Source organism: Fringilla coelebs (genome assembly GCF_963513975.1).
Source record: "Fringilla coelebs genome assembly, chromosome: 3".
Lineage (NCBI taxonomy): Eukaryota > Metazoa > Chordata > Aves > Passeriformes > Fringillidae > Fringilla > Fringilla coelebs.
Genome location: NC_140030.1, coordinates 78,017,717 through 78,159,167, shown reverse-complemented (window position 1 = coordinate 78,159,167; position 141,451 = coordinate 78,017,717). Strand labels below are relative to the sequence as shown.

The 141,451-nt window shown below is 45.8% G+C and overlaps 5 protein-coding genes across 7 annotated transcripts; 2 read left to right on the top strand and 3 right to left on the bottom strand.

The window, feature by feature from the left end:
* Positions 1-1,852: 1,852 nt before the first annotated feature.
* Positions 1,853-18,656, bottom strand: FAM98A (family with sequence similarity 98 member A). The gene is made up of 9 exons (XM_084202548.1): positions 18,583-18,656; positions 18,312-18,390; positions 15,333-15,481; positions 13,737-13,871; positions 10,685-10,869; positions 9,162-9,242; positions 7,740-7,856; positions 5,198-5,365; positions 1,853-3,721 (listed from the first exon to the last, which is right to left on the bottom strand). The coding sequence occupies exons 2-9, from the start codon at positions 18,362-18,364 to the stop codon at positions 2,972-2,974; spliced, it is 1,638 nt and encodes a 545-aa protein (XP_084058674.1). The 5' UTR covers positions 18,365-18,390; positions 18,583-18,656; the 3' UTR covers positions 1,853-2,971.
* Positions 18,657-30,061: 11,405 nt separating this feature from the next.
* Positions 30,062-57,933, bottom strand: ZNF318 (zinc finger protein 318). The gene is made up of 10 exons (XM_084202434.1): positions 56,149-57,933; positions 51,038-51,183; positions 45,618-46,251; positions 42,988-44,412; positions 40,467-40,566; positions 39,448-39,734; positions 36,080-36,283; positions 35,508-35,607; positions 34,388-34,506; positions 30,062-33,991 (listed from the first exon to the last, which is right to left on the bottom strand). Exons 1-10 carry the CDS (start codon positions 56,512-56,514, stop codon positions 31,250-31,252), a joined length of 6,123 nt encoding a protein of 2,040 aa, XP_084058560.1. The 5' UTR covers positions 56,515-57,933; the 3' UTR covers positions 30,062-31,249.
* A 5,690-nt stretch (positions 57,934-63,623) lies between these two features.
* Positions 63,624-80,072, top strand: ABCC10 (ATP binding cassette subfamily C member 10). The gene is made up of 22 exons (XM_084203009.1): positions 63,624-63,786; positions 64,345-64,541; positions 65,447-66,815; positions 68,029-68,256; positions 68,449-68,605; positions 69,311-69,444; positions 69,907-69,986; positions 70,135-70,306; positions 71,275-71,373; positions 71,591-71,780; positions 72,154-72,231; positions 72,621-72,812; positions 73,109-73,244; positions 73,619-73,814; positions 74,531-74,874; positions 75,041-75,210; positions 75,514-75,674; positions 76,096-76,349; positions 76,656-76,801; positions 77,254-77,351; positions 77,550-77,662; positions 79,568-80,072. Exons 2-22 carry the CDS (start codon positions 64,381-64,383, stop codon positions 79,701-79,703), a joined length of 4,614 nt encoding a protein of 1,537 aa, XP_084059135.1. The 5' UTR covers positions 63,624-63,786; positions 64,345-64,380; the 3' UTR covers positions 79,704-80,072.
* Positions 80,073-82,194: 2,122 nt separating this feature from the next.
* On the bottom strand, positions 82,195-93,766 carry DLK2 (delta like non-canonical Notch ligand 2; the record flags this gene model as incomplete). The annotated part of the gene is made up of 6 exons (XM_084201753.1): positions 82,195-82,972; positions 83,558-83,702; positions 84,295-84,425; positions 86,868-86,931; positions 88,496-88,597; positions 93,694-93,766. The coding sequence occupies 6 exons, from the start codon at positions 93,764-93,766 to the stop codon at positions 82,195-82,197; spliced, it is 1,293 nt and encodes a 430-aa protein (XP_084057879.1).
* A 7,418-nt stretch (positions 93,767-101,184) lies between these two features.
* Positions 101,185-141,201, top strand: TJAP1 (tight junction associated protein 1). 3 transcript variants are annotated; one of them, XM_084202542.1, is made up of 11 exons: positions 101,185-101,317; positions 102,311-102,385; positions 123,985-124,079; positions 126,125-126,178; positions 128,260-128,418; positions 131,424-131,452; positions 132,125-132,286; positions 132,902-132,968; positions 134,702-134,809; positions 135,493-135,576; positions 137,258-141,201. In XM_084202542.1, the coding sequence occupies exons 5-11, from the start codon at positions 128,293-128,295 to the stop codon at positions 138,572-138,574; spliced, it is 1,893 nt and encodes a 630-aa protein (XP_084058668.1). In that variant the 5' UTR covers positions 101,185-101,317; positions 102,311-102,385; positions 123,985-124,079; positions 126,125-126,178; positions 128,260-128,292; the 3' UTR covers positions 138,575-141,201. The 3 variants fall into 3 exon arrangements, with proteins under 3 accessions (XP_084058668.1, XP_084058669.1, XP_084058670.1); XM_084202543.1 differs by lacking the exon at positions 101,185-101,317 and adding an exon at positions 101,763-101,832; XM_084202544.1 differs by lacking the exons at positions 101,185-101,317; positions 102,311-102,385; positions 123,985-124,079; positions 126,125-126,178 and adding an exon at positions 127,305-127,388.
* Positions 141,202-141,451: the final 250 nt, after the last annotated feature.

The following is a 141,451-nucleotide window of genomic DNA, read 5'->3' as shown; positions in this document are numbered from 1 at the left end:
GCACAATGAAATCAAACATGTATATCCAGTCCACCACAGTCTAATAACATCCACAACCCATCTCACTTCTCCCAGCTTCTATTTAAGAGATTCCTCCCAGTGCAGCAGCGCAGAAATCATGTTTGGAAAACAGTAAATATCAGTGCATCATACAGAGAATAACAAAGCAGTGGCTGTTTGCTTTCATTAATCAAAGCTGCTCCCTCCACATACACAAAGCTTGTTTTCTCTGGGGAACAAAGAAGTCACAGCACACTAGGAGGAAACAATAGAGTAAGGAAAAACAACAACAGCTGGCAGAAGCAAAGTGTTTTCTTTCCTGTTGGAAGAGTAAAGCCTCTTGGTTTTGACTTCTGATTTTTTTTTAACTCTCCCTCTCAAACAGGAATAAATTGGGACTTGGCTTACCCTAAGTCCTGGAAAAGGAAGGAGGAGAAACAACATATTTTGACAAAAAAATGCTATCTGGGAAGAGGAAGGGGAAGCTCCTACCTCACCCCAGCATCAATGCACCATGTCACAGTGTGCAAAGGTGAGACTCTCCACTGCAGCAACAGCTAGTCTTGCAGAGGAACTGGCAGTTTTGACACAGAAAGCAATCTCTGAAGGCGCTGATGTAACTCCAGCAGGGGCTCTCTGAAGAGCCTCCTGAGTTCCATCTTGCTAGGAACAAGTTTACAGCACTCTTAATGCACTGACAGAAAACACCATCCTCTTTGCAGTGAGGAATGTGAAGAAAAGCAGAAGTTGTCAGCTTGAAGAGATTACATTCCCAGCAAAAGGCTCTTTTAATTTGTCAACCCCACTGCATTTGCTAGTCCAGGACTGACCCCACTCTAGGAACCCTAATTCTTTAAAAAAAACCCCACTAATTATTTTTGCAGGAATGCAGCTAGTCGCCAGCTAATGCTCGTGACAAAGTATCACAGGGGAGACACCTTCTCTGGAGATTGCTGCTGTAAGAAATCATCAATAAACCTTTGTGAAGCAGCAACATTCAGTTTTAGATGCTGATAATTTGAACGGTGTTAGGCACAGAAAGATCTGTATCAGCGATTCTCAAAGACCTGGAGTCAATACAGAAAACTTTTCCCTCATCAGGCTTGTTAGATTTGTTTGAAACACTAGAGGAGAAAAGCCATTAAGTCAGATTCCCAAGTGCCTTTCTCAGGGATCTTTCCAAACCCGTGAATCACTAGCAGCATCTAGTGGCTACAATAAATCAAACACATTTTCAGGTTGACTGCGGCATGAAATACAGGCAAACCAGTTCTAAATGATGTTTTTTAGCTTATTTACATGACTAACTTGAATTACAGCAACACCAGTGTTAGAGAGATTTTCTCACATACTCATGCTATTACTGTAAGCCAAGGAACTCCTCCTGCCTGCATCAATCTGGATTCATCTCCAAGGACAAAACAGGTAGACTCTGCCATCATCACAGCCTCTGATCTGAGCATGGCAGCAAGAACCTACATTTCCACAAAGCTGGAGAGCATCAGGAAGTTCCCAGAAGCAGCATACCAAGTTCACATGGCATGCAGGAGCATAACCTGGGAGACACGTGCTCACAGAACCTAAGAATAACTTTACACAGCAAGAGAGCACTATGAGCTGCTACACCAGGTCAGAGGGAGGAACAGAACAAAAGTCAGAGCAACTGAAGATCAGTTCCTCCCACCTGCTGCTGTTCTGACAGCCCCTCAAAGGGCAGAATGCATGGTACAGCTGGGACAACTACAAAATATAAAATAGGTTACAACAAAAAAAAGAGATGAAGACAGAAACCTCCATGAATTCCCAACTACTGTAGCAACTGCTTTTTACTGTCAAGGAAAAGAAACTAAAGCAAACAGAACATACAGATACTTTTATTGCTCACCTTTTATACAACAGCACACCTTCAGCCATTTTCTTTCACAGCTTTTTGACAATGTTTATGTACACAAAAAACCCAGCAAGAAGCATTATGTGGCTTTCAGTAAAGAAAAAACCCAAACATTAGAACACCAAACTCAGCCAGGTTTTGTTTTCTGCAGCAATAATAAAAGGGCTTCCTCCAGGCAGGAACTAATCTTCCCAGGCCGTAGTGCATTTCTTTAAAAAGACAACCCCCAAAACAAATTGCCCTGGATTTGCTGAGCCAGTGGTATTTAACTTGTAAATAAAATAAACTTCAGTTTGTCATTTCTTCTAGCTGATTTCAAGTAAAAATTAGGTTTGGAGGAGGAGCAACTTGTTTTGGATGGATGCAGGTCAGTTTGAATTGCTACACCTAACTACAGGCCTACACACACTATCGGTTCACAATTTAGCTTAGTTTGAAATGATCTTCGCAGATTTTGGCGGTGGTCAGTCTTCATTGTTGAGCAGGTGGGAAAACGTGGTTTAGCAGGAGATAAGGCTACTGAACATGGCATCCACAGTAGAGCTCAGATAACACAAAACCCCGTTGGTCAGAGGAGTCCCTGTGCACGCACGCGCGTGCTGTAACAGCATCGTGACCGAAACAAGAGGTCAGCAAGAAGAAAAGCAACACTCCAGACTGGTTTAGAACATGTAACTCAACAACGACTTGGGGGGGAAAAATGCAAAAGTTCTATGTACTATAATAGACAAATTTGGCAGGTCTGGGTACTTCTCCAAATCAAAATAGAAGGCAAACACAGCAGGCATATTTAGAACAAAAGTGTTTTGAGCAGAGGGAACCAGTCCAACATCCAAAAAGCATGGCTATTAGTTCATGTTTAGGGTAGAGGGGGTAGTGACAATGTCTTTCATTCAGACAGGTAGAGGTGGGTGGGGAGGTCTACACAAAATTGTGTTTTGCTCTATACAAAACATCCCACCTAAAGAGATTCTACCTGCTGTGTACAAACGTGTACTAATTCAAGCAGCATTTAAGTCAGGCCTCTGAAACCAGGTTTCTATTATGTGAGCTCTGCTGAAGTGTAAATTTTTAGCAGCCTCAGCTGGTGAAGTGTCTTCCTTGTCCAAAGCCAGACTGATTATATTGATAACCTCCATGCTGGAAGTGCTGCTCAAACTGCCCTCCTTGATTAAAGTTCTGTCCACCTCTGCCCCCCCAGCCGCCTCCTTGACCTCCTCGGCCACCACGACCACCACGGCCACCCCTCCCTCCTCCACGGCCACCCCCTCGGTCACTGTGGGACCCACCATCTTGGTATCTGTTGTCTTGCTGGTAACCACCACCACCACCCCCCTGGTAGCCACTTCCAGAATAAGAAGACGACTGGTAGCCACCATAGCCTCCTCCTTGGTAGCCACCACCACCATGGTAGCCACCTGTTTGAAAACCTGCATCTCTGTAGTTACTCTCCCTGTAGCCGCCATCCTGGTAGCCACCACTTCCGCCATCTGTCCAGCCTCCTTGAAGCTTGTTTCCTCTTCCTCCTCCTCTGCCACCATGATCATAACCACCACGTCCTCCTCGTCCCCCTCGATCATGGCTTCCTTGTTCATGACCTCCTCGCCCTCCGTATGATGAGTCATAGCCTCCTCTTCCTCCTCGGTCATGACCCCCGTGGTCATAACCTCCCCGCCCTCCATAGGAAGAGTCGTAGCCACCTCTACCTCCTCTGCCACCGCCTTGCTGCGAGCCACCCTCTGGTCTTTTCTGCCACGGTGGCATCTCAGGAGGTGGAGGTTCAATTTCATTGGGCCTTCCTCCTCTGTCAGGCACTCTGCCCATGAGCACCTGCAAAGGGAAAGGGAAAACTGCCATAGGAGTTGTGACACCTCGCACAAGAGTCACATTTACTGAGACACACCACAGACAGCACCCACTCCAAGGTTTTTACATCCAGGCAAATTTTGTGTGTTTGAATGTGACAGACCTCTGTGTCCAGTTAATAAAATTTAAACAGGGATTATCTAGTACTTGAAGCACTGCTAACAAGACAAGTCAGGAGACATGTGCTTTGTGTTCAAACAGCAGGCCACCACCATGGGCAGCACCAACACAGTCTTTCACTGAACTCTTTATTAGTGCAGAGTGCTTAACTCAAATAAGCACAAGTACAATGTAACACACTCTCTCTAGTATTCTGAGTTCCTGTAGAAGCCAGTGACTTGGTAAATAAAGTGCAACACATTCTATTTTTCAGTGAGGATATGCAGAAACTTAACAACAGACAGTGTGAGACAGCACTGATCAGAGTGGAACAAGACTCTAGAGGTGTCTAAGGATGGTGTGACCTTAAAAATTTAACAAGGCAAAATGGGATAGGACATTTGTACTGCTTGAAGTTTTGAAGCAATTTAACAAAGGAACTTCAGTGGAAGTAGGCTACTTTGCTATTTCATGCTACTGTCTTGGAAAACATTTAGTATTGATAATGGAGATAACATATTATACATCAGCAGCAGGGCAGTACTAAAACATACATACAGTCTGGTGATAGAAATTAAGTAGTAAGACAGATTGACCCTATCACACCAACAACACTAAAAAAGTGCAGAAATTACTTGGCTGTGGCCAAATCAACACACTACTATTCCCTCTTAAATTAATTCAAACTTGACCAGAGGTACAGTTGGTACTCAAAAGGCAGAAGAGCACGCACCTATCCCCACAATTTTAAAGCACCAAGTATGCCACTGTACATAGATAGCTACTGCGCTGCAAGTTCAGCACTAATATTTTTTTGAGCCTACTACTCTTGAAAAAATCATAACTTTTGAAACAAGGCAAATTGTTTTGTCTAAGTCATGTTTCTCCTATGTCATTATTAGAACTATACACTTGATTGTAATCTGTTTGAGTACCCGGGCAATCTAATTTGTGGGACCCTTGCCTTGTGATCTTAGTACATTCTATTTACACAGACCAGAAACAGAGTTACTATGTAGATGTTATTTTAGACTTGGTGGCAGAATCAGGTAGCAATAGAGTAATGGCTTTTGTAATTCTGGCAAGACAGAGCAGGCCTACTCCCACTGTAAGCAAGCCAAGGTATTTCAGCAATTTTTACTGCCCCAAAGAAGGGACACTGAACCTCAAAAGCTGAAACTGCACTATCCACTGATGCATTATCTGCAATACATAAACACCAAGTTTCTTATCCTTTATTTCCAAATTCCACTTACCATCCTGGAAAAAAATAGGATTTATTACTACATTCAAGTTACTTAAATATTCCTAAAAGAACAAGACATTTGTCACCAAAGGTACCTTATTAATGGCACATGCAGTCTTCTCTCGGATGGATCCACTGCTCGTTCTCATAATCTTGGACAGATCCTGCCGAGCTGCCAAGAGATTTGCAATTGATATAGTGCACTTAGTAGATAAGAGGGCACGTTTTGGCTGGTAGACTTTAGCCAGTTTTTCTGTTTGACTCTGTTGGAGCAAAGAAAAATAAAACTCAGTCAGTTAAAGCAATGGGACATCTCATGAAAAAAAATCCAATCAGCACTGAATAACAAGCCACTACTGCAAACAGAACAAAAAGTTAATATAAAACCAGTGAGAACCACTTTATAACTGAGGATTACTTCAACCTAACCAGCATTTGTCACATTAAGTTGTTAAGTAAATAGGAAACAATTCTGACTGAAATGCCAAGACACCAATGAGCTGACAATTTCAACAACATACACATCAGACTGTATTTCTTCCAGGCAGTCAAACACAGAAGTGTGCCATATAGTTACATGAATTACTGCTAAAATCCAGAAGACACTGAAAGCGAAACACATCTGTGTTCAGCCTCCAGACCACCTTCTGTGCCTTCACCCTGACCTGCACTCATTCCAGCTGGGCCAGCATCACCCCATCTCCAGCACTTACAAGCAGAAAAATGTCCTGTTAACTCATTTCACTCATCATTTCAGTCAGCTTCTTCACAAAGACAAGGCACCAAGAGGCCTGGCAGAGCTAGAAATGAGATCCTACACTCAACTTTGCCTTGTATGCAATGTCTCTTCCTCCTTTCTTGAACACCTCAAAAGTTTTCCAGCTGAGACACACAAGAAATCTGTGCTACCACACAAGTTACTACACAAGTTACATCTCTCTTCAATAATCAATAGAGTGTAGTGTGTGATGCAGTTAGGATAAACAGATTGCCATCTGAATGCAGATGATGACGGTGAGGACAGGCAAATCAGGTTTTCCAACATATCTTAACAGTGCAAAAACTTAGAAGCCCATTTTAAAATCCTAAAAAAAAATCTGTTTTCCATCCAAAGGCAGAAAACTGGAATACGGCACTGGCTAAAGGTAGGAGAAGCAAAAGTATTCACCAGTGTGTTTTTCTAGTACTTATGTGTTCTTCCCTGCTACGTTTGACAGAGCTCTGACCACAATATTTTGGTTCTATGATACTGTTTTAGGCAAAAATTAAAATTTTAACTTTAAAAAATCCCTAATAATAGACTGCAAGGGTTTTTTTCCCTGGTGTTTCCACCATCTGGAGAAGTGGCTATTTAGTCATATGATTACATTCTGATACTTTTCAAATAAAAAAGAAAATTATTATCTTGCTAAAAGTTACTGTTAAAACAAACCCTTTTGTGTGTCTGGAATACTACAGCAACATTCTCCAAATTTCTATTGTCATGCTTCTAAAAAATTTTGCATTTTAATAGATATAAATGCATATCCACAATTTGTGGGTTTTGTGAAAACATTTTGTGTAGCGAGTCAAGTTCGAAAGTATCTGAGAATCCTAGGAAAAAACACAAAACCACATGGATAAAGATGCCAAAGCTGTAACAAAGTTAGAAACCCCTGTTTTTAAAACATAATTCACACTTTTGCTCATTTTTATTCACTATTAAAATATTTAAACAGTCAGCTAGTTCTTCAGTCATCTACTAAAAAGCCTGAAGAATACAAGGTTTAATAGAGAGTACACCAGTAGAAGTCCTACTCAGATGATGAAACAAAATGGGACAGGTCCCGGTTTATTATTAAAGTATAGCTGATTTTTGAAAAAACACTTATCAAGAAAAAACCCTCAATAACTCCATGTGTCACAGTTAAGCACTAATAACTCTGTCTCAAACACTGTCAGCAGTATACTTAACACTATATTAGCAAATCTGGTTTAGTCCTGGAAAATAAATTATATGTACTATTTTTTTAAATCCTGTAATTTCTAAGACACAGAAAATAGGGAAATCACGTAATTATTTCTAAAAGCAGAATATGTATCATGTACTCAAGGGAGAACAGATCTCATGTCACAGCCACCAGCACAGTTCAAAGACAAAAGAGGCACATATAGCATTACCCTGTCTATAAGGTAAGAACAAGTAGTGCCTTAGCAGCTTTTCTCATGTGCATCTGTGGAGTTGTGATTGCAGACACACTTAGAGTTAAGGAAATCTGATTGCTGTGGACACCACAAAGTAAGATAAGGGACGGTCAACAGGAAGGTGCTTTTCCACCATTACACAACACTTAATGGTTCACATGGTATTCTGAACACAGTTGGATCAGTAATCTGTACTTTTTCCAGTGGCTTTGGTGTGTAGCTACACAAAGTCTGACTTCTCATTTTACAGACTGATTTAAAATCCAACAGTTTTAAGTAAAATATTTTTACTCATGTTCCATTGTCATAAACTTATTTAGAAACTCAAAACAAAGCCAGACAACTCCTGTGATTATTTCTGACTCATGAAGGACAAAACAATGATGCAGTTTTCCAGAGATACTTATTATAAAGGGTTACCATCAACCAGGACTTCACAGCAAGCTGTCATACCTTAGCTCTGTCTGACCAGCCGAAGGATTGCACAGTAACATCCAAACGTTTGACTAACAGTTTTCTTCGGACTTCGTATTCATTGGCTATGGCTTGATTAATTGCTTCAATTTTTTCCTGAAACAAAAATTTGCAAACAATCTAGATTAAAGTGTTTCTACTTCATAAACTATGTAGATGGAAGAGAGTATAACATAGAGATAACATGCATGGCTTAAGATTGCAATTATCTACCTTGTCAAATGGACTCACAGCCAAGCTGTGCCTGCTGATGTTATTTTCCTGAAGCTTCCAAGGCTCATGTTCAGCCTTCTACCATTTTTAACAGCACAAAAACTGCACACACTGCTGAGGCATTTCTCAACATCCACCAGGACAGAGAAACAAAGGTGAGAAGATACTACAGGCAATAAGCTGAAGCAAGGGTATACGTAACTCCTAAGAAACACGATGTTCGTGCCTTCTTAAAAAGTAGAAAGCTTAAGGATAAAGATAGAACAAAGATAAAGGACTAAAAGTAAGTACAGTACTGCAAGAGGATCTTGATTTAAGCACACTCTGCATACAGACAAAACAACAAAGTGCTCTACAGGAAAAAGTCAGCATGACAAACAGCTGGTAGCAGACAGTGGTTTAGTTAGAGCAGCAGGTGAGATATGCACCATTCGAGTATATTTATATTCATGTATATTTAAAGAGGCCCGGCTGGAGGGAGGGCAGCAGGGCCCACCTTCAGTCTCAACAATACAAGCACTGAAGGAAGCAGACTGCTGGGGGAAGATGTGCTTCAGCCTTAAGTTAGAGAGACAAGAGAGACCTGAAGTCTTGCAGCAGCAGCCATAGCTTTGAGCTTGGTGCAGCAGCAGTGGTTAAACCAGGCACCATACTCCTGGTACAGCAGGTGACAAATCCCAGCTGGAAAAGATCACAGCTCTGCAGCCTGGGTGTACAATGTCTCTCCCAGCTCCTACCTGCATACTCACTGCCTCTTGGAGAGGCTATGAAGGAAACAGACTACTCCAAGTGACAAAAAGAGGGGGACATTATGAACAGACCCACAGCTTAGCTAAAAAAGAAGCCCCAGAAGCAGACATGACACCATCTCAGCAGGACTAGTCACACACAGTGCTGGTAAAGAGCAGGAGAGGAAGGTTTAAGCTACTGCAAAAGCATGCTGATCAGCACCACCACTGTAGGTCTCTCATTTTGGAAAGGTGTAGCCTACACCTGGACCTAGAGATTCATGAGTCTAAGATCTTAGGAGTTGCTGTACATTTTTTGCACCAATATATACATTATACTGCAAGAAATTATCTTCTTGTCTTCAGAAAGAGAAAAATCATTTTGCAACACACAGAATCAGGATCAATACTTTGTACACTTGGAAAAGGGAAATGGGCTCTAATACCTGCAACTACTCACCCAGTGAGCTGGTCCCAGTTGTTTCTTTAATAAAGGTTTTCCAACATGATTAGGTGGAACCTTTGCTAGAGTTTCCTTCAGCTGTTAGGAGACATATAAAAACATAAGTTTTGGCTAAAAAAATTAGTTTTTCAAGACTTTAATTAAAGGAGAGGACTGTTGGACAGTGAAAGGCATGACACAGCAACCTCCAATATCAAATTATTTTGTCTGGAACAGAGAGCCTAGCACACTTCTTCTGGAAAGCAACTGGTTTTAGATTTCTGGTAGTCTCGGCTATAACTATTTAAAAATTAAGAGAAGGGACTATAGAATAGATCAGTAGTAAAAACAAAGACACCATGAGGTACTGCTACTCTTGAAGCCATAGGGATTATTCTACACATCATCTCTTTAATCCAGAGAAGAACCCACGTTTGTATCAAAAAGCTTATTTTAAGATGATATAAAATGTCACATGATCCAAAGAAGGACCTCTCTTTACAAGCAAAAGGAGAAAAATCTTTAGTATGAAATTTTAACTCTATCTTGCATTTTAGGAATTTGGACACAAATTATCTATCCCATCTCAAAATTTCTTAGGACTTCAAGGGGGACGAAATGGAGTGGCAGCGACAAAAACTTCCAAAGTAGTTTGGAAAAAGACCACCAACCTGTTCATTCCAGCACGTGATCTAACACATTCAGTGACCTGGTATTCCAATGATACCGAGCCAAATTTATTTAAGACTTTCAACCTAAGTGCTTTCACATAGCACTGTTTTGGGAAGCTTTGTAATCACAGAATATTCTGCATTGGAAGGGACCCATATCTGTTCTTTAAATCTTCTGCTGTTCCCCATCTGCTGTTCTGATCTCCCCTATCCTGCAAATTAAGTCACTACATGTGATTTAAAAGCTTTCTGTCCCCAACCCTTGGTCTGTGCACTGGACAGTCCATTCAATTTAATTTCTCTGATTTGTGAAAGTTACTCAGAAAATTTATTTATTTTCTAATTTATTCTAAAATTTATTTATTTTCTAATTTATTCTAAATTTTTTTTTTAAATCACAACAGCCTGGAGAACACACACATGCAAGGAATAAAAATAAATGGAATCACAAGAAATTATGAAGTCTTACGGAGAAGGTGTTAAGTTTTACTTTCGTTACACCACCTAGGTTCCTGTACAAATTTGTTTAGGTGTATTTCTTGAAAAACATTTCTCTTTAACATTCTTCCTGAGGCCTACGATGAGCATTTTCTATGTCTTCTGCAACAAGTGGTAGCATCAAAACCTAGAGCAGTCACCCTGAAAAGCGATGATAGCAACAGTCCCTGACCTCATGCCTTGGCATGGAAAAAGCCTTCAAAATATTTTTCAGAATTCTGACCCTCTGTATATGCAGTAAAACACATCAACTCTCCTTCACAATTCAAACATGAGTTCCACAAGAGGCAAATCTCACCCAGGTAGCAGAACTATTTTCCATCAAAATGATAACATCATAAATATTCACATTTTTCTTCCTTTAGATCTTACTTTTTTTTCAATTCCGCTGAAGAACTGGAACATCGTTATGTTGGCGGGAGGCTTGGACATGCCTAAAGCAATACAGATGCCTTTTAGCTCCTGAAAGACTTCACTGCCACCCCCTTCCTGGGCTTTTTTAGGAGGGGCATTCACACACAGCATTCTGGCAGCTTCCAGTTCTGAGATGAGGTATGCTGGGGTAAGAAAAATTAGATTTGACCATCAGATATAAAAGAGTTATTTTAGAGCCAGTGAAAACTCAAGTGCTTACAACCAACAAATGTGCAAATTGACTGTTTTAGATAGAGGGAGGGATAGAAATTTTGTATCTACAAAATTTCTTGTATTTTCAAGATATCATGTATCCTAAATTTTCTTGTATCTTCAAGAACACTCATATTTACAATTACTGAGTGCAGCACTAGAAACACAACAAACAGAAGACAGGTTTAGTACAACCAATTAAAGTCTGGAAAAAATCCCTATGATTCCAGCAAGTATAAATCCCAGAGTTCAACAGAGCACAGCTCTTTTCCTTCAGGTTTTGCCCAGCAAAGACAGAAAATTAGGAACATAGAAACAAGGAGGATGAGGGAATGAGATGTGCATTTTAGGGTAGACAAGCAAGCACTTCTTGAGGCTCTATGAAACAAGCAAGGTAACAAGTAGAGAGAAGTGAAATGTCAGATCAATCTCCTCTACTTCCCCACACAAAACATTGAGTAGAATAATCCCACTGAGAAGTACTATTGAGAATTCATGTTTACAGCAACTTCAGAAAGGAAAGCTGATGAAATAGAAGCTAGAATGGCTGAAGTTTTCTTCAATATCAGAATTGTACAAGCCTACCATTACATTGCAATTCCATCAAACAAAGAGAAAAATCAAAATCACAATTTCTGAACACAGTATATGCCCAGAATTTCAACATGAGGTGTTATTTACAGTGATATAAATTTACAATTATATAAACTGCCTTTGTTTGCAGGTGTCACAACATTAAGGTTTAAATTTTTTAAAAAAGCACAAGTTTCACAAAACTTTTCTCATTAATCATAGTGAGTGATCATAGCAATAATATACATAAACACTTCTAAAAATAAGAAAACTGATACTGCGGACACACTTGTGACCATGGAAGTAAACCCATGGATATACAAAAAAAGCTTATTATTTATAAAACTGGGACAGATAAAAAGATTAAGAAAAGAACACAGCATTTTAATGATCTCTAGAATGTCATCTGCTAAAGATACGGAATACCTTACAAATAAAAAAATTCTTAGAATATGTAAAACTGTGAAGCACCCTTTTTAAGTTCTTTCAGCAACACTTATACAGGTTTTTCTTACATTGAACTTCCAATTATTTACACTCTTTTCAGGCCTACTGAAAAAGAAACTAGCAAGAGAATTTTGTTTCAAAAAGTTAGAGATCACATTTAAGCTATCCTCAACCTCCTCTAACAATGACAGAAATTTTTAAGTCTATCACTAAGAAGAATGTTCTTTAGATAGCTGTTCTTTTTTTGCATAACTTTTCTGAACCAGCCTGAAACTCTTGTAGTTTTTGTTTTGCAGATGCTAGTGCCTAACATTGTATTCTAGTGATGCTGCACATTAGGACATCAATCCTAATTACTTGGTTTTATTTGGTTCTTTCATCTCCCAGCAATACTGCTACATCTTCCAAGTGACAAACTGTGCTGCATTTCATTAAAATGTAAAATACCCTGGCATTTCACTAGAGGGTTATCCTGTTTCTCCTGAAATAAAACAGTTTTATGGCTCACATACAATAGGATACCTAATAAGTTCGCTTAACACAGCTAAAGAAAGCTATGCTTTTATGGTGGTACACAAAAAAAGGAATTTGGCACTACTGCAATTTCACATTTGACAGTATACACAGCATTCCTGCCAGACGGGATACCAGAGTTCAGCTCCTGAACACAGCCTTATATTACCAAAATGTACATCCCAAAGGACCTCTGGGATAAACTGTGTGTCACAGACAAGCCAAATTTATTGAATGGCTTGGCTTCCAGAAAACAAGCTGAAGAGAAGATTGTTTGAGCTACAAACTATTTCAAATGAAACAACTACCTCATTTCATCTGACATTTTTAAACATACTATAAGAAATACTCAGATTAATTCTAATCATCTTTCTCCTACTGGTGAAATACAGGAACCTACTCTGTAAAAAATTTCTTGTATCTCAGAAAAAGGCAGAACTAAATTTGCTTTGAAAAGTTAAAGAATCAGCAGCAACTGAGGAAGCAAATAAAACATTACCTCATCTTGATTTTAAAATTAGGTTAAAATTAGTACTACAGTTTCTAACTCAAGCTTATTTTTTTTATTGTAATGTGACTTAATATCACACACCTTTTACAAATTCAAGTACTATTTCTTCTCCTCTAACATTTCATAAGGAGAAAAAAAACAATTTAGCTATGGAGATTTCACGGGTGGAAAAGGAAAGACATCATCATTGCTAATGTTAATTTCCTTTCAATCAGCAGAAAGCAACAATGAAGCTATTTACTAAGGATGTTGATCAAAAGAACTGGGAGCTGGGATAAGACATTCTCTCCTTCATAACAATTCCGACTGCTGTCAGTGTAGGAAAATGCAAGTTTTGTTGCACCTTGCAAGTCATCACACTGGGAGCCTCTAAAATTATGATCCATCTGATGTTAGTGGTCATTTTTACAATGATGCTAAGTAGAGTTCAGTGACTAAATTCTGACAGATGTCTTCAAATAATTCCCTCTTTGTTGTGCCTTTTAAGAAGTAATAGGAAAGGCTTTTTGCTTGTGAATGTCGAAAAGGTCAACACTCAAAGTATTTTGCATCATATACTGGGTACGTATTGACTGGTAAACCCACAAGTATAATACTCTGATGCTGTAAATTACAGTAAAAATGAGGCATATTTTTAGGTAACTACAGTGTAATACATTGTGGTAAAGTAACCAGTATCTCATTAAGTGTAAGAAACAATACTATAAATCTTGCAGAAAATCAGGTTTACTTGCAAGCACCCTTTTAACTTACTAAGCAGCAAGAGACAGTTCTTTTGATTATGAAGGCGTTTTGTCACATCTCCTGATGTTAATGACGCATATGGACAGTTCATTTCAGACAGCAGCCCACTCATTTCAAGCTGAAATTCTTCTGCTTCATTTGGACCTTAGAAAGAAAGAATAATAATTCATTCACTGATAATACATAGCGGGTATGAAGGAATTAGAATGAATTAGCTATTTTTAAAAACACTTATTTTGCTCGAGTTGCTATTTAACATTAAGACTCATTTTTAATAGCAGCCAAGTGCATTTCTTGGGTTCCTCCAAGCCACAGCACAACCTACTTAGATCCATTATATGCTCCATTAATATAAAATTATGTTTCACTGACAGCTTTTTCAAGCTACAACAGACAGACACTGGCAAATTCTACAATGAAAGGGGACATTAAAAACTATCATGAATAATAAATGTGGCTTATGAATTCTCACTTTTTTTTATTATTTCTCCCTGTAAACTCACATTTCTCAACTGATTTTATTTCATATCAATATCCTTTAAAAATAAGGAAGTCACATAAACCAAGCTTTTGACTGATATTTCTGTCAAAATTACTGAAACTAATCAGAATTTGTTAAGTAAAAAAAAAAACAGTGATGAGAAATAACATTTTTTCATCTTTTTGAAAGAGACTTTAACCACAAATGTCTGTTATTCCTAAACTCAAGACATACAAAACGAAAGTAGGACTTCATGGTACTCCAGCTAATATGTTTCTGTCACTGTGTTTCAAGAATTTGAGATAGGTGTTGGAAGATTTCTGGATTGTATTTTTACATAAAACAAAAAATAGGAACCCTGTACTACTAGAAGGGGTGAAATACTGTAGAAAGAATATGAAATACACTCAAAGAAGAAAGAATGAATGTCAAAAACAGAGAGAAAGGAAAGTAACAGATGTTGAGGTAAAAGGTAGCAACCTTTGGCCACTGAGTAAATACAAAGCTAAGCTCATAAAAGCATTATGAGTTAATATATTAGATATTCAGGAATGTGGGTTATCACACCAATTTAATAATTTAATCTGTAGATTGTCATGACTAGCTGACCATAATTAACTTTTTTTTCCTGAAAGCTACAGTGGAAATGAAAAACAATCAATCATTTTCAGGCTCCTTCTCACAAATTCATAGCAAGGACAGAGTTAATGGAACTAAGAGTAAAAAGAAGATATGATAACTGTAGTCATGAGAATGTTACCTTGAACAGTAGTATACTGACATCAAAATTACTAATAGAAGCTCTGAAATAAAAGTATTCTCATGATTTAGTAAAAACCCCATGAGCATTAATGTTTCTATAAATCCATCTAAGAACTTTAAAAAACAGTATGGTTGAAAAATTAACAGAAAAAGTTAATTTCAGAAGAAAGACTCTTTGATTGCCACTATTATTTCAACCTCTACTGGCTGTTCATTAGGCAAATTTGAGGTGGAAAAATATCCAAAATCTGGCATTGTGCAGACAACACTCCCTGGTACAACAGATAAGGCCAGCCCTAATCTCTGTGGCATGCAAGAACACACAGTAAGTGCATGTTTGTGCTGGAGTTATGACTACTTACTGTTGGTTGCCTGCACGTTCTCCTCTAGTTTACAGAAGAGCCGTAACTCAGACACCAACCAGGCGCAGAGTTTGGTGAATTCAGGGGAGCTGGCTCCATGGGAGACTGCCTGAGCCAGTGCTCCGTCGTCTAACAAAGGACCTTTGTAACTGAGAGGTAAAACAAAAGCACAGTTTCTTAGTGTTTGCTGTGACCAACGACCTTGGACAGATTTATTTTATGCTGTATACATACTGAGAGCTACAACCACAATGCATCTGCAGTGCTGATCTCATGGAACAGTGATTCCTGGACTGAACTGCAGCAAGAACCACACTGAAAACATCAGAGTAAACTCAGAACTGGTGTGCACCTTAACTTACCATCACAGAGACTGTGTCACAAAATATCATCATCAAAGGTTTCCTCCTGGAGAATGTTACAATTTACAATGGCAACTGCAGTCCCAAGGAATCCTTCCTGAGCTCTCCATGTTGGATAATTACTGCTGAACAAGTGCATCTTTTCTGTCACTTCCTATCATGTATGAAAGGGCTGCCTTACAAAATAAAGCCTTTGCTAGAAATATTACAAAAGTGATCTGCATAACAATATCATCTCTTGAAAAACCAACCTCCCTAAATATACACAAGCAAAATTAACAGAATTGGTTCCTTGCATAAGTAAAATAAGCCAAAAATCAGACCTAGTGTAAGAAAGCATGAATTTATAGATGAGATCTTTCAAACACAGCTTTCAGGACATCTGTGTACTGATAATCTCTCAGAGGGAGAATGAAGAGTAGGGAGAAGGCTGCCTTATCAACCAGGTAGAAGCACAAGCATTTGCCTCAGTATTTTAGGAAAAACATGTATAATATTATTTTGATATACTGTCCCCAAAAGAGACAGACATCCAAGAGTGTTCATAAGCAAATGAAATCTCTCTTAGGAAATTCCAGGTAAAGTCACCCACTACCTCACAACAATCCAACGAGTTCAGGCACCTCTTGGCAAACCTCAGCAATAAAAAACCATCTCAAATTGAAATGTAATTCTCCTCACTCTGCTCCTGTGCTTAATACCACATACAAAGGATTTGGCCTTCACTGTAGTGGCCTGTTACTTAACCAAGTAAAACGAAGAAGCCACACTCAAAAATAACTTTTACTTCACAGAGCAGCTTGATTGGTGACACAGTTCATCTACTGGCAGCTGGTGGGAAGCTGTAATCTCATGTATTACAGCCCTACTGCATGACCACTGTTGGCTGGGTGCTTCAAAAGGCTAATCAGAGCAAGTTCCAGTCCCATCCCACAGACGTCTCAGGCCTACAGCTGTAGGTCTGGGAACACCTGGGACTCAGAATAGAAGCATCCAGTTATAGGTCAAAGTAGAAAGGAAGCAATGGCAAGCCCTTTGCTTTGGCAGGACTGGGATTTAAGTCCCTGCTCAGATCTTCTAGAGGCACCTTTTCTAAAATTTTTAACAGAGGTAACATCTTGAGCATATTCTTTCTTATAATTATGACTTCAGCTACACATCAACCTGGCCAATAATCCAACTTGCAGACTCCTAACTGCAAGCAGCTTTTTCCTTCTGTTTCTGCCAATGGCACGTGTTCCAGAGCTATGCTCTCTTTTGGTAACATTGTGCTATCCCATCTGTTTGCTTTTTTTACAGTTCAACAAATTGATGCACAAGACAAGAGGCCACCATCTGAACACCTCGAGCACAATTACAAAAAGAAACAGCTCTCTAACATGTAATGCTATGAGGAAAAAAAAAATCATGTGATATATTAGGAATATCTCCAGTATCTGGTGAGAAAAAGTAAGGTGAACATGAAGACCACAGAGCTACTGCCAAAGCAGAAAGCCTCAAATACTCCAGTCTTTCCAGACACCAAGGATCAGAAGTCCTTTAGACACATGCAATAGTTTTCCCAGTTGTTACCAATACTGCTGAGGTCTCTTGCCTTTCACCCTCCAAATTTTCTCTTTTTCACTGTTGTCAATTTTGCTTCAAATAGCTTACTTGTTAAGCTACTTTCACTGTTTGCTTTACTTATTTATGACAAAAATCAACAACACTCTGTCTATAACTGCACAAATCTCAACTCCTTCAAGCCACTAGTGTCCTTTTTAACGTATGACAGAAAAAGAAGGCAATCACAGTATTTTCACTGTGGCAGAGCTGCCTTTTCACAATTCAGTCAGAGAAATACCTGCTAAGGCAGAAGTCTATTTGTCAAGCTTTGCAACTATCAGCACTAACTTAGCCTGGAAATACAATCTTTGTTGGAGCATAATGACTGCAGCCACAAAGTGATTTATGGGAATGGGGCCAACATGAGTAAATACAGCTGTTTGCACGCATCCAGCAGTAGAAGTGAAATTGTAGCTGCCTGTCCTCTGGCAGGGGACATGGGAGCTTACAGCAGGACGTGTTCTCCATGCTGTCCCTTTCATACTTATGCAACCTTTCCTGACTCTGACAAAGTAACAGGTTTACACAGCAAGTCTCCTGTGCTATATTACCCTTTTAAAAATGTAAAGAACACTTGCTCATTTGCAATTCATTTTACTCTATGCCCGCCACCCCCCCCCAAAAATATGAGGCCTGGAAATTTTCTTATTGTCTGACGTATCTCTTTATCCTGTCCCACCCTCAGCTAGGGCGGCTGTGCAGAAGAGAGCAGCAACAGACCAGATGGCATCCAACAGTCAAGGGGATCAGCTCGCACGGAGAAGGGACACACTCGCCAAGGCCGTGCAGCCAGAAGCCAGCCCGTGTGCCTTGGGGCATCACCAGCAGCCCCGCTCTGGGGGCGGCTCTGACGAAAAGGGGCCATTCCAGGCGCTGCCCTGAGCCGCGGCCCTCCGGAGCGGAGCGGCCCCGCCTGTGCGGAGCGGCCAGCGGCGCTGTGTCCGTGCCGGGGCCGCCCGCTGCTCCCGTCCCACACCGGGAGCGCCCCGCACCCCCAGCCCCGGACACGTACCCCAGGTCCTCCAGCGACTCCAGCACATCGTTCTCCAGGAGCTCGAACTCCATCCTGCGGCGGGGCACGACGGGTGGACCTGCGCGACACGGGACTCAGCGCTACCGGTACTCGCACTCCCACCGCCCGCCATTCCCCCCTCCTCCAGCCCATCCCGGCCTCGTGGCGGAGACTCAGCTCTCACCCCCTGCCGTGCCGTGAGGCAGCGCTCCCGGCGCCGCAGCCCCTCTCCCCGCGCCCATGCCCACCCTGCTCGCCGGGCCCCACGCACCGCGCTCGCAGCTGCGCCGCCGACTGCCGGGTTGGCATCTCAGGGCGGGGAGCGCGGCGCCGCAGGCCCCCGGCCTCCCTCTTCGCCCGGCTTTTCTAGGGCCGCCCGCCCAGTGCCTGACCGGCGCCGCCTCCGTCCGCGGCGGTTTCCGCCTATCCGCCGAGCGAAGCTCCTTTGCTAAAGTGGGACACGGGTGCGAGGCCGGAGAACGAGCCGGTTTTGTGGGAAAGGAGCTCGGGACGAACGAAGGATCTCACTTTTGTGTTCAGGCGCCGTCGCGGGCAGACCCGGAAGAAGGACTCCTCCCTCCCGCCGCTCAGCCCGCGCAGGAATGTGCTGCGGCGAGCGGTGTCGCGGCAACGGGCGGGGCAGAGGGAGAGGACGGGGCGGCGGAAGGGTCAAACCGCGCCAGGGAGCGAGAGTGCGTCCCCACCCTGCAGGACCCCGCGCCACGGCCAGGACCACAAATCCCGGCATGCCTTGCGCGCGACACAGCTTTTCGCGGGGGGCGCCGGGTGCCGAATAAAATCAATAAAATAATGAAATTAATAAATCGAAGCCGTTTCAGTTCAATTACTAAATGAAATCCGCGGGTCTCGTTTCTCCCTCTGCTCCGTGGTCTGGCGGCGCGGGCTGCAGCGGTGTTTAGGGGCGCTGGAGGCAGCGCTGGGCGGGCTGAGCCTGCGCTGGCCGGGAAACTCCTGGAAGCGACGCTCTGGAGGCTTTCTTAAAAATTATTTTAAATTCGGGGGGCAGGGGAGGGGTGTTCACTCCTTCCAGCTGCTCAGTTGCCAGCATGCTCCGAGGTGTGAAAAATGCGTATTGTATGATTGGCTTTTCGCAAATATTAAAATGAATATTATATGTGTTGTGTTAGAAAGGTATGCTGTATTAATTTCCTTAAGTGTGTTAAATAGAGTTTTAGGTTATAGCATAAGGTTAAAATAGAAACTATGCTATGTAGGATACTTGTTTTTCTAAAGAAAGAACTCGCACCGAGGTAGCAGCCACAGGACACCCAGATCTTTCAGAGAAAGAGAATTTATTGCCCCATTATCAGAAGAAACAAATTTCTTCCCGCCTCGCTCAGTTCTGAAGATGCCGTCAGGATTAAGAGGAAGAAGTTGACACTGACCAAACAGAATCCTGTGTTTGAACGGCATTTATGCATCATGTATGAGATGTATGAATACTCAACAGGCTATTGCCTTTAAGGGTTAATCCTCTGTTAATGCGTGTCTTGTTTTGGGGTTATGCTACTGAGCAAAAGGTACCCGGACATCCATAACTCTTTGTTTCTATTGTCTCATATTGTCATAATCCAAATTGTCCAAAATTCCTATTACTCTAATTATATTGCTATTTTTGTAACCATTTTGTTACTATTAAACTTTTAAAATTTTGAAAACAAGTGATTGGCGGTTTTGACAGAGGGAAAGCCGTGCACGTGGTACAGATCCATGGCCAGGAAAGCGAGCTCAGTTATGGAGCTGCAGGGGATGATCCTGCCGGGAACACAGCAGTCCCACAGAAAGCACATCTGGAAAGGAGGCACGGATAAAAGGATATGTTGGGATGGTTACACCATGCTAGGGAAAGCCAAAACCACTGGTGCCAAAAATTATGCCAGTCTGTCACCAGCAGCGAGCCGGTGCTGCGGGAGGGGAGTCCTGTTCTTCATGAAACTGCCCTTGGCAGGCACCAAGAAGGAAAGCTGCTCTCAAAATATGAAGGATCTTGTAGGATAAAGGGTAGGGATCTTAGTCACCAGTTCTACTACTAAAGACATGTCAATCTACACATTTGGAGGAAAATTGCCTCCTAAAGACGAGCTTAATGTCAAAGGAATAATGCAGACATCTGCTTTGTGTATTTGCCTCTAGTTGTATAGTGGTTAGCCACAGTGTAGCCACAGCCTGCTTCAATCTTTTAAAAATAGAAGAAATAAAGGGTTCTGGCAAGCTGCTTAATCACTGCTGGGTTGGGAGAATTCCCTGATTTTCTTTTAGTCCATTCATTTTCGATTCAAAGCATCTCAGGTGTTGAGCTTGGCAGCCTCGCCTGGGTGGGCAGTCTAAACTGGAGATATGGACAATTAGGATTTTCCTCACAAATTCAACGCTGCTGCTGAAAGCTTGTGACCTTTTGCTTGTTTGGCTGACTTGGGAGGTTCTGTTTTGTTTTGTTTTGTTGTTTTGCTTTTGAGGTTTTTTTATTTTTATGTAATGGTTGGGTTCACCTTGTGCTTGCACAGGTGGAAGTGCACAAAGCTGGGCAGTAAGTCCACAGTCTGACCCTGCTCAGCTGCTTGTGGTCATGATAATGTTTAGCCCTTATTTCTGAACCTTCTTTTTTCTTTTCTAAATATAGGGTTTAAAAGCATTCACAGGAGCAAGCAGTACATGAAATAATTCATTTTGTCACATTGACACTGTTCCTGTGTCCACTCCCAAATCTGCACATGTTGAGAAGGATTTTGTGCTAATTTCATGAGGACATTTGCTGTCATCTTATATTTACTGCTCAGATAAGCATTGGCACAGAAGGTTCATATTCATCTTGGCACCCAGCTGATGACATCTGCCTTCTGAAACAAATAAATGTATTTCTCTCTTGGTTCAGTTGGGCCAACACTGCAGGGTAGGGGCAGTTTGGAAGGCATTTTCTCCAGTCTGTATCACTCAGTTCCATAACTGCTTTATCGTCCCTTCTGTGCTGTGAGGACCAGCAGTTTCTTAAAAAGCATAAGGATTTTGTGGCTGGGGAGAAGAACAGTTGGAGATGTGATGCTAACCTGCAGCAGGCAGCTACAATTTTCTCCTGGGGACAGGAATGAGAGCTTTGCTTTGTCATTGTCTCTTAAACAGTCATGATTTTTTCTTTTCCTACCAACACAGGGTTTTTCACCACGCAAATTTTGGAGGCAAGGGAGGTGTGAATGGCCACTGTGCAGCATCCTGCCCCCCCTAGAAAAAATTAATTTTGACACTGGACAGTTTTTGAGCACTTGTGCTTCTTGAACAAACTAATATTGTCTTGAGCAGTTTGCTGTTGCACAATGAGATCCAGAGCTCTGCAGACAGGTTACTTCTGAAAGCAGCAGCCACTTGGGCTTTTGGCTCAGGGGAGGGCTGTAACTGGGGGAGATTTCCTTAGGCTATACGAGGCTCTGCAGACTTGTCAAGCTGCAGAACTGAGCTCAACTCTCTTTGGGTTGTTCACTCCCTGGGGTAGGTTTGTTACATCTACTTCCCTCCCTGCCCTCACTCACAGAGAGCTGAAGCACTGGGAGTCCAGTGTCCCTCAGGCAGCTGGACTGCAAGCTCCCGGCTGGAGCCAGGTAGGATTGGTTTCTCCCATGGGAAGAAGCAAACCAGCCCAGACTGCTGCTGTCCTCTATGTAGGAACCCTGCAAACCCCTCCTGGTCCCTTTAGCCCTGGAGGGATGGGGATATGCATGGTGGATATTGGTCAGGTGCTCCCAGGCTGTTACATACAGGTTAAGTTGGCAGCCCATGCATGGCCTGAGGCTCTGCAGCCCAGATATATTTATTCTGAGAGGTGTGAGGTGCTTGGTGCCAGTTGTCATTAAACAAAGACAATTGGTTCCCTGTGTACTTGCCTTTTGTGATTGATTGGTTTTCGTGTTTGAGATGCTGTGAGCTCTGACTGAAGATAATATTCTGTGCATATTCTCTCACAGCTAATAAAGTAAGGCTGTAGCCCCTCCTTCAGCTTTGCACCAAGAGAACCTGTCACCAGTGTGGAGGAGGCTTGTGGAACTTGCCCAGGTCACTGAAGACACACCCTGATGGCTTAAACCTCACTTCCATAGGAAAGCTAGCCAAAACCAACAACTCCAAGGCAGGCTTTATTTCATTACAGACTAATTATTTTCACACGGTTTATACCACCCCACCTCAGGTCTTGCCCCACCTCAGGTTGGTTCTGTGGCTGTCAAAAATCCCATGACAGAGACATGAAATATGAAATCTGTACTTGCAGAACAGCATGAAACACACAAGTGTTACCAGGTGCAGAGTGGTAAAGTGCTGCTAAGCACTTTTGTATCAAAATCGATCTTTTTACTAATTTCTCTGAGGATGCTGCAGTTTCTTCAGTGTCTGGATGCAACAGAATCCAGCCCCTGTGCTGCAGCTAAAAGCCCACTGCCTGCCAGCTGGATTTGCCAGGTACTGAGGAATGGCAGTTCTGGCTCAGAGCATGCTCTGGTAAGCCCAATGGCCTGCTGGTGGTACTGCAGGAAACCAGATACCATGAAAGACCAAGAGCAGGACAATGACAAATGACACTTCCCCTACTACTTACCCACCTTCTGACTCCTGACAGCTCTCTGGGCTTTCTTCAGTCCTTACTGCTGTGCCATGAGGTTCTGCCTGAGAGGATCAGGGAGCAGAGGGTGCCAGAGCCAGCTGGCAAGGGGACTGCCCAAGGCTGGTTATTGAGCAGATCCACAGTCTGTGGGTGCCTCTGTGTGGGTGCCAGCAAACTGAGTGGGGCAGTGAGCCTTGAGGCCTTGCCATGATCAGGTATCTGCAGCTGGAGGGAACAAGGATCCAGGGCTGGCTACTGGATAAATGAGCATCTATCCTGCTACTAAGGAGGCCCATGCTGTATGTCTTCTCTGTATGCTCCACTGCAGACCTTCAATGCAGAGAGGGGAAGAGGATTATGGCATTGGTCCTGTTTCCATTTCCAAGTGCTGGTTTCTGGTTTTCTGTGTGTGGCTGGCCATGTGCACACACACAGGTGTGTTTGTGTGCTTACTGCGAGTACACACACAGCCTTCGTGCTGCCTGGACCTGGTGAGACAAAGATGCAGGCAGCTTCACTTCTGTTGGGCTACCAAGCTTATCAACTCCAACCAACACTTCTACTGCAGGCAGGAGGTCATTTCTGCTAAAGAACACAGTTCAATTGCAGCCTTTGTGTGGCAAATAATTTTTTCACTAGCTGTACAGACCATGTTCCTGAATATTTTCTGGAGCAGCCGGATCTCTGCTGCTGTGATGCTTTAATTATGATTAAAGTAGAGGCCATTCCTTCTAGGCAGGCTGTTTGAATCCACCCCTAGATTACACCTCTGTTGGCCAAAGGATGTCAGGGCTACAGTAATTAGTTTACCAGTCAGCCTCTGCAGCAGCAATTAAGTAAGGAGAAAGTGAATCTATAACACAACAAGCTAAGAGCTGACAATTCAATACTTAGGATTCTACTGATGGGTATGAGTGACTGTGTGAAGTTTGTGTGGCAAAAATAAGAATTTCTAAAATGTTCTTCCTTGAGCAGCAGCAACAAGCTAGTTTGTGGGGTTTTAGTCATATATAAAGCAGGATGAGTCTATCTACACACTGTAAAGCGATCTCTCACACACAATTTTTGAGAATAATCAACAATTATAATAAATCTTTGGGGAAAAAAATAAGCACGGGCTGTCTTTATTCTTTTACATGCCTGGCAGCTGCTGTCAGGATATTTTTGTTGGTGAAACACAACACCACTTCCCTTGAGATGAAATACTTGTGACAAGAGTTAACAAGTCACTTCTGTGAACACATGACAAAGAAGTTTGCATGAATAATTTAACAGAGTAGCTGAGTTCAAAAATAGCTGCAAGATTCCAAATTAAGTATAGAGACAGGAGCTTTAAAAAGCCTTTTCCCCTACTCTAAGCAGCTTTTCCAAGGGATACAGAAAGGCCTGCAAAGGCTGTATGAATCATGAAGCTTCAGAATCCAGCACACTCTCTTGCCACTATTAATACCTTGTAGTAGCCTGCACTTTTTAAATCCTCTTTAGAGAATTATTTTTAAAGAAACAACACTCAGGAATCAGTACAATTTCATAAAAGTTTAATTTTTTTTTTTAAATAACACTATTTAATCAAGAGAAAGGAATCCACACATACAGAGTCTTCTTGGATGCTGGCAAAAGAACTTAAATTAGAGACATACCCATGACCAGCAGGTCTAACCAGTAAGAATACAGAGAAAGTTTCACTGATTAGTCACATTAAGAATAAGAAAAAGAATGTGCCCTCCAAAGAGAGGAGGAAAAGATACCATTTCAGTCATGCAAATCTGCACTCACCTTCTCGGAACAGGTTTCCAGAAGTCTGGCAATTCAAGATAACATTTTCTTAGCTCCTCTGGAAAGTAATCAAGAGACAAAGAGGCAAAGGCTAAGACTAGTTACAGCAAAATATGTTCATGCTAAAATCCCATTTGCTGGAACATCTGATGGGTTTGACCCTTACAATCCCAAATCCTAGGCCCTTTTAATTTTTTCCCTCCCCTCTGCAGCAAAACCCTTCAATAGCTAAACAGCTAGTCTGGAGGGAATTTGTCAGGCTGTTAGACTGAATGTTAATAGACAATGACTCAAACAATCAGGCACTCCTGCTTCTGCTGTGATGTGCATCATCACAGCCCAGGTGCAGAGGGGGCTACAGCTGGGGTTTGAGCCAGATAAGGGACAAGGGTGATAAGAGGACCCTTTGGAAGTGGGGTAGCTGGGGAGGCATTGGGACATTCACACACAGGCCTGAAGGTGTTCATCCCTCAAGACAGGGCATAAAATATGCTGTCATAAGAGGCAGCTGCCATAAACTACAGAGACCCCTGAAGTGCCCTCAAACTAATTTCTGAGGCTTTCACCTATCCTTTCTCTCTTTTTTCTTTTCTTTATACATTTTTTACATGTTATTTTTATGAATCTGTATTGTTATACTTCTACAGATAATCAAACCTACATACCACCTATCCTTTGCAACCAAATTGTTCTGGAATAAACCTGGCAGATATATATATATATGTTTAGAAATACTGGTAATTTAGTGTCATTTCACTCTAATCCACCCCAAGGGATGTATTATTAACAAGAACCTCAGTTACCCCACCTTCACGGATGGGTCATAACACAAGCATAATACAAAATGAAAACAGCTGTCAATGAACACACAGTGAAAGCAGACAGTTCACCAGGAGAAGGGATTTGTAAGAAGTAGGATAACTAAAAGCCATGTATTTGATGCTTTAGTCTAGGAGGCTAAACATATAAAGCATAAGGTTTCATCTTACAAACTTGAAATAAACCTTCCACCTGTAAGCCTTTCTTGTATTCTGAAGCAAAAATTCAACTCTTGGAGAAGTAATTACACTTACTACCTTGGATGATCTCTCTTCTGTAGACATTGTAGCATCTTGAGGCAGGTTGTCCATGTCTGTATCTTGTATCAAATGCCAGAGAGATGAAATGTGAATGATGAAGGACTATAGCAATGCAAATATAGAGTATTTTTTTCACCCAGCCAAACTGAATCCATTGCATGACTTCATCCCACTGAATACATACAACAGAAGTGTGAACTACTTTTTGTAACCCTAGCTTGGACACGACAGGGACACACTGGTTTTGAACCATTCCCTCACCTTGGTAAAGTAATATAACGTGTGAAACGAACTAGCAGAGAACATGAAATTTAAACAGTATCTGGAAAGCAGCACATTAAATGGGTTTAATTCCATTACGCCTTCAGTTCTTAAGAGAAAATGCAGTGACAGATATTCCTTGCTAATGGACTTTTTATTTTTTTCCCCCACTAATCAAGCATGTCTAAATACCCATCTTGCAGGTGCCTAGCTACAAGATTCCTGTCATCTAATTATTGGCACTTACATTTAATTCCTGTTTTTTTCATCTCTGACAGGATATGAATACAGCTTAATGTGAGATCTGAATGAGGACCATCCCTAGAGTTTCTTTACCAGATAGCTCTTACAGGGCTTTTCAGCCACCACGGCTCCTAAAGCGTTATTTTATTTCTACATTCATCTCAAGTTTGTAAGCAAATTAAACAGGATGGTAACACAAATGTCTTGTAGTATTTCAGTGCTCCTTAGCTTCTGGCTGAAACTCCCCCACAAAAGCAGCTTCTTGAAGAAAAATTGTATTTGATTAAGAATTGAAAACACTACCTTGTGTGCTGTACTGTCTGCAAAATGAAGATTCTTCAATCAGGCTGCTGGAAAAGGGAATACTGCTTGCCTTGAAGCAGCTCTGATGCAGGTTTTATTTCCTGCAGGTGTTCTCTACCACCTGCCCAACCAATTCTAATGGCTCTGCTCTCTGCACCCACCATTGATGGACAGCTTCATGGGAATTGTAACAGCAGCTTGACTCATTTTACCAGAGCCTAGAACTGCTAACGTACAGTAATCAGCCTTCTCATCACAGGCAAGATGACAGCCCAAGAAGAGGTGGAGGTGGGATCAGAAAACAAAACTCAGAAACTAACCCTAACTGTGGAGCCTTGGATTTCTGCTCTAAGGCAGAATATAACAGTCTGCAGCTGCGTTATTCTGCTCAAGTTGGTTACAAACATGAATACATCCATATTGTCTGAAAACAGCTGACAGAAAGGGTAGTCTAGCAACCAGAACTTGCATCTCCCTCTTCTTCTTCACACCAGACAGAAGCAGAGGAGTCAAGTAAAATAAATTTTATGGCTGCTTTGTACTCCCACACTGCTGGCACATAGGCTGTTTGCACATAACCCAGCAGGCACAAAAGGACTGAGGTCTGTCTCAGAGAATGATTTTGCTCCCTTTAAACTCTTGTAATGTTCTGAGAGAATAATAAACCAGCACAGTATTTCATCAGGCGCCACATGAAAACCTCTCTCAGGTGACTTTTGCCCTCTGCACTAAAGAAATATAGTTTTGTCTTGCTTTGGGATGCCATGGTTTGGTGGATGGTTGTGGGTTTTTTCAAAAATATCTTCTGCTATCATCACTTACTTTCACAGGTATTTCTAAAAACTGTTTGGTGTTTACCAGGACAAAAAAATAATTGACCTTTGCCCACATTTCCTACTGTTTCCATGAGAAAATTTAAGTTATTTGTGAAGCTTCTCTTAGATAAGAATTAGGCATTTATTTCCACCCTTGGCAAAAACTAAGGAATAAAACCACAAAGATTGGAAAAGACTTCTAAGATCTTTGAATCCAACCGTTAACTCAGCACCATTGTGTCCACCGCTGACCCATGTGCCACATCCACGTCTTTTGAATACTTCCAGGGATGATAATTCCAGAAACAGCATGATGATTCTGCCAAACAGCAGAGACCTTATCTTTTAATCTACTAATATAAAAGTATAATCTCTTATACTTTTTACCACTAGAGCACAAATACATTTGGAAAAAATTTAGTAGCAAAATGATGGTTGCAACATTTCTTCCCCGCTCACACGCTATTTAAAATTCTAAACCAAACAAAAAATCCCCCCAAAAGCCTATCTACTGCTTAGTTAAAACTTAGTCAAAGACAAGATTCCAGCAAGCTAGAAGCAAGGTTTACCTACCCAGGAAAAATTACTGGGTTTTGCCTAAAACATTTGAAGGTTTCTTCTCCCTTCCAAATGTACATTCTAAGAGACTGGAAGATGAATTAAAAACCCACCTGGCCTTAAAACAGATTGATAGGATGACTGCAGCTTTTCTATCTCTCTTCTCCCACTGCTTCTTTATCAAGCTTGGTTTTGCAACAAACTTCATCCAGGAGAAAGGATGTACCTGCCTCCATCATGACAAACTAAAGGTTACAACATCAAATCACTTGAGGGTTAATCCATTGTTCTTTAAATTTACTAGGTATTTGTCTTGGTTTGAAGTCGTGTAAAGACAGAAACATTCAAACTCTATTTGTTTCCTTCCTATCAGAAGCTTTCTGAAAACCAGGAAAAAGGTAACTTCTTGTGCTTTGTGCAGTTTTTAGAGAAGTATATCAGGAAGGAGAGGTAATGTATTGCACCATTCAAACAGACAAGTAAATCCCCATTAACTCACCCCTCCTCCTGAGGATCTGGAAGAGTCCAAGGCCAGCCTAGAAATAAGGCTTCCCAGTCAGGGCACTATGCTACAGCTCTGCCAGCACAGGGAACGAGCACAGTGGATAAATCATTTACTGCAAGCCTCTGGAAACCACAGGGGGAAAAAACAGGAAAAAAAAGAAAGAAAAAAAGAAAAAATACATAAATAAAAATACATGCCATTTCACAAAATTACAGAGTTGTCTTGTCTGCCAACGTGCCTAGATGTCATCACCTACACCACCCATTATGTTCTTGGTCATTCCAGAAGTTCAAGGATTACCATTTACTTCTTCCCCTAAAGAGACCAAGTTAATCTTCCTTCCAGGAGTAAGGAGCCCTCCCTCCTCTCAGGGACAGACTAAAGAGCATGAAGAGAAGTAGTATTTAATTTGGACCACAGGAAAATTCAGCTTCTGGGAAGCTTTAGAGATATATGGGGTAACAATTTCCAGTTTCTCCTTTGCAAAGTTCTTGCTTGCCCTTGGTGCTAGCTCCTCTCCATTCATGGCCAGTCATGTTCAGCACTGACCATGTTCAGCACTGACCACAACCACTACTTGTAGAAGCAACTGTAGAGCACAGAACAAGGATAACAGAATTATATTGTCCTTTCCCCAAAAATAAAGTTAATTTTTAAAATTAAGTTCCACACAGAAAACACAGCATTAAATAAGGTTGTCTGAAGAAGACTGTCCAGATTACTGTTTGTCACTGTATGCACTGAAACCTTCATGAAAACCAATCTGTAGAAGGAAACTAACCAGAAAGCACGTGTGTATTTCAAAACAGCACTATCTAAAGTGCAGAACTCTTAGAAAAATTCAGCCTTCCCTTTAATATTTCCCTTCCCTGCACTTATATCTCTCAATACAAGGCAGGTAAGAAAATCAATTCCCCTCTCCCTCTGTGGATTTACAAGAGACCAAGCACTTTACTGAAAAAATTGGAAAGAAAACATGGGGAAAAAATTATCTGTCAAATGTAAACAAACAAACTCAAGTATATGACAAAAAAATACAGGAGAAAACCAAGAAGCAACTACAAAGGACTTTTTTATAAATCAGGATTTAAGCAATCTCTACTCAATGCCCAACTCCATTTTAAACTATCAAAGCATGTCAAACCTTGCTTGCTTTGGTTTTGACAGTCAGCTATCTGATGAAAGTAGGGCAAAATTACTAACAAACATTTCCTATATTCAATGCAGTAACTGCTTGACATCATAAAAACAGCTCAAAGAGATTTTCTCAAAACTCTCTTCCCTTCTTAATTACCTTTTTACTGTTGACTTGACCATTTATACTAGATTTCCAAATTCAGCTTAGACAGTTCTTACATTTCTTGTATGAAAATACCATAAGACTCTGAGAAACATTTCATACCTTCCTCACACACAGTCATGGAAAACGAAGACAAATGGCGATTTTGCCTTCTCCAGAGGTCCATGTGCAGGTAGTGATTATAGAAATTCAAGCTCTGCTGGGGTCCCTCCCTGATGCCCCACCTCTGGTTTTACACAAGGTTCAGGACTTCAAACAGACTTCCACTGATGATCTTGATAGTAGCTCTTTTGTTGACTTCAGCTGGGAATAAACTGGTTTTTACTGAGCAGGCTAACTGTTGAGTATCTTCATCCTCTACAGTTTCTCAATTTTATCAACTACTACAGGAGTCAGAAACTAATTGAAAAAAAAACCACTTTTACTGAGTTAAGGAAAAAAAGAAAACCAAGAAGAAAGCCTTGTTGACCTCCATATGTTTATTTTTTTAAACAATTTACAAATAAAAACGTTATATTTATCCAAGGAAACACATTTAATACTTTAGTCTTTAACAAGCTATACAAATGAGAACCATCACACTCAATAGTTCAAGGACCATTCAGGGTAGGCATGCATGTGTCTGTATCACATGAAGCGAGTCCAGTTCCTGACACCAGGGTTCTGATCTTCTACTTCTTCAGAGCTGGTCAGCTGCTAAATGATTTAACACAAATAGTTACTGGATCACAATAAAATGAAAGAAAGCCCATTTCAAATCACCTAAGTGACCTCAATATGTCTGGTCCAGGTGTCAGGCCACAGAGCCTTACCGATTAGTTTTCTTCTCCAAAAGCCAGTCGGGACAGATTTTCTCCCCTTGCTTAGTGATGTGGCATCCATACATGTGCTTATACAATACAGTGAAACACCTTAAGTACAGATGTAATACAACAGTAATTACAAAGCACAGAGACAGATAAACAGACAAATAAAATCAAGTCTGAACACATTCTTGCATTTCAAACAACAAAAGTAAACAAACCCATGCATTATAGTTCAAAGAAATTTTCGGGTTTAGTTCTTCTGGAAGTCTCCATTTCCTCAGTTCTAAATTGCTGTTCTTGAGCTTGTCTCAGCAGCTGGGCTACTCAGGGTGCTACTGACACAAACTGGGTGAGCTAGAAATCTTTGACCAGGAATGGTCAAAGAATAAAAGCCCCCAAAATAAAGAAGACGCACACATTATAAACAAGATTCCATTTTAATAGCAGAGTGTAGAAAAGAAATTGGCAACAAAATTCACATGAAAAAACATTTTACACAATTAATTATGTACAGAATAAAGTATGTGACTGCCTTCTGATGATTTACGTTTCACGTTAGTCAAGTCCTACCACAGAATGCAAAATACACCCAAAACTCTCAGCTGGAACAAAAAGAAAAACAAACAAAAACCATATACATAATCCCAGCTCTGGCTCCTCAAATATTGGGACTGGCTGGGTTTACTTCAACCCACTGGGCTTTCTGCTGTGCTCTCAGCAATTCCTGATTTCATTGTAGCCTCCAAACTACAGTCAGGAGCTTCTGTTTGCTCAGTCTTCTTGCTCTGGATGGTGCACATTCCCTTGCCTCCTGAGCCACCCACCTTCCCATGTGTTTCTTTAAGCCCAGGCATTAAAGTTTCCACGCACCCAGAAGCCTGACTTTCTGTGCTGCCTCTGTCACAACTCAGAGACAGCATTTCAATAGTGCCACCTTTGCTCTCCTTCACTTGCACAAGTATCTCAGACGTGGGAGAAATGCCCTGCGTTTCTAGAACTGGCATGACCACTTCTGTAGTGTCACTATTTGAGGTCTGTGATCCAGGCTGCAGCGTAGGTTTCTGAGAAATCCGTGTGCAAATTTTATCTTCACAACTATCAGAAGTCAATGTAGTAAAATCAGTAATCTCTGTTTCCTTCACTGTTCTTTCAATGCCCAGTTTTTTAAGTTTACTGGACTCTAGCCTAATGGACGCAATAGTTTCTATTTTTGTGACTTCTGTATTTTCCTTTAAAAGTCCTTCTGAAAGGATGCTGAAACATTCATGTTTTACCTTATTGTCTCCCAGATTGAAATCAGTGCTTTTCAACTCAAGCTCTGCTTTCTGGGAGGGAATCTTCATGTGTTTCACATCCTCTGATGGTCTCTTGAAAAGAAAATTATCTAATCTTGCATCAGATCCAGTGTGTCCTAATGACTTTTTTTCATTTTCAGCTACTAATTCAAGATTGGATCTGAGTTCACCAATGTTTGAGCAGGTACTGACTAACCGTTCAACTCCCTGCTTCTGGGTTTGGTTATCTAACACTGTATGGCCTGAAGGTTTAGGCTGAACTTTTTCTTGAGCTTCTAATAGGGTACTTTTAGTTTCTGTCTGTCCCTCTGTCAATTCCGAAGCACCAACCTCATTAGAACCAGATTTTATTTCTGGATTTGGAGTATTTGATAGATCCCAACTACTTTCAGAACAGGAATGAGTTGTGACAATCTGCTCTTTTCCATTACTAGTTCTGGAATTGTCCCAGATCAAGTCTGGACTATCAGTTTCTGAGTGAGTTCTACAGTTATCATTTAACTTTACCAAATGGGAATTTGCCAGACTTTTAATTTCGTTCTGTGTCTCTGGTAACAAAGTCTTTGCATGTAGACTATGCTTAGGCTTTACTGCTTTTATTTCCCAGTCTTTTGTCTCTGTCTCCAAGGTACCAGGAACATTTGTGTTTGTAACTGGAGTTTTATTTCCATCTTCCTGCCCAACCTTCTCTTGGACCTCAGTTTTCTGTAGATCAGAGAATTCCAGACTGCCTGCCTGCTCTCCACCACTTGTATCAACAAGTTCAATTTCTGCAGCCATCTGGATACCAGAAACTGGGTTTTTTCCTGGTAATTCTGTGACTAACATTTCTGATAGGCGAGGCTGAAGTGATTTCTTGTTCATTTCAGCCTGATTTTCAACAGGAACCAAACTCCCTGTCACTTCATTATTACACTGTGAGGAATCCACAGTCTCAGAATCCTCTTTCAACGAGGATGAGCTACTATTTGTTCTGTGATTTGCACATAAATCTGCAGGTTTTGTTATGTTAGGGTTTTCTCCATTTGGAAGTGCAGAACTCGCAAGCTTGCTGTCAGCTGAACCCTTTCCACCACTACTGTAGAAAATATCATAGAGATCTTTAGCATTGGCTGTGGCCAAGCAAGAATTTCGTTTCTCTATCTTTTTTGCTTGTTCACTGAAAGCAGTTGAAGGTGGTGGTGGTCTCACAGGCATTGCCAACATTGTCTGTTCACTTTCAGACACACCTGGAGCTACTTCATCTGCGGGGATGAGAGCTGCTGGCTGGACTGCTGGGGGAGGACGGGGTGGAGGTAGTCTATCTGCAGTCTGAGAAGACTCGTTTTTCTCTGCTGCTTTCAAATCCTCCTCTGAACCTTTTAAAATTACTTCTTCTCCTCCAAAAGCTTTTGATATGATATCTGGAGGCAGTAGAAGATCTGCATTTGTTTCTTTTACCACTGGCAGTGGTTTGGTGGTAGTTCCAGAAGATTTTATGGATAAAAAGGTGTTCAAAGGTGGTGGTTTACTAACCGTTGCAGTATTAGACTTCCTGAAAATCATGGTGGGGACTGGTAGATTGGGGAGAATTTTTGTTGGTGTCGGTGTGGAAACAACTGGTGTCCATGGACTAGTGTGTGGAATAACAGTTTTCCCAGATAGCTTGATTTCAATGGGCTTGATATGGGATTTCACAGACTGACACTTGTTCTCCTCTTTGTTTCCTTCTGTATTCTCTTCCTTTGCAACAGCTCCTGAGGTTTTATCCTCTCTCTCTGTCTTTTTCCAGCTGAATTTCCCAAAGGAGGTCTGGCTTGGTGATTCCTTTTTCAATTCCTCTTTCTTTTCTTCTTTCTTCTCCTCTGTCTTCTCCTCCTTCTTCAGCTTTACTGTAATGCCCATTTTTCGCCCAGAAGAATCTGTTTTGCCTTGAGTTTCATTATTCCCTTCTCCTGACTCTGGGATGCTCTTTACTTCCTCCTTCTTTATTATTTTTGGGGTTTTCTCATCCTTGTCTTCCTTCTGTTTCTCAACCAGTTTCCGTTTTAGCTCGTTTTGCCGCCTGCGCTCTGTCTCCAGAACTACAGCCAATCCAGCTTGACGGTCTAGATTCCGCCTCTCTTCATAGAGGGGGTTTTCATCTATGTATTTCTGTGGAAATAAACAGCAACATTTTAGCCACCATTTTTCATTTCCATGAAAAATAAATAAATAAATGCAGCTCTCTGACAATTTTGACTTGCTCAGTAAGTGCCATCTCAACACTAAGAGAACAGGGAACTTTTTCCTACCAAGAAACTGAGGTATTACAAACTGCTTGCAGCAGTGCTGTCACTTTACAGTAGACACTGTTTCAGCTTCATGCAGATAAAATATCTCCATGTACTGGTGTAGAGAGAAGTTCTGCTTATTTAGTTCAGTAGAATGTAGTGAAGATAACCAAATACATATACTCCAAAGAATTAAATGTCATTCTTCAGGAAAGGAAGACAGAACAAGCAGAAGCTAAGGTAGGGAATGTCTCTTTCCTAGTACATCAGTACCAACCTTATACTTCTCATTGTGGGGATGACTTTTCACATGCTGCTCTGCTGAGATCTGATCTCCAAAAAATTCATGACAGAGCTGGCAATAATATCCAGTGATGGGAATCAGAAACTCAGAGCCTGAAAAGGCCAAAGAAAATTATCAGAGAAACAAAACCTAATAAATGCCAAGCTCTTAACAAAGTTGGTCAAAGAACAACAGCAAAACCTCCAGTAATGTTCTTTTTGGAACAGTTAATGCTGCTCTCCTTACAGTTACATAGGAACCACCACTACCAGGAACACATGCGAAGTGAAGAAGTTTATTACTACGGTTCAAGCTTTAAATGATCTTCATTGTATTAAGGTAATCGAGTATTCAAGGAGGTTAACATTTCCTACAGCCTTCATTTATTTTCCATCTTTCTGGTACAGTCTGCTCAAATACTAAATACCTGGTTTCTAAACAGAACACAAATATTTTTGTTGAAGTTCAGCAAGATTGCATCCTTGTGCCTACAGAACCTGATACAATTATCAAAGACACTGCAGGTTCTTCTTTAGCGGGCACTACTAGAAATATGTAACAGATAAATAAAATGAGTTGGTCACTGGCAGGCCTTTTAGACATTCATATTTTAAATCCTATATTAATTTTCAACTCAGTTACAGCTCCTTCCATACGTCTGTCTCAGATTCTCTGTATCTGCACTATAACAAGTAGTCATCGGTCAATTTTCAGGGAGACCTCTGCTAAAAATGTACTGAATGGAAAAGTCTACTACAAGACTGTGTGGAATACTGTGCAAGATCTACCCAAATAATGCCAGCTATTGTGGTCAAGCTCTGAATTCTAATACGTCAGCAGGCATTACTTCAGAACTACACTGAGAGACAGCTGGTATTCAAAATAAAAAACTAATCTCTAAAAAGAGAAGAAACCACACTTTTCCTACACTCTCACTTCAAGACCTTTTACACAAGAACAGTCAAGACTAAATAATTTGCCTTTTTCCTAATAATACAGTATCAATACATGCTCCTATACCAAGGTAAAGCTTTGAAAATTCCTTTCTCTGAGTAAGTGGGACTTGCTGGAGGGCAGAGAGGAATGATAGCCAAGTTAATAAAAATTAACATACCTTTGGCAGGAACCGTTATCTTATCAATGCGTTTTATGGACTCTTGTTTGGTCTCGCTCTGGGTCTTCGAAGCCCAAGGTCTGTTGTAAGGATCCAGGGTCTATTTGCACAGTGACAGAGGTATATAGGCTCATATATTACACTAGCAAGGCAAGTACACTTGTCTTTTTCCTTTTTAATATCCTTTTAGAACACTGAACATTAAAATCAACGTGCAAATATTTACAACAACTTATTTTCCTCTCTTTTCCCTCCCACTTTGCAACTTACAATGACAAAATAATCTGTGAAAAGTGTAAAATGTAAATGACTGCAAAGAACAGGTAAACATGTGAAACACAATTGGCAAACCTGAGCAAACTGAACACACGCCCCATTTACACTATTTGGAATACACCAGTAGCTGTACAACTGCTCAAGTCCAACATAAGGGGGAAAGAATTTGATAAGTTACTTCTTGGGTTCGTTTTTACTTCAGGTTCTCTTGTAAAATGTAGTTCTGTGATGTATGTTTTAGTGTTAATATTCATAGCAATATGAAATGCACTTAGTGAAGGAAGCCTGCAACATACCTGTCTGTGTTTCTTATTATGCATGTGTGTGAAAAAGTCAAACATGGTCCCGCAGATGGTATTGCAGTCTTTGCACCAGTGGTTCCCTGCATCATAATATTCATAAATATTGGCCAACTGGAAAGGATGTTTGGAGGACTGTGAAGAGGATTCTGCTGGCTTCGGGCTTCTACCTCTCGATTTTTCATTAGTAGTTTTTGATTCCTAAATTGAACAGAAGGAAACACTTCTCTAAGACAAGGCAGGACAGACAAAATGCTCTAGAATTCAGAACCTGCCTCCAGCAGAAGCCATACACACAAAAAAAATATATCACCTGCTTTTCAGGGCCCAGGTTAATTCCACTGTTTCAGAGAGCTGGTATTGCCGACTAAGATGCTGCGTGGCTGCAGTGAAGAGTTTCCAATAAGGGTCCCAGATGTAATGGCTGGATGGTTGCAGGTAATCAAGGAACCAAATGAACAAATTCCCTGTGGCATGCACCCTTCCCACTTTATTGGTTTCACATAACCGTTCCAATTTACCATACTAGCCAAACAGTGCCCAGAAGACTTCAAATAGTTCCCCTAGAGGTATTCAGAAGTTACTGTAAAAGTAGTTTGGATGAAAGCAGAATGGAAAAGGAAGCAAAAATCAGATGACTAAAAGTATTTAACTCCATCAGTTTTATCAGATTGAGTGTTCCTAAACTCTCCAGAAAACTTATTGTTTAATAATGAAAGAAAGATGGTGTTTTGTTTATTACCTAAGCATACAGGGTGAAGGATTTGTGATTTGAACATGTGATGTTTGCACTTACATTGATCTGTACAGAAAGACGCCATATAGTGATATACAGACATTTCAGGACTCTATCCAAAATTAATACTAAACTAAACTTGTAGAAAAACAGATATTATCTGAAATATACCATGAATGAGCCCTGGTAATTTAGATTACAGTACTACTAGATGTATTTTGAGTTCTGAGTTACATTTTCAATGGCATAAAGTTCATCATGTTATCATTTTGCATAGCAGTCTGGAAAGAACAGCATGTTAATTTAGCAGACTCGAGTTGGTTGCATGATTTCCAAGTTATTCACTACCAGCACTGAACAAATTTATTTAAGGCAGATTCAAAATTGTCAAATAACATCTGCCTTACTTTAAATTCCTTAACACCACCCCCCCCCCCCAATATGTACTGTAAATCAAAGAATGAAGAGACAGCCAGGCCACTATGCACCCCACAGATATCCATATCCCAATATAATCTAGTTCTTGGTAGCAGAATAAGAAGTGACCCCAGGAATATTTGCAGGTATTCTGTCAGCAAGAACATAGCAGACATTCTCTTGAACAATGAGATCAGCTTATGATCTGCAGGAGGTGCATGGAAGGATGTTCACAATGTCACACAAGCATCAAAGTTCATGTTATTTATAGACATAGATCTATAAAAATACTATCCATATCACAACTTTAAAAAGATAATACTTCTCAGATAGACAGGTGATAGCCCCCTCTTGACTCCAGTTTGTGCATTACCCCAGCTCAAAGATGCCTTTTTCATTTGCTACTATTTAGAGCCCAGACAGGGTGATCTGTCTGTTTAGCACAGTAACACTGGCTTCACCTCTGCACTGACTGTGTAACTACAACACACAGACACAGAGTCAGTGGCAAGGGACCACAAGGTGCCTTGCAAATAAGCAGAAAGGCAAAGGTTGTTGCCCTCAGGCTGGCAGAGTCAACCAACCTCAGTGTTGAAAGGCCAGCACCATCTTTCTATTCATGAGAAAAAGTTAATCAGAACTACAACATGAATTGTAGAGGCTGAAGGCCATGTCCTGTGCTGTCCAGAATTCACTATTTTCCATGTTAAAATAAGGAGGTATGAAAAGGAGATCAAGTCATTACGGGTTTGGATGACACAGACAATGCAAATTAAAATAATGAGAAATATATTCACATGTGCCATATCTCAAGAAAAGAAAACAATATAACTTAATGCAATGTAGGACTTAACAAACATTTTTCCCTACTTTAGTTTAATGAAGTGGTGACTGAAGAAAACGATTTGTTAAAGTAAGTGAACAGTAAACTTCAGAGATGTTTCAAGAAACACCAAAAAAACCAAAAGCAAGTCTTTAAATTAAAGATACCTAATGAGTTCTCAGACCACAATAAAGCATAAGGAAAATTTTACAGGATAAACAGATTTGAGTGGCTTTGGAGGAAATACAGAATCACAAAATGGGTCAGGTTGGAAGGGACTACAGTGGGTCACCTGGTCCAACCTCCATGCTCAAGCAGGGTCATCCCAGAGCACATGGCACAGGATTGTGTCCAGATGGTACTGGCATATCTCCAGTGAGAAAAACTCCACAACCTCTCTGGGCAATCTGTTCAAGTGCTCAGTCACCCACACAGTGAAGAAGTTCTTCCTCACATTCAGCTGGAACTTCCTGTGCATCAGTTTCTGCCCATTGCCTCCTGTCCTATTGCTCAGCACCACTGAGAAGAAGAACCTGGCTCCATGCTCTTGACATCCTCCCTTCAGATAAATTGATGAGGTGCCATTTCAGTTTTCCTTATACCTCTTACCCTACTAATATTTTCCTCTCTGCAAAAAATATATATGCTAAGATCTACACAAAATTAATCTACAATTTGCCATTAGCTATTTCTGTTACATATTTGAATAAACATCTGAAAAGCAGGATAACTGATTTCCTGAATACAAGCATAACCTTTCAGATGGTAGTATCCATCCTACTTTCAAAGTAAAACTATCTCCTGGAATGCAGTAAGCCTGTTCTGGTACATCCAGCCCAGAGTAGTATAGACCACACCAGAGAGACCATACTGATGCATACTGACATTTCTGAAGGGAGAGCATGGGTACTTAAAAAACATCTTACGCTGACCATCATCTCTAAGTCCTGTGATTTGTTACTATCATTACCCAGTGAGAAGACCAACATGCTCCCAACTTTCAGAGAGCTTTGCTGTTATAAACACTCCTATAAACATGGTTTGAAAGGCCATGACAGAAATTTTGTAGAGAAAAAAAAAAGTCTGTCCTCCTGGCATGGTATTGAGACCAAACAGCTGTACACACTGATGGTATTGTTCAATCCAACCAACACCTCAGCAATACCAAGATAAAGAACAGTAAGTGGTACTGAACTGCACAAAACCTGAGGGACATTATATACACCGATACATCGACTCTCACCTGCATGCACCATCAAAGCCAGTGTATGAGATGTGGTAACAAATGACATCAAATGATCCTTTAGTAAATGTCTGTGACCAGCTGTCTGCCCAGTGCCCTCTTCTCTTAGTGGGAAAATCACTAGCTCACAAAATTTAAGACTTTACCTTGTTGGAGGAAGATGTTTTCTCTACACCTTTTGCATTTTCTGACTTGCTGCTCTTTTCCGAGGAATCTTTACTTTCCACAGACGGTTTCCGGGGTTTTTCAAAGATGTTAATCCCCAGGATTTGTGCTACTTTGTCAAGCTCAGACTGCTTCTTGTCAGCTGCATCAGATTCTTTATGCAGCTCTGCAATCTCCTTCATAATATTCTCTTGTAGTCTGTTCACCTCAACCAACAAGGGGTCTTTGTGTCCATCCTTCTCACGACGTTTTTTCCTCAACATCTCGCCTGAGCCAATCAAGGAAGCAGAAGAGTCAGATATGCAACAGAAAAACTGACTTTAGATCTGTACAATAATTCCAGTAACAAGTAAAATGCTAATACAAAATATTAGGGCTAAATCTTCACTATAAAGTTGTAAAGATGAAATTGACTCTCAGGTACAGCATCACTAAATCTGCATGATGTGCCTCCATAAGGATTACCGTAACACACACCCTAAGAGAGGCACCATAATTCTACAGCGTATCAATTTATAATCACTATTTCACTGTGTGACAAAACAAGCAAAATTAAATTGCCTATTCTAACCTGAAAGTATCATTTTCCAAAGGTGAGGGAATTAAGTATTTACTCGGACCAAACAAGTTTTAAAGACACAAAAAATTAGCTCTCTTGAGAGAGGACTTTTCATCTCCAGATAAGATTCATGAAAAATTGAAAGGCACAATAACATCCTCAGTCACTACTTCTCACTTCTTCTAAAGAAGCACTAAAATGCATAAAGTACAATTCCTTTAGCTTATCAAGCCAAGAAGATGCAAGAGCAACTGTCTGCTCAAATTTTGATGTAATTGATCTTAATATAGCAACTAGGTCACTGCTTTTTCAAGAGTTATGCATTGCCATTATGGACAATTCTTATTTTGGTTCTCCTCCTGTTAGATACCAGGATTTGTGACACATCCCAATGGGGGAGAAAAAAGAAGCAAGGGCTGGGAGGGTGGTAATGCACTTTACCTTGCTGTTTACGAAGCCTGTCCAATTCAGTCTTAAGATAGTAAAGCTTCTTCTGCCGTGCTTCTCGATCAGTCTTCAGTTTTTCTCTCTCTTCTATCACCTAAATAAATTGGAAGGTGTCTGGATTTTCTTCTCTTCCCAAGTTAAACAGTCTTGCAAAAATAACAGGAAGACCTTAGCTTTCCAGACACAGAACACTTGCTATTCCCAAAACGTTCTTGAGTATTTTAACACAATAAATACACCTCTCCCTCTGTATCTGAAAGTAACTGTATTGTGTGGACATGCTTCAACCCAGTCTGTAGGCAATATTTTTTGCTTTTGAGCAGTGTATTCCTCTAAACTGCTCTGTTTGTTGCAGCACTTCCCAAGGCACTTAGGCTCAGATGACTATCTTCAACAGGGCTAATCAAGATCAATGACAAATGGCTGTTCAAAACTCATCAGAATCTCTACAGCTTAGAATGTTCCATCAGCCTACACAGCCCTTCACCTTGCCTCCTGTTTTGACTCTGGCTCATTTTAGCTGTTAGCTAGATTTTGCTTCAATCTGACATAAAACATCAGGATGAAATTTGTTTCTTGTTCAATAAGGTAAAAACTGGCATGAGGAGCTAACAAATCCTTTTTTTCACTAGTTTTCATTGATTCTCATGGAAGGGAACAAAGCTAAAATGAAACCCGAAAAGTTCTTTCTGTTTCTTTTCCAGCTTCATTTTTCAAGAGACAAATCCCAATTTTTTTACTTTCACATACCTTCACAAGGCTCTTAAAGCTTACTACAGACTCCTCCCTTAACAAACAAGTCATTGTGACTTCCCTAGACATTCACTTCTACGACAGCAATGTCAATGCTGGCAGGATCTCTGAATCCTTCCTGAAGTAGCTCTACCAACACAGTTAAGCTACATCTTAAACAACGTAAGAAGTTTTTTTATTATTATTTTAGGTTTGTATGTTATTTTTTTTAATCAAAGCACCATTCTCTCCTTCTGAGTTTTCTGCAGCATGGGGGCATCAAGTGGCACATGCAAATTTTTATACTCCAAACCATCCCAGCAAAAAAACAGAGGACTAAGCCCTAGACAAAGATTTCTGTAGTGCAGACAAAGCCTTAGAAGTTCTAATATGATGCACAGATGAGCTACCTAGGTATGTCAGGGCAGGAGAAAAGCACACATCTTTAGCCAAGAGAACTCTTCCAAAAGCACTAAATTTCATTAAGAACAAAATTCCACCTGTGCCAGCTGAAGAAATTATTATTCTTGCAAGAAGTAGAAGCTCACTTATTTGCTGATGTAGCACTTCATACAAGTGAAGAAAAGGCTCTTATAATAAAAGATGATATTGCAGCCTCAATAGCTAAAGGGTGTTTGAAAGAAAAAAGGGTACTGATATTTTACCAAGGTCTGTAGTCACAGAAAAAGTGGCAACAGTTTCAAACTAAAAGAGGGTAGATTTAAACTAGATATAAAGGAAGCATTTCTTTACAATGTGGATGGTGAGGCATGGAAACAGGTTGCCCATAGAGACTGTGGACTCTCCAGCCCTGAAGTCTTCAAGGCCAGGTTGGATGGGGCTCTTAGCAATGTGGACTAGTGGAACGTGTCCCTGTCTGTGGCAGTGGAGTTCGAAAGAGATGATTTTTAATTGTCCCCTCAAACCCAAATAATTCTATGCCCTTATTTTAACAACAAAGACCAAGTGGACACCAGTCTGAAAACTCAAACAACTTTTGGGAATCAGCCAGTTCTTTGACAGTTGTGTAACTACAGTTTCCTATTTTAAAACATTCTTCCCCGCTACTCTAAAATTATTGTACAAACCAAGATAATAAGAAGAGGAAAACACTAACACATATGACCTGAACTGGTGTCAGAGCCTCCAAGTAGTTTCCCCAAGTAGTTTCTTCTAATTTTGTGATTTTTGTAAGAGAATTAATATAAATGTAGAGGGAAGATTGTATGATGGTGAATATACCCTTTAGTATGTATTAAAGAATGCCTAATACACGTATAACCATGGTATTTTGTACAATGTAGCATGTCCAGATGGAGCCTCCTGTGTTTCAGTGGCCTCTTGTTGTGCCACTGAACATCAATTAAAAAAGCCATTTCATTTTCTTTACACTGTCCCCTGGGGATTTTTACACATCCCCAGATATTTTCAGGTCTTTCAATAACTAAATCTCAGCAGAATAAAGCCAAGCTGTGGCCACCATGTGTTTTCTCTGTAAGATTTTGGCTGGTTCAAAGAAATTCAACTTTGTTTTTTATTTCATCTGTTCTGCCATAGCCAGTGGCATGCAACTTTGGGAGATTTAAAATGCATTTTTTACAGGTGTCACAGAATAGTACAGACAAATGCTTAGAAATCTTTAACGGAAGTAAACTAGGTCAAACTATTTTTAAACTGGAGCAACTCAGAAAAAAAAATAAAAGGTGCACCTTTAGAGAAAAAGCTTCCACCCCACTCATCATGCAATCCAACACATTCTGAAGTATCAGAATACCTAACATACCTTCTGCTTTTGAGCTGCCCGATTTTTTTCATCCGACATCCTTTCTGTGGTAGTTTTCAGAGGGTGTGACGACAGACGAAGGGGTGCTTTGGAATGAGAAGGAGTGGTAGGGACTTGAACAAGCACAGAACCGTCTCTTTTTACATCAGGGACATCCTTTCCCAGAGAGACCGTCTCAATCACCCGGAGATTGGGACGTGTAGGGTTTGCTGACATGGCCATAGTAAGAAGACCATGAGCTTCTGGTAGTGTAGGATTAGGCTGCTGGGCAGGGGGGTACATAGGCCAGCCAGGGGCTGCATATGCCATATAGTGCCCATATGCATCATATCCCGGAGGAGCCATTGTGGGAGGGGGATAGTTTTGGGGCATTTGAGCAGCAGTGTAGTGGGAATAGTTGGGAATTTGGTATTGGGAAACAGAAGTAGGTGTAGGTGGCAAACTAGCAGGAGTTGGTGGAATTGAAGGAATGAGAGAGACAGAAGGAAGAGGCTGTTCTGGTGCGTGTGGAGGTATCTCCTGTCCCACGGGCCTGTTCTTAGTATAGTCTGATTTCTGAAGAGAGGACGCATCTTTAGGCTGCGGGAAGGAGCCCGGAGGTGACGCTGAACGCTGCTGGCCTGACTCAGGAGAACGAGTGTCACTGCGGCTGCGGCGCAGCTCCCAGGCGTCCAGCCTGCGAGCGTCTGAGGAGCGGCGATCCGGAGAACGAGACGCCAGCTTTTTGCCGTGAAGGCGCTCCTGGGTACGAACAGCCAGCTTGCCAATTTCAGCCACACCAATGTCAAGTCCAATGGTTTTGAGCAAGTCGTGGATCTTTGCGTACTCTGCGTTTGGCTCTTCTAAAGGATCCATCTTGACAGCTGGAGCAGGAGAAGGAGGTGGGCTCATTTTCTGTATTATTATCTCATTGCCACAGCTCACTGGGGGCTTCTCTATGGGGAGAGATTCAATTTTGGTCTCTTCGTCCTCATCACCATAAAGAAATTTCTCTTCGTCCTCGATGTCAGGAAAGCTACGCCTCCTCTTCTCCTGAGCACTGACAGAATCAGCCATCATGCCCAGAATTCGGGAGAAACCACTGCCATCCTGACTGGCCCTCTCATGAGGCAGCAGGAAGTCAGTATGGCGATCGGTGGGCTCTGACTTGGGTTCTACTTTTTCTTTGTGACTTAAGAAGCTTCCAAACTTCTCTTCAAACATCAAAGTGTCTTTGGGAGGCCCAGAGAGTGGGTTCCACTCACACAAACCTTCATGCAACTCCTTGTCTGAAGCCTCCACAAGAGAGCCTTGGTTAAACCGTTTGAGAAAGTTTTCCACTTCAGAAGCAAAAGGAGCTATGTTGTTGCTCTGGGGCAAAGAAGACTGACTAGGAAGAAGAGGAAGATCCTTGCTGGGGGCTGGACTGCTTGAAAAGCCTTCAGGCTGAAAGAGAGAAGATACTATTTACTTCTACGGCACTATGCACCTCACAGCACAAAGGAATGCGTTCGTTTCTCCTTGAGTTCACAGCTGAATAAAAGCGTTAGAAGAGACAATATGCAGTTGAAAGAGAACACAGAAGCTTACAAACCAAGTTGCCTGATGATTCTGGAATACCCTGTCCAACAATGAATGCTTATCTCAGAGAACACACAAAATCACAATTATATTTCAAACTTTTTGCAAGCATAAGAACTGAAATTTTAAAACTGAAACCCTGTTACATCATTTTGGAATGCTTTGAATTTAGTCATAGTCACACAGGATTTCAATACCTTAAGTCAGATAAAAACAACTGCATCCCTGTTACATCATTTTGGAATGCTTTGAATTTAGTCATAGTCACACAGGATTTCAATACCTTAAGTCAGATAAAAACAACTGCATTGAGGTTATTCTCAGTCACTTCTTCAGATATTCATAATTAATGCCATATTAAACAGCATTTCCAGTAATAGGTATGGAATGGAATGCTCAGTATCTGAGCACTCCTGAGATATGTATGTCACTGTCAAACCAACGCTGATCAGTAAAACAGGCCAATCAAAGTGATGTGTTAAAACACAAAAAGTCAGTTTATCACAGTAGTCACAGCCACTTATCTGTCTATTGCTCTCATTTTGAGATTCAATTGGTATGGGTTTGGTACAAATTAAGTAGGGCTGATCCCAGCCTATAGTTCAAAGGGAAAAAAATAAGGAAATTTAAAAGTTGTTTTCAAACAGAGGTACTGAAGAAGCATTAGGCAGTTCTCTAAGTCTACAAAGAAACAAGAAAGAGACACTGCTACAGGGGAAGAGTTTCAATCAATATCCTGACTGCCTGTGGTACTATGAGAGCCAGTTTTTCTTTGAAAGCCGGCCCAGATCTCTGCATCATGGGTTGAATTTCCACAAAGAAATTTTATTCTGTCTCAGATTATATATACATATATATATATATATATGATTCCTGATTCAATGCCATAACCATTTAAAGTTTCTAATGCACTTCAAACTTATATCGCCCTGCAGAAAGATGCCTGTACTCTTAAGGGAAGGGAAACAAAGATTTGGCTTTTCTATTTTGGAAATCAAACTAACATTCTGTATCATGAAGTAACTGTTTTGGAAAGTAGAAGCACATAGACAGACACACAGAGACCAAACCTGAACAGCAGACTCTACTTCCATCTCTACTCGTTTCTTCAAGATAGATTTTTTGGGCATGGGCGGGATTTCTTCAGGCCTATACGTATACCGAGGCTCAGAAGTCTGTAATGTATTAGTCAAGCCAGGGATCGTGTAGCCAGTGCCCGAAACATCATGATTCAAGTTTCTGCTGCGCTCTTCCTCTTCTCTTTTCCTCCTTGCACGATCAAGCTCCCGGAATTCTTCATTCAGGTATGACGGGCTCAGGCTTCTACTGCGGCTGCGGCTTCGCCTGCGGTAGTTTCGTGTTCCTGATGAGAAACCCTGATGCTCTGCACTCACACCATGCATCTTCTCATCCTTCTCATAACGTGGACGCTTTATTTCTCGGCCCCTCTCCTCTGCCCTCAGTGGGTAGGGGGATCTCCTCAGTTTGTCACCATCTCTGTCAGATCCACGAGGCAGCTCCTCCCGACGGCCGTAGTGTGGGCTGTAATCTGAGCGGTGGAGGAAAACATCTCGGCTGCGGTAGTCTTCATCGTGCCTCGGGATGAAGGGACTCGAAGGCTGATCTTCATGCGCTGGGTATCTCTCAAGGCCGCGAGGACACGCGAGGCCTCTAGTGAATATCGGACCATCAGCCACATCATCCCTGTGTGAAACACAGAATGGAAGTATTTGCATCAGATTAAACAAAGTCTTACTCCTACTCAAGGGTAAGAAATTTCCAAACCAGTTTCAAAATAACATCTCCTTTACTAAAAAGAACCAACATTTTATGTACTTAAAATGCAGGGTAGAGAGGGAGAATTATTTTAATGGTACTGTACATCCCTCCTAGGAAGTTACCTGCAAATGCAGGTACATGAACAATTCAATTCATACTGAGGAATTAGAGCCTTGAAAAATTGATAGGATGGATTTGTTTCTGTGAATGTGAGAGACTACACATTTTAAAAAACCCTTACTATCATATTTCACACCACAATCCCTTTCCTCGCCTCTCCCGGTCAGATGCCAAGGTCAGATTTCCTATGAATTATTCAAGGTATAATTCAGTTTCACACTGGCAAATGCAACCAGATCCTCTTTTTATCTTCAGCTGTGGACAAGGACCACAAATTCTACCAACATTTTCTTTTGCAACAGATATGCAGACAGCACTGTCACTAATCACGTGAACCCCATAACTAAAAAGAAGCACAGTTTCTGGTGTCTATAAACCAAGGAGATTAAGTGTAATGGTACCATTCTTCTGTGCCAGCCCCTGCATTATAACATAGTGGACATGCAACTGTCACAACATCAAAATAACCAGCTTCTTCTCTTGGAGTATCTACTTTTGGACCAATTCCTACAGACACTTACAATTAGGGGTACTGTTTTGACTAAGGCCTTTTTCTTGATGCCTAAAAACTTTTCTGTGACTTTTCTTTAGATAAGGCAGAAACAAACCAAACCACTTTAAAAGTTACCAGCTGCTGGTTTTACTTATTGATATTTCAAAATCTAGCAAGATTGTCCAAGAAAGAAAATGTGCTCCCTAAGTGACATCAATGACACAGAAGACTTTCCTGAGCGAATCAATTTGAGATAAACTATGTATAATGGCCTGAATACAGAAAAAACATCTCCTCCTACTCCAAAAGGTCCCTCCATAGACTTGAGAAGGGACAAATCAAGTCATGCCAGAAGACATCTTCAAAAAAATCTGCAAATAAATTACAGCCCCAGTTTTTCACAACAGACTAAAGAATAGCAGAGATGCACAGACAAGGTCTTTTTCCTGGGTATTTCCATAGTTTACACATGCATATTTAAGAACAAAATCAATACAAAATTTCACTTTACCTTGCCTCATTGCAAAGCATTTGTTAGATACTTTATCAGTCCAACACACCTTATAAAACAAATCTGGCATGCACCTGTACCCATTGTATTACATGGTATCTTTCCAGTTTTCAGCAAACTACACATATCCACCTCCTCCAAAAGCACAAAAACATCTACAAATAGCTAAATTAATTTCATAAATAAATGTTGTTTTCACAATCTACATAAAGGTATGTCTATTCCCAGTGGAACGTTTTCTGAGAGCCTGCTAAACCTGTACAAGCTGCATGAAAACACCTGATGGAGTAACAGATGTGTTTCACCATATACCTTCAGCTGATTTTTGTGCAAATAAAATTATTTAGATGCACGTCTGGCAGCTGTCGCCTACAATTCAAACTGACTGCAGTGATAAAGCACAGGAATTTTTAATCATACTTTAGAAAGAAAGGAACAGCGAATCTACTGTATTTAAAAGTAGCAAGACATTCCAAATACACTTTGAACAGCTAAAATGCAAATTTAAAACCTGAAAATTAAATACAGCTGTGGGAAAAATGATTACTTGCCTTACAGGATTCTTTGAAACATGCTTTCTGTGCATACAGTCCAAGAGAGTTACATCCCTCTTAATTGGTTTGCATGCTTTCAGCCAGTGATGTCCACTACTAGCTACTGCATCCTTAAGAGAGGATACAAGGCGGTACCACTGTGACCACCCCAATTCCTTCAGCAACAAAGAATCCATGAATCACTGGAATTTGCAGTTTCAGAGATGGAAAACACACCACAGGCTACACACACATGATGCCTCAGAGACCTAAACTAGTGTAAGGTAATTTACTTTTTGGCGTGTTTATTCATATACAGAGAAATAGAAATAAATAGTGGTATTCTGCTGTCAGCAATCAATAGGACTCCACTTTAATACACAGTCTTTGAATAGGGAGTCAGATGAGCTGTTCATATTCCAGCCAACTGTTACTCTTGATATCATGCCAAAAAACGCTATTTCAGAACACAGCCTAATGCAGACCAAGTCTCTGCAGTGATTTGGTCTATCTTTTGTATTAACCTCAGATGAAAGAATTGGTGGGATGCTCTCTAGAGCTTGTGCCAGCTCAGATAGTAGCAGAATGTCTTAAAAATACTGAGAGCTGGACAGATGGAAGATGGGGAGAGAGAAAAAGATTTATTTTTCACTTTGACAGACTGAGATTCTGGAAGACAAAAAAAATACTTATTGGTCGAAGCAGGAAACCGAAGCTGCTTAGATGACCTTGAAGACACAGTTCAGCAGCATTCAGTGTGTCTATTTAGACATGTGCAGGAGACCAGCTTCCCTAGAAATATGGGGCAAGCTCTTACAGATGTTTTAGGACAGACCTGCATGAGAACACACACCTTAGAAAGTCTCCTCAGGCATCCTGAAAATCCACTGCTGCAGGAGACTCTAAAAGCCTCCCTGATTTCCCTCCTTTGGTATTTTATTTTCTTTATAGACTAATGAGCCTCTCTACCATCCCAAGGCCCTACAAGTTACAGAGAATAATGTGTCAAAGTGATTGCTTGAAATATCAAAGTAGAGTAGTTAGCAAAAATAGCTGAGAATAACTAAATTCAGAATTATTTGCTCCAATTACTTCAAAATTGGAAAAGACATCTTTAGGAAACACTTTATTCTTTTGCCTTTTTTTTTTTTAAATTAGAATGAGAACATACCATATGCAAAATTAAAATGTGATACGAGCAGTAACAATAAAGACCATTTTACAGCCCAGTGACAGACATAAAGTCAGTGTCCCAGTACCAGGGCAGCCTCTCAGGGAAGGGAAAAAATACATGATGAAAAATAGTTGATAAACAATATTCTTAATCAAAAACCAAGTGTCTTTTGAAAACAAATAAAATGGATAACAGTGAAGAAACTTAGAATTCAGTAGTACCTAGACAATTTAGGAAAAGCTAACAGGTGACTTGGTTGTCACATACTTTAAGCTTCTGGACAATGGGCATCACTCAGAAAAGCACAGCCAGGACAGAGTAGACAAAAAAAAAAAAAAAAAAAACCAAATGTAACAACATGAAGTTCTTGCATACTTACACTACAAATACAAGGAAGTCACTTAAAGATTAAAGTCTACATGGTCTCACTTTATCTTCTTCTCATTCTAACTCATCTGTCACTTTTAAACCTTCTCTGGAGTCTATTCTTACCATTCTGTTTTCGCATCTATGGGTTCTGTAATAGAGAAGTCAACTTTTGTGATTTCTCACTCTTACATTAAATAAACTGCACTATACCTGATGTTACTTCTAAACATGCATCAGCACCACAGAAGAGGTTAAATCTAAAAGATCACCTGAGAACATAAAGCAATGGGACAAACACGACCATCCCCTGCCCTCAAATGTTTCTAATTTGCCAGAGAAGTGCCAGTTCCCATCCCAACATGACTTCCTTTTCCTTCCAACCACTGTACTCTCCCTGAGAATACACACTCATTTGATTTACAAGATTGCAGACTGCACAGGGGATTTACAAATCAAACACTGATGCCAGGAGAACTGAGGTAAAGGCATAAAAGTGACAGTACCAAAAACCAAACTCTCGTTTGGTTTTCTCCACCTGTTAAAACTTAAGTTTACACCTGAGAAAGACAGGAAATTTATTTCTTCTGCTCACTTCCCTCTCTCTCTATTTTTTTAACAATTAATGATATTTGCATCAAAAATGGAAGTGGTAATGGTTTTTTCCATGCTGGATGCTTATCCCTTACCTAAAAGTGCAACTGCATGCTCCAGGGCACAAGCTGTGCCATCTTTAATTTTGCAATTCAAGACAAAGAGAATTATTTGCACAGTTTTCTGATTTTCTTTATTTCACCTGATTATACTGGTTCTCCTACTGAAGGCAAAGAGTCCCTAATTGTATCTACTTATACTTACGCTTCACTGTTCACAGCAGTGAAGTATTTTAACACAAAAGAATTCTCTCCATTAACTGTTTCTCCACAATTTCAGTCAAGGGATCCTAAGAATTCTAACACTTCCTTTATAATGCATGAGACTGTCTGACAATGTTCTCTTCTGCAAGGTTTTTAAAGTTAAAATAATCTCCTTCAAGCTGCTTTAGTTTTCTTCTAGACTAGTCCCAAAAATCAGGAAAGTAGGCAATTCCTCCCAATAAATGAGGAAGTTGAAGCTTTACACTATCTTTATACTAAACAACCTTCCTTTGAGTAAGGACTAGGTAGGTTCATAAGAAACAGAAAGTGGCTGAAGCAGTGAAATGTCAAATGAAGTGTCTCCAAGTGACATCCACCCTTAAGGGGAAGGAGGCATTGGAGGGATTGACATCACACTCCCGCCTGCAATACATGACGTGAACGCTTAGTTTATGTGGGATTTAGAAGAAGCTGACAAAATTAGAGGAGCATCTGAGAGACTTTCATTCAGGAATTCTCTGTACCACTACTTGCAAGAGGCTGGGGGAATATTCTGGGGAAGCATCACTACATGGTTAATGAGATGTTTGATCGCACCCAGCAGAGCCACTCCCACGTTGTTTACCCACGTGAATCCCCACCTGCAGAGGACCATACCTGTCACTCAGGTTATCAATTGGTGAGCCCAGTCTATCAGGCAGCCTCCTTCGCTCCGGCGTGCCAATGCAATAGCGGTCATTACCAACAGTAATCCGCAAACTGTGTTCCAGGGAAGACTCAGAGCGGAGACTCGGAGAGCGCCTCTGTAAATTGAAGAAAGAGTGCAAGCCCATCAATCAGGGGATTTTAATCTCAGCTACAGAAAGGAAAGTGATTCTGCTCTGCTTAATAAATTCGACTTGGGGGATGGATCAATTGAAAAATCAAACTAGAAGACCAACTGTTCCAAATACTTCAATGCTATTTAGTTACTAAAGAAAGTGGAGGGTATTGACTGCATTTAATTTCTCATCCCAGGTGCTAACAACATGCTCCATATTTAAATTATCTAGAAATTTTTAACTCAAAAATATATTTCATAAATCACCATTTTGGAAGATTAAAACCATAGAGAAAGTTACAAAGTCACAAACTTGCTGCTGTTCTCCTTTCTTTGTAGAGAAGAAGCAGCTAAATAAACATTGCATAAAAAACAGTGCCAGGAATTTCTGAATAAAGTGTCTGGATTTCTGGCCCTTTACAACTTTAGTAACACCATGAACCAGTGTAAACAAAGATTTTCCTAGCAGTGATGTTTTTAGCAGTTTTCTTCACCTCAGGCTGCTTTCAGCAGAAAAGCACAACATAATACTAAAAACCAATGCCACTAGAGACACCCTCTATAGGTGTCTAAAATTCCCATTACCATTATTTAAAGCTGGTAGAGATAAACCAGAGTAAATGAAATAAAGTTGCCTCAGAAAAATCTACAGCAGCGAAGACCTGAGCTCATAGCCTCTCCACAGACCTTCCTTTGTACACATACACAGTACACAAAACACCATCACTGCTAGTTATGCTTAACTAGTTACGCCTCACATTATTCTAAAATATAGCACTGGAATACAGGATTGATCAGCGTTAAGGGGAGTTCCACAAAAAACAGGTGAGACTACCTGGAGACAGATACTTGATTTGCTTTTTTAAACCAACACAATATAGAATCTGCCTAACAGGAAGCAGTGAACCAGCTTCAATTCTGCCAAACCAGTCATGCACTGCACACTGCTTTTACTGCTGAAAACTGAAGTAGCAAGCAGCAGGTGCGCTGCATTGTCCACATCCACCCTAAGAGCATGCAGCAAGTTCAGCTCAATCCTCCAAGAGACCAAAGGAACAGTACATAATCTCCAAAAAAAGCAAAAGAATTCCTTTATAAGTTTACCTAACAATACTCACTTGCAGTACAAATCTGTACTAGAATCCATTGTGCATATAACTTTATTCTAAGGTAACATATTAGTGATTTGTGTTTTGTTCATTAAGTTGAATCTCAGCATTTATGAGAACACACTTTAATTACTTTTGAAGACCAACTGCCTTGTCTAGCACAATATGATCCTGCAACAGCCTGGTTGAGATACAACATATTCAAGGTGCATGTGTCTCGTACAAACACATTTTGACTTGTGCCCATTGTAACACCAAATTTTGAGGGCTGCCTCAAGAAATTACTATCTTCAAGGCCATCTCCTCATCATCAAGACTGTGGGCATACAGATGACAATCACCTCCACTGAAGACAGAGAAGTGATGATTACATCTCAGAAGAAACTCTGGGCAAAGGAAAGAAATAGTTTACATTCAGAATATTTGGGATGTTTGGATTGTTTATGACTGATCTATACAAATTGCCCAGAGACAGCATTTAGGGCAGTAAACATTTGAACTTCATCATTTTTTAATATATTTTTTTTTAACTGGAGAAGTTCCACTTTTAAAAGGTTTTTGTATCTGGAGCACTGAACACCACCACTAGTCATACCTATGTGCGCACTGCACTGCATTTTTCTCCCTTCCTGTTCTGTCACCTAACCACAGTTACCACTGCCATATTACTGAACAGGTTGCATACCTGCTTGTCATTTCTCCATCCTCTGTTGACCCCACATGCTCCAGTCCTCTAATCTCAGCCAATTTTCTTACAAGAAAGCAAAGAAGCTAAAACAAACCTTTAAAAAGAACAAGCATGCAGGTCAGCAGGGATTAAATAAAATCAGCATGTGTCAGCCTTGCAAGAACAAGTAAAAGTCTGCCAAAATCTCTCACTGTAAAGCTCTGACCTTCCTCTCCTCCATTACATTTCTCAGTACTCACCCCAAACCTTTGCCATCACTCCACGTTCTTCCAAACACCACAAAGTTCTCCTCAGCTATTAAGAAACTAACACCATCCCTACTTAGAACATCCAATACATGGCTCCACTGCCACCATCCCAGTTATGCACAACCAAATGTGCAACAATGCTGTAACCTTGAAGTGCATGTACTCCATCTCACAAATAATAATTTTTTAAAAAATCACAACAACAAAAAAACAAACCAAAACAACTCCCAGAAACAAGAAAATTTAATAAGAAATCTCTGAGGCTGCTGTTTTCATACCTCAATTCATATGTAGGATAGGGATAATGACATGAAACTTGTACTCAAATTTATTTTCTCCATTTCAACCCCATGCCCTTATCCTCTAAGTGTCTTCATTCTACATATTACATCTTCCACCCTTATGCATATATTCCCCTCTTTCAAGTCCTCTTTCCTTGTTGCAACCTAAATTCCTCTTCCTCGAGCTTCTGAATTCATGTCCTTTCAAAATCCCACTTACTAATACATTTGGGTAACTTCCCACATCTGCACAGTTCATATTCTCAAGCTTCTGAAGAGAAGAGAGGGTCTTAAGTCATAAAATCCTGAAATTTTTTTTAAAACTTTACCCTAACCAGTCATGATAATGCAACATATCTGCTGTCTGCTCTGCTTCCATCACATTTAGTACCACTCTTTAGAAAATGACAGCATAATTCCAGCTTTTATCTTTCTCTAATTAACACTGCTTTTGTAAACAGTACTTTTAAAGAATAAAACAAACCTACATACATATTTCATGCTTTGTAACAACACTTTTGAAGAAGAAGTAGTGTCAGTTGTCAAACACCTGTTGTGGGACAAAAGCTTCCATGGAAAAAATGTGGATATTACACTCTAAGAATTACTTACACTGGGCTTTAGCAAACGCAAGAGTCAGCACAATATAGGTTGAAGAACTCTATTTAATTGTCTCAAGATCTCTTATTCTGACAATTGCTTCCTACAGAAGGGCTTTCCTTAAATGCAGTAATCCTGTAAATAAACAAAAAATCCATTTGGCTCATCAGTACAGCATTAGCTAACCTGATAACGCCTAATTTCTAGGATAAATAGTTTTTCAATCCTTCTCTGAAGTTAGAACTGGCAAGAAAAAAATCATTATCTGTAACAATTTGCTGAGATTACTTATTTAACTTGAGCCAGGAGGGTGTAAAGTAACACTAGAAGAGCAGCGTTTTGTCAAAAATAATGTTCGTGCAAAGTGGACGGTTTTGGTGGCATTCCCCCCCATCAAAGAGGGAGTAGGAGGCTTCTAGTCAAAACTCCTAGATCAAATTTCTCCAAATCTGAACTACCAACACAGTCAGCAGTGAAAGTTTTGTTACAGCCAGCACAGGTTCACAGCCTATCGTGGATACAGTGAAAAGGGAGACTGAGTGATGGTGAAATCAGTTTAAGAAACTTCTGTCCTGTATGCCAGGTTGCCACGCATCAGTTGTGAACATGCAACTGTCCATCAAGCCACAACACAAACTGACATGAATCAGACAGAAAAACATTTCCTTTTTAAAAACTACTTATTTTCATCGTGGATATTATTAGTAATGTAGCTTGCAAGGGTACCACACAGGAAACTAAAGAGGATGGAGATAAGGGTAAAATACCACGTGAAAACAAATCGCCAGAGGCAAGTTTCATAGCCTGGCTCGGCTTAACTGTCCAAGACCACATTATCTTCCTGCATCTCCAAGGCAACCTACCTTTCAATAAGAAATAACACCAATACCTGAATTTTAATGCCACTACAATCACCCGTGAGCTCGTCTATGGCTGCAGCTCCAAAGAAATGCGGTAAGAACCTGCATCACCACGAGAAAGGGCAATCCCCATTCTCCCTTGGGAGTGTCCCAGCAGGCAATGGACCAGCAGATAACACACTTTTGTTGGACTGACTTTCAGCTACATTGTTTCCTCACATCAGCCTACCCTACAACTCACAAATCCACGCCTGAGCACACGGGAGAGGGTAGAAAATACTGCAAAGCAAGAGGGAAAGGCGAGTACACCGTTCTTTGCAACTGCATGTGTGCTGGACTGAGTGACCATGCCTAGAGTACCCCAGCACGGAAATCTCTTCTTTCACGGCAGCACAAACGCACAATGAACTTACTACACACCAAAGCTCAGAGTCGCCAGACAGAACAATCGCTGCACCAAGGAGCAAGAGGAGAAAACCTAGGTGAGTGAATCCCACTCACGGGGGGGAAAAAAAAAATAAATCTCCACACTTTGATTTACTACGAAGGTGCCTGCATCCAAGATGCCATCCACCACAGACACCAAAACAGAGCTTCGCATGCCCAAATCAGACTTTGGCAAGACAAAGTGAGAAGACTGGGACACCCTGTGCACAGCCCCAGCTACAAAGCGGTGCCCACCAAAGAATATCTCTCAAAGACATAAATCAGTAACAGTCCTCTTTGTACGCCCGCCGTGACAGCAGGAAGAATTCAGACAAAGTACTCATTCAACATGCTGTCTAAAAAGTTATATGCCCGTAAGTTAAACGATATGTATGTACTAACACAACCTAATGTGTTCAATGGAGGAAATTACATCCTCTGCCTTAGCGAAAAGACAGCATCATCTTCGAACCTTCTCTAAAATGGCTCTGGCCAGTAAGACAAAAATGCAATGGAAACTAGTGGGAAAACACCACTTAAAATGGAATTTCCCCCCCCCCCCCCCATTTAGCTTTATAAGGAATAGGGGGAAATTGCCGCTCTCCCTCAGCACAGGGAAGCCCGGGGCCGGTGTAATTTTACAAGGACCTGGCCGCACCGAGTCAGGGGCTCTGACAGTCCCCCAGGCGGGGGGCAGGGCCCGCACCGAGCCCCCTGATTGCACGGCAGTATTTACCCGGCTGCTGCCGCCGTCTCCGTGCTCGCTGCCCCGGCGGCCCCGGGGCCCGCCGAGCCCCGCTCCTCCCGGCGGCGACGGCAACCTCCGGCTGCGGTGCGGCGACGGGGACCGGCGGCACGGTCCGCGGTGGCCCGATGGGGAGCGGTGGCGGCGAAGCGGCGGCGGACGGGGCGAAGCGGAGCGCGGCGGCGAGGCGGCGGCGCAAGCGGCGGCGGGCATCGGTGGGGGAGGCCGGCCGTGGCCTGGCCCCGGCCCCGATGTGCTGAAGCGGGAGGCGCGGGACGCCGACGAGCCGCCCTCCTTCAGCCGGTGGGAGGAGGACGAGGACGAAGGGCCGGAGCGGCCGCTGCTAGAGCGGTACATGATGGCGCCAGCGGCCCGGGGGTCCCGCGGCTCCTCCGGCCCGGTCCCCCCCGGCGTGCGCGCTCCCCGCCGCCCTGCGCGCTCCCGAGCCGGGAGGGGGAGGGGGAGCCCGGGCGGGGGGGGCGGTGCCTGGGGACGCCCGCACAAAATGGCGGCCGCCGGTAGGACGGGAGTTTGGAGCGGTAGGCGCTGTGCTCGGCCGTGCGTCTCCTGTTTGCCTCTCTCCGCACTTCGGGCCCCAGCGGCCGTGACTGAGGCACGCTCGGCTCTGGTGGTTTTTTTTTTGTTGTTGTTTCGGATTTTTTTGGTTGGTTGGTTGTTTGCTTGCTTTTGTTTTTGTTCCCTCCCCTACGCGCACGCACCGTGCTGCGGAGCTGGTCGGTGCAGGTGGTGTTGTCTTCAAGCAGAAGTGTGTTGGAAAGCGATCCTTGCCTGAGCGATCAGGCGGTGCCGAGGCCGAGCCTCCAGCTCAGAAAGCTCCTGAGCCAATTCCCGTGCTCTGGGCTGCCGGGAGCAGGGGTGGCAGGGTAGGAAATGGCTTCCCGCCTCCTCCCTCTCCTACCTGAGCGCCGGCCGCGCTTCCTGCGGGACAGCGGCTGGGACAGCCTCGGCTCTCGTGCCGCGGCTGGAACATTTCTCCTACGTGGTTCTGGGGGCTGTCTCCAGAGGAAGGGGGTTTTCAATTAACTAACATGGGGTAGCTGTTATAAATGATCAAACCGGCAGCCAAATTATAAAAAAAAATTACCAAGATTTATTAGATCAATAACAAAATATAATTTAGAAAAACCCACCACAGCCAAGGCAGCGTCAACTCCGGGATTTGGCGCTGGGTGAACCTGGATCCGACTGACAGAGTGCCAGCGTCTCCCCGGTGGTTCACCCCGACTGTCTCATGCAGCCAGCTTATATCCCGTTTATTCTGCCTGGAGCAGAAATGACAGAATGTCCTTTTGTGTGCCTTCACATGTAGAACTGGATCATATAGATACAAAGCCAGTCCAGGTGTCCGGATGGCTGTCTGAATTTCCTTCTTTCACATGTAACCGACTGGTACCACTACTCGAGATAGTGGATGCAATCTGCTCCAGGTGCAGGTCCTCGTGAGAGGCTCAGACATTCCTGGGAAGTCCGGGCTGAAGCCTTCATTCTTAAGCCAACAGACTTGATATTATCTTTAACCTTGTCCGGGAACTAATTGAATAGAAATAGGACTCTGCTCCCAGCCAGGGTGGTCAAAGACATGAGTTGGATTTTTACAATATTTTATATACACACACATATATATATATAAATAGCATGAATTAATTCTCTCTATATATAAAGTTGTAGCAGATAAAAAGAAGTGAAAGCAGAGAAATGAAGGTTCTCATAAAACTCTTCAGTTTCACTTCCAAAATCCACAAGCTTTTATATCTTGATCTGTAATTTGTTCTTAGCTGAATGACATGTGAGGGATCGTATTTGAAGACTCAGTTGATTTCTGGCTGAAATTCTGCTTGTGTGTTTGGGAATGCTCAAACATACACACCATTTTGAAGCATACTATTTATAAGTAGTAGCAACAAAGAGCAGCAGGAATGTGATCTGTCTGATAAGATATTTCTGCTGGGAGTGATTTAGTACAATTGTATTAAAACTGACCCCCTTTAAGATTTTCTGAATGAGTGCATCACTACCCAGGCTCAGGAAATGCACTCAGTCATCAAAATAAGCATGAGCTATATAAAGACTTACTTTTTGTTACCATTGTCCTCTTCTCACCTTTCTGTCCTAAGGCTTGCAGTATTCATCAGCGACCTTAATTCAACTGTAAGAATTCCTGGGATAAGAACCTCACCTTTGAGGATGTGCAGTAGACTGTGAATCTACTTCCTGTGGATGCTCAACCTGTTCCAGTTAACTGCCCTAAGCAGCAGACTCAGTGACACCCAGAGAAACAAAACACGTTGAGATAACCACAAAACTGATGTGTATTTGGAACTTCCCCTCTAGTTTTTTGTGGTAGATCACATGCAAGTAGTTTATCACTGTAAGGAATATACTGTTACCCAAATATGTTCTGTTACTTTATTCAAAGGAGGGACATGTTTAGTGTCCTTAGTGTCAGGTGTCTGCATCAAGCACTCAGTTTGACCAACTGAAGTAAATAAAAATAGTTGAATGTGATAAAAAGAGTGAGAAAAATTACTTGTTTGGTTTTGGACATCTCTTCCATGCTGTTGCTTTCTTTACATCAGTTTTTAACTATAGTTTGGTTTTTAAATGGACAGTAAAAAGCCACAAACCCAAGAAATTCTGCAAAACATTTTAAAATTCAGTTTTCTATAATAGCTGGGCATCTAATACCTAAAAACTTTGCAAAATGCCAGAAAATAATTTTTTTCTAACTTTTTTGCCTTGTAGCCAAAGGAGGTCTACAGGAGGTATTCTGGTGGTTTCTGACCATAGATTTTAGTGGCATTTGGAAGGTGAAAGAATCCAGGTAATAAAAACTGAAGAGAAAGTTCATTAAAGTGTCTTATCTGCACACCAGTAAGAAAACTGCTCATGGGAAAAGTAGTAGAAAGAAAGCAAACACCCTATGTGTTGTGATGTTAAAAGAGTTCCTAAGAGAAACATTCCATTTGTTGGAGACTGACCAGTGCTCATTAGCATTTCCTAGCACCCTGTCATCTTACTGAGCATTGCCTTACAGTTACAATTTATAATTGCAATTTATAAACTCATTTTCAACTAGATGTAGTATCATCTTTTAACCACATGCCTTACGAAGCGAAGTTTTTAAAGGGACTGAGCATCCCTAGTAGGATCCAGTTAAATTATTCCTAAAATTAGTACTGAAATCTGGGCCTAGTTGGGCAGAGCAAATTGAGACTCCTCACATCTTTGGAAGAGGAAGCACTACAGTTTGTCTCAGGGATTGAAAAAGTCAGTCAAGGTCCCTACCTGCTTTGCAGAGGTTTTTGTAACGTCCCTGCAATTGGTGCTCTAGACTCTCACTGGATGACAGAGGTGCCAGTCAGTCTGTTCTGGCAGAAGTTCAGCTCCTGAACTCCTCTTTGGAATTCCAAGACTCATAGTTGAACTTGCAATTAGCTGCTGCTTGCAGAGGTTTTGGCTAATTGGATGCTGAGGGCAATGTTGGGGTAATAAGGTATCTCTGAATTCTCATTTGGCCCCACATAAGAAAGGGGAGCAAATGGCATTCAGAAACAACAAAATAAGAAAAGTTGGGAGTAGCTTTGTATAAGTAAGTAAACAGAAATCAGAATTGAAGTTAATTCAGGTTGGGCCATTAGGTTAAGAAGCAGACAGTAAAAGACAAAAATGTAATACCTTAATTATAATTTTTTACCTTCTTGTCTGAGTCAAGACTAGATCCAGGGACATGAGACAACCATCTAATGTTGAATGGCTAGGCTATGAGTAACAACAAAGACAGTTTCTGTGTTTCTATGACAGAACTGGCATTCTCATGAGGAGATGCAGTAGAAGATACTCATCTGTCTTCTGAACTTGGCATTAGTTTTTTCCCTGGAAAACAGGGCACAAAATCTATCTTGTGCTTTCAGGTCCAGGCAAAGCAGCTTGTTCATGAAAAATTTTGGACTGAGCCAAGTAATCAAACCTTCGTCTGCTGTGTCGTCATGGAATTTGAGGATGGTTCAGCTGATAGCAGAGTCCTGGCTGGGAGCACAGAAAACACATCCAAACAGACAATTGCTTTCAGAGATTTTACATCTATAATTACAAGGCTGATATTTCTGAATTTAAGGCTTGTCTAGGCTGGCTTCTCTTTCAGCTCAATATTTACTTATAGCTGGGAAGTGGAATGGGCATGCAGCCTACACTGATTCCCTGAGTCCCGGGATTGGTATTAAGTAATCTGTTACAAAACAAACTCATCAGAAAAGGGGGGGCAGTCTCCCTTTGCCAGATAGCGCTTCCTCGCTGGGGATTTATCAATCTAGAGCATTAACAAACTCTGGATAATAGTGAATAAAATCTGGCCTGCATGGCCTGTGGAGGTGGATTAGATGAAACCTAATGTTGGTGGAGTTTTTTTTCAATTTTGAATGCTCTGATTTTTTTTATAATTTCCAGGTGTATGATTATTTATAGTGTGCAAGGTACTTTGTGTGCAATATAGCCACCACTCCACATGCCTGCACATCTTAAATCTGTCAAATATGTAGCGGTAGATGGTGTAGGCAACAATATTCAGGAGCAGGAGAAATAGCCAAAAGAAAGCAGGAAAAGGAGGAATGTCTACTTTAATTCTTGCTGTGATGCTGTTTCAGTGCACTTATGCAAAACAGGCAAAGTGATTTCAGATCAGCTTGGGTGAGCTGGTATTTTCCTGGAGTTCCTTTTTTAATACTCTTTGTGTTTGTTTTCCCATATGAGTGTAGGCAATGCTGTCTGGACCAAAAAGGAATCTGTGGCACGTGAAAGTTTTCCATCTTTCAGGTGAAGTGATAAAGTTTGTGGTTTTGAACCTGAAGAGTTTAGGAGAGATGAGCAAGAAGGATGGAGCATGTGAAAAAAGAGAATGCTGAAATACAGAGTGGCTGAATGGAAAAGCTCTGAGAATGATTAGTTCATGGGAGAAAGGGTGTTCTTTGTTGATATCTGAGAACTTCTCTGGTATCTTATTAAGACATGGGATGTACTTGTTTGGTTGGTGTTGTGGGTATTTTGAGAGTATTTCTTTGGTTGGTTTTGGACATTTCTAAGTTGTTTGGATTTGTTTGTTTATTTTCATTTGGAAATAAATAAGACATCAGAGCCATGAAATCTGAAATCAGCTTCACCTCTGTGCAATTCAGTGCTTCAACCTCACACAACCCCTACTTGCTGTTTTGAGAGTTTGCTGCTTTCACAGCATTTTCATTGAAGGGAAGCTTCCCTGAGCAGAGAGGACATAAAACTCACTCTCAAGGCCTCCTCAGGAAAGTTTAGTCTAGAAACCTTTGGATGACCTGTGGGGGAAAAGAGCAGGCTGGCCAAATACGGTGTACAGTATGAGTAGCTTGGTCATGTAAAGGCAACCTTGCAATTCTGACACACAGATTGCTGTCAGGCATGTGAGAAAAGATTATTAAACGAGGGAGGGGGAGAGAGAGAGAGACTTGCAGAAAATGCACTTTCCTGCTCCTTTCAAGGAAGCTGTGATTAAAGAGTAGTGTGAGCTCTTGCTCTTAGCTGCTGTTCCACACTCCCTTAGCCAGATTGCTCTGTTTGCTCAGGAATATCACTGATATTTTCCTTCCTCAGCACTGCACTGATAACACCTCTAAGGTCAGAGATGCTTTTTGTATCTCGGGTGAGCTCCACATTGAAAGTAAAGCTTTCTGCCTGTGGTGGTTATATGCTTATTTTCCCTGGCAACAGAGTACTGGCGAAGGGTTTGGGACAGTTGAAACATTCAGATCATCCGCTATAAAAATCACCGGTAGCAGCTAAAATCGCTAGGTAGTGTGGTGACATTTACAGCACTCTCCTATTACTGTCCAGAGCAAATGGAGCTGGATGTCCTCTCCAGTTTGGTTTCTCTCATCTGGAAAGTTGTGCATTTACTCCCCCCAACCCCAATGCAACATACTCTTATAGTAAAGAATGAGTGTCACATTTGGGGGTGCTGCTTGCATGTGTGCTCATGCTCCAGACAGTCACTGAACCCAACACAGGTGAGTCAGAGAGGATTTTTTTACCCTGTGTTATTCGGATGGTTGTGTTAGGTTAACATCATGATCTCTCACTATGCCAGGAGATCTCTGCCACTGTGAGTAGACTGTGTTATTGGCAAGGTGCTCTTATAGTAATGTTATTTTCATCTTGTAGTCTTCTGTCTTACAAGCAAAGAATGCTGTACCTGTAAAAGTACATTTATACCTGTAAAAGCACTGCCTGGGCTATACTGCTGATGTTTGGATAACACAGTGGTCCATAAATATTCCTGTGCTGGCTGACATGGTGACACTGCAAGTCTGTGATGTGCATGTGGTGTCTGTCAGTGTGTGTGAAAAATGTGTATTTTATGATCGGCTTTTTGCAAATATTAAAATGAATATTATATGTGTTGTGTTAGAAAGGTATGCTGTATTAATTTTCTTAAGTAGTGTGTTAAATATAGTTTTAAGTTATAACATAATGTTAAAATAGAAACTATGCTACGTAAGATACTTTTTTTTAAAGAAAGGAATGAGGTACTTGCACCGAGATAGCAGCCACAGGACACCCAAGTCTTTCAGAGAAAGAGAATTTATTGCCACATTATCAGAAGAAACAAACTTCTTCCCGCCTCGCTCAGTTCTGAAGATGCCGTCAGGATTAAGAGGAAGAAGTTGACACTGACCAGACAGAATCCTGTGTTTGAATGGAATTTATGCATCATGTATGAGATGTATGACTATGCAAAGGCTACTGCCTTTAAGGGTTAATCCTCTGTTATGTGTGTCTTTTCCGGGCTTAGTTTGCCCAGAAAGAGGTTACCGGGACTGTCTGTAACGCTTTGTTTTTATTGTCTTGTAATGTCCTAAATCCTAATTGCCCAATTTTTTATTACTCTAATTATATTACTGTTTTGTTACTATTCTATTACTATTAAACCTTTAAAATTCTAAAAACAAGTTATTGGCCTTTTTCACAGTGTGCAAACAGTTAAGATGCTGTGAGCCAAAAATCATAGGAGAAGGAAGGGAGGGATATGATCACCAGGACACAACTAGAGGAATTTTGGGGAAAATCACGTTCATGGCTGGAGCCTAGCTTTTAGTTTGGGTAATTTATATTTTTTAACCGGAAGGTGGAAGTCTGAGCGGGCTGTGCGCGCTGCATTGGCTCTCGGTTGCCTCTCGGCTCCGGCCTGGATCGCGCTCGGGGCTCGCCCCGCCGCTGCCGGGGCTGCGCTGCGTCCTCCGGGCCGCCAGGGGCGCGCGGGGCCCGCGCTGCGGTGAGCCGAGGTACCGGGCCCGGGGGGCGGCGGGGACGCGGGGGGGCGCGCCCGGCCCGGGCACCTGGCGGCCGCAGCGCCGCCCCCGGAGCGGCTGGCAGCTCCCTGCGCTGGCGGCGGCCCAGGCCCGTCCCGGGGTGCTGCTGGCGTGCTGCCGTGCCCCGGTGCTGCCGTGCCCCGGTGCTGCCGTGCCGAGGGCCGCTGTGCCGAGCTCGGTGCGGCGCCCGGCCCGTGGCGCTCAGCCATCCCCGGGCTGGAGATGGGACGGGCTGGTGCGAGCAGAAAATCTCCTTATAAAGCCGAGGCCTCGCCAGGTGTGCTTCAGTCCGCGGGGTGGCACACACAGGGGGCTGGCTCGCCAGTCTGTGTAGCTGTCGGGTATCGCCTGCTTCAGGATGGGCACCAGCATCCTCCCCTGCCGTCTGGGGGATGTTTCAGGTTACACGCTGCCTCAGGGAGTACCTTGGTGGGAAGTGTTGTGAACATGGAAATACAATGAATAGGTTATTGTTTAAGCAGCTCAAAATATTTTTCATGGCAATCCATAGACAGGAAAATACTTCCATATACTACTTACAGAGCATAAACTTGCCATGGGGAAAAAAAAATCAACCTGGAAATAAGAAGGATTCCAATTCACAGGGCATTGCAGGCCGGGAGTTACTTAAGGAAATAGACAAGATAATTTCTTTTCAGCTGGCCCTTGATCATTCTATTAAGTAGATTATATGATAGTGAGTGAACAATAGCCAGGCTTGGACTATGACCCAGGAACTTGCTTCTAACTCTCTGTTAATTACTCGTCACTCCATCTTGGACTGGGGCTGTAGTTCTTATGTTTTTTACCTCATGCTGCTTTTTCTTTACCCTAGGACATTCTGTCTCTCAGACTGAATTACCAGCAAAGGATGGAGAACATCCTGGCTAGTTTGTGTGGGACCAGCCCAGAAGATCCACTCCCTGTGTGGGTTCGTGGCAGCGTTGGCCATTGCTTTAACCAGCTGACACTAAGTGTGATTCCTCATGTGATCCTTGCAGCGGTCAGTGCCTGCTTCCTTGGCACTCCGAGGTATGACAAGTCTGGCTCTTGATTACTATGTAGGACTGGAGGTGGGGTGGAAAGGCTGGAAATTGTATCTCCCTATCATAGCCTGAATATGTAATTAGGGAAGGACACAATATTATAATGCTATTATATTTGTCAGCATCCATTTTAATTCAGTGTACAGAAAGGAATGCAGAAAGAATAGAGGGGATTGTGGGCATAAAATCACAGAAAGTAATTAAAAACTTTTTTAGTGAATGAGGACTGGGGAAACTGGGAGTATTCTGGTAGAGTATATAAATGCAGGGTGCCATAGAAGATGTATATAAGGTAAAAAGGAGTTCAGATAAATGCAAAATTGTTTTTCTGTTTATCCTCTTCTGAAATTCCTAAACGTAATTCCTTTCACTGATACTGAAAGGCCACAAAGAATCCAGTGATAATGAAGTATTTTGATGGGCAACAGATTATAGACCTTACAAGCACAGCATCACTGAAACTCACAGTGATAAAAATAATGTTTCTAGAAAATATATCCAACAGACCAGGAAATCAAGGATCAGAGATGTGACACAGGGGATTTCATCATCCAAAATTTGTGTTAAAGAACTTGTATAAACTTTTTCTTGCTGTTAATCCTCAAGAATTGGAGTCTGATTTGACCACAAAATATCATAGTTAGCAAACAAATTTCTGTAAATAAGTGCTTTTCTTTGGTAGCATCTGACCAAAGAGCAGGCTATATTGACCTGATGTAGTTTAGTAATGCCTACAGTCAGAAAAAGTTACAGATCTAGGGAGGTGTATCTGGAAGGCTAAGTAGGGGTGGATGTCTAAACATGGGGAAGAGGAGAAGAAGAAAGGACAGTATGACTCAGAGGTAGTGGAATTCCAACTGTAATTTATTTCACTGCTCTTTCCTCCTCAAGGTCTGGCTCTGGTGTGCCTTGCAGGCCAAGCTGGGGGTGGAGAATCGCTACCTCCTTCATACTTGCTGGCTTGTTCCTTGCTGACACCATCCCAGCCGCCATTTCCCAGCAGGAGCTGGGCCCTGTGTACCTGGAAGTGCTGGCCAATGGCACCGCTGCCCTGACATGGCTGGTGCATGGCTTCGCTCTTCTCATGCTCTGCAGGTCCATTCACGGCTTTACCCGGGGCCCCGCAGCCCTGGCTCTCCTCACTCTCTTTCCCCTACCTTCCTTCATCATCACCCTGGTGTGGTACTGCCACAGTGGGACAGCTTGGTCCCCTGCCCACCCCGGTGCCTCCGCCAGGTTCGCCATTCTGTGTCTGCAGCTGGCCTCTCTGCTTGCCTATGCGGTCAGCTACCTCTTCCCCACTGCTGCCAGGCAAGACTTCCTCTCCATCAATCGCTCCTGGCAAGAGGACCAGCCCATCTCAGAGCCAGGGATCCCAGTGCCTGACCAGCAGAGAGTGGCAGAAGATGGGGAGAGCTGGCTCTCCCGCTTCTTTTACACCTGGATGAACCCCCTTATGAAGCGTGGCTACCAGCAGAAGCTGAACCAGCCACAGGACGTCTATGTGCTTCCTCACCAGCTCCGGGCTGCCAGGGTCTGTGACCGGTTCTACTCTTGCTGGCAGAAGAAGGCAGCTCTTCAGCAAGCAGAGGAGGAGACAGTGTCTCTTACCAGCCCAATCATTGCTGGAGGTGATGGGAGCAGTGATGCTCCAGACAGCCCACAGCATGCCCAGAAAGCTGTGCGCCTCCTGTCAGTCCTTCATGCGGCCTTCGGGCTTCGTTTCTACACCCTTGGACTTCTCAAGCTGGCTGAAGGTCTGCTGGGTTTTTCAGGTCCTCTGCTTCTGAACTTGCTGGTGAACTTCATGGAGTCGCGGCAGGAGCCCCTGAGCCATGGGATTCTGTATGCCCTCGGGCTCTTTGCTGGCTCCTTCCTGGGCGCTCTCTTGCAGAGCCAGTTCAGGTACGAGATGAACAAGATGGCGCTGATGGTGCGGGCCGCCGTCATCTCTGCCATCTACCGCAAGGCTCTGCGTGTCAGCAGCACCAGCCTTGCCCGCTTCACTGTGGGGGAAATTGTCAACTTCATGAGCACAGACACCGATAGGTTGGTCAACTTCTGCTACAGCTTCCATGAGTTGTGGAGCCTGCCTGTCCAGCTTGCCATTACTCTCTACCTCCTCTACCAGCAAGTGGGGATAGCCTTCCTGGGAGGCATGGCCCTGGCACTGCTGCTGGTGCCCATCAACAAGATCATAGCCAACCGCATCATGGGGAACAACAAGGAGATGCTGAAACACAAGGACACACGAGTCAAGGTGAGAGGCAGTGGTGTCTCTCTGAGTTTGTATATTTTCCCTGTTTGTCCCAGAACGTTGGTTTCTTGAACACTAGTCATGGTCCAAGGCTGTTGAGAAAAATGCCAGAAAGGGCAGACACACACACACACACACACACACACACTTTGGTCAAAAGTGTTTCAGGGTGATGTAGTTTCACCACCCATAAGATCATGAACCTTTAATGCTTGTCTTGTCCACTGGGCTAATTTGGTTTCCCTTGCAAGTTTCTTTTCTGTGTGGAGTAAAGGTAAGACTCCCAATGGCTTCCTCTAGATTTGGAGTCATTCTATTGCTCCAGTGATGCCATCAATGATGAAGTGGCTTTCAGTCTGGACAAGGGCAATGATCTTGGATGTAATTTTATATAGCTCAAGGCTTGGCATTCTTAGTCATCTTTTCCCCTGCTTTTCTCCTATTTGCAGTGCCATCTCTCCTCTCCACATGTCAGACATTTGATTCCCACCTTTTAGCATTGTATCTCTAATTTGAGGGGACAGCAGTTTTATTCATGCTTTGAAGCATGAAACATAGGTCAACTCCCTGTCAGAACTGTTGGCAGCTTTAAAAATACATATTTTCCCAACAGTAGGTGCATCTACCAGAGTTGTATCTGATGATGCTGAACTTTCTCCAACTGTTGTAAGACTGGTTTGCCAAATAGAGTCTCTTTTGTTAGTTTTATTTAATGTTGGGCAGAGACACAGTCAGCTTGCTCTACATATGCTGACCTGAGAACAGAAATGAGAAGACTGCATCCTGCAGGGACACCAGAGTTCTGGAAATGAACCAGCCAGGCTCTGGATACAGACCAGCTGTGTCAGGGCAGGACCAGGCCTGAGAGTCAGATGTTATCTGAAGGCACTGTCAAGTCAACACAAGTAAATAGTATCCAGGCTGGAGCTAGCAATTCCACGCATCCCTTCACCTGTGTTGTTCATCTTTCACTTGGAAAGTAGCGTAATATTTTGCCTTTTTCTTGGTTTACACAGCATGGGTGGCTGAAGAAGCTGGTGGCACGGATGAGCACAAAGTTTCCAGTAGTTGTCACTTAAGTTTACGCCCTTTGTTAGCAATAAATGGTTCCTGACATCTCTAGCTTGACCCTTAGCAGGAGATAACTGCACACCCAGGCACAGCCCAGGTTGGCTGGGCACTGTTTGCTTGATGTTCTTTTCCTCGTTGCCTGCAGCTAATGACAGAGTTCCTGTGTGGCATTCGTGTGATCAAGTTTTACGCCTGGGAGAAGCACTTCAGCACCAGGATAAAATCCTGCCGGGCTAAAGAGCTGCAGAAGTTGCGGGCCATCAGTTACCTGGATGCTTTGTGCGTGTACATGTGGGCAGCACTCCCTGTTGTTATCTCCATTGCCATCTTTGTCACCTTTGTCCTCTTGGGTCACCAGCTCACTGCCACAAAGGTGAGTAGGTAGAAGGGAGAGCTCCAAACTTGTCTTGTGCAGAACACAGTCTACAGTGGAACTGCAATCCTGAGGCGTCTTCTCTGGGAAATAAACCCAGCCACAGCTCTTCAGGCTCTCACTGGTGAAGCTGTTTGGAGGATACTGGGGAGATGCTGGCTCCAGCTCATGGCTGTTTGCTTATCCACACAGGTGTTCACAGCGTTGGCCCTTGTTGGGATGCTTATTCTACCCCTCAACAGCTTCCCATGGGTCTTGAATGGGATCTTGGAGGCCAAAGTTTCCCTGGATCGAATCCAGCAATTCCTTGAACTCATGGATCAGGAACTGGAAGCTTATTATGCCCTAGGTAACGGTTAAGGAATCTGCCGGGCCTGAGACTGTGGCCAGCAGACATTCAGAGCAGAGAGCTGAGATGTGAGGCCCAGGGGCAGTGCTGGAGAGCAGCTGGCTGTCACCCTGTGATTCAGGATGTTCAGTTGGGTAGAGGCAGAGTGGATACACTTCTCTTATTTTCTGTGGAAAGCAGGAGACAAGGCTATAGCATTCCACTTTACCAACCGTAAGCCACTGCTTGTCCCAACAGAGCCATTAATATCCCAGTAGAACAAGCAGCTCTGTCCTCTGACCAAAGCTCTTCTGACACTGAAGCCATGAAGAAACTTGGCTTCACATGGCAGAAAGGCTTGAGTAACTGCCTCTCTCCTGAGCCATATTAGCTCCCTTTCCTTCTTTCATTGCCTTTGGCCAGCTCCCTGCCATTCTTTTATCTTCAGCAATAATAAAGTGAGGTTATATCATTGCAGTGTCTCCCTGACAGCCATGTGTGTCTGGTGTGAGCTGGAGACAGAAGGGTTGGAAGAAGGGATGTATAAGTTTAAGGGCAAGTCAGTAGGCAAGAGTCTCATTCTGTGGTTGGGTTAGGGGCATCATGCAGTGCCTCATCCATGGCATCTGTATTTGGGAACAAAGCTGATGATATTTGTGATGCCAGGTGCCTTAATTTTCCTGTCTTCTCATAGCAGTGCTTTGCTGTTTGGGTTTTCACTTGTAGATAGCCCTTCAGACACTGCCATGGAGATGCAATGTGCAGCCTTCTCATGGGTGCCAGTTGAGGAGGAAAGCACCAGGCAGCCCTCATCCACAGGCACTCTGCAACTGCACATCGAGAACCTGTCAGTGAGAAAGGTGAGCAAGGACCTGGGAGGTAATAGAGAAAAATGCATTAGAGAAAAAATACTGGAAACTAGAAATAATGGAGCAGAAGTGGCATGTTTTCCTCAGTCTAGGAGCTATGCATCAAAATCTTCTCTTGGTCAAGTGGCACAGGACACTGAAAGGCTGAAAGGCACTAGAGAACATCCATAGCTTACAGACAGGAGATGAACTAGTTCTCTCTGCTTTCTACTGTTGCTGCTGGAGACAACTGGACAGGGAACAGAGCAGGGCTCTAGAGTTAACATTCCTTGCAAATCTGTGTCCTGTCATATCAGGAGTCTGGTTTACCTGGCAACTGTACCCAGCTGCACTGCTGAGCATGAGATGGTCCTAGCAGTCCAGCTTCCTTACAGCCTACGTGCGGCTCAAGAAATCTGGACAAGCTACCCTGCATTAGCACATCAGGTTGCTTCTTTTCCTTTCCCTTTGCAGGGAATGCTCCTGGGGGTTGTTGGGAAGGTTGGCTCTGGCAAAAGCTCTCTGCTTGCAGCCATCACTGGAGAGCTCATTAAGTAAGTAGCCTAAAGAGTTTTCCCTGCCTGGTCCCTCCATGCCACGGCAGGTGGGAATTGTCCAGTGCTATCCCAACTTATGGGTAATTTTGATCTGACAGCAGTTTTTCTTTGTTGCCCTTTATACCCACTTCTGTTGTGCTTGCAGACAAGGTGGACGAGTGTATGTTTGTGACCTGGAGCAAGGATTCGGTCTGGCCACACAGGAGCCTTGGATACAGTTTACCACTGTCCGCGAAAACATCCTTTTTGGGCGGGAATATGATGCCAGGCTGTTCGAGGAGGTGCTGGAGGCCTGTGCCCTCTCCGAGGACCTAAATGTGAGTCCCTTGGCTGGAAACCTGCCTGGACCTTCTTGGCAGGCTTTTGCATCCATCCTGAGCCTCATGGGATCAGTGTCTGCTGCTCCAATGTCCCATCGCACAGTGTTGCTCTGATTACCAAGCTCACACCATTCCTAGCGTGCCCACACTTCTTTAAGGTGTGAAGTCACTCTTGTAGCACTTTGGGTGGTTTCTTCTGCTGCTGATCCAAAAGCTCTTCATGCTGGGGAAAGGAGTTGTTCTTGCAGAGCTAATGACTGTTGGGTTTTTCAGGCAGAACCTATCAGCAGCTGATGCTTTTTTGGGGGGAGGATCAGAAGCACCTTCTTTGGGGTTTTGAAGGGCTAAGTCAGTGTTCCTGACATATATTCTGAATCTGAGGTTTATTGACTGTATTAGCCAGTAAACCTAGCTGTATATACGGTATATATAGGAATCTAGCCTTCTCCCAGTTTATAAGCTAATGCCTGATTTTCTGAAGCTTTAGCAGCTCCTGTTTATTTTGGCTGGAACTTATGAACACTCTGTAAAGGCACAATTTTTATTTGAGATTTTGTAAAATACACCTATGCTACCAAACCAAGAGGAGACTTATTTCCAGGTACTGACATTTGGTAGTTTTTACTGCTACGCTGTTTGGAAGGACCCTGGCATAATTTTGATGCAGGCACAGCCCTTGTTCTCACAGAAAATTACTGTGTGCAATTACCTTGGACCAGATGTTGCTCTCAATGGGTAGTTAGGATGTGATCACCCTATTCTGGAGTGTAAGAGATTTTTGTAGCATAAATAAACCTTGCCGGTTGTCCGTAGAACCAGTGTATAGATTGTTGCATTGTTTAATTGTTGGTAAGGTGTCAGCCTTAGAAATTACTGCCAGAGACTGGAGAGGGGCCCCTGTGTCTTGGTTTTGGGTACCCAGCAGTTTCTTGTCCCTTTCTAAATTATTTTCTTGAATATTTCAGATTTTACCAGCAGGTGACCAGACAGAGGTGGGTGAAAATGGTGTGACACTCAGTGGAGGACAGAAGGCTCGAATAGCCCTTGCCAGAGCCGTTTACCAGGTAAATAACAAAGGCATTACTGTGTGGCAGATCTTGCCAAGTCAAATATAAAGAGTCTGGAAGCACTCAGCTGTACCATTCTGGCAGCATGTCTTTAAAGCACATTGTGCTAGCCTAAAGGTGCTGCCACACAGAGACACTTGGACTTTTCTCTACAGCACTGCCTGCTCCAGCAGGGCCAGCAGCTGTATCCTTTTTTCTTTTGTCCCCCTCCCAGGAGAAAGAACTTTACCTCCTTGATGATCCCCTGGCTGCTGTTGATGCAGATGTAGCCAAACATATTATGCGGAAATGCATTTTCGGAGTTCTCAAACATAAGACCAGGGTCCTTTGCACTCACAGGACAGAGTTTTTGGAGAAAGCCGATGTCTTGTTGCTGATGGACAATGGCAGGATAGTTAAGACAGGTACACTGTCTGGCTTCTCAGGCATTCACTTGTGCCTGTGTCTTGGAATGGCTTGAGGGGATTAGGATTGACTGGTGGGGAACCGAGTGATAAAAGAGGACACTGAGAACACTGCATGTGTGCAAAGATGGGGTGCAAGAGGATGTGTAGATGTACCGATAAAGCAGGACAGCCCTAGATGTGGGGAGCTATGAGGCAGAAAGAGTAACAGGTTGAATGGAGCAGAGCCTTCAAGGGTACACTTGCTGTATAACGTAGGGAATGTTATGAGAGAACAGAACTGGGTCATTTCAGAGCAAGAGGCTGTGGGAGGGTGGAAAGTTGTCACCCGTTCCTCACAGCTGCTGAAGAATTTGCATGTCTCTCTTCGCAGGCACACCAGCTGATATCCTGCCACTTGTTGAAGCCTTCCCCAAGTTCAAGGATCCAGACAAGGGGGATAAGGATAAAGGTCTGTTCCTGATGAGCTTAAGGGTAGCTGGGGCAGCACAGCTGACCTTCCAGACAGAACCTGTACCTGATGGCTGCTGGCTTTAGAGCAGAACTCCATCATCTTGTTCTGCTGTTGGAGTACTGATATGTGGGTGGTGTATACACAGAAGAACAGAAGGCCCACATATTATTGGGCACTGGTCTGGAGTGGTATTTCAACCTCTTGTTCCACTTGTAGTCTAGTTTTGGATGAAGAACTGCCAGGGTTGGTGCACCTGTCTTGAAAGAGGAGAGAGAAGGGGAAAAAAGTGTCCCTCATAGTTTAGACTTGCTCTGTTCACATTTAGGAACAGCTGCAGGAAGAATTTAACACTGCACTGACCTTTGCTTTTGCATCTATCCCCACAGCCCCTAATGAACAGGGACGGGAAGAGGCTGTAAAGACAGAGGCAGAAGAACCAACCCAAAACCATAATCTCATCCACAGGGAGGAAGAGAAGAAAGAAGGGGCAGTGGCTTTTCAGGTGTACAAGGCCTATTGGATGGCAATGGGCAGCTGCTTAGCAATATCAATCCTCTTCTCACTGTTCCTGATGCAAGGTGAGGCAGTGACCCAGCAGCACATCTCTCTTTAGACACTGTTCTCCTCTTGTCTCATTCCCTGACTGCATGGAGTCCAGAAGGAAGGACGCCAGGGCTTTGAACACTCACCTCTGTAGCAGTGCTATGTCGCTTGCTGTTCACTTGCTCCTGCTCTACTACTGACAGGGGGAAGACTATACAGGGCAGCGAGACTATGCAAAAGTTGTCCAGCAGCTTCCCCTCCAGCTTGTCAGCTTCATGTTTGCTGATTCAGAAGGAGAATTTCTCTTTACGTAGTCTGTCTTTCTCTGTAGCATCCAGAAATATCTCGGATTGGTGGCTGTCATACTGGATCTCCAGCATATCCCAGACAGCAAATACCTCTGTGATGGCCTGCTCAGCTTCCCTGCCTTCCCCAGAGCTGCTTCTCTTCTCCACTGCTGGGCTTGTGTAAGTGAATATGGTCCAGAGGTGCCAAAGGGAGCAGGAAATGTCCTTAAGTGCATTTCCTGTGAAGATCCTGGAGAGCAGGGATAGATAAACTGACCACTTCACTGCAGAGGATGTGTGTGGCTGCTTTGACAAAGAGAATCAAAATCCCTGATCTGATCATGTGCCAAAAAGGCTTCTGTCTGGGGCTGATGGAAGACCCCTAGCTGCATAGTAATCAGAGAATTTGTCCCAACATGCCAAAGGGGTGTAACAGGAGTATCAGGCTAAAGTATCCTGATTTCCCCTGGAGTATGCTCTTGGGTTCTCATGCCCTGTCTGTGAGTTTACTGTCAGGAGGATGTTGGATTCATAAGCTTCCTCCTTTTTTCCAGTTCCCCCATTCAAGATCTGGACAAGACCCCAGCCCCTCCCAATGGCTCAGTGGATGTGAATTTCTACCTGATAGTTTATGGGAGCATTGCAGGGGCCAATTCCCTCTTCACCATTATGCGGGCATTCCTCTTTGCTTATGGTGCTCTCCGTGCTGCCTCTGTCATTCACGACCGACTGCTCCAAAGGGTTCTAAAGGTAATGGGCACAAAGTCCAGAGCAGGCTGAGGCTCCTGCAAGCTGACATTCTTCTCATAACTGGGACTACAGTTCTGGGAGATAGATTAAGTTTTCTGTTGGTATTGGCTGGGAGGACTGTATTCCAAAGGGCTGCACCACAGCTAGCCCAAGGGGCCAATGAGCGGGGTTCAAAATGTGTCCTGTTCATTCCATGGAAGGATGATTTATGGCTCCCACCTGCATCTGTTCACTTATTAGCCTTAGATGTATAGCCAGTCAAGTCAAAGTAGCTTTTACAGGATGGTGATTTTAGGTTTAGATGAGATTGGAAGGAGTTATTAAGCAAGATCTAGGGCTGATGCTGGCATATGTCAGTTAACTTTATGTTTTTGGTTTCCTTAGGTCCTCAGGCTAGAGTTAGGATTAGGAAGTTCAGATTAGAGGCTAGATTTGCCTTGCTGCTGTTGGGCCATCATGGTGTCTGAGTGCCTGCTTTCTCAGTAGCTGTCAGCCATTCGATACAGGAGTGCTTCCTTTTACCATGCAAACAGTATGTGAGTTGTTTGGCTGCCAGTGGATGCTGGCTTTGGAGGCTGAGGGAAGGAAGTGGGTTGTGGTGGCCACCTCCTTGTGGCCTTATCTGCTCCCCTTGGTGCTGCTCTCCTCTCCACTGTTCTGTGGTTGGATCTCACAGCACCTGAGTGGCTCTTACTGTCTGGTTTCCTTACTGCCAGGCCACAGTCACCTTCTTTGACAGCACACCAACAGGCCGGATCCTGAACCGCTTCTCCTCAGACCTGTACTGTGTGGATGACAGCCTGCCATTTATCCTCAACATCTTCCTAGCCAACATCTACGGGCTCTTGGGCATGCTGGTGATAATGACCTATGGCCTCCCTTGGATTGGTCTGGTCTTGCTCCCTCTGGCTGTAGTCTACTTCTTCATTCAGCGCTATTACCGATTCACATCCCGGGAGCTCAAGCGCCTCCACAGCATCACCCTGTCTCCCATTTACACCCACTTCTCAGAGACCCTCTCAGGACTGAGCACCATCAGAGCCATGCGGGCAACAAAGAGGTGAGCAGGGAGCAGAAGCCCCCAGAGAGACAGAGCTCAGAGCTTTGGCTTTATAGGCCAAGGCCTTCCTCTTGTGGGGCTGGTTATAGGGTGGCTGGAATGCCCTTTGTCTGGGGCAGCAGGAGAGGAATTTGAGTGATGCAAACCTCTGCTGTGTGCCTGGCAGGTTTGAGTTAGAGAATCAGCTGCATCTGGAGCAGAACCAGCGCTGTCTCTTTGCCAGCAAAACAGTGATGGAGTGGCTGGACATCCGCTTGCAGATGATTGGGGTTGCTGTGGTTACTGCTATAGCAGGGATTGCCATCATCCAGCACCAGAAGCAGCTGGGAAATCCAGGTAGACTGCCAGGGACTGATCTATGTCCACTCCTAGGCTGTGCCCACGGGGTTCCTCCTCTCCCAGCCCAGAGCTACACATTTTTCTACACTGGGGCAAGATCCAGAGCTCCTGCTTCCTGTAGCAAGTCACCCACAGTGTAGTGCTTCAGTTCTTGTCTCTGCTCCTGTGTGTCTCCAGCCTCAAGTGTGACCCCAGACTTCAGAGTCTTGACTTTTCCTTTGTTTTTTTTTTTGTCTGCCCAGCAAGATGTCACCTCCTTCCCTGCTGCTAACATTCTTGCTTATGCTTTTGTCCTCACAGGACTTGTGGGCCTGGCACTCTCATATGCCCTGTCTGTCACACACCTGCTCTCAGGCCTCATTGACAGTTTCACTCACACAGAGATGATGATGGTGAGTGTGGAGCGGACAGAGGAGTACACCACAGACATCCCCATGGAGCCTCAGGATAAATTGGTCCAGGTAAAAGCTCAAATGTGTTCTCAGGTACTGGTCCATCTTCTGGCTCTTCGCCCTGCACTTGCACCCCCTGGGGAGATCACAGGGTTCCAGTGAATGGGTGGAGGGCCCTCACCACAGAAACCACCTTAATCACTCATCTTTGACTAGTGTATCTCCTGGTGAGGCTGAATCTCTGGCAGGAACTGGTGAAGATGGGAGTGATGGGAAGGAGTAGGAAAGCAGAATGGGTGCTAGATACAAGCTGTCATGGAAGAACAAGCCCAGGAATGGGCTGGAGGTGGGACTGGGCTGCATGCTAGTTCTGCTCAGAAGCCAAGCAACCATCTAAAGGGAAGGGTTGGGGCTTGGACTGTGGGGAGGTGATGCTGAAGATGACAATCAATCATTATCATACCTTTCCTCACCTGTGTATCCCTCTTAGGTTTCTGCTGACTGGCCAAGCAAGGGGCTTGTGGAGTTCCAGCAGGTGGTCCTGGCATACAGACCAGGCTTGCCTAATGCACTTGATGGCGTGAGCTTCACTGTTTACCCTGGAGAGAAGCTGGGCATTGTGGGTCGCACAGGTTCTGGGAAGTCCACCCTTTTCTTGGCCCTTTTCCGCATGGTGGAGATGAAATCAGGCCAGATTCTCCTTGATGGTGTTGACAGCCAGCTGGTGGGCTTGGAGGAGCTGAGGTACGGCTGAGCAGACTGAAGGGTAGCTGGTGGTGGCTAAGAGCTGTCAGTGGCTGGATGCCAAAGTAAAGAGTGAGGAGCAAAGGACTTACTGTTGTGGAACCCTCTTTTCTGATTGTGGCAGCTTTTTACGACTCTCTGTTGTTTCTTGACAGTTGTGCTAGGAAAACCAGGCTGAATATGACCCATGTCTCTGTGCCGCTAAGATTTGTAGCAAATTAAGACACCCCATGAAAAAAGAAGTAGCAGATCTGTGCTTTTCTGCAGAGCCCATCCCATGAGCCCTCAGCTTTTGTTTGCTTGCAGATCTAGGCTGGCCATCATCCCACAGGATCCATTTTTGTTCAGTGGCTCAATCAGAGAAAACCTGGATCCCCAGGGGAAACGGACAGATGCTGAGCTCCGCGAGGTGCTGGAGCAGTGCCACCTGTGGGATGCTGTTACTCAGATGGGTGAGCTGGAAACCAGTGAGAGGCAGCTGATGAATGCAGGTTCTGCAAGAGGAGGGAAGGACTTAGCTCAGGCAGGGAGCTGAGGTGGATGCAGTAGGGAATGGGTTAGGCAAGGTTAGAACCAGTGTGGGAGCAGGTCAGTGGGACCCGGTGGCATTACCTGACGTTTGGAGGCAAATGGACTGTCAGGTGATGGACTGGGTGGCAGTAGTTTGCTGGTGAGACCAGGCCTCAGTGGGTGTTAGAGGAGTAGCTGAGAGATAAGCCAGGCCTTTGTTCTAAGGGAACTGTGCCAGATGTTGCTCATGTCCAAGTGTAAAGGCTTCAGTTCCTGAGGCCTGGGCCTGAGCAGAATTGGGATTTTGTGTGCTACTGGGAAAACCTTGGACTGGTGGAGCTGTTTGGGGCCCTGTGTGGATGATGCAGGTGACTGCTGATCTTGATCCCTGCAGGTGGACTGGACAGCGAGCTGGGAGAGAGGGGAAAGAGTCTGTCTGTGGGACAGAGGCAGCTGGTGTGTCTGGCCAGAGCCCTCCTGACGCAGGCCAAGGTGAGTGCACTGCCTCCATCGAGCAAGGGGGAGGGTGACCTGCTGGTGGCTGTTTGGGGACAGCAGAGGAGAGTGCTGCAGAGTTGGAGGTGTAATGGGAACAGATATCCTGTGCTAACTTCTCAGGCTGTCTCTAGCCAGGGAGTGGGGCCTCTGCTGTGGTGCTTGGGAGCTGCCTTCACTCTGTGTCCCTGGCAGGTGCTGTGCATCGATGAGGCCACAGCCAGTGTGGATCAGAAGACAGACCAGCTGCTGCAGCAGACCATCCGCCAGCGCTTCGCTGACAAAACTGTGCTGACGATTGCTCACAGGTAGGGAAGAATGTCTTTGCCTAAAGCTGTGCACAGAGGTCTCTGTGATAAGGTTTTTTAAGTGCCAAAGCTGGACCTTGCCTTTTGCCTTTTCTGCTGGGTGCTGGGAACAACTGGATGTTGGGGAAAATGTTGTACCCAGAAGCTGGTGTCAGCAAAAGGCAAAATGCAGCATCATATCACAGATTTCTCTTCCTGGGCACTGCCTACTGGTAGGGCAGGTGAATCGTTCCTTATGGTTCTGCCACGGTAGGGTGAGGAGTAATGGAGAACTATCCTATGGAAAGGGGCAATGTGGAGACAGTGGAGGAGCAGGTGTCCCTGGCTCAGTAGAGGGCAGTGCAGGACAGCCAGCAGCAAAGGGCTGCAGCCAGCTACTGGATGGTTGTGTCTTCCAAAATCGAGTTTTAGTTCCAGCCTGCACCCTATGCCAGCGAGATAGACACTGCCCAGGCAGGACAGGATGACAGTGATTGCCTCCCATCAGAGAGATTAAGAGTAGAACCAGTGGATGGCTGCAGCCAGAGGGAGGAGGGCAAAACATGAATACTGCAGAGAAGGGATGGATCAGCATTAGGTGGTGTTCTCTGCTCTTACTCTTGCCAAGTGGAGGAGCATTTGGAGGAGGGTTATGCAATTGTATGGAGGGTGTTTTCAAAGCACAGAGGTTACCACAAAAATAAAAATCAAATGAGCAGGTGGCAGGGGCTGGTGTCCTGCCGCACAGGAGTGGGAGTGATGGATGACAGGCAGGGTGGGCTGGGCCTGGCAAGTGAATCAAATGGGTCTTGTTAAATACATTATGTAGGAGGGAGCAGGAGGGGTGTGAAGGGAATGTGGTTCCTACACTAGGGATGTTAGGCATAAATAAAGTAGAAGTGCAAGGGCACTGTGGGCTGAGGTGTGTGTTTGGGCTGGGTGTGGGGAGGCCACCTTTGATGGGGGAGTAATTAAAGAGGAGAAACAGCAGAGGAAGGAGTAGCAGAAGGCAAAGCAGCAAGACTGAGTTGAAGATGGCTCCAGCCCCTTTTCCACTGGGATGAAGAGCAATGGGGGAGAGCATTAAGGAGAGAGAGGTGATGATGGGGTTGTTTTGTATCCATGGTTTTTCCATGCCATTCAGCTTTGGGTAAAATCCAGGATGGGAGGTGACTCTGTACTTGTCTCTTGCCCCTCCAAGTAATTTCCAGTGCTGCAGCCTGCTCTCTCTTGGAGATGAACATGTAACCAGAGTCTTGAACTCCATAATGCCTTTTACCTGCTCCTGTGTAGTGTCTTCCTTGTGATTTGCAGCTTCACAGGGCTGTAGTTTCACACTGAATGGTGCATGACTGCACAAAAGCATTCCTGTCTTCCCTATCCAGAGCCAGAGGTTGCTGTTCTGCTGGCAGTCTGGGCAGACATGGGCACATATGTGTGCAGTGAGTCCTATGGTTGGCTGTCTAGTACAAATCCAGTGGTGCTGGCATAAGCAAAGATGCTAGACTGCAGGGGAATAACAGCTGATGCACAATTTTTGCTGCCCTTGGGAGGTGGCAGGTGAGGAAATGTTGGGACAAATAAAGCAAGTCACTAACGCCTGCGGGAATGGAGACATTTTGTGTAACCCCAGAATCAGGCATGCCCTGAGCTTCCCCCCAGAGAACTTCCCTCTGTGCTCCTGATGCCCTGCCATGCCCAGCAACTGGAAGGGATCACTATGCTCTCCTAAGAGGTTCTGCATTTCAGCAGTGAGCAGAGGCTCTCTGGGGAGCTGCACTGCACTGGGGCCTTGAGTGCAGAGGGAGATCCTGCACAGCTCCTAATGCTGGGCATGTCTTGGGCCACCCTTAACAGCAGGGGAAGCAGTATCCAGAGCTTCTCCTGAGATCCAACCACGTGTGTCCTGGCATTTGTTGTCCACAGGCTGAACACCATCCTGGACTCGGACCGCGTGCTGGTGATGCAAGCTGGGAGAGTGGCAGAGCTGGATTCACCCGCCCGCCTAAGCCAGAAAGATGGCTCCTTGTTCCAGCACCTCCTGCACAGTCGGCAGCAATGATCTCCCTCCTGGGCTCAGCCCAGGCAGCCCTTCCAGCTGGGTGCCTGGCTTTCCTCACGCCTCAGACACCAGCCCTGTCCCTGTAGGGCCAGGAGCTGCTGAGGTGAGGGAGGGGCTTATTCCTGCCTGCAGGCAGCAGCTGTGTGTCCTCAGGGACAGGAGTATGGCACTGTGGCCTTTCCTTTAATGGGGAAGATGTGACCTGCTGCTCAGAGTTATGCAAGCCTGGTTGGTGGGATCCTGCTTCCCTCCAACACTTCCCTTTGAGATTACAGAGGGATTTTCTCCTCTCTGAAGAATCAGTAACTCCTAGTTTGAGACTTAGTCTGACGTATGCAATGTAAAATAAAGTGGAAATATCCTTGTGAAGCTGTTGATTCAGGTCCTTGGCCCTTTTCCTCAGACACTTATGTCCTTTTGAGATACAAGAGTGGTGCCCTCTCTACATGAACACAACCCTACCTACCTCTGTTATTCCCAGAAGGCTTTTCCAAGCCCAGAAGGTTGCACCCGGGACCTTGCTACTTTTCCTCTGGTTTTCAGTGGAGAAGGCCTTTCCCTGAAGGGGCTAGAATGCAATTGCATTAAAGGCTTCTAAGGCTAGTTTATTTCAAGACCACACCCTCAAGGGAAATTCCCTATCCCTCCTGCCCTGCTCCCAGCTGCACAAAACCCACAGCTGCTTTCAGTTTTAGGATCTTGCTTTTGCCATAGGCACCTGGGACTCCTTCTTCCCAACACTCTTAAGGCAATGCCTAACCCACACATTTGCTATGCTGTCCAAGGGTAGGTGCCATTCCTTTCCCTGGAGCTGCAGGAGCCATCCCCACCCCTGCAGATGGAGAATAAGGCAGGACAACTCCTGTGCCACAGTCTGGGTTTGCATTCTTGAGGGAAATGATGGAGACACTCAGCAAGTTGCTGAGCAATCTGATCTACTTCAGATTGCTGAGAGCAGGAGGTTGGTGTTCAGAGGTCCCTTGCAACGTAAATTGTTTTATGATTCTCTGATACACTGTTTCTGAGCTTGTACTTGTTTTATTTGATAAAGGTACATAATCCATCCATGTATTAAAAAAATAATCTTTCTGATGAAGCCCCAGTCCCCTCTCCCAGGTCTCACTCGTGGCCTGAGCAGTCACTTCTTCGCTCACTTCACACCACCTTGGACCCAGCTCTGCAACCCTACAAGCCAGTAGTAGGGTTTGGGTTGTGGAGAGTTTTGCCCCACTGCTTAGCAATCTGTGCCCATGAGGAGGCACAGAAATCCCTGGTCCTGGGAGAGGGACACTGATTGCTGCACACCAGACCAGCACAGGCAGGAACAGATCTTGTGCAAAGGCTAAGTGACCTGACCCTCTGCTGCCTCTCAGCCATGCTTTAGCAATGGTGGAGAAGGCAGTTTTGTGTCTGCTTCCTATGTTCGTGCCAGGCTCACATCCACTGTGGGGAGTTTAGCCTTTGCTGTATCGAGAAACGCTGCAGTGACTGATCTGAGGTTAGAGCCAGCTGCTTGCCTCAGAGTGAATGGGAGAGGAAAGGAGGACCTGGATCCTGAATTGCTCCTGAACCAGCCACAGCACAGCCTTGTCCATCTCCAGCTTCACCTATGAGGACAGATGAGAAGGACCAGCTCAGGCCCAGAGGAGAGCAAATCGTGAGGCAGAAGTGCACACTGCAGAGGCAAAGGATCTTGGTCATTTGTGGCCAGACCAGAAAGGACGGCTTAGTAGGTGAGTCAAAGAGACCCTTGGATTATCAGGAGGAAAGTATGGAACACGTTTGCAACCCCCAAGTCTGACAGCAAGAGGAGGGTGCATCAGCCAGGGCAGAAGAAGGGCATGAGACCTGCAATGATTTTTGAAGTCTCTTTGAACTGGCTCACAGAACCACAAGGCCAGGGAGCAAGGGTGTTTGCTCACTCCCTAGGGACATGGCATCTGAAATGACAGCCTCCAGAAACAGCCAGGAACTACCCCATGCAGTACTGTGGCAGGGTGACCAATGCAGCCACAACTGTATCAAAGGCCCCAGAAGAAGCATCCCAACACCAGCAGAAATGAGGATAAATCCCCTTCCCGTAGTCACAGAGAGGAATTACAAAGGGTCTGGCAGTATTTGGGCTTGCAAGAGGGCTGTGCCCTCCTCAGCACTACCTGTTCTGTTTCTGAGTGCTGGATCAGATGATAGCGGCGCCTGTGTGGCACGGGCTGCTGCAGGCAGCGCACCATTGCTCCCCTGCAGGGCTGGCCCAACACAGCCCTGCCTTCAAATGCCGTGGGTGCCAGCTGAGCCAGCCAGGCAGGAGACAGCTCAGACCCAGGCAGGGCCATCACACCAGTGCTCAACACCCAGGGTTTTGTTGACGTGTTTGCTGCCCTGGGAGCCCTTCCCCGCTGCCCAGTCGGTGCCGGTGTGGCTCTGCAGGGAGCAGTTCAAGGGGTTTGCCAGCACGATGACCTGCCAGGGCCTGGTTCAGAGTCCTCGCAGCTCACAGCTCTGTGGTCTTCCTTGGCTCAATCAAGATGGTGTTGAGCATGCCCACCTGACACTCCTGGTCTTGGAGCTTTCTTGCAGCCTGAGAAGGGCTTTGGCACCAGTTCGACCTTTGACGGCCTCTCTGCCAGTTCCTCAGCATTAGCAGGACAGTGATGAGGACCAGCACTGCTGTCAGCACCCCGAACACCAGCACTGTCACCAGCTGGGCTTCACTCAGCCCCGAGTCCCTTTGGGTTACCACCTCCTTCACAGAGATTTTCAACAACCCTCCCCCCGGCTCTTTCTCACTGTGGTTGGCCACACGCCGCCCTGTGACCACAGTCCTGATGGGCTCTGGCGGCGTCACCCCCGGCGTCTCACTAGTGGTGCTTCTCACACCTCCAGCATTCTCATGGTTTGCAGGGTGGTAGGGAGGAGACCAGGTGGGCTCAGGGACGGAGATCTCACAGGTCTTGCCAGTGAAACGGTCAGGACACAAGCAGTCATAGTCATTGATGCGGTCATAGCACTTTGCCCCATTTTTGCACGGCTGGCTGGCGCAGTCGTTGATGTTGATGGTGCAGAAACGCCCTTCAAAGCCCTCCTGGCACTGGCAGGAGAAGCGGTTGACGCCGTCGTGGCAGGTGGCCCCGTTGGCACAGGGGCGCATCAGGCAGTCGTCCACGTCATGCTCACAGAGAGCCCCCACAAAGCCAGCGAGACACCGGCAGGTGAAGTTACTGGCAAAGCCGTTTTCGTCTTGACATTGCCCACCATTCTTGCATGGAGACCTGTGTGGAGAGAGCAAGGATAGATCATGGCTCTGGAGAGCAAGCAGCTTCCCCTACCCCAGGGGGGTAAACATGCAGAGCTGCTGGCATGGTCAGTGTGTCCAGCTCTCTCTGTGGGGACAGCTATCTCTAGGAGAAGACTGGATGGGAGTTTCTGTCTCCTTGAGTGAGAGGCCGTGGGACCTCCTCAAAGGCTGTGGCTGTGCACAGGCCCACCACCCACCTATGGGAAGGGAAGGTCTATAGCCAAATAAATGATCTGAAGAGGAAACATGCCCTCCTGATGCTCCCCAAAGGCATCATGGATGTCAGCTCACCATGCCTACAGCAGTTTGGCTGCTTGGGAGATAGGATGTCCCAGGCATGATGAACAGATTCCTGTCCTCCTACAGCAGGGACAGGAATCTGTTCAGATTGCAGCAAAGCCCTTACCCTGGTGGGACCATGCACTGCATGCTGCTAAACCAAAGTCAAAGGTGATTCTGGCTTAACTCCATTACTGTACAGAAATTCACAGCTGGGCCTCCACTTGGCAGTGTGTGACCCAAAGTTAATGCTGTCTGTAATCTCACTGCAGTGTCTCACCCTGCCTTCTCACATGGCCCTGTCTTCATCTCACAGTCCTTCCCGTGGAAACCTTCTGGACACAAGCAGGAATACTCCCCATCTCGATCGTAGATGCACTGTGCCCCGTTCTGGCAGGGGGACTGGTGTTCACAGATGTGTATGTCTAAGGGGAAAAAAAATTGTGTGAATTAGGGAGACAAGAGGGTTGATGTGGCCAACTCAGTGCAAACATAACCCACCAAGCCCCCTGGGGATGGAGAAATGGCAGGAGCTTCTCTCTTCTCCCCTCCAATAGGCACCTGCAGCAACAGAAGCGCAGTGCCTGTGTGGTTGTGAAGATGCAGTGCATGCCAACTGTCTGACCAGTGGAGACCCCCTGGTACAACCAAGTCCCTGGGTCTGGAGAAGGGGAGTCCCCCACCCCAGCCACCTGCTGAAGGCAGGAAGCCTTGGGAAAAGCAGGGGATGCTGCTTGGAGTCCTGATGCAGCACGGGAAATGCAATGAGTTCATCTGCTCCATTTCCTGAGGCTGGCCAGCATTATGCCAGCTCTTGCTATACAGCCAGGGAACAAGTGTGAGCAGTCTGACCTCTCTTGCAGGAAGGGAATGGTCCCAGCTGTGGCTGCCAGGCAACATCCCATCACCCAGGCATCACCCAGGTGGCTTCTGGCTACGCTGGCTGACATATCCATTAGGGTGTGCTGGGCTTCTGCCCTCAGCACCAGAGGCAGGGATGTTGAGCCCACGACTCACCTTTGTCACAGAACTTGCCAGCCCAGCCAGAGTGACAGATGCACTGCCAAGGCTGGTGGCACGTCCCGTGAAGACAGCCCGGCATACGCACGCACTCCTCGCAGTACTCCCCCTCCCAGCCTGGATCGCACCTGCAGGAGGACCGGGCAAAGCAGCATAATCAAATCAAATCAAATCAAATCAAATCAAATCAAATCATCAAATCAGATCCAAGCAGGGGCTGCACAAAAGCTGTCTGCGTGCTGTGCAGGGCTCCTACAGACACAGCAGTGTTCAGAAACCCTCCCAAAGGTCCCATGGACCTCCTAGCTCCCTCCTCCAGAGGTAAGTACTGGCATCTCATCTGCCTAAAGAAGCAAGCAGACAGAGCAGGAGCAGACACCCCCGGCAGCCAGGGAGGGTGAGTGGCCAGCAGCAGAGCTCAGCAGCTTCACTTTCACTGCCCACATCCCTCTGCTCTCCTCCAACCAGCCACTCCATATACACCACTGCACTAGCTCAGGAATTCCTGTGCCTCCCACAGCAGGCAGCCACTCTTGACAGGCAGAGAGAAGTCCATCCCTAACTCTGAGCTTCCTGAGGGAAAGGGACAAGAGGCTGCTGAGGTCGGTGTGTTTCACTGCTCCTCTCCTGCATTATAATGGGTGTCATTTTTGTCTGGAGTGCACGGTAAGCCAGCTGTGAAACCTTGCTTGCTGTGGCTGGTACACAGAATAAATAGACTCCTCAGCCAGCTCACAGGGGCAGTGCAGTGGGAGAACCTGCAGCACACAACGAGCCTTCTGGCCCTGGAAGAGCAGGGCAGTGGCAATGCCTAAGTAAAGCCAAGCTGCATTGCTCCAGTGGCAGGCATCCCTCAGACCTGCCAGCTCCAAGGCAGAAAGCAAGTGATAACAAGATGAGAGCTGAGAGGAGGCGGCACCAAGCCACAACAAAAGATAAACTCCAACCAGCACAAAATGAGACCCAGCAAAAACACAGTTTCTAGAGTAAGGAAGGGGGTTTATTTTCATGGCTGGGGCTCATTTCAGCACAATGTGTAGGGACTGCAGTTTTTTTGGGCTGACCCACAGCTGCACTTCCAAACCTGGGCTGGCTGTTATCACCTGTATGTTGTTCCAAAGACATGAGGAGTGAGGAAAATGGTAAAAAAAAAAAACAAACAAAAAACCACACATATATTAATTAGAGGCTTTTCTATGGGACTGGAGGTGATGCCATGTGCCTGGTATAGTTTGGGAAAATACATTCCTACCTGGACAGCCCTGAGCAGAGGGATGTGGATACCCCTACCACCCAGTACCTGCAAGGAGCAGGTGCTATCAACTCTTCCACTTCTCCAAAAGGGAGCTGGCCAACCTAAAAATTGCCAGGAAGGGGGCCAGGTAAGCAGCTAAGCCTCCCTGAGTTTGAGGTGATTTTGAGGTACTGCCAAACCACAAGGTTCAGCAAATGCTCTGGAGGCCTGAAATCAGCAGCAGGAACTCACGTGTGGAAAGATCTGCAGCTGGGACACCTGCCACATGGTGACATGTGGCCTTTCTCACTGGGGCTTTGCAGCCACAGCTGCTGGAAGGGCTCAGGGAGGAGCTCTGTGCAGCTGCAAATGGGGGCCCAGCCAAACCAGAGCTGGACACTCCCTGCTGCAGCAGTCAGCAAGAACAAGTGGCCCAGGTGTGGTGTGACACCAGGGGCTGTCCTGTGAAAGGGGACTGACCATGCCCTGGTGAGAACAGGGTGGCATCGAGCAGTCTGTCCCCTTGCAGCCACAGGTGTCCCAGCCAGCCCAAAGCCAGCCTTTGCCTCCTGGTGCTGCCTTACAGAGTGGGGGCTCCAGATGGCTCTGCAGTGGGACAACAGGCAGTGGGTCTGTGGCAGCCCAGAGCAGTTCTATGGATGCTTCCCAGGCTGAAGTGCAGGCTCAGGCTCTGAGCTTTGACCCTGCGGGATCTGGGCACCAGCTGGAGCTGGGATGCCAAGTACCACATATGCACTTCTGCTGCTGTAGCTCACAGCTTGCTGGTAAACCCTTTATGAAAAACACTCAGAGATCCCCACCACAGCTCAGGCTTCTGAGAGGGGACGCTGAAGCCCTCAGTTAGATGCATGGCTGGAAGCCCTTCTTGTCCATGCCCCAGGGAGAGCACCTCCACCTCAGTCAGTGAGTGGCCAAGCAAGCTGGCCAACCCTCATTGCCTGCCCTGCTGCCTGATGACTTTTCCTCATCATGTCTGAGCTTAAAGGCTGCTTCCCATCACCCAGGCATGACCAGGCTGTCCTGGGCTTCCCTCTAGACAAAAAGGGCTCAGCAGAATAACAGTGCTCAGTGTGTGATGGTGGGCACCCTGGAAGCACTGGAGCAAAGGCTAGAGGGGAACAGCAAGAGGCTGAGACATCAACATCTCTCACTCCAGAGTGTGTCAGTAAGAAGAGAGCAGAGTCATCAGTTCCAGGTATGGGTGAGTGGAGGAGGAGGTGCTTCAGCTCTGGGCAGGGGTGTAGGCACCAGGGACACAATGTCAAGGGAGAGCAGGTACAGTCAGGAGCAGCAGAGAGCCAAAGACAAGCCATACCTGCACTTCCCATCCTGGTCACAGCAGCCGTGGGCGAGATTGCAGCGCTCACTGCAGTCATCCCCTACAAGACAAGAGACATGTGGACTTGCATTTAGCAAAGACTATAGATGATTCCAGATCTGCCTGTGGCCCTGGGTGTTTCCTTAAGTGCTCAGTCTATCTGTCCCCAGAACTGTAAGATGGGGAACCTTCCTTTCACTCACTGGATGTCACACAAGAAATGAAGATTTCACAGTCCACTGTCTGTAACACTGTCTTTATTGAGAAATGGGGCTTTGCTTCAAAACTACCCAGTCTCTGGTCATCTTCCCCACCTTTTCTCTGCTGCCTCCCTTAGATTTGGGCCCTTTTGGGCAAGAGCTGGGGTTTCCCATGCATTAAGACAACCTGTGTAATAGGGACTGACCCACCTGGTACCTCAGTCCCACAGTCTTGCAGCAAGTATGGTAGGAAAACTCAGGGCCAAGTACTGCAAGGGGCACAAAGGGGCCAAGGATGGAAATGGAAAGAATGGTTCTTCTTTACCTCCCAGGATGTCACTGTCTCCAAAGACAGCTAATGGCACAGAGTGGTTTGATGGGCTTCTCCCCTCTTCTGGCACCTGGTTGCCAGAACTCCCCTTCCAGCACAGGGAAGCAGGACTTGGCATCACATGGGGCCAGGTATCCAGTTCTGTTTATTTATTTAAAAGCCACAGAAGCTGTAACTGAGCCATGGCCTCGCTGTGCCACTTCTCATCCTCTCCTTTGTGCCAGGTGTTCCCTTTCATCTCCCCATTCCCCTCTTCCCCATCACTTGCTTGCATCTTAGCTCCACAGGGGAGCTGGTTCACTCTGGCTCCATGAGCAGCAGAACTAGAGCAGATATCAAGAAGCAGGAGGTTTCTCCAGAAGTCTTGTGCAAATCTTGTGCAGGCCAGGCCCAGGAGGTGAATTTCCTTACCTGAGCCCCTCCATCCTGGACTGAAACAGATTAAAGCCCCCATGCCTCGAGATGAGGTCAGGCTTTCCCAAGCAGCATTTTGTGCTGCCTGGGAAAATGAGCAGGGGAAGAAATCCCCTGTGCATGCAATTTTGCTGCAGTGAGGCAGCAGGTCCCACTGCACAGAGTCAGAGCCTCCTAAAACAAGTCACTATGGAGCTGGAGCAGCCTCCTGGGACTGCTCAGCCACAAGCCTGGGTATTGCCACCTTTCCTATTTGCAAACATCTCTCCTGGCACATTGCTTTGGGAATCCATTGCTTATCCAGAGCAGGGATAGAGCAAACTAATCTTTGGGAAAGGATTTTGTCTCACTGGATCCAGGGCTAGCTGTTCACTTTTGGGACCTTCTTTCCCCTGAGCAACCTCACTGGTTTGGGAACCCATTCACCCTAAGTGAGAGAGACAGAGCAGCAGGGATGTCTCTGTCAGTCTGCTCAGGCACTGCCACCCCGGTGGGCAAGAGTTTCTAAGGTGCCTCCAGTGTCACACCCCAGGTGATTAAACGACCAGGCAGCATTTTCTGCTTTGCCAAGTCAGACCATCTTGATTTTGCATGGAAAATTGAGGAGACTTCAGCAATGCCAAGGACAGGTTTGGAAAAATGGATATGAAGGAGAAGGACCCATGTCTACAAAGACTCACCTTGCACAAGCTGATGATGGGCCAAGAGGATCCAAATCAAGGACATAAGCTGGAGACAGAAGCTCCTGAGCATGGTCAGTGTGGCCCCACCGAGATGAACACCTACAGAGAGAAAAAGAGCAAGCTCAGCAAAATCCCTTGGCTGACACCACAGCTCCTCTCTACTGCCTGGGAGTTTAATTGAAACACCCAGTTTCATACAGCCTTGTCACCACACTCCCCTCCTTTCCATCCAGACTCTGTCCTCTAAGTCAGCATTGGGGCACTAAGAATTAAAAAGCTTTTGAAAATGTGTGTACAGGAGAACCTAGTGTGCAGACTCAATCCTGAGTGTGTAATAGCTCAGGCTGTTACAGCACATCTTGGAGCACCTGCCCCAGGTAGTTGCTGTCAAGAGATCAGAAACCCAGAAATACCCACCCAGCTGTGGGGACCTTCATCTTCCCTCCCTAGATCTGGGATGCTTCAGCTTCATGTTAAATAAGGTCCTCCTGTGCACATCTGCATGAATAGATGGGCTGAGCATTCTTCACAGTGCCCAGGCTGCTTTTCAAAGCCTGCAGCAGAGCAAGGAGTCCAGTGGATCTAACAGAGGAGCAGGCAGAAAACAGCAGCCCTCTTTCGCTGTCCAAGCAAGAAGAGTGCAGCAAGAGGCACTAGAGCTGGGCTGCAGCCCCAGGCAGGAAATGTGAACACACACCTCTCACTAGGTGCAGTCCTTTTCCTCAGCTGTCCTGCAGAGAGCCCCGTCAGCCCAAGGTTCCTGCACCCATCTATTTTCCGACCGCCTCCTGCCCTCTTGAAGTAGCATTAAATACTTTCCAAAAATGCTTCATTCCCTCCCAGCCTTCTGGGGTTGTTAAGGGCAGGAAATTTGAGGGTGATATCATAAATATATTACTGTAATGAGATGGGAGGGGTTAAACAGTTCTGTTAAGAGAACGGTGAAGGTATGGAGCAGACTCTACCCAGCTGCGTGGGTGTGATGAACAGGGGCCATTCCACTTTCAGGTTGACTCTTCAGCTCTGGAAGGTTATGTTTGGCCCATAGTTGTGTGAGAGACTTCTAAGATGGGGACATAAGTCCTTCCACTCACACATACACATGCATTGCAGGAAGAGGTTTTGGGGTCCCTGCTAAGAGCTTCGCCTCCCTGGACCGGACAAAATATCCCATAAAAGCAATGATGTTGCTTGAAGCATCTCTCCAGCAAACAAACCACCACCAACGAAGGATGCAGCACTTTCAGAGGGGTTACAGGATGTTACTGCCACTGCCCCAGCCAAATCCCACCATGGATTGCTGCATCCTCCCTCCCCACAGTCCTTTTGACAACATGCTTGCAGGACCCTCCTTTGCCTCCTGCCCCTAAATACTGGGCAGTGGCAAACAGCTGCTGCATTTCAGGGGAGGGTGAAGCAATTGCTATGAAACTTATAAAATAATTTAGGGTTGAAGAGTGGTATCATGTTCCTTCAGGGCTGTGAGAAGCACAAGCTCCAATCATATGCCATTGCAAAGGCTGTGTTTTCCCCACTGCAAAGGCTGATTTTCTCCCACAGCTCCCCAGTTGAGGCACAGCCTCTCAGGCCTCCTGACCTAGTCACCCCATGGGTGCTGTTCCCAGCAGAACCCCCGGGGTCGACCCGGACCCCGGCATCCTGGGCGGCAGCTGGCGCCCGGGAGAGGTGTGAGCAGCTCCCACCTGGGCAGGCCTGCCTTTGGGTCACAAGTACACGGGCGAGGGAGCTCCCTCCGTCCCACTCGTCCGCCTCTGTCTGGCCGGGCTGGGGACTACCAAACCTCCGGAGGAAGACCCCCAGTCTATTACCCTCCCTTTCGAGGGTATCGGGCACCTCTGTGCGCTTGGGGACTACCAGGGACATCCCCAGGACGTGGGCTCTCAGGCACTGCGCCCAGTCTGAAGGCTACCGGGACCCCTCCGGACTGGGGTCCGGGGACAGGGCTGGGAACCCAAGGGATGCCGCGCCGCTGCGGCTCGCCGCGCCTGTCCCCCCGCCCCCCTCCCCCCGGGACCACCCCAAGCCCAGCGCCCCCCGGAGGGGCACGGCTACGGGGGGTTCGCCTTTCCCCCAGCCCCACCCCACCCCAGGGCTGCTCCGGAGGGGACCCTCCGTGGAGCCCCGCCGGTGTCCCTGCGGCCGGGGCGGCGGCGGGGAAAGGGGGGCCGGCGGGGCTGGGGCGCTGCGGCTCCCCGGTCCCTGCTCACCTCGGCGACGCGGCGGCTCGTGGGGCTATCGCGGGGCGCGGCGGCGGGGGACGGCCATGCCCGGTGCGGCGGCGGCGGGGCTGGCGAGGCGCGGGGCTGCGGAGGGAGCTGCCGCCGCGTGTGCCGCGCCGCTCCGCCCGCCGCCGCCGCCGCCGCCGTGCAGCCCCGGCCGCCTGCCAGCGGCTGCGTGTGCCTGCACATCCCCGCTCCCTCCCCGGGACATCCCGCCTCCCGCCGCCCCAAACCGCAGGCAGCCCCCGGCCCGGCCCGCCCTGCCCGCTCACCCCTGCCCGCTCACCCCTGCCCTGCTCCCGCCGCCGGGGCGGGGGGGACCCCGGCACGGCTCCGCCCGCCCGCCCCACCGCCCCGCGGGAGCTGCGGCTGCGAGGGCTCAGCGGCCCCGGCCCCCAGCAGCGATCGCGGAGCACGGAGAGGTGCCCGGGCCGGCGAACCCCGCAGGGGCGCGCCCTTGCTGGGGTACCCCCGCACGGGGCTCGGGGGGCTGCAGCGCTCGCCGCCCTCTCCTGGGCTGGGGCGCGGTCCCGCGGGGCGCTGAGCCTCTCAGCCTGGCGCCCCTCGCAGAAATAGGTGCGCGATGATCCGAGCCTTCGTTTTGCTCAGATTATCTGAAATAATACGAATAAGCAAAAACACCTCCTGCAGCCCCTCTCTGATGTCGCCGGGGTTCACTGAAACACCTCCACTGGCAAACTGAAGGATTAAGAAGCCCCATCCTTAAAATAAAGGTTCAACTTGTAGTAGTCACCCCACAAAAAAAGAAGCCATCCAGAGAAGCTGTGGTCCCCAGCATTTTTCTCGCTGCCACACATGAGATGTGGACATCAGCACTTCAGTGGACAATAAAGAACAATAAGGCAACTGTGGGAGAGGGTCTGGGCTGTCACATCTTCAGATGAAACAGCTGCCCGCTCTCCTCCTCACCTTGCATGGCCTTTCTGCTGCTTGACAAGATCATAGCCATCACCTTCAAAGGTCCTAGCAATCCTTAATTAGATTACAAGCTCACATCAGTCAGCTCTTTTCTACCCCAGGTTTGCTGTTTTCACCAGGAAGGAAGAACCACGTCCTACAGGCACTTAATGGATGCTTTCACACTCTATCTTATCTCGTTAGACAAAGCTCAACCTATTGCTCTCACCTTCTCCAGTCCCCCCCAGCCCTCTGCAGTTCCTGACAGCCCTGTCAGCACCCTGTGGCAGCCATGGGTAGCTCTGCAGGCCCCAGGACCCAGTAAGAGCCCAGGCAGCAGCCCCATCAAATCCAAGGTCTCTGCCAGCTCTGAGCGGGGACCCTTCCTTGCTCATCCTTGGCATGCCTGGACAGCACAACATGATTGAGCGATAAAATAGGGGCCTATCACCCTGCCTACCTCTGCAGGAGCTGCCTGCTTCCTGCCTCCTTCCTGCTCTCCTGTCAGCCAGGAGCCCTGCTCCTTTCCTTGCCCTCTTCCTGTCTCTATCACCCCACAGACAGAGGGACAGAGAAGTCCAAACCTCCTTGCCTCATCAGCTCTTCGGATATTTATGAGACAGGTGTGCACCAGCTCTGCCCTGAAATGCTTCCTGTGCTTCTACATCCATTCTCATCCCCTGATCCCTCACAGCCAGCTCAGCCTGCTTTTGAGCCCTGATTCCTACCATGTCTGGAGCTTACAGCAAAAAGAAGAGGGAAGGCTGAGGGTGAAGCACATCTTCTGGTACTTGGTTTAAAACCAGACAGCCTCTCCTTCTGTCACTACAGCTCTAGGACCTGGAATGATCCACATTTCTGCTTTGACACCCACAACACCCTGCCTTGCACTCTTTGCCAGTCATGGTTGGAGGCCAAGGGTTCACTGGCGACACCTCCAACACTGAGTGTAGGCTGCTCAGCCTCACCCTCACCTCCTCCTTGACATCCTACCACCTTCACTAACTCTGTCAGAGAGAGCACCACCTCCTGCAACATCCTCATCTGCTCCCGCATTCCTCTGCTGGGATCTGCCCTGGTCCTGACCGCACTGCACTGCAGCATCATTGTACAGCCATGCCCCGGTGCCATTAAACCTCACTTGCTTAAAGGTGCCTAAGAAAGCCCTCTGGATGCCAATGTGTGTGCATTTGAGTGGGCAGAGAGGAGGGGGCCTGCAGAGGGACCCCAACACGTGCCGATATCCCTAAGTATCTGTGCCCACAGCACGAGAGAGGGAGATGGGGCTAGATTGCAGCCAACAGAATGGGACATGTGGCTCTCGCTGTGCTGCCTCTCTTGGAGGTGAGAGCTGTACCAGCAAGTGAGGAGATAAAGTTGGTTGCTGAAGATCTGAGCTCTGAGGAAAGGGAATGAAGAACAAAATCCAGGGTGGGATTTCAGAAGGTGGGATATCTGAGGAAATGTGTTTTGTGGCTTGAGGTTTGGCTTTGAATGTGAGTATCACAGAGAGAAGCAGGCAGGGATGGATGGGAGTAAAAGAGGAATACAGAGGAGAGAGAAGAGACTCATGCAACATGGACTTTGGGTGCACTCCTTCCTCCACACTGAAGGGCTCCAGTCTCATCCCCAGGCACTATCCTGTGTCTCAGGTTCACTGTGTCAGTCCGTGGACTGCCCAGTACTATTTATTCAGAGCAGCTCTATTTGCAGTCCCAAGAAAAGGGCATTGAAGGGATTCCAGTGCTTGCCTTGGACCCTGCTCTACTAGGCTCTGATCCCTGCCATGCCATCCCTAGAGGCGTCTCAGATGGAACAGCTGCTGGATCAGAATTAGGAAGGATTTTTTCCTAGCCATAAGAGTCCCTCCATGGCTTTTCCCTCCAGTGAAGGAAATCCCACAAAGCCGGGACCTGGAGTGGGAACTCGAGCAACCTCTTGTCATGGCTTTCCCTCCAATGCATGCTAGATGAAGACTCCCTCCCCGGCCATCATCCCAACACACGGTCACCACTCACAGACAGAGGGAGGAATTACCTGTCAAAACCAGCTGAAGCTGCTTCCCTTTCTTCCGGAGTCTGGAACTTGCACCTTGGAGGCAGCCAGACATCAGGGACAAGAAGCAGATGGTGGGCTGAGAAAACAGATAATGTTGCCTCTTCTCCTTCACAAAGAAACCTTCTCCAGAGCAGAAACTCTTCCCTGTGCAGAAGCCCAGAGAAATTCACACCTTCCTTCTCACTCTAATTCCTCAAGAAAGGCAGAAAAGCAGCACAAAGAAGCTGGAGAAAGACTGCAAACACCTCTGAGCTGCCAACTCAAATGATCATCCTCTTCAGCTCTTGCTCCGGGTCACCCTCTCCGCCCTAGGCACAGCACCAGCCCGGGGTCTCTAGGTTAAGACAAATGTTCTCCCCCATCCCACCCCCCTTGCTTTTCCAATTCCACCGCAGCCCACAACAAACAGCAGCTCGCTGGCCCTACAGCCATGTAACCCAACCCCAGCCATTGTTTCCCTTCCACAAGGTCTATATTTGACTTTGCAGCACCGTGGCTGTGCATGTGTGTGTGTGTGTGCATGTGTGTGCACTCTCTGCACACACACGCTCTGATATTTGTTCAGAGCCTCATTCCCTGGATGCCCGGGATTGCTTAGAAATAGCTTCCATGGGCAGTAGATGTTTGTGCCTTCAGCGGGGAACTGGAGGGGGCAGGCAAAAGAGAAGCAGGGAGGGGATAGAAAACCTCCTGGCTCTTTTCTCACTATTTGCACCATCTCGATGCTCTGCCACACTGTGGAGCACAGCTAGGCTGGCAGACAGCAATGCATGCACTCAACAGCGGAACTGATGGCATATCTGGGGAAGGATGGAGAAAAGGACAAGCTGTGGTCTTGGTGACTCTCTCTGGTGTTACCCTGCCTCAGGTTTTGGTGGCAAAAGTGCAGTTAAGCCTCCAAAAACTCTTCAAATCTTCCTAGGCTGAGACCACCAGAAATGCCACTTGGAAGTACCCAGTTCCCCTGGCCTGGTGGCTTTGCAAGGGATGCCTCAGAGAATGGGAGCTGCCCTTGGATTCACCTTCCTACATTCCAGTACTGCACTAAGAGTAGCCATCCTGGGCTTCCCCAAGATGTATTTTGTATTTGCCCAAAGCCTCCAGGAATGCTGCCCAAGTCCAATATCACAGTCCCTGTGACCCCAGAGTATCTGGGAATACTGCCTAGACTTGGCATGAGCTTCTTTTATTTCCTCCTTTTGTGACCTGCCAGGATATAAGGCAAAATGAGAAAAAAGTGCAATCCAGATGAATGACAGGGAGAATTACTTTCATCCTAAACACTGATGATCCAGTGAACTCATTGCCACTGGGTAACAAGAAAAGGCATTCATTAAAAAAACCTGACTAGACATTTATATAGACAATGAGAATAAATAGGAATGAACTCCAAAGACCTATAAACCGTCTTGCTCCAGGGCATTGAAGATGAGTTCTAGGCGATGGTATAAGGAGCAGCTTTCTACAAGGGCAGATTCTGCCTTAATTTTGTGCAGGGCAATGTTTGTACTTTCTCTGAGCCATGCAGACCCAGCCCTGGGTGACAAAGGATGCTGGGCATGGGTAGGCACCATCCATGCATACCCACTTCACACATTAACCATTAGCAAGGCTGAGGCAGGATGAATTCTGTGGATACCCTGGTGGTGCCTGTGAGATGTCCTGGAGAGGTGATTCCTGGCTGCTCCAAACCAAGTGTCAGCCTCCATGCAAGCTTCTGATCATCAGCTTGCTTCTCCTCCTCTCAGAGCCAGATGCAGGGAGTTCTCATCACCAGGGCTGCTGCTTCCTGAGGGGTGGTCTGCACTCTCAAGTGGCCTCCAGGCAGCTGCTCTGTTGGGACTGACTAAAATCTGACTGCCTGCTGCACTGCTGCACTAAAACAGATCTCTCTGAGTGTGGGAGAATGCATGTGTCATTGTGATGGACCTGAGTTCAGTACCCGACAGCCTTCAAACATGCTGTGAGGAGCAGCAAAAGTAAGCTTAAGTCACACGTTATTTTGAGATACAGATTCCTCAAATCCACCCTCAGTACTTCAATCCAAGACAAGACAAAGGTACCAGGGAAAAAAAAAATAAAAGAAGGATTACATACTAGAGGAAAAATACCTAGACTTGAAGTGGGGGGGGGGGGGAAGAGAGTGATGTATAGATGGAGAGCAGTTAGAGAAAAGAGGTTTTACCTGTGTCCCCACAGCTCAAAAGGCTGAGTAAATCCCCTTCAAAAACCCTCAGGAGTTCATGAGAAGGTGTAGGATCTTGTTTTGCCCTGTGATTTCTGGTTTCCCTCTGGGCGCATGTACAACAGGGCTCTCCCAAAGGCACTGATTCAGGGGGTGTATCCGTTCCCCCCACCTGCCTCCTGCTGCCAGGAGGAGGTCTGGAAGGGCTGGAGTGGGAAGGAGATGTCTGCCAGGCTTTCCCTTTGCTGGCACCCACCCGTGGGTGCCTCAAAGCCCATCTCCAGCTATGCAGCCTCCCTTTGCCTTTCCAGCTGGCAGCTCTAGCAATGAAACCTCTTAATCTCACCAGAAGCACGCAAGCATTTAATGGGAGACTCTTGAAACAAATCTTTTGTGCTTTCTCGGTGCTTGCCTCTGAGCTTGCTCCTGGGTGTGTACAGGGGATGGCATATCATGGTGTTTGCAGTGAAACCTGGCAGGAGAGCCTGTTGCAGAGAATGTCAAGGTCATTTCATGAAACTGTGGCCTGTGCTTAGAAAGACTTGAACCCTGGCTACAGAGGAGTCCATAATTAGCAGCCCCAGGGGATGTGGACGAGCGTTGGGAGGGAGGCTAATTGTAGACTGACTGTCTCCTTGGCCTTCAGCAGCTCCCGTGAAGCGGAGAAGTGGTGTGCTCAGCCAAGCACCAAGCGTGTCCTAGGGAAAGGTAATTCCTCCCTGGCCTGCCTGGACCCGTCCCTATAAACAGCAAGAGCTCCACGGGGAGAGCAGTACTGCAGATTTCATGAAAAAAAAAAAAAGGCTCTGTGAGTTGGAGGCGCATGCTAGCCACACAGAAGGGTTTTTTGAGAGACAACACACAGCCATGTGTGTCTACATGATAGAGTCCATGAGTCCCTGCTCTGCCTCAGAGGGCTTGGGGGATCAGCTACCCCCTCCCATTTGTGTACCCTGGTGAAGTGCCAATCCGCGCACCACAGTGTGGGTTGTCCTCCCCTTGCACATGGCAAGCACTATGCCCAAACCTGGATGAAGCCCTGTCTGCCTGCACACACCAAGGAGAGCTGGTGTTACACCTAGCCCTCAGCCACCTCCCCATACACTCTAGGAGACATCCTCCCCCTTCCTCTCCACATACTTTTAACTCAGTTCGTTTCAAACACTTTATTAGCATGACAAGCTAAACAAGTTTTGACGAAGGGGAAAGGAGGCAGAGCCCCTTGAGTCTTGGTCTGAGGCTGACACAGTGACTCCAGCCTTTGCTTCCCAGGGGGTTTTGCCTTGCATTGGCGCAGCCATCCTGCCTGTCAGGAGAATTCTCTCCACTCCTTCACCAAGGTAAATCACTGATCCAGGAAGCCCCTTCAGTCTCTGCTGCATATGCTGGATTTAGCACCCAGTAGGGTGAAAAATTCATAGTGAGCTTTGGTGGGGCTAAGGTGAGGCTGCCGGGAGGAGAAACTTTGTGGTGCTGGAGCAGCTTCTTCTGTAGGGAGCTGACGTCGAGGAGCTGTGGTGAGGATCCCAGCTGGGAACTGAATTTTTCTGGAAAAAATACCCCGTATAAGGTCACAGCCCAATACTTGGTCCCTTGCAGAGCCCTGCAACTGTGCAGAGTAAGAGTTGGAGGCACCTGTACAGGGCTCAGTGCAAGAGCTGGGATCGTGGCATGGAGCTGGCGGTAAGCAGAGAAATGAGTGGGATGCCACAAACAAATACTTGAGGTCAGAAAATCCCGATTTCAGCTGCCTGCCCCCAGGAGTGATGCAGCCGGCACAAAGTGAGTGCAAAGAGCACGAACACGCCACTGCCAGGCTCTGCGCTCTGTGCCTCACATCAAAATGCTGCACCTCAGCAAGAAGCAAGAGCTCACTGTGGCTGCACAATTTTGTGGCTAGTTAGAAATGGCCAGTAGGGGTCACTGATATATATTTATTTAATTCTATTTTTATACACACACATTTATAAATTTACAGAAGACTTGCATAGGCAGCAATTGTAATGGGCAAGCGTTGATGTGCAGCATATCCTTCAAGCACAGAGGCTGGGGGAAAGCGCCCCTATGTATGTCTGAAATACCAGAGTGAGCTGTACATCGTGCTCTGCTCTAACCCGTGATGGCATGAAACCACCGAGCTGTGCCAAGCATCGGTGTGCCGCAATGGTGGATTTTTGTCATTGTTCCCCAGTTCTGCCTTCATCTTCCTTTTCATATTCACAGAGATGCTTTGAGAGAAATTCAAAAGATTCAGAGATTTGAGCCTTGAGGGCAGGATATTGTGTCTGCTTGTCTTTCTGTGCAGTGCCCAGCACAAGTACATCCCAGCCACGGTGGGTGCCTTTGGGCAGTCTCATATGACAAACAGCATTTTGGGTTGAGTTGGGTCAGTGCTGTTTTGTTCCTCAGGCACTGATGGTGGGGAATGTGTTTGCTTGTGAAAAGACTCCAGTGGTTTTTTGAGGGTTGAATCTCTATTACACTCAAAATTGAGTCCCAGCCCTCACTCTTATGTGGTGGGATGGCCTGAACTATCTATACACGTGGGTATGTTTTTAGCAACTGTTTTATTGGCGGGTTGGCTGTATTTGTCTGGTAGGTGTATGCTCCAGGCATACTGGCAGAATGTGTTTGCCTGTGCAATTCAGCATCCACAGACTTGTTTGACTGTCACAGGCTGGCAGTATTTCACTGCTCTTATTGTTCCTGAAATGCTGTTAGGTTTGGGTGCTGAGTTCCTCTTGTATTGGCCTATCCCAGAGAGAAACCTCTGCTCAAACTAAGTCTCAGGTCTTTTGGTTTTGGTGGGCTCATCCACACGAGAAACATCTTTTGCCTAAGAGGCTTTGCCAGCTGATATCTACTGGGGAATCCTCTGTGCAACTGGAGTTAGAGAAGTAGCTGAGGAGGCAAATGTTTCATAGGGGTCCCTTCACCACTGAAACTCTCAGGCAGGTGACAGCGTCCAAGTCAGCCACCAAGGGGCTGTCCAGCACCTGCCATCTTCCTCACTTGACCAGGTTTGATGGAAAACTTGAGAGGACCAAGCCTGCACTGCCTTCTTCTGGTGGGGAGACATTATTTCTGGCATCTCCCTTTTCACTAGCCAAGACCATAGGCACTTCAGAGGGATTTGTCCTTCCACAGGGTGGCACCTGCCCTTCCAGGGGTTCCTTTTATTCAGTTACAAGGGTCTATATAAAGTGCTGCCAGTTGGAAAGTATTTTGAAGAGATTCCTCCCTACTCTTCACTAAGGGTCATAAATTCAGCTGGTATTTGAGAGAATCTCAAATGTACTTCCAGGACTGTTTGCTGAGGGCTTTACATCCGCCAGAGGCCCCTTAAAATAAAAGGATTATTGGGAGTCAAGTGTTAGATTACCTGGTGCTTGTTAATTGAACTTCAGAGGCTTTAGCGAGCAACTGGCTCTAGCAGGGAGCTGCACTTTGGTATTAATGGTGTTATATAAATGAATCTAATGTAACCTAGCGTCATGCTTCTGCATCATGTCACATCTCTGGGCTCAGGGCAATGGTGAGTCCAGCTCACAGGCATACCGGATATGGGGAAAGGCAGGGCAGGTGTATGTGGAGAGGAAGCAGGATTGGGAATCAAGGCCTTTGGGATCTGGGGGAAGAGTGTTTTTTGGTGCTCAGAGCAGGTGACTGGTGCTCAGCCAGCCCAAGTCGAGTTCCTGTCTCCCTTTGGTGGTCTGACCTTGACATCTGATTTTGAGAAGAGTTGAGTTTAATGGAAGCAGTAAATGACAAGACCATCTGAAAATCAGCCTCTCTTCTTCGTTCAGGGCTTATTTCACCTAGACTTGCAAAAAGTTTGAAGATCCTACTCTGACAAATCACTAAAGGAGAGCAAAGTACTCTAATCATTGCTGCCATCAGTGCTCACCCACGGAAACCTGAACAGACCACAGCTGTGAAGGCTCCAGGGCAGCAAGGCCCGGTGGAAATGAGAAACCTCATCAGCTATGAAAATTTCATCAGCTGGCGCTGCGGAAGCAAGAATCTGGAAGTGCAGAGCAGATGGGCAGCCTGGATTCTTGGAGCCATTGTCCTTCTGCTTGTTATCTGACTCCAGCACAGGGAGGATTTGGAGAATTTATGGGGGCACAAGTACTGAAGGCTTTCTTGAAATATCCCTGGCTGACGCGCGGTGTGGTGCAGACGGCACTTGCTGGGCGCTCAGCAGACGTTTTTGCACAATATTCCCAAGGTCATGGAAGTGGGGTCCTGCTGAGCACCTGTCTTTTATTGTGTAAGAGAGGGGACCATTTGGGCAGAGTTTGCAGTACTGTGAGTGTGGTACTACCTGAATGTAAATCTTAAAGCTTTGTAAATGTCGTAGTACACTGAAGAACATCATGTAAGTTCTATCAGGACTTTTCTGAACTGGGCAAATTTCCTCAGAACTAGGCTCCATTGTTTACTATGTGAATCATCAATTCATGAGATGTTTGTGAAAGAAAGGATAACAGGAACAGAAGGAGTGGGTGAGTAAGTCTATGTACTGGGCATGAAAAGAAATGGAAAAAGTAATTGTCTGCACTCAGGGTTTAATAAATGGGATTATTTGGTTAGAAATTAAAATGTACTGATTTTTCAAAGACCCAAGACTAGAACAACGCAGTGGAAGATTTTGCTCAAATGAATACCAAAGCACATTCACAAATTGTGTCAGGGTTTGACTAGCTCTTGCCTGGCACACGCTGTCCTCAGCACCACTCCTTTGAGAAGCAGACAGTTGTCCTTGGCGGGTTTCAGGGGGGTTTCTCCATTTACCACTCTACTTTTCTGCCTCCCTCTCCACCTGCTCCCACGGTTGGTTTCTATTTCCCTAGCGACAGGCTGGGATACGCCCCAGGCTGTCGGGTCGTTTCTCAGAACACGGGGCACGTAGGAAGGGGCAGGGGCAAGGGCAGGGGCAGGGGCAGGAGCGGTTCCTGGCCCCCAGCACTGACGGCGGCAGCTCCCGTCGCGCCGCCCCTCAGGATGTTCCCAGGTCCCGGGGCAGGCGGGAAGTGGCAGGAGCGGTTAACAGCTCCCGTCGCGCCGCCCCTCAGGATGTTCCCAGGTCCCGGGGCAGGCGGGAAGGGGCAGGAGCGATTCCCGATTCCCGGTTCCCGGCCCTGACGGCGGCAGTCCCCGTCCCACCGCCCCTCGCGCTGCCGGGACCGCCCCGCCCCGCCCCCGCGCGTGCCGTCCGATGACGCAGCCGCGCCGCGACGTGGGGATTCCGCCGGATTACCCGGCGTGCCCCGCGGCAAAATGGCGGCCTGAGGCGAGAGAGCGGGGCCGGGGCCGGGCGGGGGCAAAGTTTGGGGCGGGCCCGAGGCAGGGCCGAACCGGGGCCGAACCGGCCGCAAAGTCACTGGGACCCCCGGTGGAGCCGAGCCCGACCGGGTCAGAGCCGAGCTGGGGCTCTGGGGGCGGGGAGCGGGGAGCGCGACCGGCTGGGGACGAAGCCCCGGGCGGGGCCCTCTACGGTCCTGGGCCTCTGCGGGCATCGGACGGCGCCCAGCGAGCGGGGTGGTCCTTTCTGTCCATGTGTGTGGCGAGGAATTGTAGAGTTCCCCGAGGACAGCGGGTTCGGGCGGGTCGCACCGTGGCCGGGGGGTGGTCAGCCCGGCGGGGCGGGGGCCGGGTGCAGGGGGAGGCCCCAGGGAAGGGACGGTCTCCGTGGGAAAGGGTGGTGATGCCTCAGTCATCAGGACGTTACGGAGCTCTTCCTCCCGGGGAGAGACCCGTGTAAGGGAGCAGCGCAGGCACGGGATCGGCAGGCAGAACCTGGTTCACGCAGGGTCTAGCTGTTTCTGAGTGATGGAGAGTTAGGTGGTGTGGGGGATGAGAAAGCAGTATCTCTGCAGGGAGCGTTGCTGGAGTAGGAGCTGCAAAGCGGAACAAGTCTGGGCCAGCAGGTGTGTTAAAGAGCCGGAGTGTAACTGGTAGAGGCAGTGTTGGAAGGGAAGAATCCGCATTCCTCTGTTTCAGACTCGGCGAGGGTAAATGGGAAATTGTCTGTCAGCTTGGACATCCTCTCTAGTGCAAGGCATGCTTCCCCCTGTAGAACCAGTGTGCAGCCTCTGGGAACATGGGGGGACTTTAAAGGAAATCAGGTGAACAGTAAATGCTGTACAGCTTCTGTCTCTGAGCTTGAGCACTCTGCCTAGAGTGGCATAAAGGATTATGTGCTAATACACAGATTTTTGGGTGTGCATGAGATTGCATTGGTAGGCATCAGGGTGTGCAAATGATACACAAATCTGGCAAGGTTGAGAATGACGTAGATCTGAGAGATGCCAGGTGGATCTTGTCCACTGAAAAGAATCATCCATCACAGGTAGATAGTTCTGTGCCAGTGAAAACTTTTCAGAGCTATACATTTCTGTTTTACAGATTCAGAGAAGGAACTGGAATAAAGGGCCTGTATAAAATGAAGCTATGAATCCTTACTGAATCTTCAGACAGCAGGTAAGAAAGCCAGGAATGAGCTGACGCTGAGTCAGACTGTGTTCTTTTTGTACCACTTCTCAAATTTTTTGAGAACATACCAACGACACACCTGAAACAGTGGCCCTCTTTGTGGTGTTCTCTGCATCATAGTAGGCCTGTGTTGCCAGAATTGAGAGGCATGGGGTGTCAGTGAAATGGGAATGACCCTGAGAAATTCAGCAAGAGCTTCTGGAAAGAAAAGTTCAATTAAAGTTGTAAGCCAGTGCTCTTGATATGCCATCTGGGAAAGCAATCTTAAATGTGCTCTATCAGTGCCAAAGTAGCCATGCTGTCTGTATAATTCACAAGGGGTCTGCCCAGCCATAATCCAAATCAAATCCTTTCTGGTGATCCTGCTCTTGCAATAATGGCAATGTCAAAGGTGGTTCTGGTGGCTCTCTGTTCTGTCAGGTTATTTGTTGCACCACATTATTTTTCCACACAAATTTTAACTGTTCCAGTGATGGGTGGTGCAGGTGTACCTGAGCTCACTGTTGAGATCCAGTTTAGAGGAGCAGCTGTTTGGTACCCAGCAACTTGTTTTTTTGATTGTTCACTATCAGATCACCTTTATAACAATTCCTTGCTCTCTTCACTTCCTAGTGGGTGACTGCAGAAAGCACCTATATCCATCCCAGCAGTGCTTTGCATACGGTGTGGTTTAGCTTCTGGGTGTTAAATCAGCACTTAAGCTACCAGGTCTTAGCTGTGGTATCAAGAGGAGTTTTCATTCCTTCCCAGGCACCCAGTGCTCTTGAAATCCTGTGAATTTCAGCAGGGCCAGTGGAGTTCCAAAGGGCAGCCCATGGTTATCTTCATCTTTAATATTAACAAGGCATTGGGTCAGGAGGGAATGAGTTACTTGCCAAGACCTGTTGCCTCTTCACTCTCCAAACCAGCTTTCTGAACTAAAGATGACCTTGCGTGCTTTTCCACTCTGTTTCAAGTTGTTTGTTGGCTGCTGCTAAGCCACTTGCTTTGCAGCCAACAAACCCTCAGTTCTTATCTCTGCCATCCACCCTAAATACAGTCGTGGTATAGCTTGTCAGGGAGATAGGCTAAAGCCTTGAAAAAGATGTAGTCTTTTGCAAATCTGCCTGCTTCTTGTCTCAGAGTAAAACAAATCAAGTCAGATGGACAAATGATTTTTGTTTGGCATGCTGATCTGAATGGTATCAGAGCTGGCTTGGAAAAAGGGCTTGTGGCAGCTGGTGTGGCATAAAAAATGTTTTTAAAAAGGCAAAGAAAGCCAAGCTATTTGAGAAGTAGCAAAGAAAACGAGTTTTAGTAAAATGTAACTTTATTTTTTGGTAGTTGATTTGATGCTTGTGAATCTTAGAGCCTGATGGTTTTTCTGAAGGTGAGCTCCCTAACCTGTTAAAATGTCTGCCATGCTTTATGGAGAATCTACTGAAAACTGGATTCTGAGGTTTCCATTTGTCACCACATCTAGAGTGTAGACCCAAGAAGCAGTTCAGGAGGTTATGTCCTGACTAATTTACTGTGTTATGTATTTGTTGTCGCAGGCCTCACTTCTCCAGCACAGAGTAACAACAGAACTCTCTGCCTTATGTGCTGCTGGGAGAAATGCAACATGTAGAGGTCTCAAATGAGCCTGCATGTGATACAGATTGAGGGTAGGATTCCTCTGCTAATGAATGAGGATCTGGCTTGACACCTTTTTGATTCATCTTGCTCTTTTTACTGGGATTGTCAGGATCTGGAATTCTCATAACAGAGCAGATTTTCTTGACCATCTTGACTTGATTGAGAGTAAATTTAAGGTCCTGAAACTGGGTATATTCATCTCCTTGCTTGAGGGTTTTTGTTTGGGAAGGTATCTTCTTTCTGTATGACACCCTGACCTTTGCAGAGAGAGTGCTTGTTGGCATTCAAGCCAGCTGTGTGTATTTCAGATCACTAGTAACTGGGGCTGGGGATCCTCTCTGAGATTCTTTTACACAGGACTATGTGTGTAACCTATGCAAACAGGACAAATGCCTTAGGGCATGAAATCATCCATCCTGTTTCTCTGCCAGTTCCCCTACCTGAGGGCTTTTCCTTAGATCTAGATTGGCTGAGTCTGTAACTGTAGTAGGAAGAATGTTACTTTTTAAAGTTGAAATACCTTTACTGCTTGTTGGAGGGGAAGGAGATGTTATGGTCGGAAAGGTAACTAATTTCTGCCACAGATTTATTGTGTTCAGATCATTACTGTTTCTTACTCTTCATTCTTTACTTGGAAAAGACTAACACCAGTCTTACTAGGGATTTGAGGATGAACCCATAAGTGTGTGGATGCTTAGATACTGTGGTGTTGAATGCTTTAGTAAAGCTCGGTGGAGGAGAAATGAAAAGGGTATTTCAAGCTCTGACTCCAAAATGAAGCAGACCCCTGTGTGATCCATTGTCCTGTGTATTCTGTAGCATGGTGAAATTGCTGTGGAGTGCAAGTCAGGCCCTGCCTTGTTCAAGGCTAGTGGGCACTCTGAGACCTCACTGTTTTTGCCTTCCCAGGAACTATTTGCTTGTTTTGCTCACGTCTAACCTTGCCTGAATCTTTTTGACTTCTAGGACAATTTTCTCCTTTTTACTTTGTTGTTTGTTCCATTCTCAGAAACCGTTCCCTACATTGTCAGGATGTTCATGCAAGATTTTATTCCAAATATGTTCAGCCAGAGAGGGCCAAAAGCAGCAGCTTGCGGGATGTTTTGTAGTTGGAATGACATGAGCCAGCCTCTCCGGAGTGTCCTCCTGGGACAAGCTACTCTTAGGAAGGAAATGGCGTGGAAAACCATGTAGGAGTGTGAGAATAGCTTTGCAATGGTTGGAATGCAGTATAAGCATCACTTGGGTGGGCTCAGTTTTCCTCTGCTTTTCAACAATGCTGGGTGCCAAGCCTGAGGAAGACTGCTGTGCAGGGGTAAAGGAGCTGGAATGTATTTTTCAGTTAAGGTGAATGCAATTCAGTGAAACTGATAGGCATCAAACTGAATAATGATTTTAAAGTATTTTCACATGATGTCTAATCTGTGGAAATTCACTACCACATAATAGCACTGAGGCTACGAGCTGAGCGGGTTTCAGAAAAGATCAAGCACTTAGGAGTGGAAATGTTCAGACTTGCTTTAGTTAAAGAACTTGTTTTAGAAAGTGTATTTTTCAGACCTAATCCAATCTCTTAACAGGTAAAGGTTTGAAGAAGTGGCAGTATGTTCCATAATTGTCCACTGAGGCTTCTTGCTTCAGCTACTAAACCACCTTAATGTATTGGTCTGTTTCAGGGGCAAGGTATTGAATCACTTACGTGCTATGTTAGGTTGTTCGCTGACCTTGCTTTTTGTGGTAACCGCATTAGGGGGGAAAAAAAACAAATCACCAACCAAAGAACAAATCCACAAAGCACTGCAGCTGCTCTGATTAGTCCTGGTAGTTGAGGATTTTAAGCTGGTGAAGAGCAGTGTCTGTGGAAAGATAGTGCAGTTCCTCGAGGAGGACTGTCTTACTGATAATTCTGGAGACTGCAGCTATTGTCATTTCATGCTGAGTGGTCAGGCAGAGCACTTGCTGCTTCTTCCCTTTGTTTGTAAGAGGGGAAGGAATGTGTGGAGTTTGACCTCTCCACATTGCAGTCTTGCTGTGGACTTTGGTCAGTAAGGTGTCTGAAAGGCAGGGCTTTAAGGCTGTTCAAGTGAGTTCTGGTATGTTGTAGCATGAGCCTCAATGTAATAATGTCTGTGAAGACAGTTTGTGTCCTGTGCTCACGTCCAGTCTGTTGAGGATCAGGAGAATCGTCAGTGCTGCAAGTAGGTATAAATTCAATTTGATGTATGGACTAATAAAGATAAGCAGCAGTGGCATGAAGATATGTATAAAAAGCGGCGTGTTTGTAATGTTTGCCTAAATGCAAGGGGAACTGAAGGAAAGAGTCTGTGTGTTTTCAGAGACAGAAGCACAAGATCCCTGTACAGGCCTTATGGGCCTCTTTAGGAACAACATGTGCTTTAGGGCACATGTCCTTAACCCTTTTGTGGCAGGGCTAAAAGCTGAGAATAAACAGTTACTGACTTTCATAGAAGTTTTGTATTGCTGTTAAAGTCAAATGGTCAGGATTGGAAAGTAAGTTTTCCTGCAAGGCTTAGACTGATTTTTAGGCAGAGGGCATCTGACCAGCTTCTGGTGGCAAGAGAGAACTGGTTTAAATTTTTGATTTCTTAAGGGTTAGTGAATTCAGACCTGGAAGTCCCACAGTGACTTCTATGTTTTTGGTTGAGTTGTGTGTTTGTATTTTAGCTCTGTGATAAAGCTGGCTTTGGGGATGTTGTAGGAGTCATAACTGGATTTTCTTACTCTTGTCTTAAAGTCTCAGTTGTCCGCTGTGTTAATGTAATACTCATGCACAAATGGTTCTGAAATCAAAAGGGACAGATAAGGTAGTCTCTCTAACTATTGAGGAATTACACATAAGCTCATAAAAAGCCTTAGGCGAGTTTTACTTTATAGCATTTGTTTCAAAATAATATAAGTTATTTTCCCAAGGTAATAATTAGATAATTGTTGTGGCTGTAAGGTTTTTGACCATTATTTTGGCATACTCAGAGTAACTGGTTTTGGACCTGCATATTCTTACTACAGAAGCGCTCTGCAATTCTCAAAGGTGCCTTGCTGCTCTGTCTCCTGCATCAGATTTCTTCCTGCAGCTTTAGTGTTCATTAGTGGTGACTCTGCTGCTGCCCAGCAGGAAGATTAAAAATATTCTAGGGAGATGAGTTGAAATCTGGTCTCTCACAACTGAATAGTGATTGCAGTTAAAGCTGCTGTTCTGGGTTTTTTTTTTCCCTTGAGTATTTTATTTATATTTTTTTCATTACGGAGAACTCTTCTCCCTTCTCTTTAATCTGTGGGACATTCATACCCAGTGTATTGTATGAAAAGCATTTTCAAATGCGGGAAAAAAGTGGAAAATGACAGGATGTTTGGGCTTAAAATTAAGTTGTTTTAAGTAACTTTTCTTGAGAATGGACTTCAAACTTACATCCTGCCTTTAAGCGCATTTATTTTTCTCAGCAGAAAGTGTCTTGTGCGCCAAAGTTTGCCAAATATCTTTATTTCCCTTTTAAATTTAAGCATTGCTTACACTACACTTATGTGAATACTGGGAAATGAAGACTTTGCTCAGAAGGGTTTTCTCAGGTAACTGCATTTTACTAGAGATACACTCTGTTATTAGATGTTTGTGTAGGCACTCAATCCAATTTCTTCTATGACTGATGTGGAGAGTCATTTTTGGCACACGTCTTGTACCAGTTTGGTTTGATTCCTGAAAGCAAATCAACCTTGCTGGGCTGCAGAATTTTGGTAGATTCTACTTATAAACATATTCATTTTTTCCATGATTAAATGATGCCTTTGCAAATAGGTCCCCAGGTGTTCCTGAAATAACTGTAACAGAATTCAGTGTCGTCAAGGCCCCAGCTGGATAGGGCTGTATTACTGTGCAGCTCCAGAGGTGATTTACTGCCTGACTGACAACTCGCAATATAAACATTAGTCCAAGCATGATCTTGTCCCAAAACCCCGCCTACGCAGGGAGCCAGGAGCCTTCCTGCCACGCGCCATAAATCGTTTATGGTTTGCTCATGCCTGTACATTTGAAAAGCAGCTGTGGAGTGGGGATTAGCAGTTTGCAGAAGGCCCGTGCGGGGCTAAATTGGGGTCTCTTGCTCTGGTGGTGAATACCAGTATTGGAATAGCAGGAGTGCTTCTCAGCAGTGGAAGGCAATTTACTCTGGGAATGGGGGTGGGTACAGGGTATCTGTGGGGGTGCAGCAGCCTGGAGAGAGCATTGGATTGCAATGCTCCAATTTGAGCTCTGAAGCCTGATTGAAAGCTGCCCAGCACTGTGTGGGGTTGAACAAGTCATTGTTAGTTCTGTGGGTTTAACATTTTATTTATATATTTATTACTTCTGTGTATTTTACACATATATATAGAGACACGAAATGTAAGCCTACCTCTTCTGTCTCCTAGGAGCTGAAGGATGATAGAGTTTTTCAGTGTTTTTTTTACAGTGTGAAGAGTGATTTCCCTTTTGCTAGCCCACGGTAGCAGAATCAAATTATGTGCAAGGCCATTTGGGGCTTCACAACTAATTTTAAGCTTTTATAAGAAGTTTTACTGTGCCACTTGGATTTATTACAGCTTTGCAACTTCAGCTCCCAAAGGAAAACTATTTTTGTGCTGCGATAATTTAAATTACCTCCTGTAGCTTCTAATGACTAACTCATGTTTATGGTGAAAGCTTCCATTTATCCAAACCTTGAAAGCACAATCTGTTTGGTAATGTAACTCTAGATGGATTGATGCTTTATATCAATGGCAAGTACATTGGAGCCTAAAGTCAGTTGGTACCTCCAAGTCTTGCTGTAATAAAGTGAATATGCAGGTTTTGCTGTACAGATAGGACTAGACAGTTCAGAGATCTGTGTGCTGGCTGAAGGACCAGCTGCTGAGTAAAGCAGTAATGAGTAGATCATTTTCAGCTGGGTTGGTTACTCATTAACGAATTCTTTCTTGGGTGGGTTGGGTAAGAATCCAGGTGGAATGTGTCAGCAGGGTGTCCCCTCCAGATGCATCAGCTGAATGTGAGTGCTTCCAGACTGTACCATGAACATCCATGGGGCCATGGGCAAAGACAGCGGGCTCTGGGTAAAGCAGGTGTTTGTTTCCAATATGACACAATTAGGAGACTTCTTACTATTTTATTGAAGCTTCTGAATGGGCTTTTCTCTCAAATAAGACTAGGTTCCTGGAGCTTTCTGCTGTGCTCACGTCTGTTGGAGGTTTGGGGAGAGTAGCTGGAAGGGCTGATCCTAGGCTTATTTTTCTTACTGCTTTTGGTGAAAGTCTCCATCTGCTGAGATGGAGGCCAGATAGCACCAAAATATATTTGTGGCTGTTTGTGTGGGCATTTTGAGATTTGGAAGGCACTTTGCTAATGAGCTGTAGGTCATTTCATGTCAGATTGGCTGAGGTTCCATTGAGGTGGTTCTTTGTTGCAGCATCGCATATGGACAGTGTATGTTTGAGGATCCCTATTACCTATCTCAGATGGAGAGGGCTTTCCTCCTCTTTGCTATCTCCTCTCTCTCCACAAGAAAAAAATCATCACCTGGAGAGCTGTTGACCTCCAGATTGAATTAGACGTTTTGCTGTTACTTATGTAGACCTTTCAGATGTGTACAGAGGTTAGAGAGGGGCGTGGATATGTGATGGTATTTTGAGCTTTCCTACTTTCTCGTGTTTTTGATACTGAAGTTGGAATTCACCCTTCCCTTTCCCTGGGAACTGATGTGAAGGAATTGCTGTCACCCAGAGCAAAGCTCAATCCGCTTTGCCTCGAGGCCCTGCCTCTCCAGGTTAGGACTTTGCCTGACTTCTACAGGCAGCAGTTTGTTTATGAGCTTTTGTTATGTGAATCTTGCTGTGTGGGTCTGAGGTGTACTACTGTTCAGGGCAGTGGAAGTCTCAACTCAGCCAGGATAGGAAGGGGAGGAATAGAGTTAGTACAGTTAACTCATCCCCCCCCCCCCCACACCCTCCTTTCTTCCCTGTTTCCTCACCTGCCCAGCTGTGTAGTAGGTTAGCAGTACGTGTCTGTTCTTATTCTTATGAAAGTAGACTTTGTTCTCTGAAGACTGCTAATCATGCCCCATGGGGGTGTAATCAGTTATAAGGTATTTAATACAGTGCAGGCGGGAACAGGCTGCCTGGCCGGGCTGGCAGATTGCAACACTACAATTATAAAGGGCCCCTTTCCCCCACTCACCCACCCACCGGTGGCAGGATGAGGGTACCTTGAAACAGTATTGAGTCTATGAAAAGCAAAGATGTAGTGGGGGAAGGGAGAGGAGAGGCTGTAGAGGCAGCTCCTATTCTGGGAAACAGGCAGACCTACATTCTGTGAGAGCTGCAGCCATTGCAAGTTGCACTGTTGAGACTTGTGGAGTTGGAGTGCCATCACCATCGAAGTGGATTGCACAGGGATGGCCCTTGGCAATGTGTAGAACAGCAGGGGCTTCTGTCCTGTCTGAAATGGGTTTTCTTTTGGTGGCTGGGGTTGGAGAGGTATGGAGTGGTTAAGGGGGAGAAGCCCATTCTCCTGCATGCAGTGATTTAGACACCTAATCTATAAATCCAGCCAGGCTTCTATTTATATCTCCTGATAAAAATCTATTGGTAAATTTGGCCTTCCATGCCTCATTCTTCCAAGTTCTGGAGCTACTGCCGCTTATGAAGGGAACAGGTAGCCTGAGGCCTTGAATTTCAACAGGCATGAGAAAGTCTACTGGACCTAGGTCTGGTCTGGTCTTGTTACTTAATATCAGATCATTTGCCTCTGTGAGGGCCTTGAAATGCACATGTGGGGTGTGGAGCAGCTGGGCCGCAAGCCTTATAAATCATTCCTGCTCCAGCAGTCTGCTAGATGTATGGGTATGTCTCTGGAGCTTATGGCTACATTGACCTTCCCCCTTTTAGGTTCCCTAGAGGGTTACAATGTTTCAGCCCTTAATTGGTCCTCTCTGAATTTCCTGACACTGTTTTGTGTCTGTTAAGTTCGAGTCAGATACATTCCTGCTTCAGTGCCCTTGAGGGGGTTGGTTTTCCAGTTTGGTGCTGAGGGAGCACTGGCTATTGAGTCTCAGAGTTAGTCCTTAGCACTGGGATGGATTTTTAAGGTTTTCAGGAGTGGGTTGTTTAGTTGTGTTGCACAGAGTAAGTGCAGATTCACAATGTGGGGAGTTCCCAATATAGTCTTGAGAATTCTGCTGACAGTTTCACATCTGAGGCATCCTTCAGAGTAACTTCATATCTGAGAATGTGAATTATTTGTAAAGCTTTAGAATTTGTAGGAGTGCTGTACGAAGGAGGAATAATATTTTTCTGACTAGAGCACAGAGTCTCTTTGCAGCTCTGTAATGATGAGGTTCTGAGATAAGAGGTTACCTGATGTCTTGGGTACTTGTACATTAAGTTTTTTTTCTTTTGATCACTGAAATGACCCAGTGTCAGTGCTGTAGTGGAAGAATGTTGTACTGTGAAGGTCAAATCTGTGTGTGTGGGCCGTGGAGACAAGCACTTACAGAAGGATTTTAGGGTAATGAGAAAGTGCCTCCATCCTAGAAAAGCTACTTGACTTAAGGTAGGATGGTTTTCTAGGAGTAGAAAAAGACCTGGATCCTTCCAAGCATCCCTGTTGCCCAAAGTCAACTTCTTATTCAGCCCTGCATCCTTAACTCAAGAGGTTCTCAGTGTTATATTTGTCCCATGTCTTATAGAAAGAGTCAGGGAAATTCCCTTCCCAGGCTAGTGCACAGAGCTGTTCCTGCCCTGGACTGTGGCAGCACTTCTCCCTTTGGCTTGCATGCCCAATTGAGAACTCTCCTGCCTTTCTTGTCCCATTGGCTCAAGAAATTGCCTGGAGAATTCGACCCTCACACAAATGAATTAGGGGCTGAAGCTGTCGTTAAGGTCCTGACAGTGGCCGTGCAGGCAGTGTGGGGAGGGAGCATGGCGGGTGTCAGCAGGGTGGGTGTGTGGGCTTGCTACTTGTTTTCCTTCTCTGCCTGATGAGGAATGCAATGTGTTTGCCTTCCTTGGCCTGTGGTTGCAGCCGCATTCCTGCAGTGGGAGTCAGCACGGCGGCGGGCGGCGTGCTGTTCATGCCCCGTGGCTACATGCTTTCAGCTCCACATCAAAGGTGTATTTTGTGTGTAGCTTGTGCCATTCCTGGCCACACCTGGTGGCCTGCAGGCATGCAGGAGGTGGAGTCTGGCTGTGTTTGCAGATGGCATTCAGGGTTCAGACTTTTTGCTTGTGGAAAGGCTGGAGCTGAATCCATACTAAACAACCCCAGGAATGCACCGGGAGAGCTGAGCGGCACAGTCACTCCAGGGGCATGTCCTAGCAGCAATGTTTCCTTTATAGCTGCAGCAAAATAACTCATGCCTGCTTCTCCAAAGGAACTGACTGTTTGCTTGGGTGTGTTGTATGGTTTAATTTACACCGATAAGGCCAATTAAGGTTGGTTGGTCCCCCCTGCAGCCTGTGCGCTCTTGGCAGTCAGTAGATGATTGAGTGGTTTGTGCCATGCAGCTCTGCTCAGTACACGAGATATCTGCCTGGAGATGGAATGGCTCTGGGATTTAACCTGGGCAGGAGTGCTTCCCCGAGTCAGTGGGTGAATGTTATGTTCCAGCTTCTTCTAGAAAATCTTTCTAGCTGGTAACCAGGAGCTGATGACAGGAAGTTTGCTGAAGGATGGCAGATCAGGATGTAGCTGTTATTTGGGGATCCTTGACATGGTATCTGTTTTGAGAAATGGTCACTAGTTTGCTATGCACACGTCATGCAAGCCATCCTTGTCCTCTGTAGAAGTCTTTCATTTGCCTGGCACAGGGAAATGTGGTCAGGTTTGGTTGTGTCATTATGGGCAGCCCATTGGCAAGGCTTGTGGAAGTAACAGCAGACCATCTTCTGTGTTCTGGGTAAGCCCAGGGCTGTTCATTACCCCATTTGCTTGGATCTTTTGTAGTTTCCTTTTTGGCAATTTCTGGTAGCCTGAAATTCTGCTGCCAGTCATTTCCTTATTAAAGTTAGTCTTCTGCAGAACACCTCCCTACTGCCATCCTTAGATAGTAGTAGGAATGAAAGAATTTGCTCTCAGAAGTTCTCTGGCTCTATAGCTTAGTTTTTGCTTTTTAGCAGTCCCCACACTCACCACATGAGTCATTGCAGAACTCACTGCAAAGAGGTCCATGCCACCCTCTCTCCAGAAGGCTGTATCACTTTTCAAAGCTGGATCTCAGTGATAGGTATTTAAGAGAATGTTACTTGTTCCAAGGCTCTTAGCATTGTGAAACAATTGGAAGTTATTCACATTGGGCTCTCTTCTCTTTTGGTTTCATGTAAACTGTGCATTTCATTTCAAACTAGTTGCCCCTGACTCCATATGTGACTATTAGGGCTTGGATGCTGAGAGAGCGTGTTGTCTGAATCTTCATTTTCCTTCCTCTGTTCTGTAGTGGTAGACTGGACAATATGCCCTGCAGCAACAGGAGGTGGTAGTAAAATATAAGTAAGTGTAAAATTGGATTGTGTGGCACGTTACTGATAGAACATTTAAGTGTGTATAATCATTGCCATACTGCCTGTTTCAGCTTTGTCATGCAATACAGGCTGTGGCTGCGAAGATGGATCTCTGATTTTGGATTACACACTGCTTCTGCTGACACTTTCCAGTTGCCAGGAAAGGAGTGAGGGAATAAGAATGAAATAGATATGAAGTTGGCCATGGAGGAAGTACAGCTGATTATTGGCCTTTTTCATCCTGTCAGTGAGTTTTAATATGTTGTGGGGAGAAAGTCACTAAGTCCTTGTTTTGGCTTCCCTGCGCTGGACTTCAAGACTTTAGGAATCCAGCCCTCTGTGCTCCCGTGTCTGGGCAATGTGTTCCTCTGGCTAGAGCTCTAACCCTCCCAAGTAGCTAGATCTCCCCCTGGTGGAACAGAGAGCAGAAGGCACTGCTATGGTTGGACGGTAAAATTGGGAATTGGTCTGATCCTGGGCACCTTAAGCCGGCAGCAGATGTGGTGTTTGTCCAGTTGAGACATTCCTTAGTCCAGAGTCACAGACTCAGCAGAGCCGCGCTCGTGCAGCTGCATGAAGCTGAAGGCGTGAGTGAACAGCTCACTGTCGATACTGAGCAAACACTTTGGCTGTGCAACATCTGCCTGGCTATATGCTGGCATTCCTCCATGGTCTTTGCCCTTAGATTGGCAGTGAGCTACTAGCTCTTTGGGTTGTCTGAAATTTGACAAAAAAAAGGTACCTGGAATGTGATGGCTTGCTTTCTTTAAGATATCTGGGGTTTATTAGTCCTCAGTTAGAGCCTCTCTGAGGGTAGGTGATTTCACTTGTACCTCAACTATTTCTCATTCCCTGCTTGCTCTCTGAAGAGCTGCATAGGGTTTACTTATGGGAGATCTACAGGAGGGAGCCCTGTGTAGGGGAGGAGCTTGTCTGTCTAGCATTACTAAAAAGGAGTGGTTTCCCTTAACCTTAGAATAATAAATGGACTTATGCTATCCCAAAGGACAACAGTGGTAAAGGCATTTCAGTTTTACAAGAGCAATGCCAGGCAGGGGATGTGAAGTGGACTGTAGAAGCTGACCTTGTGGTAAAACTGAAGTGATGGGCCTTTGCTGCAATTGCCCCTTGAGACAATTGCTGCTCATAATTATCTCCGGCTGAAGAACAGCACTGGTGCTAGCAATGATGATAGATGTGGAAGGAGGTAGCTAATGGGAACTCTCTCTGACTCATCTGCCACAAAGAGAAGTTGTGTCTGAGGGAAGAGCTGAAACAACCCAGCTTGGTCACAAGTGAGGAATCTGTAGTTATCCCCCTCCAAAGGAGGAAGGTGAACCTAGGAGGTACACTGCAGTATGTACAGAAGGACAAGCAGTGCAGCCCATGACTGCTGGTGGCAGGCAGCCTCCCTGTGCAGGGCAGGGGGTGAAGTTGTGATCCCCTCTGCTGTGGCTGGGATCCTGCTGTTAAAAGGACTGACTGGAGCCCAGGGGAACGGGGAGGGAGGCAGTCAGTTGCGTGCTTTACAGAGGTCATCGTGAAAGATAGGTGGGTGGATCTGTTTGTTTTTCCTAAGCTGGATTAAGCCATGTTATATTTCTGTAACAGAACTCAGAATGAAATCTCTCAGTAATGCAGTGATGCTGAAGACTAATAGAATCATTAAAAAAACCCAAGCAAAACCAAAAAACCCAAACCAAACAAGCAAGGCAAACTGAGGCAGATTAACTACAGGACCACACCACAAAAAAGAGAGAAGAAGCTCCAGGGTTACATGCTGCTTCAGGAGCCATGCTGCTGTATTATTTACAGAGTTGAGACAAGTTTTGTGCCTGTTCCTGCCCCTGGCTCAGGCTCTGAATCTACTAGGCCAAAAGCATGGATTTGAAAGCCATCTCCTTGTTCTGCCTTTGTGGCCTGTTGAGATGACTGCTTGCAGTGTGTACAGGAGTGCATGCTCTAACACTCAGTATTGTGCCTGGATCCAGAGGCTGAGTAGAAGTCAATGACGAATACTTGTTTTAGCCTCTAAAGTTGGCAGTGGTTGTGACATGGGTTAAGTGGGAGATCTCTGTGCCTGGTAGGAATCCTGCTTTGCAAAGGGGTCGGTAGCAACACCAATTGTAACCTCTGAGAAGAGAAAGGGCCGGGCTATAATCAGCTTTGGGAAAGGGCTGTGATGACCCGTTTTCTCTCTCATCCCTTTGGCTGGATGGTTTTATCCTCAAACATCACTTTGCATCTCTCAGTGCTGCTCTGCTTTTCCCTGCCAGCTTACAGCAAGTTATTGCTCATTGTAGGTGATGTGAGGTTCAGGCAGCTTGGTTGAAGAGCACCCCACTGCTGTCCTCACACAACACTGGTGTCACTGGTTCTACTACATTATGCTGACTGCTGTATGTATTCAGTGCCATAGAGATCATAAAATATTTCTGTGCTAGATCTTCTCTGATGTATAGTACAGAGGATGTCTCAAGTTCCCATGGCAATGCATCTGAATGTGCTTCTGTCACCAAAGAAAGAGGGACTTCCAGATAATGAAGATTTGAGGATTTTGTCTGTGAAAGGGGTTGGTAGTGAAGCTGCATATTATTTGCCTGCCTTTGGATGTGCCTCTGACTGATACATAATCTGGAAAAAGAGGAAGCTGACATTTGGCTAATGGCAGAGATGGCCTGTGTTGTGCAAACTACAGCTGGACCCCTGGACATGCTAACTGTTCAGCTACAGATGCAGCTGCACAATCCCCCAACAGTTAAGCCTGTACCATTCTCTGCCTCTCATATCTGACCATCTGCTAGGGAAAAGCTAATTAAACCAAAATGATTCTTGCTGGGATTAAACCCCAGCAGCAGAAAAAATTGAGTATAGTACAAATATTGTTCTACTACTGGATCAGGGCTGCTGCTTTATTTGTTCTTATAAAGAATTGCAGCTATTCAACTCAATTGCTGTCGGGTAGGTGTTTAGCTGATGCACACTTTCCTTTCTCTTTTCTATCCCAGATCATTCTTGTTTTAGGTGCAAGAGATAAGACTGTCTTGCTGATTTTTTCTTTTTTGCAGTTCTTTCTTATGACAGCTGAGTCTGTTTTTCTTTAACTTGCAACTTAATGCAAAACTGTTTTTTTGTCCTAGTGCCTCAATTCCTCTAGTTCTGGAAAGGAAATTGTTCCTACCTTCTTTGCGTGTATTTATGGTGACAATGAATCCTAGACTTGGTGTGGGTCCACATAAATTTAGAATTACACCAGTGTGAAGCTGAGACTTAAGACCAAACAGTTTATTGCAAAAATATATCTGCAGCCCTTTGAGAATTGAAGTTTAAATCTTATAAACCAAAAATGTGTAAATGTGTAAGTGTGGTTCCCTTAGCAGCCAAACTCTTGTGTACCTACAGTCTTTGATGCCATGTGATCTGGGCTTCAAAACAGCTCTTTCAAAAAAAAAAAAAAAAAAGAAAAGAAAAGAACTTACAGTTCTGGTTGATTTCAGGGCTGCTCTGTGTACTCAAGTGACAGTTCACCACTTTATTCAAAGTTGTGGTACAATTTAGTTTCTGAAGGCCAATGAGGGATTTAGTTCTCTTCAGGGGTCTCTGAGAGGATTCTTGATGATATCTTTCGGTCCTAAACTTGGAAAATTTGCGCTGAAGAGGAAGTAGTTCTACACATAGTAGCTCAGAGGCAGCCGTAGAAGGTGGCCCTGAGGAGAGAGAAATGGTTGTGTTGCTTGTATGGGTGTGAGGAAGACTGGTAAGCTCAAAGAGACACAATTGAAAAAGCAGGTAGAGATGAAAGAGTGCCAGGAGAATTAAGGTAAATTGAATTTTGGTATCCAGGAGGAAGAGTTCGAATAGTTTTTAATGAGGAATGGAAAGAACGCTACTAATTTTAGAATTGTTGAAATTTAATTTTGAGAAATATGTTTCCTGGGGAAACGCTGTTGGAACTGAGGAGATGAGAGATGATGTTAGAGTGTGGGTTTGTAGCATGTTAGGTCTGTGACCTAGGATTTGGTTTGTGTATGTGCTTGCCCCACGGTTAACAGGAAACATATGTTGGTAGAAGAGGGTCAGTAGTGAGACTCTGCCTGGGGGCAGTTAGATAACGTGCTCTAACTCCACACTCCAGTTCGCTCTGATAAACTGTTGGTGAGCCATACCCTTAGGAATGGGCAAGTGGGGAGCATTGGCTTCCTGGAACTGCTCCAGGGATGTTGTGGGAGTATGGAAAACAGTGTACAGTGTGAGTATTTGTGATCACCTTTTCCATCTTGCTTGGGGAAAGTAGAGAAAATATTAAGCTGCACTGGTCTGAGCACTGTTATGATGTTTATTTGGCATAGGATTAATAAAATTTTCAAGACATATAAATGTCAATACCTTTAGTGTCTTAATATACCTTGTGTAGTGTAGTTAGCTTATTTTGACTGGACAGAGGCCACAGTGTTGTGGGTTTGGGTTTTTTTGGAAGAAAAAAAACCTCAAACCGAACACAAAAAACCAAAACCTTTGGGAGTAGAAAAGTGCAAAAAAGGGTTAACATCAATATCAGTAAGGATTTTGCCATTGCAGGGAAGTTGTACTGATTTGACTTAATCAGATTAGAGACAGCTGTGATTATATTAGTGCAGCAATCCTGTATAGGCATCCTTAATTTAGTTTGTGTCTTGTATCTATCTATTTAACTTAAGTTGTTTCAATGTAAAGTGCGCTTAAACTGAATTAAGAACATTTGCCCAGGAGCGTTATACTGCTTTATATTATTTTCTAAGTCAATTTAATTTAGTACAGTGTATATGTAGACAAGACCTTGGGGAAAAAGCTGATCCTTTTTATTACTTGCTGAACCGTCTGTCATGTTTGGCTGCAGCCATGTGATCATGGAATGAAAGAGCCTGTTGTGGTGCATGTTGGTGGAGGATGGGCGAACTGATCATTGTGAGCCTTTGTACAACTTGGTCATTCTTAGCTGTAATGTTCAATTAAAGTAGCTTGATCCTCCTTGTAAATGAGGCCTTTTCCTGTCTAGAGCAGATGTGAGACCCCTGTAATGTTAAGTTTTGTCCTCTGCCTACCAATAAAAGTGCCGGCAATGTGGTTAGTGTCCTGTCTGTTCAGTCAGCAAAAGCAACATCTTAAAACCTGGCACAAATGTTTAATGTTAGAAAAAAATCAGATGGCTGAGCAGGTTTGAGCTGAATTTTGCTACTTTTCTTCATCCATAGCTTGAAATAATTGTCACCCAATTTTGATGCTGTTTCCTTCCTGATCTGTCTCCCAGCAGTATGTGCCACCTGCTATATGTTGTGACTTACACGCATACAGAACTTATGGCCAAGGAATAAGTAAGTACTGCAGATGTCAGTTCTCTTTGTGGTTGAAAAGGATAAATCTAGTCAATACATCTTGTGTTCTGCTTGCTGGTAAAGGCTCTATGGGAACAAAACTGGCATGTGAATTACTCTGCAAGCGTGGTTGTAGTGATAGCATTTCAGAATAAAGCTGACTGCTGTAAACAGCCATTTCATTTTTTGAATTTGTTTTTGTCAGCACCTGCAAGCATTAGAGCTGGACTTAGTGCCTCCTCAGCATTGCAGATGCTCTGTAGGCTAGGTCACTGTAGCAACTTGTCCATCTGTCCTCTGTAAATAATGCAAATAATGTGCTCTGCTCCATTGTCCCACTGTGTAGATACTGCATAGTGTGTCAGCCATCTGTGCATCACTGAGAGTCTCGGACAGAGGGCATGTTTTGGAGAGTAGATTGTGGCAAGTGTATCGTTGAATGCTCCAGCAATGAAGCATTCTCTGGCATTACTAAATCTGTGCTAGAGGGGCAGCTCAGTGACATTCAGTTCCTGGCACTGAAGAGATGGAGATTGCCATTTGCCCAGAACTTCTGAACCAAAGCTTGAAACAAGAGGGCTGCTGATATTAATTGCTGGGTGTTGTGTGAGACTCAGGGAATACTTAGAGGGGCTGAGAATCTGCCTTTCAGTATTTGAAAAATTTAAGCTGCTTCTACCGTGTCCTAATTAAATGCCTTTTGATTTTATGCTCTGGGAAGGTAATATGATTTTTCCCCCTCTTCTTCCCCTCCTACACAGCACAGGATATGACAGAGGTCTGGGAAAGGAATTCCTGCATGATGATTTTCTACAGAAATCTCCCTCTTCCACTTCTCTTCAAATGTTTGCTTGTGGTAGCCATTCCCTTGCTTGTGTTAGAGAAAGTTTAAGGCCATGACTCCTAAGTTTCCCTTGTGTGAAGCATCAGCTTTATCCGCATATATGTTGTTAGAGTATCAAGATTTGCTTTTTCTAGCTGGGTCCAGACACTTCCAGAAATTTTTGAGAGTTCTCCTAATCTCCATGAGTTTTATCTAATGTTCTGGTATTTCTTTAAATTTCTGAGCAATGTACTCCCTAAGTATTTTCATGGGAGATCTTAAAAGAACAGATAAGACAGAGTAAGGAAGGACATGAAACCCAGGGTGCTAAGATGAAGAGACTAAAAGTTTGTAGCCTAAACTACCTTGTGAGAGTTGGAAGGATCACTGAACAAACTAAACATGCTTCTGGTGTGTCAGCAGTTCTGAATGAGAAGCTGTCATTAGCCCTTGATGTAGCTGTCTGTGCTAAAGGTAGCTTGGTAAATGACCTTTTGCTGAGTTGGTTCTTGTGCAATTACAGGTGTAGCCATTAATGGTGGTTCTATGCTTTATATGTATTAAAAAGCTGGTGCTCATTTCCTGGTCAAAATCTCCCCTGGGTATTTTTATTCTCCATTAACATTCCTTCTGGGGATTGAATTCTGGTCCTTTGCTTCCTGTCCTGTTCCTGTTCAGATGTTAATCAGCTGTTGCCTTCTGTTCCAGTTACACGTTGGTGATGCTAGCATTTCTTGGTCAATGTTGACCAGTCCTGGCTTCTATAAAAGAATTAGGGGAGCTAAGCTACTCTTAACACAGCAGAGAGTAGATAATAAAATGCACATTTAAGGGTGTGGAGTGCAACTGAATTATGGGGACTGAGATATTTGTATTATGGAAGGAGAGAGCAGGACTGTAAGAGAAGTGTGATTCTGATAATTTTTAAGAGAATTCTGCATGGTGCAGTGGATGTGACTGATACATGATATGTCCTGTGGTATTTCCATTCAACAGGAACTATGTATGACTGGAGTCCAGGGATTTCATTTTCTTTGGAAATGTGTTAGGTGTTAAGTAGGGCTTGTTACTTGGACTGTTGTCCAACAGCTAGCCTGATCCCTTTTTCTTGATCACTCTTGGAATTGTTCCCATGCAGAGAACAGAGGTTTCTGCCTAACAGTCAAGGTTAATTGGTATGGAAAAGCAGGAATGAGCAATAATCCCCCTGAAATTCTATTTTAATCCAAGAGTCACTATAATGCTATTACTCAACTCTGAATCCTGAGCATTAACATACAGGCAGAACTGGGATGTGAGTCTCCACTTGGAGCTGTCATCCTTTTATTTTAAAATGAGCTTCAACACAGCCAGCAGTAGAATGGATCTGAACATTCTTTTGAGATGCCTTCTCTGAATGAAAAGATCTCTCTCATTAAATGTTAAAGGGCCCTTTAATAACCTTGCAGTCCTTTTCTATTGTGCTTGGCACCAGCAGTCTACAGGTGCTGTTTTGAATTTCACACAGCTTGTTTTCCTGTCCTGGACAGACATCCCTTGGTGCAGTTATTGCATTGTCCATCTCCCTGGTTGGTAGTCTTGGTCAGGCTTTCTGCAGCAGCTTCTCAGGTAGTCTGGCTTGAGACTTCTGAAATCTAAGGTTTCCTCTATCCATAAGCACAAGAAGGCAACTAGACAAAATTCTCTTGTGTTTGCTCTTCATGAAGCTAGTCAGGCAATATTGATAACTGCTAAAGCAGGATGTGCCAATATCCTGTATTGGATATGCCTGCAGAACATAGGTTGGCCCACAGAGAGCAATATTCCAGGTTAACTGTGGTGATCAGATATGTCACAGGACATTTAGTTTTCTTGACTTGTGGGTATTGTACCTGCAAGTGTTTGGAGTGTGCTGACTCTGATAGCCACAAAAAAATCTTTCTGTAGTGTTGCATGAGAAACAAATGGGACTGTGATTGTGTTATGGAATGTATTTTTTCATTAATACAAGTTTATCTTTCTGAATAAAAAGTAGCACTAAAGAAATGCTATTTCTCTTGAGGAAGGGACACTGCTGACCCTCAGCACTGGTAAGAAGGCTGTTTAATAAGGTCAGAAAAGGCAACACAAGAAAAGGTGATGATGAAGAAAAGCTTGCAAGTTCTCTGCCTCTTTGCAGGGAGTGTTCAGCTGCTGCAACTATGAGCAGGCACAAGTTGTGTGCGTCTTAGAACCAATCTTAGGCTACCTCAGACCTCAAGATACTTGCCAAATATGAGGAAGACACTAGGTGCCTACAAATGTTGCTTTTTTTATTTCTCTTGTTCTTTCCCTTTTTGTCCAAAGCATTCCTGTTTGAACCTTCCTTTCTCTGCTAGAGACCTCTTTCTTGTTACTGGAGATAAAGCAATGCTCATGGGTGGTGGTGTGGTTTTGTATGCATGCCAAGTGGCTGTTTGTTCTGTACAGGGCCCACAGAACTGTCTTAAGCAATTCCATGTGAGATGACATCTGTTTGTGGTGTGTGGTAAAGGTTTTGCCTTTCTCAGATCACACAGAGGACAGAGCTACCCTGCAAGTGGATTTTAGACTGAGGGATGCTCTCTGGTAAAGTCAGCTAGAGTCAAGTTTGTGTGCTGCCTGTGCAGCTGCACTCTGTCACTGTGTTGTGGTTAATCCCAGCTGGCAACCAAGTACCATGCAGGTACTTGGTCACTCTCCCCTCTGCTCTCAGGGGGATGGGGAGGAGAACTGGAAAAAAGTAAAACTTGTGGCTTGGGATTAGAGCTGTTTAGTAATTCAAATAAAGTAAAATATAATAGCAATTGTAGTGGAGAGAGGGAGAAAGGAATAAAACCCAAGCAAAACAAGGGACATTCAATGCAATTGGTCACCACCCGCTAACCAATGCACCGCCTCTTCCCAAGCAGCAGTTGGCCCTTCCCAGCAACTCCCCTCAGTTTATGTACTGAGCATGATGCTGCTAAGTATGGAATATTCCTTTGCTTGGTTTGAGTCAGCTGTCCTGACTGTGCTCCCTCTGAGCTTGGTCAGGTGTCCTGACTATTCTTCCTCCCAGCTTCTCATGCACCTTGTCACTGGCACAAGAAACTGAAAATTCCTCGAGTTTAGAGTAAGCACTGCATAGTAACAACTAAACCATCAGTGTGTTACCAACATCATTCTCATACCAAATCCCAATCACATCACTGTACCAGCTACCAGAAAGAAAAGTAACTCTGTCCCAGCTGTAACCAAGACATGGTGTCCCTGTGAAGAAAGAGTTTGTGTGTGTTTTGTCAGTGTGAGCCTTGTGGCCCTTAGTAAGCCAATCCAGTGAAGCTGTTATTGTCAGTGACCTTAGAAATCCTACTGGAACAACGGTGAGTAATAGCTAGAAGACAATGGAATTGGACCTAGTGCAGGTGATAGACTGGTAGAAAGAGGACTGTAAATGTTAAGGAGCATTACTGATGAGAGGTGGAAAGGATGAATAAAAAAAAAAACCGGGAGTTTAAGTTTCCTCTTGTATTACAGTGCTAATTAAAATAGCTGAAGAGCTGCCTCCTGCTGTAGCTCCAGGCTAAAATTGAGCTTCTACAGGGTAGTCTTAATGTGGACTTGACAGCAAGCTCCTTCAGAGAGAGACTTGTGAATAGTGTGATGAGCAGAATTAGTGCCTTCTTCTATTTCTGGATATTACCTATATCCATTTCTGCTTTGGAGCACAAGCTCCATCTGTTCTGCAGAGTATCTGCTCCTCTCTGAACAGAGGTGTGGTGAATTGAACTACCTCGGTATTCTCACTCTGTGGTAGCAAGAGATGCTCGGGTGTTGTAGATGAGGATGCCTTTGCCGTGCTGTTCACTGCATGGATGTCTGCAAAACAAAATTAGGTTGGTGTGGACGAGTGGTTGGAGCAGAATGGCAGCAACTGGATTCTTGATGGTGGACAGGAATGCAGGTGGGGCAGCAGGGACCGCCGGAGCTATGTAGAAAAAACAGCTGCCTTTCCGAGGTCAGTTACTAGTCTGCGCAGGCAGCCTGCTCGGTGGAGAGATGGCTAAAAGACCTGTGCTTTCTGGGATACATTGAAGACATGGAGCTTTTTGAAATGAAGGCATTTCACCTGGCATTAGATAGCAGTCTGATAGTGTAGAGTTTGCTATTGACTTCTGCCCTGTCACCTGGCTATGAGTTGCTCTGAGCATGCCTGGTTGTTTCCATGTTTTCTGCTGATAGGTGACTGACACCAAGTTTCCTTTCTCATGTTTCAGGAGCTGTTGGCCAGATGCTGCTGAATACTGACAGGAGAAAGCTGATTCGGAGACAAACGACCAGAAATGTTTGGACACGTCGTCACTTTGGATCTGTAAGTCCCTGTTTGAGGGAAAGTTGCTTGGCAGCCCTGTGAGTTTTTAACTATTTATGGAAATTCTCAGATCATGAGGGTTGATTTCAAATCCTGGTATCTTTTCCAGGTAAGTGGGGATGAGATGGCAGGTAGCATAGTTGCTGCCTCTAGGGTAGGAAGCAGGAGAGTTCTGTTTGAGCCTGAGGAGCAGTGTGCTGAGAGACAGGGAGGCCTCTGGCATGTTCATTCTGAGCACAGCTGCAATGGAAACATACGTGGACCCATGGGTGCAGCTGTTCCTGGAAACCTCTGTCTGTCTGCCATGTGGCTGGTGGTTATGCAATGATGCTGAACCATCTTCTGCTGGGAGCTGATGGAAAGCAGATTCAAACTATGCTGGTTTGATCCTTCCTGGAGGTGCATGTTCTCCCTCTCTCCCGTCATACTTTCCAGTGTGCCCCACAGAGCAGTTCCACTGTTGTGAAGCTGTTTTTCCGTGTGCTTGTTGAGACCCGACTCCAGCATTGTAGCAAGAAAAGTAGCCAGACAGCTTGTTGGGAAGGGGCCAGCACTGGGACACCTCTTCAATTTGTTTTGGCAGAACTTGATTTTGCATGGTCCTGGTTGCCTGCTTGTTCCTTTCACCTTCAGTCTGACTCTCCCTGCATGTGTGCAGCTGCTCCACACCCTGCCTCCTGTCCCACCTCCCAGGGCTTCATGCCACCAACATGGAAAAAGTAACACAGCAGCAATAGTGTTTCAGGGAAAGGAAGGCTTTATTGAAGGCTTTACTCTGATTCCAGGGGCAGAGTGATGGCTACGAAGCTACTCTCTTACAGCTGACTAACCCAGCTTAACCCAATTTTCTCCTTGTAGTGATGGGTACCTGTTATGGTTTGATTTCCACTGGCAACTAAGGATCAAACAGCTGTGGGATGGGGAGAGATTTTGGAAAGAAGTAAAATTTTGTTGGTTGAGATACTGACAGTTAAATGGGACAGAAAAGGAAGGGATCATAATAAAATAAGTAGAATATACAAAACAAGGGATGCACAGTGCAATTGCTCACCACCTGCTGACCAATGCCCAGCCAATTCCTGAGCGGTGGCCCATGGTCACCTTTCCCCCTCGTTTTCATCCTGACCATGATACCATATGCTATGGCACATCCCTTTGGACAGTGGGGGTCGGCTGTCCTGGCCATGTCACCTCTCAGCTTCTCCCAGCCTACTCACTGATAGAGTGAAAAGCTGAAGAATCTTTGCCTTAATGTAAACACTGCTTAGCAACATCTGAACCATCAGTGTGTTATCAACATTATTCTCATCTGAAATCCAAAGTACAGCACTTACTAGCTACTAGGAAGAAAATTAATTCTATCCCAGACAAAACCAGTTAAATACCCCAAGCTTTGACCAGAGAGGAACGTTGTTTCTGAACCTGTTTTGTGTCCTTGGTTGGCTGGATATTTTACAGAAGCCTGTTAACAGCAAGATAGAGTATGATATGCTGCTTGATGGCAGAGAGTAGCTTGCCTTCCTCTCCCTTGTGGAGGTGTGGGTTATCACAGCTCTAGGCGCAAATGTTTTGGCTCAAACAAAAGCCTGATAAATGCCAGCTCATTTGTGGGTGAAAAACACTGACTTAAAAGGATGTGTGCGATAATTGTTAGCATCACCAAACTTCTGTACCAAAGGCTTCACAGTTAGCATCCCTCTGCAGTGGCAGGGAAGATGAGTTGGGAGGTTTGTTTAGTCCTTTCGGGAACCAGTGTTGCTTTGAAACCATTGCTTCATGAATTTTGAGTTAATGTGATTACAGTTGCCTGAGTGCCTTGAACATTTCCTTGCCATGTGCCTTTCTGGCTCTTGCTGGGCCATGTGGCCAGGTATTTGTAAGTTCATTTTCTTTAGTTTCAGAAGATCTGATGTGGGCTGAGGCAGGTACCTGGAATGAGGTGGCCATCCCAGTTATCCTTGACTATATGTCCTTACATATTTGTGGGATGAGATTTCAAGCTGGCTGTTTTGGTGGATGCTAAGCTATCTGTTTCTCTTCTTCAGGTCATCTGAGTGAGTGTCCTGGCTTCATGAGGCTTTGAATTTGAGCCCAGGCTGGTAAGTGCTCATGTCCTTATGAACTAGAGAAATTATTGTGATTTCAGCTGGGCATATCTTCATGCACATGTCCTGTTCTTAACCTGGCAGAACTTGAGAGAAGAGTCCCCTAGACCACCTGTTTGATAGCGGGCCATTTACAAACTTACTTCTGGCTTTTCTTTTTGAAAAAGAGAAATGTCTTCCCAGCAAATCAGACCTGTTTTGCTTAGGGATACAGTGAAATGTGCATTCAGTATTATGGATGTAATTTTTCTAAAATGTTGGAGATCTCTGTATCTACTTGAGTCTTTTTAGGAGAAGGGACTTTGAGGGAATGACTGCAGGAAGGGGAAGTTCCCAGCATTCTGATGGGAGAGATTAACAGGTTGGTCCTAGGAAGTTGTTTGTGTTTGTGGAAAGATGTGAGAGAGTTTTGTGAGCACATGTTTATAGCAGAGTGAAGAATGGTTTGCAAATGTACCTGTGAAGTGTAAAGCCTGTTATGGGTTAGGACTGCTCTGTGCTTGGTGCAGACACCTCCCACTTGCCTTCCTCCCAGGGGACTCAGTCTGGGTGTGAAAAGAGGCAGCTAGATAAGAATTTGAGAGAATTCTTGAGGATAAGAATTGGAGAGAATTCTCAAGACTCTGTTAGACTCTTACCATGTAAAACTCCACTGTCCAACACACAAAGCAAATGCAGTCTGCTGGGTCACGGGCCCTGTGGTAGCCATCGACTGCAGGTATGTAGAAGGGAGTTGTGTGGCCCTGCTTGTGGAAGTGGGGAGAGAGTGGACACGGGTCCTGCACTTTGAAGGGCTGCATGAAGGGATGCAGGTCAGGTGCTGAGGATTGCAGAGATGCTGGACTTGCTGGGTGTAAGGGTCTTATAAGGGGCATGAGAATTGGGCACTTACTCCAAATACATGACAATTATGAATCATGCATATGTTGTCACTGAGAAAAGTCTGGAATTGGACTCTGCAGCACCTGCTTGATAGCTCTGAGACTTCTTGTCTTGTGTTCAGCAGAGTGGTTGACATTTTGGCTGTTTGTGGGGAAGTCTTCCTGCCCTCAACTGCAGACCTAGAAGATGGAAAGAAAGTTATTTCTTCCTTGTATACAAGACAGCTGCTTTTCTTCTACCCTATTTTTTGCTCTTGTACTGTTCCTGCAGCAGGAAGAATCCCAACAGAGCTAGGGTGAAGGAACTAATCTTTCCACTAGTGGTACGGCTGCATGTCTACATACTGTGCACTTATTCCCTCTAGGGGTGGTGAGGCACTGGAACAGGGTGCCTGGAGAGGTTGTGAACTCCTCATCCCTGGAGGTTTGAGACCAGGCTGGATGGGGCTCTGAGCAACCTAGTCTAGTGAAAGGTGGCCCTGTCCATGGCAGGGGGTTTGGAATGAGATGATTTTTAAGGTCCCTTCCAACCCAAACCATTCTGTGATTCTGTGTTGCAAAATGTGGCCTTAAGTACTAAGGGGTCAAAACCAGTACTCCCTAATTTGATGCCACCTGTGACTTAGGGGTTGTCTTTGTCTTTTTTGCCAGAGTAATCAGTTCTCCTTCTAGCAAATCTCCTGTGGTCTGCTGCACTGGTCCCAGTGTAAGCCAAAAAATTCTGGGCTCTTTAATGGCTAAAGTCTCCTCCCACATAGTCCCTGCTGACAGTGACAGGACATGATCAATAACTCCTGCTCCAGCTGTCAGTGCTGCCTGTAAGGCTTGCAGTTTCCGTATTGAAAAAGGCCTTTCCTAAAGAGCCTAATCAATATGCTGCTGTGAGGTCTGTTCTCATTTGCTATATATAATCTGGGCACACAACTACGTGAGTGAGCGTGTGTAGAGGGGGGAGAGGATGTGCCAGCCCTCTGCTCTCACTAGCTGGGAGAAGGACACAGCTGCCTCTTACTTTGCTCCCTCTCCTGCAGCTGCTGCTCAAGGCTTGTGGCTACATCCTTTACCTGCTCTATTAACACTCTGCATGGGGACCTGCTCTGGGACTCCAGGGGAGCCAAATTCCTGCTGGGTCACATCTAGGGTTGGATGGAGTAGCCGTGACTCTCTCCTGTGTGCACTTTCTGCTGTTGGTAGGTAACCCGCTTTCGGAGCCACTCAGGTGGGAGGATGTCGAGCACAGCCCCGTCAAAGAAGCCTTACCGCAAGGCGCCCCCGCAGCACCGCGAAATCCGACATGAGGTGCCCATCATTCGTGACGACCAGGATGGAGTGATCTTGGCTGAGCAGAGTCAGGTAACAACTTGCCGGGTGACAAAGGGCTTAACACCAGTGCACCAGCAAATAGGGTTTAGTTACACCGAGGCAGGCCAGCTCGAGCAGGCAGAGGGGTTTGAGGTTTGCAACCTGAACTTCTCCTCATCATGGTCCCTGGAGTCCAGCAGTGAGAAGGAAGTGGCAGGGTGCAGAGCAGAGTTGAACGTCAAGAGCCAGACTGTCTCTCCAGCACTTCAGCGTGGTGGGAAGATGGGGCAGCGAAGTGGGAAGCGGTGCCCGAACCGCAGTCGTGGGCACCGCAGCAAATTTGTGAGCCGTAGCATGGAGACAGTTCTGGTGTCTGGAGATGAAAGGCACCATCCCACTTGCTCTTTCAAGAGCAGAAGCCTGGAACGCTCACTTATATTTAAAGAGCCTCCTGAAGTCCTGACACCGAGGAAGTTTCGTGTCTCCTCTACACACCTGCCTCTCAAAGGGATCCTGAAGCAGACCAACATGACTGGCTCGTGCCCTGAGAGCTTATGCAAGTCCCGCTCAGTAGAGACACTTTGCCATGGTCGTGGCTCACGCAAATACAGTGATCCTCAGCTCTGCCTCAGCCCTAGGGAGAAGCGCTCCCTGGAGCAAAGCAGCAGCAGAGCCGCTGACTCTGTCAAGCGCAGGGAGAAGATCACAGAGGAAAAACTGCAGTTCTCCAAATTCCTGGATGAGATTACCCAGCGGGTGCTGAGTCCCAACCGCTTGCGCTCACTTGCAGAGACCAGGGGAGCAGAACGAGACCAGAACTCTCCCCTTTTCCCCAGAAGCTCCGTGCCAGAAGGCCAAGGGGAAGGTCGCCTAAAAGGGGTCAAAACCAAGCATGCAACTGAACGATCCCCCTGCCCAAGCAGAAGAAAGGCAGAAAAGAAAAGTGAGGGGCTGGGAATGGCTTCGGGCCAGAGAAAGTGTGCTGAGGAAGCTGAGAGAGCTTCCAGACTAAGAAAGAAACCTGTCCTTGGGAGGAAGGACAGTAAGGGAAAACTCCTTTCCTTGGAGAGAAGGGTAGTAGATCTATGTCAGTATGAGCTGCAGCAGCTGGCAGACCTGGGGCTGGCAGGGACATCCTCTGGGCAGCAGCATTCACTATCTTCATGGAAAAGCAGTGCAGAGGGCAGAAGGGATGAAAGCAGTCCCTGTTCACAGCTATTACAGCCACACCAGTGTGCTAAGCTTGGGCAGAAGCATACAGTGGAGCCGAACTACCCAGAGAAAGGATCCTGCTCCACTCCCACATGCTGGAGTCGGGAGGAGGGGCCTACCCCATCTAGATCCTCCCCTTCCTTCAACCTGGCACTAAACAAGGTAGGTGCCAGGGTCACCGACTTGCAGGCAGGGCTCTCACAAAGGCCAAACCCCTACCTGGATCTCATCTACTCTATAATGCTAGGGCAGAGACTGAGAGCAGGCCCTCAGACCTCATGTTGTGGGTGCTTAATCACCAGAGGTTGCTCTCTTTTGGGTGCCACTCATGGCTGTGCTTGAGGTTGGGTATATCTTCCTGGGAGTAACTAGCTTCCCTTTGGCCCCAGGAGTTAAGGAAGGTCGAAACTGGTGATTTCTCCCCACTGCAAACTGGTTGGAGGTCCTTCAGACTGCTGAGTAGTAGGGGTGTGCAGGAGGCAGGCAGCTCCATTGTCAGAAGGTGCTGGGATGTTCTTAGTGCTTTGTGTGTGCCCTGTGCCTGGCTGCCTCACGGTACTTGATCTTTGTATGATGGCTGTTTAAGCTTTCTCCTCTTTTCTCTAGCCTGCTTTGAGGCAATGTCATTACCTTGTATTAATAAGAATCACATTATCCCCTTTGCCTGGTCACTATCATCTGCTGTTTGTGTATTTGTGAGGGCAGGGGAGGCAGTTGCTAGATAATTCTGTGTGAATTAACTGATTGCCATGTGGAGTCAGGAGGTAAGAAAAGAATGGATAGATGCTTTGCCCTGAGGAACAGGAGGGTGTACGCAGGTGTTAAAGACCATTCTTTTACAGTGTGAATTAAGGAAGAAAGCAGCCCCATGATGTCTTAGGGCCAGAACTTTATGGAATTGTTAGCAGTTTGGCTGTCTGACATGGTCTCTCAGCCCAGAGCTGACCGTGGCACTTAATAGACTATCTGAAGTGTGGCTGCACTTGGGCTTGTGAAGTGCTCCTGGTATCAAGTACCAAAAATAATCCATGGGCAGTTTGGACTTTGTTAGAATGGTCAGAGTCTTGGCTTTCCCAAAAAATAATTGTTGCTACTGTTAATTAAATACCTCCCAACCATCCTGGCAGGCAGCAGCCATCTCATGGGTTAGCACAGAGAGTTCAGAACAGCCGAGCTGTGTGCTCTTGTCACTGCTCTCTGTCTCCTTGTTCTGCAGGGCCCTGCTCCAGCTATCTCTGGGGATCTTGCCTATAACATTTTGTTTTAGAGGTTTTCCTGACCTTTAGCGTTTCTTCTGCTATCCTAGTATAGTTACAGTGGCTGGTTTCAGGTCTGCAGAAAGAAACCTTTTTTTGCAGCACAATCTGGGTCATGTAATTGGTAGCCACATTTTTCAGCTCCCAAATGATTCTCACTCATGATTTTTGTGGGGCTTCAGGGCCCCACAAGTGATTGCTGTAGTGACTAGTGAATCCTGTGTATGCTGGCCTGTGAGATTCCTGCTGCCCACCAGCTGTGGATGTGGAGGAAGCTGAAAGACCTGCTAAGGGGGTGATGTTACCAAAGAGATGCTGAGATTGCACCATGGTTGGGTAGAGTTACCTAACCTGTGTGGTGGTTTCTAGTCTTCTACCCTGAACCAGAACACGCAGTGTGTTTGGTATCAGCCAGCTGAGCAGTGTGTACAAATCCTTGTAGTTCTAAGCTTGTCTAGTATGAACTGTCAGAGCAGGGGAGGAAGAGTCACAGCTAGGGTCTAGCAACTGAGACTGCCTTTTAGGACAGTGTGAAGAGACCGACTCCTCTTCTAAAAGAATCTCACAGCTGTTTTCTTCCCTGTGCAGGAACCCTTGACGGATGCAGAAAGGATGAAGTAAGTGTCCTGCTCCCCCTTTATGCCAGTCATACTGTAACTGTGTGGGTGCTGATTCCTCACATCCTGCTTGTGCCACCTGCGCAGTGAAGCTGACTGGCCCTGCAGGCTCCTCTCAGATCTTCAATCTTCTTGGGGCCGTGTGGGCAGAGCTTTGGTCTGTGCCTTGCCAACCTGTGCCTTGCATGTCCCTCCCACTGGAGGAGGAGGGAACATGGATCCCCAGTGTGGTGCAGGTGCAGGCAGGGGAGTTGGTGGGTGTGAAAGAAAGTAGATGAAGTCTTTAACAGAGATGTAGAGAGGATTTTTCCCTTCTATTCATCCAACCTGGACTGGGATAAATTATTGATTGCTTTTCATTCATCAGTGAGGGACACTGGAGCTGTGCAGCTCATCTGTCTTTATGCAAGCACTGTAACCCGAGAGGGAGCTGGGAGCCATGGCTGGCCAGCTGGCATGTACTTCTTTGCTCCTGCTCCAAGAGTGTTTGTCTGTCCTGACAGAGATGTACCTCTTGCTTCATGCATTGGAGTCTCCTGAGTGTTCAATTCCTGACTTCCTGGGGCCCCTGTGAGGGCTCTTGGGCCCTGGTGTAGGGGAGCAGGGTGGGGGTGCTGGTGTGGAATACTCCCTGTGCACTCAGCGGTACCTTGCTCCTGGTTCCTGCCCCAGGCTACTGCAGCATGAGAATGAGGAGCTTCGTCGACGGCTGACGTACGTGACTAACAAAATGGAGGCAATGGAGAGGGAACTGGAGTCAGGTCAGGACTACCTGGAGATGGAACTGGGCCAGAACCGTGAGGAGCTGGAGAAGTTCAAGGACAAATTCCGTAGGTATGACAAAGAACATGAGAGGGGTAGAGTTAGAAAGATCCCTCACACCATAGACTCCCTCAGCTGGTGTGAGCAGGTTGTGCCCCGTTGTGCAAATCAAAGGTGTGCTGCATCCTTGAAAAGGTGCATCTCCAGACTCTAGGGGAGATAAAGGCTCTGCAGCCATTATTTCTTCCCAGGTACCATGTAGGAATACTGCGAGCATGAAAGGCTGATGACAGGGAGTTCTTCATCTGTTTTATGAAGCATGCGTGCAAAAAAAGCCACTGGTGGCTGCAAGAAAATACATCATTGCTTTACTTGAAACATACCTCAGTTAAAAATCAGTGCTTGTCACTGGTCATGAGCTTAGATGTGACATAGCTCAGAGGAGTCCTCCAAAGTCATCTACATCCCCTCCTGCAGGATCCTTTCACCCTGCCAGCCTCATCTTGCCTCCAGTAACTTGGGGTCTGAAAGCCATCATGTGTCAGAGGTGAGGCATAGTTAATATGCCTGGTTGTCTTAGTAGCAGTCTTTCTGAGTTTTGGAGTTGGTGGTTTCCTTGGCACCAATGAAGCCAACTTGAGTAGGTGCCTGAAATCCATTCCGAAGCATACAAACTTGTTTCTATAGGTTGCAGAACAGCTACACTGCTTCCCAGAGAACCAACCAAGACCTGGAGGAGAAGCTGCATGCCCTGGTGAGTGCCCTATTAAGTCACTAGAGCGATGAGGTGGAAGAGACCAGTGTGTGTTAGGAGCAGATGGGGGAAGGGGCCCTGTCTTTACCCAGCAGATGTGGCAGTGGGTGAGGGGTAAGATTCTGGCCGTGATCATCTACTCCCCATTCTGGCTGGTGTCATGAGTGATTTTCTTGATTTACTGAGTCTGTACTTGGTCATGCACGAGAGCTTTGGTTCCTCACAACACAATTGCATGGTATTCCGTCATGTTGCTTCAGTCCCTCTCAAGGTGCCAGGGATGTGTCAGGGGTGGTTATCCTGGGAGGATGGGGTCAGTCAGAGCAGAGCCAATGTGCGTGTATGTCTGTTGTGTGCATTCATAACACTCATGGCTGTTTCTTTTCTCTCCCTCCCCCTCTCTTTCTCTTTCTCCTCCCCACGCTGCCGCTGGCACACTCTGGGCGCACTCACCTCTCAGGCCTCTCTCAGCCAAAGCTGGATTTTTGCAGTTGCGTCTTTTCGTTTGTGTGTTTTTCCTTTTTCCTCTTTACGTGTCTCAGCCTGTTGGTCTCATTGTCAATCCCACATGCCCCATCTCAGATGGAGGGGCCCCAGCCCTCGTCCAGCCAAGGGCTCACCTGGTATCCAGCAGCTGCCCGCAGATGCAGCACGTCCTAGCTTGCAGGGCTCCATCTTAAGAGTGTTTGACTCTGAGCCAGCTGGAGCATGACATGTTGGGAAGTGGTGCCCATAAGCTGCAGCACTGCCTAAGGTGTGGATGGCTGTGAGCCTTGTTTGCTCCCTTTCCTTCCCCTTCTGAGCTGTGAGCAGGCAAGTCAAATAGATGAGGTGCTGATTGCCTCTGTGTAGCTCAGGATGAGATTTCTTTCATTCTAGAACTTGAATTTCTTGTGTTAATATTCACTACCAATTATTTGTTGTGCTGGTGCCTGAAGAGACTGCATACTGGTGAAGTACTGGCACCCCTGTCTGCTTGCCTGTTGCTGTGCTGTACCTGTGATGCACAGCTGGCCCTGCTGATCACAGCCTCACGACACCCTTGGGCAGTTTGGAGGAACTTCTTGAGACAGCGACAGCTTGGTTGTTCTGAGCTGTGGTCCCTCTTTGCTGTTACATCTGAGTCTCTGGTAGCTCTGTATCTGAGCTGTTAGGGAGTCTGAAGAGGCAAGGTTCCCTGCTTTATGGAGGACATTAGCTGAACTTCAAATGAAGGGACACGTCCTTTTACTTACTAGAGCAAGGCTTAAATTCTTGCGAAATGGTGCCTCCCCTCTTTTGTCCATTCAGTATTGACTGTTGGATCTTTTCAGGCAGTATTCTTGTTTCGGTTTCCCCAGGAAGGAGGGCTGAGATTGTGGGTATCACAATCTCAGAGGTTTTTGCTTTCAGTGGCAGGTTGGGATTGATCACTCAAAACCACTAGCTTTTTGTGAGGCACCATGGGAACCAGGGATAGAGAGGAAACATGCTGGTGCTGCAAGAAGAGATACTGCATTAAGGAGATTCAGACTCAGCCTATTGTCTCTGTAGCTAGCAGAGCAGCTGGTCCCATTTGGCTTTTGGAATCACCTTCCTTTGAAGAGAGTTGTCTACCTTGTCTGTCTGTCTGTCTGTCTGTAAGTTCTTTGTATCCCAGCTGAACATGTCATTGTGCTATGCTTGGGCTGAGGTGGGTGGTAAAGCCAGGTTCTGTGCTAGGAAGTTTTCAACCTGGTATTCTTGCATCCCAGATTAAAAAGGCAGAAATGGACCGCAAGACGCTGGACTGGGAGATTGTAGAGCTCACTAATAAATTGCTTGATGCCAAAACCACCATCAATAAGCTGGAGGAGCTCAATGTAAGTGTCAGTCTGCAAATGGCTGTGAAAGTGTGTGAGGTGTGGGCTTTTCCTTTTGTTCAAAGTCATTAGTGTAAAGGAGCACGTGAATGACTGCAGTGTGTATGGAAGTGCAGGAGCTGTCCAGGATAAGAGGGACAGACAAACAGAAGAGAGTCTGAGGGGTTGAACAGGGAAGAACGGATCTTCAAGCATTTTATGTATTTGCTCTTTTAAGCTTAGGGTTTGACTTGAGTCTGGGCTGTACCTAAGGAGCAATCATTCACTCCAGATCTGGGAGGGAGCTGATGCCTTTTCTACACCATTAATAGAGAAGTTCCCAGATCCAGTGCTTGTCTCTATTAACTGCTTTCAACTCCTTCCAGTCTGTCTGCATCATTAGATATAGTTGAGCTGTGGGATGGGAGAGAAAAGGTGGGATTTTTGGGGATGGTTAAAATCCCCAGAGGGAGAGGGGCTTGATACACTGTCAGAGGATATGCTGGGAGCAAGGACTGGAGTTGAAAGGGCCACTTTGACTGAGTTGTAAGAAAATACATAAAAGCATGGGGAGGAGGGAATGGCAATGCCCTCATGAACGATTCATCAGATGCCTCTTCTGGCTTCTGTTGGTCAGTTGGTGCCTTTTGGGTTAGAGTTTGGGCGAGTCTGACAGTGTTGCACACCTGTACCCTCTCTTGCAGGAACGCTATCGACAGGACTGTAACCTTGCAGTACAGCTGCTCAAGTGTAACAAGTCTCACTTCAGGAACCACAAGTTTGCTGATGTGAGTAGTAATCCTGCTGAGGTGGGGAAGAAGGGCTCATGGGCTTTGACTGCATTTTGCTTTCTCCAGCTTTCTCCACAGGGCTGCTGGCCTCTCATCCTTCAGTCTCAGAGGTGGGGGGAGGTTCCTGTTCCCACTCCCACTGAGAAGGCAGCACAGAGCTTCTGCCAGCTCCCCTTTCATGAGAGCTTCATTTCACAGTTCAGCCGGGAGCTGTTATAAAAAGCACAATAACCTTGAACTTGATAGTCTGCTGGGTGCGTGCTGGTAGCTGGCAGGAGGACAGACTTCTCTCTTACTCTGCTTCATCCTTTTTCCTTCCTCTCCTGGCCACATGGAAGGGCCATACTGCCTCATAAGAGCAGTAGTCTGACCCAATGACACTTATTACTCTCAGGAGAAATGTATAAGGCAGCATTCAGGGTTTTCTAGGCTTTCTGAGCAGGAAAGGCTGGTGCCAACTCACTGCCCCTTGTGGGGAGGGATGAGGGTGTGGACAGCTCAGCTCATCCTGCTCTCATCTCCTTTCACATTAGTAGCATCAATTCTTTGCTTCAAAGTATCATCCAGGCCCTTTGCCCAGCTCTGTCTTTGCCATACCTCTAGTCCCTGTCCCTTCCTGTGTTCCTCTCAGCAAAACTACATGCTTGTCTTTTTTAACTTAGCAGGTGACCACTATGTCACCCTCCCCCATTGTGTCTCAAATTAGCACTCTTGAGGTCGGTGTATCAGTTACTGCTGCGGTAACCTTGACCTCTCTCCCAGCTGTCCCCCCTCTCTGGAGCTTTTGAATTCTGCCCCCCAAAGCACTGTGTTCCACATGGCTCCCACTGGAGGGGGTTTGGTGCTGAGCAGCTGTGCACCCAGCCTGCCTCACAGCCAGCTGTTGTTACGCAGTGTTCTCTGCTTGCCCAGATGTGGGTGCAGTTTCCTTCTGGCTGTAATGGGACAGACCTCGCTGTGCCATTGAGTGGCTTGGGGACCTCCACTCTCCGTGCTTCACTTGCCTGTGGTGGCCCAGGTGAGGGCAGCTTGGCAGGGTAGTGGGGAGAGCAGTAGTGCCCATTTGCAGGATGCAGGGTAGTGCTTACCCCCTGGTGAGACCCCAGTCCGGCAACTTTGGTAATAGGCCCTATGTTTGTCTCTCTGAAATGGAGAGAGTGAGGAAGCAGGGTGACGTGTTGGAGTTGGTAGGAACACAGGAAGACATCGATCCTGGTCTGTGGGCAGGCTGCCAAGGCAGCATGTCTGCAATTATTCATTCTGGGAGCACTGTGGATCTCAGTAGTGGGGGCTGTACTGTCACTTCAGTGCAACCACCAGCTGATTTTCCACAGATCAATAGACCCCTTCCTAGCATGTGCTGGCTGGGCCTTATCTCTGTGCTCACTCTGTGAGACTGAGCCCATGTGCTGTCTTTACCTGTTAGCTTTGCCACATGGGGCCTGTGAACCGTGGCCTAGAAGCATGGCTGCTGTGACAGCTAGAGAGCCTTGTTAGTCACTCATGGGGCAGGTTTGCTTTGAAAAAAGATACCCTTCTGAAGGCGAGGTAGGTGAATGTTAGGGTCAAGATAATGACTACAAAATACACATGTAGGTTGTTTAGAAAAGGTAGATGATATGAAACTAAATTACTTGAATGGCAGCCCCCTTATAAATGTCCTTTTCCTTCTCCCTAGCTTCCCTATGAACTGCAGGACATGGTGAATAAGCATTTGCACAGCGCGCAGGAGTCTGCAGGCCCTGGCCAAGAGGCAGCCCACACCTTGGCTCCATCTGATGTTGTGCCCACCTCAGTCATCGCCAGGGTCTTGGAGAAACCAGAATCTCTGGTTCTGAATTCAGCCAAGTCTAGCAGTGGCAGCTGTCCCATGGCTGAGGATGTCTTTGTGCATGTGGACATGAGCGGAGCCCTTCCTGATGCCTGCAACAGTGCAGGGCAGATGGGGAAGGAGGGAGGAGATGCAGGGAAACAGCAGAATGGTGGCTGCAAGCCGCAGAGTAGTGTGGAAAGTGTGCCTGAGGAGGTACCTGCCTTTGAGAAGCTAAGCCCATACCCTACTCCCTCACCTCCCCATCCTATGTACCCAGGGCGCAAAGTGATTGAGTTCTCTGAGGACAAGGTAAGGATCCCAAAGAACAGCCCCCTGCCCAACTGTACGTATGCTACGCGCCAGGCCATCTCCCTCAGCCTGGTACAGAGCGAAGATGAGAGCTGCGACAGGCACCGGACACTCCCCAGCAGCCCTGCTTCAGAAGGGCACCGTTCAGCCTCCAGCTGTTCCTGTCAGCAGTCCCCCAAAGCAGCCAGGGCCCACGGCTCTTCCCAGAGCAGCCCATTCAGCAGCCCTCCCCAAATCCCGAGCGCCTTTGCCAGCTCTGCCAGCTCTGAGGAGGACCTGCTGGCTAACTGGCAGCGTATGTTTGTGGATAAGGCACCCCCCACCTCAGAGCGAGTGCTGATGAACCGCACGGCTTTTAGCCGTGATACTGCCCCCGAGCTCCAGAAGAGGTTCAGCCGTTCCATGCAAGAGCTGGGTAGGGCAGCCTCAGCTTACTCGGATGGTGAGGAGTCTGCACAGAGCTGCAGCTGGACCGTGAGCCGGGACTCAAGCGTGGACACAGACAGCACCGAGTCCAGAGCCCGTAGGAGCCATTTCTCCTCAGACTATGGGACAGATTTCTCCCAGGATGAAGCCCAGAAGCTGTTGCTTGAAAGCTGTGGAGGCACTGCTGAGCCTGAAAGCCCCTCACCAGAGAAGCACAAGGACTATGTAGACCTTGGCTTGCCTGAGAGCCCAGGTGAGGAGAGAGAAATGCTGCTCCAGGGAAACAAGGAGAGCAGCCAAGGAGATGTCCAAGAGGAAGGTGGAGAAGGCCGGGTCAAGCCTTCTTTCAGTCGGCCGCACCGCAGCCCCAAGAGGATGGGGGTGCACCACTTACATCGCAAAGACAGTCTGACACAAGCCCAGGAGCAGGGCAACCTTCTCAGCTGAGGCAGAGCAAGAAGCAGCCATGCTTAACAGAGCTGTGGGATGCCCCCATCAGTCCACCTGAGGGAGAAGCCTCCCTTAGTACCCTCCTCCAGGGGGAAATCTGCTCTGAGGTTTTATATTTATTCTCTTCTTTTGCTACCTGGAAGAGCTGGGATCTCCCTTCCCTGGCACCTCAGACCCTCAGTACAAGCACATACAGTGTGCAGAAGCACACCCACTGCCCCGACACACTCACAGCTCTCTTCACAGCCTCACACTGGTGCCTGTACCAGAGCTAGTTCTTGGTACCCCTTGTCCTGGTGCCTGTGCCTCTTTTTGCTCTCATTCCCCTTCCCACTCAGGTACCTGAGGCCCTGGGTGCTCTCTTGTTGTTTCCCTGCAGCTGCTCTGCTCTCTTTTAACTTGTGCCAACAGGGCAGAGTGCCTGTGTGGTGGTGTCTGATTCCCTGGGAGCCCCAGCGGCTGTGAGTGGGGCACGAGGGCTCTCCCAGCAGATGGCTGTGTGCCGTGGGGATGAGCTGGGATTGCTGGTGTCTCGTTTCCCTGCTGTATTTTGTTTACCCCAGCCACCCACGAGGTGGGTCTTCAGAATCTGCCTCTGCGGGTTGCTGTCATGTGTCTCCATGGCTGGGCTCAGCGCCTGGTCCCCACTGAAGCAATGCACAGGGGCATGGGTGCTGCTTGCTGAGGTGGTTCGGGGAGGCAGTGCCTGCTGGGCTCTGGGGTTTGTATTTGTGTGTCTCCTCCCTCACACCTCTTCCCCTGTTCTCTGTGCTGTTGTTTTGTTTGAACGGTGCTGATGCTTTGCTCTTGGGTGGGCTTCTTTCTTCTTTCCAAGCCTTTGGTTTTGGGGTGTATTGTTCTTTCTTTCCCCCACCCCGGATAAACAGACACAGCCGTTGGCAGCCAGTCTGATGCCTGCACTGAGGGTGTGTTGAGGAGTCTCAGCTATCAGAGCTGCACTTCCCTCTGATCCTGGCCTCCAGCTTGCAGAAACCCCTCCAGATTTAAGAACAAGGTTTTGCCCCAGGCAGGCAAGGCGTGAAGGATGCTACTGGGCTTTTCTGGGAAGGGCTTGGTGCAGGGCCAGCAGGGATGTGAGGGCAGCGTGCTGAGGAGCTGCTCCCTGCAGATGCACTACCTCATGGCTCAGCAGCAGCCCTTCACCAGGGTCTCCTTGCACGCCCCCTTCTCTGGGGGGCTCCAGGCTCTGGTGCCTCTCTAGGGCCTCCCTTCCTGGGTAGGGCTCTCTGCGTGTTTTTCCTAGCGTAGTGTGATATTGTGCAACTTTTCTTCTCAGTCTTGTGTGCTCAGTGTCGTCTTGGGGGGGAGGGAAGGGGAGAGGTCTGTAGATGTAGGTATTTTTTTGAGGGCTTACAAAGCCCAGGCCTCCTGTTTTAATTTTGTCCTGTGCCCTTGTCTGCCTGGTGTTTCTTGGCTTCCGTGGGAGTGCAGGGCAGAGAATGGCCCAGTCCCTTCACCATAGCCCCTTCAAACCCTGCCCTCAGCCTGCTGTCTGGTTTTTGAGTTGGGTTTGTGTTGTCCTTTCACCCTACACCATGTGGTCTCTTCATTGGGCTGGAGGAGAGCATCCTTCTCTCCAGGAGGGAGCAGCTGTTCATATGCTTGCATCAAGATTTGCAGCCAAGAGCTGTCTGGGGGGCCTGCTCCCCTCCCCAGACCCCTGTCTCTGTAAAGGGCTTGCAGCTTGTAGCTGGGGCCAGCCAGGGCTTCAGCTTGAGCCTGGAGGCTCCAGGGCCAGTGAAGGGGAGCTGCAGGCCTCTCTGGCAAGCTTTGTAGTTTGTTTTATGTACCCTGGGCAGAGCTGCTGCCTACACACTCACCTTGTTTCCCACCTGGAGTAGTTGTAGAGTTGGATGCCACCCTCTGGTGGGGAGGTGGGGCTCAGTATTTCACTGCAGTGTTTCGCTGTGTAGACAGGCTGAGAGTGGGAGCCTCCTCTGAGCCTGCAGAGTGTTTATCTCCCCTGTCCCAGTTGTGGAGGGGCGGGGGGTTGTCCTTGTTTTTGCTGCCGTCAGCCACTCCACTGCTGCATTTCTTTTGTTCTTCTGCAGCACTGTTGAGGGTTTGCATCTGCAGCAGCTGCCAGATCCTGCCTCACAGATGTCACCTGAGGTTGGCTGCTCACTGAGTGAGCTGCTGTGGCTCTGAGGCTGCTGGTGGCCTGCAGTGGGGGAGGCATTGCCCCCCAGGGCTCAGCCCCATCTCCCCTGAATCCTGGCATGCTGGTCAGTGGACAAAACTCTTTTGCTGAGGTAGTTGGTGCTGATGATGCTGAACAGAACTGGCTTTGCTCTGCTTTTGGTCAAGGTAGACTGAAAAGCAAAACAGTGAAGTGGAGGGGTGGCAAATGTACGCCCACCACCTCACCAGACACTTGTCCTTTGCAATATTAGGATGCTGGCAGAGGTTGAGGGGGACTGGTGGCCTCAAGCAGCAGCAGAGCCCTCTCTTGACTTGTGGGCATTGTGTCCTCTGCGCTCCTGCCCACCTCCAGCAGTATTGGCTCTGGGGCCTTGAGCCCATCTGAGTTCCAGTGTTGTAACTCCAGACTGTTAATCTGTAACTAATGTGGTTTTTTTCTGAGATTTTCAAACTGATGTATATTTTAAGACCAGAAATAAACTATTTTAAAAGTAGATGGCAATAGCTATATTGTACTTGATACTGACAAAGACCTGGACTGGAATGATCCTGAGCATGTGAAGGTGTAGAGCTAGCCACTCATGGTGCAGTGTCCCAAGTTTGTTGAACTATGTGTGCCACCCATTGTCTCGTCCAGGGAGAGTGATCCTGTGACCTGTGAGCTGGTGCTGTAGGCACCCCTCAGTGTTACTCATAAGATTCTGCTGACCC

Coding starts and splice junctions, on each gene's coding strand:
- FAM98A (XM_084202548.1), bottom strand. CDS start 18,364: ATGGAGTTCGAGCTCCTGGAGAACGATGTGCTGGAGTCGCTGGAGGAC. Junction 15,482..18,311: donor GAGTCGCTGGAGGACCTGGG/GTACGTGTCCGG, acceptor TTTACCTCTCAG/TTACAAAGGTCCTTTGTTAG. Junction 13,872..15,332: donor GAACGTGCAGGCAACCAACA/GTAAGTAGTCAT, acceptor TTTCTTTCTAAG/GTCCAAATGAAGCAGAAGAA.
- ZNF318 (XM_084202434.1), bottom strand. CDS start 56,514: ATGTACCGCTCTAGCAGCGGCCGCTCCGGCCCTTCGTCCTCGTCCTCC. Junction 46,252..51,037: donor ATTGATAACCTGAGTGACAG/GTATGGTCCTCT, acceptor TGTTTCACACAG/GGATGATGTGGCTGATGGTC. Junction 44,413..45,617: donor AAGTAGAGTCTGCTGTTCAG/GTTTGGTCTCTG, acceptor TCTCTCTTTCAG/CCTGAAGGCTTTTCAAGCAG.
- ABCC10 (XM_084203009.1), top strand. CDS start 64,381: ATGGAGAACATCCTGGCTAGTTTGTGTGGGACCAGCCCAGAAGATCCA. Junction 73,245..73,618: donor TTCTCCACTGCTGGGCTTGT/GTAAGTGAATAT, acceptor CCTTTTTTCCAG/TTCCCCCATTCAAGATCTGG. Junction 76,802..77,253: donor GGATGCTGTTACTCAGATGG/GTGAGCTGGAAA, acceptor TGATCCCTGCAG/GTGGACTGGACAGCGAGCTG.
- TJAP1 (XM_084202542.1), top strand. CDS start 128,293: ATGTCGAGCACAGCCCCGTCAAAGAAGCCTTACCGCAAGGCGCCCCCG. Junction 132,969..134,701: donor AGGAGAAGCTGCATGCCCTG/GTGAGTGCCCTA, acceptor CTTGCATCCCAG/ATTAAAAAGGCAGAAATGGA. Junction 134,810..135,492: donor ATAAGCTGGAGGAGCTCAAT/GTAAGTGTCAGT, acceptor CCTCTCTTGCAG/GAACGCTATCGACAGGACTG.